Source organism: Mizuhopecten yessoensis, unplaced genomic scaffold (assembly GCF_002113885.1).
Source record: "Mizuhopecten yessoensis strain PY_sf001 unplaced genomic scaffold, ASM211388v2 scaffold716323, whole genome shotgun sequence".
NCBI lineage: Eukaryota > Metazoa > Mollusca > Bivalvia > Pectinida > Pectinidae > Mizuhopecten > Mizuhopecten yessoensis.
This window is the reverse complement of record NW_018480059.1, coordinates 575,268-695,959: the sequence shown is the minus strand read 5'-3', so window position 1 is coordinate 695,959 and position 120,692 is coordinate 575,268. Positions and strand designations below refer to the sequence as shown.

General features: G+C 34.1%; 3 protein-coding genes across 5 annotated transcripts; 1 reads left to right on the top strand and 2 right to left on the bottom strand.

Annotated features, from left to right (window-relative positions):
• Nucleotides 1-4,806: 4,806 nt before the first annotated feature.
• LOC110443073 (cysteine sulfinic acid decarboxylase-like) lies at nt 4,807-17,166 on the top strand. 3 transcript variants are annotated; one of them, XM_021487052.1, is made up of 16 exons: nt 4,807-4,900; nt 6,317-6,441; nt 6,687-6,820; nt 7,406-7,499; nt 8,348-8,438; nt 9,038-9,144; nt 9,494-9,609; nt 10,095-10,229; nt 10,566-10,682; nt 11,005-11,069; nt 11,556-11,634; nt 12,576-12,657; nt 14,576-14,693; nt 15,333-15,387; nt 15,616-15,705; nt 15,986-17,166. In XM_021487052.1, the coding sequence occupies exons 2-16, from the start codon at nt 6,333-6,335 to the stop codon at nt 16,163-16,165; spliced, it is 1,572 nt and encodes a 523-aa protein (XP_021342727.1). In that variant the 5' UTR covers nt 4,807-4,900; nt 6,317-6,332; the 3' UTR covers nt 16,166-17,166. The 3 variants fall into 3 exon arrangements, with proteins under 3 accessions (XP_021342727.1, XP_021342728.1, XP_021342729.1); XM_021487053.1 differs by having other exon boundaries at nt 4,822-4,896; XM_021487054.1 differs by having other exon boundaries at nt 4,851-4,892.
• On the bottom strand, nt 16,975-60,375 carry LOC110443072 (fibril-forming collagen alpha chain-like). The gene is made up of 50 exons (XM_021487051.1): nt 60,066-60,375; nt 53,849-53,980; nt 51,918-51,937; nt 51,532-51,561; nt 50,487-50,540; nt 44,450-44,518; nt 43,463-43,555; nt 43,162-43,206; nt 38,792-38,845; nt 38,448-38,501; nt 38,028-38,081; nt 37,707-37,760; nt 37,409-37,462; nt 37,081-37,179; nt 35,246-35,344; nt 34,969-35,112; nt 34,640-34,738; nt 34,234-34,341; nt 33,573-33,626; nt 32,927-33,034; nt 32,638-32,682; nt 32,001-32,153; nt 31,628-31,735; nt 31,125-31,178; nt 30,639-30,737; nt 30,282-30,380; nt 30,095-30,148; nt 29,485-29,538; nt 28,845-29,060; nt 28,254-28,361; nt 27,878-28,039; nt 26,892-26,999; nt 26,545-26,652; nt 26,043-26,150; nt 25,469-25,576; nt 24,661-24,714; nt 24,286-24,339; nt 23,677-23,730; nt 23,185-23,238; nt 22,700-22,753; nt 21,939-22,010; nt 21,372-21,407; nt 20,528-20,563; nt 20,257-20,331; nt 19,992-20,015; nt 19,458-19,593; nt 19,028-19,134; nt 18,567-18,644; nt 18,089-18,310; nt 16,975-17,803 (listed from the first exon to the last, which is right to left on the bottom strand). Exons 1-50 carry the CDS (start codon nt 60,139-60,141, stop codon nt 17,648-17,650), a joined length of 4,296 nt encoding a protein of 1,431 aa, XP_021342726.1. The 5' UTR covers nt 60,142-60,375; the 3' UTR covers nt 16,975-17,647.
• Nucleotides 60,376-73,464: 13,089 nt separating this feature from the next.
• Nucleotides 73,465-93,483, bottom strand: LOC110443067 (motor neuron and pancreas homeobox protein 1-like). The gene is made up of 3 exons (XM_021487041.1): nt 92,595-93,483; nt 76,142-76,302; nt 73,465-74,325 (listed from the first exon to the last, which is right to left on the bottom strand). The coding sequence occupies exons 1-3, from the start codon at nt 93,139-93,141 to the stop codon at nt 73,960-73,962; spliced, it is 1,074 nt and encodes a 357-aa protein (XP_021342716.1). The 5' UTR covers nt 93,142-93,483; the 3' UTR covers nt 73,465-73,959.
• Nucleotides 93,484-120,692: the final 27,209 nt, after the last annotated feature.

The window sequence follows — 120,692 nt, the reverse complement described above, 5'->3', positions numbered from 1 at the left end:
AAGCGCGGAATTATTACTTCTTTCTTATTTATTTCCAAATTTCTTATTGTATACACATTCAGAATATGGAGATACTGTTTGTTATCCTTTTTTCTACATGATGCTTGTAAACATGTACTTTACGTATTAATATAGTTACAAAACCTGTCTGAAATCGAACTTTGATGTATAACTAAGGTATTAGAAGTTATTTCCTCTTCGTGAGACATTCGAACATTCAATTTTCATTTCATGAAAAGCGTTTCTGGAATCTCCTTGCAACATAAAGGGTATCTGCTGAGCCTCATTTACATTTCTAATCGGGAAAAAAGGTTGGAAATGCTGGAGATGGAATATTCACTTTATGTTTGATCGTGTTACTATAAACAACATTGACACCATAAAAAATGGAGATCGATAGCAAAAGGTGTATTAAGAAGAAATCATGTTCTTTGTCCATTCCCACGAGCTGTGGCCTGCTGAACCTGATGATCTGTTTATATCTTTGAAAATACTAACTAAAGTAAGCGACATCACAAGGTATATTATTGATAAAACTATACTACACATGTTCACTTAGTTTCACTTTGATATATAAAGAGAACAGTAAAGATGAAAAAAAACTACTCCACATGGATATTTAATCTTAATTATCACATATGTATATATATAAAAACAAATGTTATAACAAGGTTCTTAGTAACTCCCTGGTATAAAAAAAAAAAAAAACCGACAAGAGTTTCTAAGTTTCTCCTCAATTGAAAAATAAAATGACAAAAGTTTCTTTAAATATATATATAAAAAATGATAAGAACAAAATAAAAACAAAACAAAAAAAAACACGACTGACCGCTAGGCGTCTCTGCCTTCTTTGGCTGCTTCAGGCGAACTCATTTACACGTATCATATGATATTCAATATTTACGACAAACGTCGTGTCACATGTTTGTATGGATCTGCACTTTTAATGAAGCATAGTCAGATACTTCCTTTTCAATACTAAATCAGCCTTCAACATTAATAGATTTGCTAGTTTCATGACTAGGAATAAGTATATACAAATATTCAGATACCTAAAAGGGAACAAAATGAGTAATTATAACTTCTTTTTATGATCCACGGCGTGTCACTTGTGTACATAGACTTCTACAGATATCGAGGCGTCTTCATATTGAAAATGACCATGAAATTAAGCGAAATCAGAATATGTGATCCTTTTTGGCAATAAAACACCTCGAAACCAAGTTGGAGATTGATGTGTGAAAAAATGGCCTCGAAACATTAACGAAGCTTTAAGACGTGTCCCGTATGTATGTATAGCACTTCGACAGATTATAGTCCTACATATATCTCACCCGTTAATGTATCACATATCAAGCTGAAAGATTGGGCAAAGATACTCTTCTGATATCGCTTGATATTTGCCTTCGATCAAATCTACATACCGAGATTGATTACTGATTTGTTAAGTGTGTTTTACATATACATCTTAAATACATTACAATTCTCGCCCCACCTGATATGATTTCCCTGCAAGATGAAGCCCATGCTATATTTGTTTGCTTTTCGTTGATATGAATATTAATATAAAAAAATAAAATAAAAAATAATTTTGAAGGCTATTTCGGTAAGGTAAGCCATATTTGTATACCGAACTAAATATTTCAAGCTTTAAAAGACATATTTTTATATTCTTATACAATGGAAACCAAAAATTATTATATTCATCCAAAACCATCTTTGATTGGAAAGTTTAAGCTTGGTTTCGCCATTCTCAAGAAGAAACTGACAGATTTTTCATAAATGTCATATGTACAGGTCTCATTCTGCCATAGGTTGTGCGTGATTTATTTATAGACTGAACAAAAGGGGAAAAATAACTGCCAGGGTTATGTTTGAAAGCGAAATTTACCTGTTTGAAAACGTCTTTACTTATTTTATTAAAAGTCCATATGGATTAAATGATGATGTTTAATTTCTTTCAACATCGCAAATACATAAACACACATATGCTTTTCCATTTGTTCCAATCAATCCACAATTTCTTGGTCATTGTTTGCTTTAACCCATTCTCAAAATAGCCTCTGCATTATATATTTAATATTATTAGTCCTTTTAATTGCATTGTATTTACATGTTACACCTGATATGTATCAGAATAAAACCTTTTATAAAAAATTTTAAACACAAAATACACACAGACCTTCTCAAATCTAAGATCAAAGTGACATTATTAAATAAAATACATTAAACAAAGCCTTTGGCATTCAAATTAGACGACTTTTTCCTATTTTATGATTTTCTCTCTCCATTTACAAATATCAAAGAGGTCAAAAATCATCAAAATATTTAAATATAAATAAGTACTCATGGTCAGTAATTTTGAAAGTTACGTATGTAAACTGTTGTGTGATAACTAAACAAAAACTCTGCTCTTCTGCATTGTTGATGCCGTCTGATTTCATCTAGGTTAAACAATTGATATAATATCCTTTGTACTAGGTTTTCGATATAAGAGGATTATTAAGAAATGAATCGAAACAGCTTCACTCTTCAACTTTTCATTTTATTTCCGGAAACAGGAAGTCCACAGCAAAACATAGACATAATTTACGGAGACGGAATACCATAATTCACAAAACGGTCAATTCCGGATATTCTATTAAAAGGCATCATAAGACTCTTTCATCACCAGGGATGTAGGATAAGGAAATTGCAACCGAGGGATTTTCAAATTTGGTAAAAACCGAGGCTTCGCCTCGGGTTTTGCCAAATTTGAAAATCCCGAGGGTGGAATTTCCTTGTCCTACCCCCTTGGGCACGAAAGAGTATTTTTCTCTAATTCCAATCTCCAGAATAAGCTCAGAAACCATGAAAATGCGTTTGGACTGGCCCCCATTTTTGAAAATATCATTTTTCCCTGAGCTGTTTAGACAAAAGCGAATTATCCCATATGAGCAAACAGTGTTTGGAGCAGAACATTCAATCACATCTTTCTAACATGTACGGTAAATATATTATAAAAGGTTTTAATTTCATGACGTCGCCTTTCGCATTGCGGCATCGGAGAGTTCCGAATTCGTCACGTCACGTGAAATGGAGTGCAAAATAGTAATTTCCTACACTCCTTTCTAACCCTGGACAGATCTATCTTACAACAGGGAAATGAGAGAAAATATGATATATACCAAGTATATAACATCCCCCCAGCAAAACAAAAATAGACCCGTTATTTTTTCTTTCACAACCATCAATTGAATTTACAGAATGATATTTCTTTATAACATATTCTAGTTCTATCCTGGGATCATTTTTTTCTAATTTGAAATAGGCAAAACATAAACTGATTGTACAATTTACATACAGTTTCGTGTACACAGTGACAACTACTTGTAACAGTTACACATGTGTACCAAAAAACCAATCATTGAAATCAAGATGATTGAATAGTTATAAAAAATTAGCAAACGTGCAGCACTGACAGTTAATTTCACAATACTAGTAACACAACAATGTAGTAATGGGATGTGGTAAAGTTCTGTTTGAGCCAAAAAAAGCCTGATATAATGAAATGCTAATGGTTGATCTAGGTAACTATATGCTTCATTGGGGAACGAAGTCCATCAAAAATAAATAACCATTATCTATAATGTCATGATGTAGGATTCACATATCATTATGCTAATAAAAGTGTGCAATGAATGATAATGTCTACTTATACACAAGATTCTGAGGAAGATCATTTCTTTTTCCTATTAAAAATGCTAGCATGTCCTTGCTGTCGATAGAAACACATGCTTCAGGGACTGATGTCGGCACTGACCTAACAGCTACAAAACGTGGTCCCGGAGACGGCACAGAATGAGACGATACATGATTAACAATAGCATTATATAGCACTGGGTTAAAAGTAGTGTGCTGTTGATGTTGAACCTTTGGTTTTGCATCAAGTTTCTCACAAACTGGTTCCACATTCACAGTAGTATAAAAATGGTTATCTTCATGTTGTATGGGCGACTCACCAGTAGATCCTCGAGGATGTGATAAATGATCAAGAGACATCTGTTACTTCTTCATGGGAAGACATTTTCATCTGCTTCCACTCCCTCCTTCATTTCCTGTCATACTGGAGTTGGGACGGCGACCTGTGCTTCCCGATAGCTTGAACAAAAGGTGCCTGCACACTGTCACTCGCTTTTGAAGTATTGACGTTTGCTTTAAAATATGGCATGCTTACTTTTGTCCATTTTAATGTAAGGGAAACACTGTCCGTGTTCTCAATCAAAACAAAATAACAGTCTAAATTAGCGACGTCCAAATCGTACGTTTTTAAAATGTGCAACACTTTATCCGGAATCATAGTGGTGAGTTGATCAATTTACAAATAAGTCACTCCAGTCATCACATTAACATTAGTACGATACATGCAACACGGGTCAGAAAGTCATTCAAGAAACAAAACGTGGTAAACATCTGCCTGACATCCGACACACGTTAATGAAATAAAAATACGACTCAACCGGTAAGTGCCGGGTTCAAAACCACACTTAAAGTTATTTAACTTCACATTATGTCCAATTTGGATTCTCCACCATGTGCTTGGTAACTGAGTACTGAGTAACCTCGATATAATGCCTTTTTCATTTGTCAATCATACATATACGATGTCCTCAATTTATCGCCGAATTCCCTTATAACGTCAAAATTTCTTGGGGATATAACGACAGTATAACGAGATTTTACTGTACATAGAATATTGATCGTCATATCGCTGAGCGTCATCATTTGAGTTGATGTGGCTATTCCTGTCTCCGTGATATTCCTTAGAGATATGTGATACTAACAGTCTTCCATACTCACTGACCTAAATACAGAGCATAAACAGCAGACTATCGCCGACTTGCCGACGATCTGTGCGTACGTAAGTAAGTCCCTTACAACGGGACATATTAAGTTACATATATGAATAATTTTGTATCGGTTTATTTTAATATAAGCTCGAAGATCTAGAAAACCGTGATGAACACATTTAGCTTTGCTGATTTGATTTTACAACGCTATAGGTCCTTTATCATAATATGCCACGCCGGCAAAGACTGTTATGCACTAACAGTCTGTTGTGTATTATTTCACTCGGTGAACACGACAGCACAGCTATAAGAAAATGGTTACCTAATTTATATTATTCAATTTTAGAAAAATTAGCATGTAAAAGGAAATAATATATGACGCTGCGACAGATTATATACCTGAAGTCGTTATGAATTTCTCACGCCAACGTCTGTATAGCGTGATATTTGACAAATACGTCAGGGTAGACTAGTCAAGGTCAGAACAGGGATGTCGTGTCAAGGTGACAAGGTCTGAGGTTAAACAAACGTGTTGCCGATATCATGTGTAAACATAGTAGTGTAGTCCAATGATACATACGACTATCTTTATTCATCGCTGGGTAAGCATTTAAAATCAACTGATAATGAGCAATGTTAAGACAATGTATTCTAACACGTGAAGACAATGTATTATAGCACGTTTAGCCAATGTATTCTAGCACGTTAAGACAATGTTTTCCAGCACGTTAAGACAATATATCCTAGCACGTTAAGACAATTATTTTAGCACGTTAAGACAATCTAGCACGCTAAAACAATGTATTCAAGCACGCTAAAATAATGTATTCTAGCACGCTGAGACAATGTATTCTAACACGTGAAGACAATATATTCTAGCACGTTAAGACAATTATTTTAGAACGTTAAGACAATCTAGCACGCTAAGACAATGTATTCAAGCACGCTAAAATAAGGCATTCTAGTACGCTAAGTCAATGTATTCTAACACGTTAAGACAATATATTCTAGCACGTTAAGACAATTATTTTAGCACGTTAAGACAATGTAGTCTAGCACGCTAAGACAGTGTATTCTAGCACGTTACGACAGTGTATTCTAACATAGTTGGCCACATGGTCCATATTTTATTAGGACCGTGCGGAGATTAGCCTTTGGCTAAACACACATTTGTTTTCCTTGTTAGATAGACTTACTGTTATTTATCAATGTTATTTGGGATATTGATCCCAGAAAGGTCACCGAATCATGCTTCATTCACCTTTTGACTCTAGCGTTCCGGCCTTTGCTACTCCATAGATTATTTAACAATTTACTATGCATGGACACGATCATATGTTACAGGCTGTCAACGAATTTCATGTTCCAATATATTATCAGGACACCGAATCATGCTTCATTCACCTTTTGACTCTAGCGTTCCGAACTTTGCTACTCAATAGATTATTTAACAATTTACTATGCATGGACACGATCATATGTTACAGGCTGTCAACGAATTTCATGTTCCGACATATTATCAGGCAACTACCACCTCGGCTGCTCAGGCTAACCGATCGTCACGTAATAGCTAATTCTGTTACTAAGAACCAGCGAACAATGGCATATATAAGTGAGTATCTAGCTCCAAGTACATAACCAGTCCGTCTCATTTAATTTTTACAGAGATCACAGTTATTATTGATATTTTTCTAAATATTATTTCTTTATAACTAATTTCTCTTTCGATAAAACGAAACCATAACTCGTTAAATCGAAATAATATTTCCATCACACAAAATAAAATAAGTGAATAGCATGTCAGATTAGGGGCTCTGTACAAATTTTATATTCATTGTATATTCCTTGTTTTTGTAGATAAACCCTTCACTGACCCTTCCATGAAAGAGTTCTTGGATAAATTTTATAAACTAATGAGCAGTGAGGCAATAGAGGCGGAGGAAAATGTCAACAGCAAAGTCTGTAACTTTGTACAACCACAGGAGCTGGAGGTGAGGCCATACTCCAATCTTATTACTTATGAAATTTCTTTCAATATAAGATATTTAACAATCTGGTTTCTTTTGTACCTTGCGGCATTCACTTAATTTGCATATATTCAAATGAAATTCGAACGGGCTATATTTTTATAACCACAGTCTGATGGAACATAAAGCGCTTTAGAGTGGCTTATTCTAACTAGACAGGGCGCTATATCAAATGTTGCATATTATTGTATATTATTATTATGAAACATATCACTACGCACAATAAAAAAAACCAACACAATTATACCTTAATTATGAATTTAAGCACAGTGTGCAAAACAGATTTTTTCATCATATTCGTTCCTTCATTAAGTTATATTATGATTCAAAACATTTCAGGAGTTCAAAGAGTTCACGTTGTAAAGGGTTCTTATGATAAATGGTTGATTCTGCTTTAAATGTACATACAATATCCTTAGTTTATTCTCAATTTATAGAACACAAGCTAAAGCTATTCCATTACCAATGATCATTAGCGATATATGTTATCATTTGGGAATGTTGTTGAGGTACAATGTAGCTTTTACTAACCAACTATTTTTGTAACAGAAATTACTCGACCTTAACATTCAAGACGGACCTACTTCAAACGAACGGTTACTGGAGCTGAGTAGTGACCTGATAAAGTACAGCGTTAAAACAGGTACGGTCAATAATTGGTTCTTCTCTTATGTATACAGGTCCTGCTTTTTATTTTCTTTAATCAATCGAATTATAGTCAGAACACCAATGTACAGATTGCAATTTTTGTTTGCTTGAAACATAGAGAATTCGGACTCTATCTGAAATCAGCATTAACATTAAATTGTGAATTCTTTATATTATAGATTAGTTTCATGTGTCACTTCATATATACTCTGAACTAGTGTCAGCGTTGGTACAGTGTATGTTAACGACTGTTGTTTTCTTAGTGTGTTTCATTCCCTTTGCAGTAAAGCATAAGTTAAATGCATATGCATGTAAACGAATATACTCACTAACACTCGGCTATTGCTATAATCATTTTAAATTTAAGGCATTAATAACCATGAGCTATAATGCATATGTAGTAAATATGTGTTTTTAAGGTGATATTTTTGAGTTTGGGAAGTTAGATTATAAAAAATGATTTCGTAAGGTTGTTAAACATATTACACTTACGAAGAATATATTTTATATGACTTTGTCAGAACATTTTGTTTATTGGATTCTGCATTTGTAAAGTGCAAAGTACCAAAAATACAACACGAATTAAATAACAAGTGTTATTTCACACCTAGATGATAACATGTCTCTAGTTTGATATATATGTAAAATATTTAGCATGACCTAGACACAAAAAAAAGTAATAACAAACATAATATTATAAGTGTCAAATTTGCCTAAAGCTTAAATTATCTTTTTTGTTCACTTAATTACAATGATCCAAAAAATAAGCTACGTAGTTGTCCTATATCATCGATAAATAATGACATCATATGTACTGTAAGATATTATTTTGTATATTGTCAGGTCATCCTCGATTCTATAATCAGCTTTACAGCGGCAAAGATCCATACAGCATGGCGGGGGCGTGGCTCACTGACGCCCTTAGCACTAATCTGTGAGTCGACTCGTAATGTATCACCACATGACGTCATGCCAAACGCTTGTGCAAAAATAAAACCTCGTGTGTCCGAACACCTCTCCGGCCCTGATTCATTGACAAACTTTACGGGAAATTAAGCATAAGCGTAAGATTTTCCTGAGTGTAGGTTGACAAAATCCGTCGCATTGTTTGTTTAATGTTTATGTGTACAGTTGCACGACACATTCACTATTTGAATTTATGAATTTATAATTATCCTTGTTACATCGGAAATTCCATCCTTAGAAGACCTCGTCCTGATGTTTGATAGGCTTTTGAATTGTTTTGCAAACAGTGAAACACATGACTATTATCTTAGCAATCATGCTAACTGGAACAATCGTGTTATTGCATTGATCCAGGTAAGATACAACAAGAAGAATTCCAGGCAAAATATGAAATCTGTGGTAATGAATCTATCAATGGAAACAATAATCTAATTAGCATAATAAGCAAAATTAAGTATGAAATATGCCAGTGTAGGATGTTTTGTCGTTTGAAAGCTAATCTTAAATATGTTTCGGGTTTTTTCTACAATAAGTGTTGTTTCTACTAAAAAGTGTTCACTCTTGCAGACACACTTACGAAGTAGCCCCTGTTTTCGTGATCTTGGAGAAGTACATGATGAAAAAAATGTGTTCAGTGTTTGGATTTCCAAATGGTGACGGTGTTTTTTGTCCAGGTAAAGAAATGAATTTGTCATTGTTGAAGATAGCATATTCTAAAGCACACTCTATAATTACAATCTATGCTATAAGTAAGCACTCAGAATTTAGAAGCATATCGATTTCGGATGAAAGTAACATTGATCATGGTGACATACGGTAATCTCTGTGAATGACGAGTAACATATGTGATTGAAACACTTATTCTTCTGGAACATCTGATTTCATTGTAGATTGCTGTAGCGGTTTATGTTGCAATTTTATATCTGAGTTCTGATGTTGACGCCTTTGAATATTGATATTAATTTAATTTAATTTTGATTTTGAATTATGATATCTTATTTTGTATGTTGATATCTTTCCCAGGTGGTTCCTATTCCAATATCCTAGCACTACATGTTGCGAGGTACCAGACCAATCCGTCACTCAAACAGACGGGTAATTTCGGGTCGAAGGTCATGACGATGTTTACTCATTCAGATGTAGGTATAATTAATATACGTGTTATAAAATACACTTATAAGCATAAGATAAATGATCATTCAAAATATTAATCGTTTATCCAAATATTTAACGCATTAAATGAGTGTTTTGATCTTAATAAAGGATAAAATAAAATAAACTAATATTTTAATGTTCATTAGTTTATGCTGGATTTTACTGCCTTTGTAAAATGTCTTATAAAGCTAACATGTCACTGAGACTAAGAATTATTTATCACAGAAACGAGTATACCGTGAAATAACATCGTCACATTGCGTAAATGAGACAGCCATAGTAACTGGATAATGAGGATTTCATAGAAAATGTTCCAACAGCAGGTTGTCATAGCGACAAACACAACAACGGTGATTCTTTTCCATGTCCCGACGTCATACTATCAATATGTTGTAACTAATATCATTCTGTGAAATTTCATTTTCTTTCGTCCTTTTAATTACCAAGTGTTTTATGTAAACTGTTTAAGGCACACTACTCTCTAGCCAAAGGGTCCAGTTTTTTGGGATTAGGAATGGACAACCTAATCAGGGTCAATACGGACGATATCGGACGGATGTGTCCAACTGATCTTGACAAAAAACTCACAGAACAGAAAACGAAGGTAAGCAATGTCACGAAACATACGTAGGTAAAAATAACAATAAAATGTATTTTGGCTAAACATTTAAGCTGTCTTGGCAAAAGTGTCAGTTTGTGTTTTCAATAAGTGAAACAATGGCAGTTAGATATATATTAAAATTTCCTTCGTCAGCCTATTAATAAATCAACTAATTCACCTCGAGTGGTTATTTATCTTTGTGAATGAAACTTTAACACACAGGAACCTGAAATGAGTGTCGAGTTTGAAGAATTGTAAAGAAAAATCAGAACCACCTCATCCTATGTCTCTTATATATACTAGGTAATCATTTATGTAGTGTTTTGATAATGTTTAAAGGGAACACAGCCGGTGTTTGTGATGGCCACCTGTGGTTCGACTGTTCTTGGTTCCTATGACGACCTCAATGCTATAGCCGATGTTTGTCAGAAGCACTCCGTCTGGATGCACGTCGACGTACGTTTTAGATACTAGATTGTGATCACTGTATTGTATTAATGAGGTTACTGTAATTTAATTTAGTTTAACTATACTGCACGGAAGAATAAGTTTTGCTTCAATGTTAGACATGTTAGTGCCAAATATCTCATTTCAATAGTTTGTTATGAGATAATGACTTAATATTAAAGTGATAAAAAAATCACATCATCTGTATATCAAATAACTAATGTTTGGGACGATGAACGATAGTGTACGGCCCCATTCCATTTAACTTGACGTTACATGTACAACCACTACTAACAAAATTTCATTTTGATATATCTCCTTATACATACAGGCGGCCTGGGGAGGAAGTGCAATCTTATCAGCAAAACACCATTCACTCATGAGTGGAGTTGAAAGGTAACACTCAACACTCAAGAATTCAAATATAGATAATGTTATCGGTTGATATATTACATTTATGATATTAAATTGTTAACAACATTCAATATTACATCTCAATTTATTAACATATTCTCAAAAAATAATCTGTACAATAAATTCACGATTTTATTAAAATTAAGTTTGTCATTTATTTTGTTTTTTTTATAGAAAGGACAATGAATATATAACAATTATACGAATTAATCATTTATTGGAAATCCGTTGTATATCATAAGTTATTCATAATGACCTATATATTTGTTATGCAGATTAGTTTTTCAAAAATCTTTTAATTTTTAAATTCTTTCATTCTATTTGTAACTTCCAACATCAGTATACAAACACTTACACTGTCTCTGATATCTTGTTTCTTTGTACCTATCGTATATGTGTTTAACTTCCCACACGTTTAATTTTGTGCTTATAATTATTCTGTCTGCATTTACTTCTTTAATACATCAGAGCAGACTCGGTGGCGTGGAACCAGCATAAGATGAGTGGTGTACCTATCCAGTGTTCAACTCTGCTCATGAAAGAGAAGGTAGTCGTTTAATTCGTCCAATGAAACACATATACGTCTGTATCAATCCACTATGACATTACACTAACCATACGGTATCGATATCAGACAACTGTGAATTAGCACCAAACGTAGTATCTCATAGGAATAAAAAAAATAGTCAAGTATAATTATCAGATGACTACAATTTTACACCAATCATAATGTCCCAGAATGATAGTGAACCAAGCAGAATACATCAAACCACTATAGTTTCATAATAGGAATAGAATAACATACCGCTTTAGATTTACACCTAATTCAGTGTATAATAGAAGCATGGTATTACACCAATTATACTTATCATACCAATATGATTTAATATCAAGTATAGTGTATCAGGCAACTTATTTTTAAACAAGCATGGTGTATGTGAACAGTGCAATATTACACCAAGCATAGTGTATCAGAACATTTGAATTTTACTAAAAGCAAATTGTAACAGACTTATACATTATGTTACAAGCACAGGATTTCATACCATCATGGTTGAAGGATACTGTTAATAACTCATGTTACGCGAATTATATCTAAGTGAATATAGTGAATATTCCTGAATAAAGTCAATTGTGAATATTTCACGATTTTTTGTATATGTACATGATTCCTTCTAGTATTCCTCAAGTCACGAAACAAATGCTAATGAATACTTGCAAAAGTAAGCGTACGCGAAAAGTAAATGACTAACAGTTTCAAGTAAGAAGCGACACGTGCTCACTCACTTTCTTGTGAATATTTGGTTGCTTTTAAACTTGATAATTGTATTAAAAATGCTAACGTCTATTTAAAAGCTAAAAAGTATTGTCAATTATGATATGAATAATTCGGAAGATGGGTGCATTGTTTTCAATTTTGTAATTAAACAATGCTCTGCAACGAGATAGGTCTTGTACTAAATCATAATATTCTGTTTTCTATTGAAGGGACTCTTGGAACAATGCAACTCGTTCCATGCAGAGTATCTGTTTCAACCAGACAAATGCTACGACACCTCCTACGATATTGGTAACATATTACATAGGTCTTATCGAAGGTTCACATTCAACACAAATAATGTCCATATTAAGCGTGTCGCAACGTTTCATGACAGACTGGTCCCTTTTTTTCAATCTATGACTGAGTGTCGATTTGTATTTTTTTTACCTGTACAACGATGTGACGATATCATGTTTTTTTATGTCACTCGACCCGGGCAGTTTCGCCTATCGATAGAGAGCGTATACACATTGCATCGAATACGTCACAGGTAGGGTGTAGATTTAGCCCCCTCCCGTTATGTCAATATAGGGTCATACAGTTGAATCAGCTAGTGTCTCCCTTCGCGTCTGTTCATGTTTGGAGTTTCCCTGATTTTGATTGCTTCTTAACAAAGGGATCAGTTGGTCTAGAAACGTTGCGACACGTTTAACTCGTACATTGATTGTGTTGAAAGTAAAACTTTGATATTACATATTTCCAAACTGATGAATCTTATTGAAGATATAACATAGGTCATTTCACAGAAACTCCACATTTCTTATGTGCAAGACCTTATCTAAACTAGGAACCGGTTAAAATCTTCTTTGTAATATAACTGGCAGTGAGAATATGATACCTTGATTTAAGTAACGCTGCAAAATAGAAAAATAAAATAAAATTAAGGTAATCTTTATCTGGACAGTAAGGACCTGTTTTTACAATGTGAATTTTATTAAACATACTATCAAGTAGATTACATAAATCTATACCATATTCTTTTTAAAAAGAGACCCCGGTTTCCACAAGTTACAAGTTAGTCTTTAACTCTAAGAAAATTATAATAAATTGTGCAATTGCAAAATTGTATTTATCGTAGTAGATCATCTTATTCGCCCTTTTCATGAAATTCGGCTACGCGAATTTAATGAAATGTGTCAACATTAAAATATGATATGAGTAATTAATTTTTAAGAAATGTAGTGGAATTAATATATATGTAGTTATCACGAATAATAATGAAGACAAAAATGCTTCCATCTCGTCTTAGATTTTGTAATGTGAAATCTTTCTAATATGCCCAAAACGAGCGTTTGATGTATAAAATATCTATGTCCGTTGGAAAATACTGCATAATCTTTTGTTGCATTACAGCTGATCTTGTTGTGTTTAAATGTAATATGGGTACCATCATTTTTATCTAAACAAAAACATGGTGTATACGACTTCGATATGTCGAATTGGTCTGTATTAATTGACGGTCAGTGTATGCATACCACATATTGCATGTAACTTGACTAGTCAATCCTCAACAGAAGGTCAAATGGACCAGAACAAAGACTATTCAGATGAATTTCCACTCTAGTCCATAGACTGCCCTCTGTTCCTAATTATTATATTTCATTATGTCTTCAGTTAAACCAAATCTTTGATAAACACAAGGTAAGGAAGTCCCCAAAATATGACAACTCTCGTTATACGTAAAAGTATCAGCGTAAATTACCACACGAGAATATACTAAAATGACCTGCAAACCTTCAATTTATTTGAAAAATAAGTGACCGGTTACTTTAAAAAGAAGGTGTAAATACACTGGTATGAGGCATAATATATTTAACTACTTATGTTGAATAATCCATGCTTTCTTTACAGATTATTTATATACAAAATAACCTGCAGTTATCTAAATTTTCGTTACATCTTCTATGATTCTAGTGGGCAAAAACGGTGAACTCTAAATCGGTCAAATTTACTGTTGAGACAGAAGATATATTTCGTGTTTTGCTGTCATTTAACCCCGTCCATTTTTCTCACCTTTTACAGCTAGCATCATAAACATTCCAATAAGGAAATTGTTATTGAAAGAAATATTAGATGATGCGTTTTGCATAAAACTATAGTTCTTAGGACAAATTGAAATGTAATTATAGGGACAACAACTTATATTCGTTAATTTGCATGATTAAAGGTGACAAGACAATACAATGTGGACGAAAGGCGGACGTATTGAAACTCTGGATGCAGTGGAAAGCGTATGGAGACAAGGGTATGGAGGCCCGAGTGGACCATGCTTTCGAAATGGCAAAGTATGGAAACTCATCAACACAAAACAAATCCGTTTTTTTAAACTTCAAAATTATAAATTAAGAGTCAACATAATTGCCTTGCTTTATTTCCGAGCATTTTTACTGCCAATATATTTCAAGGTCACTTTTCTTTACTTTTTATTTAAACAACCCTACTTTTAACGTCAACTGGTTAAATAATCAAACTATATATTAGGACAACAGGCAATCGAGTTTGTTCAAATTAACGGCCTTGATTCATTCTGATGGTCTCATGAATTGAATAGTTCTTAATGTTCATATAAAAATGATCGATAAAATGTGGAGTTATTATTAGCGCACTTGTTCTAAATTAGTTTTAAATAAATTTGCTCTTTACCTTTTTTGAATAATACAGACGCTAAATGAGTTTACCAACAACCTTTAATAGCGGATGAGCTGTATATGCCTATTGTTTCCTTTGATATTTTGTTTAGCTTTTTAGAATTTTGCATAGATAACCAAAATTGGTTTTTTTAATGCAATCTCCGAGCTTGCGGATAACATTTTCGTTACAGAAATAATTTCAATTTGGATGTCGCGCTAATTTTCTTTCCCGTTTTATTCATACATTTTTTAAATTACGATTCTATTATATATTTATAATGATTTCCTACCTAGGTACCTGACACAGAAGGTTAAAGAAACAGAAGGATTCCGGCTAGTCCTTCCCGAGGTAGTAGAGATAACACATCTATATAATAATAATACAGTTGACTCGTACTTCAACTTTCGACTGTGAAACTGATTTAAGATTTTTATCAAAATTGATGGAATTAATATTAAGAAACACAGATGAAACAGTATCTCACATGGGCAATTAATTAAACACAAATAATTATTTGGTTCTCTAGAGTTTATAACAACCTTTTTACAACCATTAAATGTCTTACCATTCTTTTAGTTTCAGTGCACGAACATTAGTTTTTGGTATATCCCACCACGACTTAGGGGTAAAGAGGAAAACACCGATTGGTGGAAAGAAGTAGCTAAGGTAAAGGTTTCCCCGTGACTTCTACACAAAAAGCGTACGTTTGTTATACATGTGTATCTCACTTTAGGATGAAAGCTCGTTTCAATTAATTGATGTTAAACTGAATGCTTTATTCGCGTATGCATGTTATACCATTTTCATGTCTTTAATGTATGCACGCGTATTAATATAGAGCTCTTTTCAATCCTATGATAAACTTCTGCTGGCCATTAGACTCAATTGCCATGCCATCATATCGAATCAGGTTAAAACAAATTCGATTATGTTTGTCATTCATCAGGTGGCGCCACAGATCAAGACGAAGATGATGATGGAGGGAACAATGATGACCGCCTACCAGCCTTTGTCCAGCAAAGGACTAGTGAACTTTTTCCGGATCATAATAGAAAACCCGCTTTGTGATAGGTCAGGGATGGACTTTATCGTTAAGGAAATAGACCGGCTAGGCAGAAATCTATAGAGGAATATTGGTCAAGGAACGTAATGTCTTAATACATACATATAACTAGACATATTTTGTAGTCTGAACAATTTCAGTTACATTAACTGATAATCATTCAAAATATTTTGCACAGGGCAAAGCATTTAGATAATCGCTGTGGGTGATATAAAGCCTCGATATAATGCCTCTTGTTTGTATACAGTGTATCCCCACGCCCTCTATGATTTTCTAAACTGGATAAGCACCACAATATTTCTAAATTCGTCATATTGATTAACACTACACTTATAATGAACAAATATGTCGACGTTTTCCTGAATTCTGCTGCATGGCTCACGATACGCTTTGATTTTTGTAACTGTTACTGTTCCTTGATATTCTGGTATCGGATCTAAACGTGTATATTCCAGGTATTACTTGGACGAAATACATGGAATTGCATATCGAAACCTGTCATCCTTACCGTGTAAACACACTAATAAACAGAAAATATAATACAACACTTGTTTTGATTTGAAATGCCATATAGTTAATTTCTTTTTCGTTGTTTCTTTTCAAGCGTTCCAAGAATGGAACATATTCTGACTACGTTACATGTTAGCTTACTCATAACGTTGATTCTAAATTTACCAAAAAGTACATTACACGTTTTAGTGTTGACAAATTATTACTTTTCTTAAAACATAATCAATCAATACCATATCCAAGCAGTACTCCTCTTTTATTTTAAAATAGCATTTCTAGTTTTAAAATTAATAAGATATGTCATGCACGATATCAATGTTTAATGGAGCTATCAAGTAAAAAGGAAAAAAACGAACGCCATGTTTTGTCATTTTTTCTCATTTTTATTTAAGAAAAGGGTCAGACAAGCAAGTGTCATGATATAATACAAAATACCGTCAGACAACTTGAATAATGATAATGTTAATGACCAATGAAATTACAGCTTTCAGACGTCTGATAGTGTTTATAGCTTTTAGTACTTGAAATCATGGCAGTGTAAGCTGTATATCACAGATAAAAATACAAGGTCTGAAACGTGACGTCATCGGGGGCGGTATCATGGCAAACCGCAGGTGGTACACCTAACGATGACGTCACGTATCGTCATCCTCCATGGCAACTTTCATACACAGGATACATTACACATCCTGTCACGTGATATATTATCTTTCTCTGATAAAGGAAAACAACAAAGGAATGGTCCCACACACACAAGCATCCAACATGTTTTATATTTCAATAAACCAACCCAATGATGATAACAAATGGTCCCACCCCGTACAGAAAAATAAATCCCTACAATAAAGCAATTTTTTATATGCGGCGTCATTTCATTTAGAAAAAAAGGTATAAAATGTTTTCACAAGTATGTCATTTTCAAGTAAAACAATTTTGAGCGATAACAGTATGCTTCAAAATAATATATGATTATCTAAACACATTAATTGTCCAAAATCGGGTTTTTTCAATTGTAAACTACATACATTTATAAAATTAAATTTCGTGAGTGAAACACACAGGCCCCACTTCAACCTTGAACTCCTGGTTTGCCTTTCCAATATCTGCGATGCCTATATCAATGATTGGCAACCTCTCTGTCTTCTTTGTGTTAACCTCGAGAACAGTCTCTCCCCACTTGTCGGAAGACATCTGTAACCACAAAAAAAGTCCGTTTAAGATTGGTTAATTCATCCATTTTTAAATTGAAATATGATACTGCAGTATGCAACTTTTTCCCATTTTCATAAACGTACAAATTCAAAAACGCTCTTAATCAAACACATATCAAAGATACAGATCATTTTCTGAAGTTCACGTTGTAATATAAAATCCAGAAAAAAAACCATGTATCTCCATTGTTAAACTGGTTCATTCGACAGCAATAAGTACAATGTCTATCAAAACTAAACCGTAGAACAACGAGTTTATACGTACGTCACAACCATCCCTGACGACCTTATATCTGTACTTCTTCCTGCCCTGGGCACCAAGGTCGGTGTCGTCAAAGGTGATAAGTTTGATAGCTTTGTTGTAGGCGTCCTCGGCCCGGTTAAAGTAGGCAACAGTGTTCCTACACTTGTACACAATCGTCTGGAGGGCTTTGGAGCTGACCTTCTGCAGGAACTTAAGCTGAACCCTGTTTGACTTGTACTCCAGCTACGGCAACAAAGGAGTATGAACATTTAGAACGCTTTTAGGCTCGTAACCTTTGTTTTCAAACAAGCTTTTGCTAACACTAGTCACATTTGGTGAACATTAAACTCATTCTTCGCTAGTATTGAACGTACCAAAAATGCTTTACTTATTTATAATGAAGAAAAGCTTACAATTTCTTTAAATACTTTGTAGAACTTCATATTAATAGTTTTTATTATAAGTACTTCTGTAAAACGTCGTATGAATATATCCCTACCTCTCTGCCCTTGATTGTCTTATGGGCAAACAAAGCATAATCCTCTCCTTCCTCTTTTGTTAATTGCTGGTTCTCATACTGTAAAATAGTCAACATAAATTGAGTTCGGAAGAGGCTCGACATGAATAAAGTATTAAGTTACTTACCTAAGGAAAGTATGACAATAATTATTAATCTACAATGACTACAATAAAATTTAGTTTCCTTGGATAGCATTCATGTTGTGCATTCAACAATAAACCTGTTTAAAACATTTTAAATTGTTATCTATTTACCAAAGTAGTCCTTTGGAAATGGTTTTGAAAATTGTTTTACAGTGACGATGTACTAGGCAATAGTTGCTGTGATATCAGACATAGGCCAACGATACGCATGTGTTTCCTAATAGCCCAATACTGTGGAAATAGTTTCAAGATCTTCATAAAGTAATAATATACCAGGACATTGTTGATGACACTTACGATATCATACATTGGCCTAACGCAGGTGTATGTCTTCTTCCGGAAATCACAGTAGACCTGGATCTTGTCTGAGGTGACACCGCCATTGGGATCAATCCAATACAGTCCTGTCGATTCCAATTTGAACAAATAGCTGTATCTTTCTTTATTTGCATATCCTAACCTACCACTCATTTTATAATTATAAATAATGACGTTCCTTTATTAAGATATGTAATTGCACCGACATTGAGAAATACCTATAGTAACGGTATTTTTTTTATTCTGTTTTGAAACATTTTTTTCAATGTAAGACAATTACATCAGAAATCAACTTCTAAAAAAGTTATCGACTGCACTAAGAAGAAAATCATGAAAGTACTGATATTGATTTGGAAAAATCCGTCTAAAAATGACTAAAAAATGATGCGGTCATTGATAGGTTCCGTACCGTTTTTCAAATCTGGGTTCAGCACGCGGAGGTCCATGCAAGTCCTAGCATAAGGAGAATCCTCTTCACCACGTGGGTGAGTAATTTTCTGCAGCTCTTCTCCAATGTTGTTTAGATAGGCCACAATGTTGGTTTGCTGTTGTGATAGTAAATGTAGGCTATGGAATATCACGGCAAACACGAATTTCATATTGATAAAAAGGTAGACTTAGGGGTATAAAATGAACATTACTTAATTTATATGTGGGAAGGTAATTTCATAGAAATACAGAACAACATATTTGTATGATTATTAAATAATCCTGCATTTGTTGATAATAGCTTCATAAGAACTTAACCTTGTATAAATACAAATGACTAAGTTTGATATTGTTATTATACAAAATCAATTATCATATTTCGTGTGATCCATCCCTTGAAAGAGAGAAAGAATTTCCCATTTTGACCACCTATCTAAAGAGACTTGAAAACATATTGTGAGCGTATTCAGCTTGTGGAACTTTTATCATAAAACAAACATTATGTAATACATACTGAATCAGTCAATGGTTCGTCTCCCTGAAAAATCAAACATTCTTGGTTACAAATTTTAATAAAAGGTTATTAAATTAATTATTATTTTCTAATAAATCATAAATAACATAAGTGAAATTAGAGGATTCGATTAATTAAGTACAGTTAAAAAATAAAGATTTATTTTTCACAAAGGTTTCAGGAATGAACTCTCCCGAAAAGGACGTGCGTTTCAGTGTAGCATAGAACCTGACAACAACACATGCCATTGTATAAATATACTCACTTGTATTCCCTTCAGGCTGGAACGGCTAAACCATCCAGTGATTGCCTGGCTGTAGATGGAACGTCCCGGCTCTCCCTAAAGATGATGAGTTCAGAGGCTATTGCTATGTGATACCAAGTATTGCCATTTCCAATATTGATATATTGAAAAAATAGAGGGATTTTTTTTTTTTTTTAATTTTAATTGCTTGATAGATATCAATCATAACAAAAGATATAATTTAGTAAATATTATAAAGTATTGTAATAAAGTAATAATAAGTCATACTTACTGGGGGTCCTGGCATACCAGCATTTCCCATCACACCCTGTACAGAAATATATATATTTAATGAGTACTTAGCAACAAAATTATATTAATAGGCATACATTTTTGAGGGGTCGATGGAGTACCCGTATTCCACTTTTGTTACCTTTATATGATATTTTTGTTAATATATTTTGATACAGCAGGTCAAATAGCTATATTAATTGCCTATCAAAGCACAACGTAAAAGTGTGAAAAAATATGGCTTCTTTTACACAAGTGAAAAAGAAGATTAATAAAAATATACTGATAAATGTTTTCAGGTAATCACGATTAAACGGTATTGTAGCATAGTAACTTATCTTAACAGATTACACATCTATAGTTAAGGATATTTTTTTTAATGATATCATATTGTCGGATGAAAACAAAGCATTTGCATTTTCAGGTATAATTTTATATGAATATAACTAAATAAAAAAAAATACACATGTCAAAAAATCATCTATTTTTTATTCCCTGTTGCTAGAAAAATATGTTTTAGCGATAACATATAAGGGCAAGAGCAATGTATTATTCAAATAAACAACGCATGGTAAAATGTAAAAAAAAAAACACACATATAAACAACCCTACTGGTTTTGTAAATTATATAGTTAGAATACAACAAGTTGTCCACCATAATAAAATATTAAAAAATATCAAAAGTATCACAACTTTAAGGTAAGATTTATTTTTGTTATTTCCCTTATATTATTGAAAAGGGGCATATTCCCTATATCTTATAAGGGATACATACGGATTACTAATGCTTGATCTCTCGTTTCAGATACCATTATGCTACCACTGTATTTATGTTTGGTACTTACGGCTCGGCCATCTTCTCCCTGGTTTCCACGTGATCCCTGTTGATAATAGAAGTGTAAAATGTCAATATCCATCTATACTTATGATAACACGAACCTGACTTTTAGTTGTCAAACTTGTCTATTAGGACCGTCCATGTGAGAGAGCGAAAGTTGTTCAAATACGAACGTAAAATGAATGGTTGTATAATTGGGTTGTGGTATGAAACACATAAGCTGTTACCATCTTTAAATAATAATTGAAGACAGGTTATCTTAATAAAATAGTTGTTTTATAGACATTAAAGCTTGAGAATTCTGTGTATGAGTGCACGTCTTTTCAGGATATCTCACGGTAATAACAATTTTTGTTTTGAGTATTTTCACGTGAAATAAGTTTAGTACTTAAAAGACAGGACCCAACAAAATATCGAGTCAATACTTAATTGAACCATTTGTTTTATAGAAGGCACGTTTTTAAATGCTACGTTATTTGTTATCCAACAAAACACCTTTTTAAAAGGTTAAAATCTCATTACGGAGATCAGTGAAAAAACTTTCAGCCATGAAGTGATGAGTGGGGAAACTTACCATTGGTCCTGGTGATCCAATTTCACCATTGTTACCTGCCCTACCAGGATGTCCACGTTGCCCATCAGGCCCCTACAACATGCACATTATAATATAACTCGTTGCCGTGTGTATGAGTGCAAAATCAATAACATCTTAAAAATACCAACAGTCCCTTAACATCAAGATCAGGCAGATATTTTGTAATATTTGTAATACTTCAAATGCTTCAATTTTTTACCAGAAAAAATATAATACAACCTGTAATAGTGGTAAAATGATTAATAATAACAACTCAAAAGAATTTGGCATTTGGAGCAAGTTAACAATTACTTTAGTACTCGTGTGTTGTAAATACTTTTGTGATTAGATTTTAACCATTTCATTTCCGATATATGCTCATATCAAATGTCCTCACACTGAATGAAATTAAAAATTATTTCATTCACGCTATTATGTGATACTTCCTTTTCATAAATACATGATTGTGTTAACACTTTTACATTTTTTTTCCACTTAATTTATGTGTAATAACATATATGTATATTTTAATACGTTGATCATAGAAATTTATAGTAATGACAACTTGTTTCATAATTCTTGTAAAATAATATATAAAGTTTACATTTTTGAATGTTAGTATCAACATAGAAAAACGCGCATAAAACAAAAAAATGTTTAAAAGTCATTGTACTCAGTAATATGTATATATGTACCTTTTAGATATCAATGCATTAGTCACCATTCATTGTTAATTATTCTGTTTCTTAATAAATAAATACCTGCTGTCCCTGCGGGCCTGGAGGGCCAAAACGTCCTTGGTCACCCGGTGGTCCCTATAATGGACATAAACAGATTATAACGATTCCAACCTTCTGACGTTGCTATATATAATATGAGACATGCAGACTATGTGCCTTGTTATAAACAACTGTTGAAAGCAAATTCGGGTCTAATGATAATATAAAAAGAATATATTTGAAATTTCGTTTGATGGTGAACTAGAATTTATCAGTTGACTTGATTAATCACCAAGAAATCAACGATAGGTGTCTGTAACGTTTAGTATAAAGATTTGTCTGTAGTTACAGTGCGGATACAATAAAGTACGTTTCTGCACTACAGATGGCGACAGAGTAAAATTTTATTTACTAAAACACAAAGAAAAATATAAATAGTGACCAGAACGATGAAGGATACAGTAAGCATGCTGACGTATTCACTTAATTTAATTGCATATATACAGGAAATGTTGATGTGTACTTACCTCTGGTCCTGGAAGTCCAGGCATACCAATCAGACCAGGGTCTCCCTTGTCTCCCTAAACACCAGAGAAAAAATATGAAATCAATTGCAAATTAAAGCTTAAATTTGTGTTGATGATAGCACGCTATATGGTAATTCCGTTCGTGTAAATACTTGCAATTTTCATTGGGTAATATGGTCTTATGACATAGTTTGTTATTTGACATTTTTCATTCAGGATGTGATAAAATATGAAACCTTGTTCAATATCTATTTAATTTCAGATAATATTTCTTTTTAATACCAAACAAAGCTATTGGAGTTGATCGCTTTCCTCGACATCATTATCAAACATACATTTTGGTATGATACAAAAGAATAGCAAACTATATCATTATTAATGCTTGATTAAACAATTTTAAATTTTAAAAAACTGAAGCAGTAATCCTTACTACATATATTTATATTGGTTATTGCAATAAAACATAACACAATGTATGAATAATAGACTTACTCCGAGACCATCATCTCCCTTTTCTCCTCCCACTCCTTGTTGTCCGTATGGGCCCTAAAACAATGATAAAACAATACGATTTTAGCCAGGGTGTATTGTACGTGATCAACACTCTGTAATAATCATGTACAACACTTGACGAAGACAGCAGCTTGGATTGAGAATAATCTTAAACCTTTTGTTCTTACGAAATGATAACAGAGCTTAGAACGTTAATAATACAAAGTTAAGGCAAACAATGGAATTTTGTCAAATTGTCGCGGAAATCCGTCCCTTTAGCACATAAAAATGAAACAATTATATGACATTTGAATATGAAACGGAGAAAAAGTTTTCTGTAAATCACTACGCTATTGTTAGAGCATGTCTCTTTTCCAACAAAGGGCAATAGTCTATTTATAATGTAAATCCATTTTCAAACTGAATATATATTTTAAGTGGTAGTACAGGAAAGGATCACATGTGAATTGGTGTTGGTACCACTGTAAATCCTTCCGTTAATTCGTAAAATGAAAACATTGAAATAAGAAAGGAAGAGAATACTGAGTTGGTGAAGCTAGTACGTGTAATTGTATGCTACAATCAATTCAGAAAGAAATCGATACTTACTGGTGGTCCACGTGGCCCCTGAGCACCTCGAGATCCATCTGGTCCATTCTCACCCTAAGTACAAAATATAATGGTTAACTGCTGCAAAATTGACATGGTTATAATAATGATTAAACTCTCATATCTATATATAGTGCAGAACATTTTATAACCATCATGCTACTATCATTTATTATAGTTTATTAAAAGAAGAAAATTACATCTCTTCACAACCAGTTGCACATTATATATCTTGATTGATCGATTTGTGTAAGTTTTTAACTGTATAGTTTCAGAGCATTTAATTTGTTCTCATATCATTTATCTATAATCTTTAATCACGTGACGTTAACTTATTGGTACATCACCTCCAATATATCTAAAAAATTCACTTACTCTGACTCCTCGGTCTCCGGCAGGTCCTGGGGATCCGGGTGGTCCGGCAGGGCCCTTAATCATAAGCATGCTCATGAGAAAACGTTATGAAGCAACAAAAACCCGCACAAAAAAATGTTTGTTTGAACTCTTAAGAAACAAATAGCGAAAAATCATGTTTACAAACGAATATGGAAAGGAGGGTCTACACAAAAGACAGGAGCAATAAAATGTATGTCTTCACCTAAATAATGGACATCTACACAAAAATTAACTGAAAAGTTACGTTTATGAGTAAAACACAAGTTATAAATTAAAGCTCTACATATCTGTTGTACATAATCAAAACACAAATAACAAGACGAAAAAAGACTATATGATCGTTGAAGGAGCTTATAGGATAGTTTTGCTTAAAATTCTATTCATTAAAACATCTCTTTTTATATTCTTGATTTGGATAATTTTGCAAAGTGTGAGATAACAATTTCGGTTTCATTAAACTTCGCAAATGCTGATTTGATATAGTTTGTTAAGTTGATTAGTTAACGTTCATTGTACGATTGAATACTAGTTTTAAACGCATGATTAACATAGGGAAGACGTTGCTTCTAGTACACTAACGAAATAATTACAAATAATGATCACGCTGATAATAGCATCATCCGAACCTCCTTAGACACGTATCGCTCTTGGCAAAGTTACAATGAACTCTCGATATGACCTACATGTATACCATAAATAGGAATATTTGTGTGCCATGAATGGATTATGGTTTGGAATATTTTCCAGGTATACATACATATGTTTTATATCATCAATAGTAACTTACGGGGAATCCCATGAGTCCCATCGGTCCGGGCATGCCCATGTCACCATCTGATCCTTGCTCTCCAACTCTGCCTGAAATACCAGGTGTGCCGTCCGCACCGGGGGATCCCTAGTAAAACCGTGACACCGTTACAATTTAATACCAGTTAGTCTCAACGCTCTCAAACAATAGGTTACAGTTTAATAAATTAGCAGTAATCGCAATACATTCCTTTAAACAAACTTGTAATTATCGTAATCAATAATATATCATTATCCCCGTCAAACTGTTAACCATTCTCAAATGTGTATTTTTTTCGTTATCCATATCACAAAACTTTTTACTAACATTTGTATTTCAAAATAATTGAATAATTGTCTTTTTATTTTATTTTTTTGTTATTTCTATATATACGACATACCTAATAATACAATCAATATGTAGAGATGAATAAATGATCACAAACTTTGTCATTAACAGAGAAAAGTTTCCCAGCAGATGTTACTTTACTGTCTACAGGTCTACTTCGATACAGATTATATCATCCGCACATAAAAAAAGACATAAAATACTCCATAACGAACCACCAACTCACCGAGAGACCAGGTTCTCCTACTGGCCCAGGAGATCCAGCCAATCCTCTTGGTCCGGGTTTACCTGGATGTCCGTCCTGGCCTTCACGTCCGGGGGATCCTTGACTGCCCTAAGAGTTCAGCGTTCACAAAATCATATCATTGTAACTTGAATATCAGTTTAAAATAAGAAATTAGACAATTACCAATTACATGTCCTTTTTATTTGGAATGTATTTGTAATCGTTCAGGGACAGTGTAACTCTCGCGGTTTGTAGTTGATATTGTACTCAAACAAACATGCAGCACACTTATTTTTAAAGTAAATACTAACACTGCAAACAAGTGTACAGGATGCAATTCTGAACATCAAATAGCGATCAGTGTAATGTTAAGTTGCAGTTCACGAGGTAGGTTTTTCGCTTTTTATATTTGAAAATATATTTGAAATGTATTTTGCATCCAAAATTTTTATATCGATATTTTAAACAATAACATTTCTATTCAATTCGAAAGTGTACATACCGGTGGTCCTAAAGGTCCCATTGGACCCCTCTCTCCCCTAATTCCTTGGATACCGGGCTGGCCTCTCTCACCGGCTGGTCCCAGTGGCCCTAGTGGTCCAACAGGACCCTGCAAAGAGGTAAAGCAATTGATGTTGTCAACTTGTATTAATCAAATTGATCTATGTTTTTATTATCTTCTTGTCAAACAAATATCTTTTAAATGTATATTTTGTCTCAAACTACTAAAATTTGTAAAGCTATATTTAGGAAATTAGTTCATCAAACCAAACATTACACGATTTTATTAACAATAACACAAGAAATTGTCGTTCTATAGCATAGACTAATTGTCTACTTTGTTCTTACAGTATCTCCGTCTTCCCCGCGGGATCCCTTCTGTCCTGCTTCTCCTGGTGTACCAGCAGCTCCAGCCTCACCAGTATAGCCCATTCGTCCGTTCTCTCCACGAGTTCCCTTTAAAGAGCATGGTCAAGTAAATATGAATTCCAATCATAAATAATACAGCAGTTATTATGTATTAGTCATTTGATCATTAATATCAATATGAAATAATTGGTCGCGAGAGATTTTGTACTAAAATTATGTAGTGATTGCAACAACTCTAATCTAACACGGCAGTTTGTCAGCGGATCTTTATCAATATACACTTCGTATGCCTTAATGAATACGGTAGACGTAATCTGATAGCAAAAGCATTTCTTCATAAAAACAAATTTAAAAATAAATCGTTTAAAGGACAGAGGACATGCACCATAAATATCTTAGTGGTATTTAATCAAAATGTCCTGTGGAAATATTATGTAATTCGTGCAGATTGAACGCTTAAGTCTTATATCATAGATCATAAACAATTTTTTTTTTAAAGTGTACAATTTTGATTATTTTCACAATTTTATGGAACGTAATGCACGCTAATTCCAATAGCAGACGACAAAATGATCCTTTGTATGGGAAACATACTGTCCAGACTGTGGGTAATTTACGTAATTTGTGACAGCAGTCTAGTATATTAAATTTATCATGTTCTTTGAAATGCGATATACCCGCAGATGTTTATTTAGAACAACCACACTTGTCAGCATTGCACTTAAGATCTCTGCAGATCTAAAGAAATGATCATCATATGTATTTTGAAACGTGTCCTACTGAGCGTGCGTAGGTCATTTGAATACAATATATCCTCGGATTGAAGTTTGCCGTACTTTTTGAGTTGCTACGAGTAAAGCAAAAAGCCTGATCAAGTTTCTCGACTGCCAAAGAATTGGAAAAAATTCCAACTACTGATAAACTGTATATATTTTGTTCTTATGTGTCTACTTGTATCTACTAACCTTGATTCCATCACCACCAGGCACGCCTGCATCCCCAGTCTCTCCCTGATTGCCCTGGGGTCCCATTGGGCCTGAACGGCCGTTCGGTCCTGGCGGACCAGGCAGACCAGGAGAACCTTGCTCTCCTCGCACGCCCTTAGCGCCGTCTAATCCTCTTAAACCCTGTGTTTCATAAAATATATTGAATTGTTAACTGATTGGGCAAAAATATGTTTAGCCGACTCTAACAATATATGTGATATTTGAAAAAATAGAACTAAATTTTATCAAGCATCCATGTGTTTCTTCGAGTTTTTAATGTTCTTTAAAGGCTAGCAAATGGTGCAATTCGTAACACTTAATCACATTTTAGCTACACTAACATGATAACACTTACCCTAGCTCCAGGTGGTCCGCTTATTCCGGCATCACCAGCATCTCCTTGGTCTCCTTTTTCTCCGGGATATCCTTGCTGTCCCTTTGGACCATTTGGTCCTGCGTTTCCCTACAAACAAAGCAGCAAGGTTCAGAAATATGAAATATGTTATTGTTCTTTAAATTATGTTTATGTAATAGCTTGTTTCGCTAGTTTTCAACAACACCGCACGTATGACGATTATTTGAAGAACGATAAGTATAACCGTCAAGTTTTACAGTCAACAAACGTATTGGGGTTTATATTTCCCTTACTGGGTCCACAAGGAGGAGCTTTTTAAAGAATCGACTTTTTCTTATCGGTTTTAGACTATTAGTATTGAAAAACAAAAGTTCACGACGGAATGACTGTGCTCCCTGGTATAAACCCACTTGACATTGAAGATGAAAATAGTTCCCAATTATACAATGAAATAAAACACTTATTCAAATTCTTTTAAATACTCATAGACTTTTGAACCCGAATAATATAAGCAGCAATACATACACTGCTGGTAGCAAATAAAACCCCAAATATCTTATCAAACACAAGCCGAATGTTACCATCACTTACTGGCATTCCTGTTAATCCGTCAGGTCCTGCGAGTCCAATCGGACCTCTATCTCCAGGTGTTCCTCTTGAACCTTTCTCCCCTTCGAATCCTGGGTCTCCAGCCTCTCCCTTTGGTGCGGCTGGTCCAGGGGATCCGACCTCTCCAGATTTACCAGGTGGTCCAGGCTCTCCGGAACGGCCAGTGGGTCCGTCAGGGCCAAAAGGACCAGGGTCGCCCTATAAATAAGTTGTCGGTATGAAGAATGCATGAACACACGGGGACCCATCAGTTGTTATTGATATCATAACAGTTAAGAAATAAAAGCACCAATTGGTTATCCAAGATGTGTCCCCCTAGGTGTATAAACAGTAATATCAAAGACATTGACTTCGTCATAACTATAAATATATTAATTTTTAAATGTTGACATACACACATAATTTTAGAATTACAATTTATTGAATATCATATAGTTATAGTATTATATTGTACATGTCTGAGTATAAACTGTTCCTTTTCATTTTACTAAACATCTTTAAATAAACCATTATATCATGTCTGACACTTTAAAAGCGATACATTTTAGCCTTAAAGAATCTGTTCGAAAGACAAGACTAGAATCATTGCTCAATTAGTATGTTGTTATTATATACAACTCACGGGTTCTCCCTGCTCTCCTGGTGCTCCACGTTTTCCTCGCTGACCTTGAGGTCCCTGTCACCATAGAAAATATAGTACTTTAAAAGGAGGTCATTGCAAAAACATAACATATGGCAAATAAATACCTCCTACATTGTATCATGTGGTCGCTAACTATCAGTTAACAATACCTGATAGTTCGGTTCAAATAAGCCCCCTCGTGTCAACCATAATGCTTTAATTACATTTACGATAATTAAAATGTTATCTGTACTTTCATACTTCTTTGCGATTACATATATGATTTTACCAAACGAACAATAATTATTTATCAATAATCATTTAAACACTGATAGCTTATAGTCATAAAATTCCTACCAACTGACTAGTATCTCCAACATTTCAGTGGACATGGTCCAGTGTAAAACAGCATATTCTTCTGAAATTAACTTTTTACATATCGTCGCAATGAACCGGTCAAGTTAATCTGCGGTAGTTTCTTGATTTTATCCACGTGCTCACGATGAGATAATTGATCTCAGGACAATCCATGAAAACACTGTGCGATAATCTATCATTACATCTATCTTAGTATTTCTCTAAAAATAAAAAGAATTGAATACTTTCTTACCAGTACTCCGGTTGGTCCGAGCTCTCCCTTCTCACCTTCTGGTCCGGGTGGTCCCTTAAACAATAGAAATGATAAAGACCATATTGCAATTTCTTAACAACAGTTATTTTGTTACATTTACTACACGTAAAAAGATAATCTCGTACAATGCCCCCTCCACACCCGCGTTAATATTAATAAACCTTACCCTTTCTCCTGCCCTTCCCGTCGGGCCCTCTGGTCCTGCCTTTCCCGGTTCTCCAGATACTCCTGGAGGCCCTTGTTCACCTGGGAAACCTCTCTCTCCCTGGAAAACGACAAATATTACAAAGAACAAATGATAAATGATCAAATTATAAAGTTTAAATCACATGGTTTATGAACCCTTATATCTAACGGCCTAGATATACTGCTCGAAAAGCATTGTGAATTACGATTGATATATCATTCTTTGAAAAGTCTACATCAATTTTAGCAATCAAGATATACCATTTATTCAGTGGATTAGCTGACATCCATGTTACATGTAAAAATGTATCAATGAAAGAATTTAGAAGACACTTACAGGAGCTCCGGGACGTCCGTCTCGGCCTTGATTACCAGGCTCTCCTTGTTCTCCGGGTTTTCCTGACTCACCAGGTGGTCCAGGCAATCCTGGTGCTCCCTAGACGATCATAAAAAAACTTTTTTGTAAAGTTTGCCATCCAGCGACTTAAACTTTCAATCAAAACATGATGGCTCTCGATCTTCTTCTTATTTCTTTTCTATTTTTTATGTAGTGAATGCTAACTATCCCCCTTTTTGAACATATCACCTTCTATCAATATATCCTCACACATCAATATTTAAAACACATTTCAGTTATACCTCCGAATACCATGATGTGAAAGTGGGCAAACAATTAAAAACGTACTTCAGATTGAAGATGGTGTGGCGGTACAGCTGGATGGGTACTGATGGAAAAAAATCTGGTTTGTGTTTATGGTTTCTGTTAAACTAGTGTTGTACTTTTATAAGATAAAATGTACTTAGAATCTTTCGAGAATTCTACCTGGTAGCCTTGCTGTCCGGAGTTTCCAGCTGGTCCTCTTTCTCCTGCTTCTCCCTGGACGGGGTAAAGAAAATTGAAGTAAAACATTATTATATCAACGATATATGATATGAAGTAAAATAATACACATTTATTTAGTTGCATGTAGCTATTTGTAGAACTGTAGAAAATGCTTCAACTTATATATTGTTCTTCAATTAAGAAGCGCAATTTATATGAAATTGGCGTGCTAGTTGGATGTCAACGTCAACAGTAAAAATTTAACACAATGTAATTCTGAAGGTAATTCTAAATAAAGCCTGGAAGAAAAAGAAAAAAACACTTATAATTGCCGAAGAATATCAAAAAGATTCATATAAAAAAATAACACCTCGTCAATAGGATGTTAAGTCGTAGTATCAACCTTATCAGTAGTAAGGAGTGTAAGATACGTCAAAAAAGAAATAGACTTATATCTGGGTATCTATATATGGTACCATTTTTGTAGCACAAAAAGTACTCACGATTGGGCCCGGGGGTCCGTATGGTCCCATTTCTCCAGGGGGTCCAGCATCTCCGGCCGGACCTCGGCTACCCTGCCCACCATGGTTACCGTCATTACCCGGGGTTCCCTAAGATAAAACAGGTACGTAGTTAGCAAATATGATATATGTGTCGGGTACATGACATGAACATATGGTAGTGATTATATAAATACAAAAGTTATTCATCATATTTTTAATTTGATCATTGTCATCAATCCGTACTTCCATTTTGTGGGTGGATGGGCTAACTCTTCGGTATATATAATCAATATCTTTTACTAGTTTTGATTTAATGACGATTTCTTTACATCGAATAGGTATATAAATAGTTCAAGCATCAGCAGAGACTTACTCGCTCTCCTGTGGGTCCCTGTGGTCCCTGAGGTCCGGCTGGTCCGGGGATACCTGGAGGTCCCATTTCTCCAGGGCTTCCGTCATTTCCGGGTACACCCTGGTTTCCTGCACGCCCTGGAATTCCATCTAATCCAACCATACCTGATGGTCCCTGTAAAAAGACCAGGCGAAAAATTGCATTAAACTGGCAAACTCTGACAAAATAGGAACAAGTTTCATCAATTGATCTTTAGTTTCACTGTAACTGTCAATCAGAGACAATGCTCTTATCCTGTCCAATCGGAAAATGGAAGTCGGCTCCATGTTAATAGTGGTACATCTTCATCTATACTTTGAAGAGAGTCCTTTGATATGGAATATCCGACGAAGAAGAATTTAAAACCTTAACAAGAAAAGCAACAAAATCCATATGTCCCGAACATTTCCGCAAGTTTGTCTTTTGGGACTTTATCAGTTTTCAAACAAAAAAGAGAAACCATATAGTAGATCAAAATATTGTCAGAAAGTCCGTAAAATATGACATTTTTGTTTGATCTTTTCTTAACGGCCATATACATTGTTTGATATGCATTTTTCAATTTAAAAAATTATGAGAATTATAAGAAATACCATTCTTTTCTTTCTATCATACTTACTCTGCTTCCACGTAATCCGGGTGTTCCTTGACGTCCGGGCTCGCCCTGTCAACAAGATATAGGATATAGTCGACAGATAGAATTTGTCTAAAAACAAACTATAAATAATGAAAACTAGCATTCTGTTTCTTTCAATACATAATGTGTATTCCAATATTCCACTATCACATTTCCTAGGATTCAGTGGAATAACTTACCCAAGACGACATATATATATATGTATATATATATATATATTTAAAGGTAAAGAGTCAGTAAATTAAAATAAGAGACCAGAAGTGAAACTCACCATTGGTCCAGAGTTTCCGCGGCGTCCCCTTTGTCCGGGGGATCCATCCTCTCCAAAGTTTCCTGGCTCCCCAGTAGGTCCTGGCATTCCTCGCTGTCCTGGTGGTCCCTATTACCATGGAGACAAAATGCATTAGCTAAAAGGAATATTACCTGGACAATCATATGCCATCCATGTTTCCTTATAAGCCTTATCTTTTCTTACTCATAGACACCTAAATAAACAATGGAAAATGTAATGAAGGCAAACGTTGATATGTTAATCCCGCTGATTTGTATCTTACTGTGTAGAGTGGAATGTCACCGTCTGAGAGTGGTTCCGCTTACTTTATCCGCCTGCGTGCATTGGAATCCCGCTAGTTGTATTCACACAAGTGAAGTGAAATTTTGTTATCTTTTATTTTTTACTGAACAAATTGGAACCTAGTTGATTTTGATCCTAATTTGCAAAGTTGAATCTTGCCGATGTTTTCTCTACTTGATTAGAATGCAATCTCACAGATTTAATAAAAGTTAATAAAATGTTATAAGGGATAAGGCTTTCCGCACTTTCACATTAACAAAAATAAATTGCGCTATTCGGATTTTATCAAGCATCAATTATAACTTTATGACTAATGGTAAATAAATGTTGTATAATTGCTTACTCGTTCTCCCTGGGGTCCTGCAGCTCCAAGCTCTCCAACCACTCCACGTTGTCCCTGCAATAGGGGAAATCGTTATTGAAGTTCTATGTTCATGAAACGATATGGTATTCTGTGTGTAACGGTATTAACTTTCAACACAATTGATTATAACAGAACAGTAATTACCTATGTCATGCGCCATTAAAACGAAACCAATTCTTAGTATGGACATATTACGTAACTGAAACGAAATGAACAAACTCTTATACGGGAATAATGAGAAAAGGAAAGAAAAGGAACAATATCTTAATATTGGGATAAATGAAGCTGAACCTGAAAAGAAAAACCTCTTAAATATGGCATCAAATGCAATTGAAACGACGCGAACAACTTCTTCGTATTGGGACAGTACGCAGCTGACACAAAACAAACAACTTCATTATTAATGAGTAATAGACAATTTTAACGATAGAAATAACCTTTTAATTTTGGAATAAGACGCAGCTTACACAAAACAACCTCCATGTATATTTGTAATTGTTCCGACGATGTCTTTATTTTGATATATCAACATTTACATGTACATTCGTTATTTGAACAAAACAATGAATGGTGTTCATACATGTATTATAGTAGTCATCGTGGAAATTAATGGTAAAATATTAGACATAAAAGTGCATACCCGCTTGCCCTCGTGTCCAGGGGACCCCTGGATACCCCTTTCTCCAATAGGTCCTGGTGAACCACGCTGGCCTGAACCTCCTTTCATACCCATTGATCCAGGTTGACCCTATAACAAAAACAAATATGTAAGCATTATGGTTAACGACCACATAATTGAAAGAAAATTTCAATTACAAAAATAATTAATTCAATGTTGTCTTATCTAAATCTGTTAAAACTTCAAAACTTAAGAAACATTTTCCGAAAGCCTTATCATGAAATATACCTCATAATTCGTACTACTTCAATGGAATCCTCAAAAGATGTCATGAATTTGATAAGTTATTAATATTGAAACTGTCTCCATATAATCATTATATGCAAACAAATATAACTGTATTTATGTACAATCATGTAGGTCATACCGATGATCCTTTTGGTCCAATAGGTCCTGGACTTCCGCCAAAACCTTGTGCACCACGTGGTCCTGGAAATCCTGGTGGGCCGGAAGGTCCTGGCTCTCCCTGGTAATTGTTCATTTCATATTTATGTTCGGTGCAAACAAAATATTAAAAAGTGCACGGGAAGACCCCCTATATATAATGTTGATAATATTTAGAAAATAATATACTGTAAGTGGAAAACTGATATTACAAAGCAAAAAATACATCTGCACATATTAGTCAGTTAAAAAAGTTTCTGTTAAGTATATGTTCACTTTAATGCAGTTATATTATCGTATCATTTGACTCACGTATGCTCCCTTCTCGCCGTTACTTCCTGGAAGACCGTTGGGACCCGTAGCTCCGGACTCTCCTGACGGACCTGGGTTTCCACTGTCTCCCCGAGATCCTTGTAGACCCATGGCTCCCTTGGGTCCTGAGGAACCTGCCTCTCCCTGTAAGTTTAGAAGAAAAATAGTACACTGTAACCGGAAACTCATATTGCTTGAGGAAAACAAATAACAAATAACAAATATTGCGGTGAAATCTGTACTTTTATTGAAGAAAAAAAATGGAAAAATATACTACCTTTGATCCTGGCTTCCCTGGAATACCTGGTGGCCCAACGTTTCCGACGGGACCAGGAGCGCCAGGAGTTCCCGGAAGTCCATCAACTCCTCTCAAACCCTGTCATAAAAAAAATGAACAAAAGGGCTAAGAAGTAATAACAACGGTGTAGACAAAGGAAATGGTCTAATTCTCAGGACAATCCGGCCATTTTTAAATACAGATACAGGAGCACTTACATATCACTACATATTACAAAATATAACAGTCACTATGAAACATAAAATACATAAACAAAACAAACAGTAGTCACTTTTATGAAATATGCTTTTGTTATCGCATATCCCCTCAGTTATCTTATAATGAAAGGCTAATCATTGATATATTATAAATTTCATTATATAAACAAATAAATTGTTGGATTTGATACAAGATTCAATATGACTACTGTGTTATCAAGTTGATGAAATACATGAAGAATATTATAAAATAAAATGAAGGTTTAGGTATCTGAATGATCGTGCGCCAGAACCACACCAAAGTACCATCAATTAAATTTTCATTACATTAATGATAATGAAGATACTTTTTAATACTTCTGAGTTGACACAAGATAAAATTAACTCTCCTCAGAATCCAGTCGATAAATATTTCAATGAAAGATATTTTGCGAGGTTATAAACATCGATTTTAAACGTGAAATTGCGATATAATCTAGTTTATCTAGAAACTGTTGTTATTAATTTTTGTTCCTAGGCTGTTAGTCCTAACTATTTCTGTCTTCTACTTTGTAAGTATTCCCGTTCTAGTTATTTTTTAAAGAAAAGGGATAAACAATCGACTGATACAAGAAGACTGTTTTTAAAATTAGTACATTCATCCTAAATTATATTAAAAAAAAACTATGAAATACATGAAATAAATCGGTTTTGATCCATTTTCTGTTATAATTTGAGAATCATAAGCATGTTTAACATATACTTTGTTTTTATGTTAAGTATATGATTTGTATATGGTCCTTTACTATCAAAGGTGAAACCGAAGTGTTATGCTATTATATAAAAGACAAGGATTATTCTTTTGCTTACGAGAGAAGAAGTAGCTAGAGATGCATTTTTTAAATATATAGATAGTTTCATGACTGAAGTTATATGATTAATAAATAGAACAAATATAGAAGTGCCATGGAGAACACCTGTGATCCATCCAACTACAAATCAATGTATCATAATCCTATTTTTAGGAACCTATTTGAGAAAACTACCTTCTAAGACATAAAGACATAAGATCATTTCTAAGGTTTTTTGTATCGACAAAATCAACTGTTTTCTAATAAGGAATGCAAGATGATGAAATAGTTAACCATAATGACATAGGCAAGGAAGCCAGAATGTTTATTTGGGATATCATCAGAGGTTTTGACAAGCCATGGCGTATTGGGTTTATACATCTAAGATTATGGCATATGTTGTATTATGTTGGAATGGTTTTCACCTTACCTTAATGATAGGTGATAGCGAACAGTCATGGAAAGGAATACATCTAATGTGAAAACCTTCAAGGAAAGCGTACCCGATGGGTCCGCCTTAAGACCATTTTAATTGTAACAGCATATAAATGATATTCGTGAATAATTTGATTTCCTTGGTGAACCTACTTGCAGACGACACATGTTGTATGGTCTAATAACGGGAAGCAGAGAAAAGCACTGACTTGACGAAAGACAATTCAAGAAAAAAATCCGTTTGGGCAGAGAAATAGGGAATCAACTTTAAGGCTGCTAGTCTAAGCACTTCATGTGGTGACTGATAAAAAATATCGAACAGACCGTGAAGAGACTTAATATACTAATTTACCGGTTGTCCGTCGTTTCCGTCCCTTCCTCTGTCCCCGGCCATACCACGTGATCCTTGTACACCCGGAGGACCTGCGGGTCCTGGGGGACCGGTCTCTCCCTAAACATACACACAAAAATCATATACTACGCCACGTTATTTTGACATTATTTTGCCCTTATTTAGAGGGCAGTTGCTCTAAAATTGTCTTTGAGATTGGAGAAGTGCCGTCATTTGAAATCTGTTTCCTCGTTGGTTGATCATGCTTTTTTTCTAAATGGCACGTGGTTATCATTTATTTGCTTGGTGGCTATTATCAAATAAAATGGTGACGATTTAACATCCATACCTTATCTCCTGGCATTCCCTGTTCACCTGAAGGCCCCGACACACCATGGAAACCCTAAAGTCAGAAGACAATATTACATTATCTTCAATATTCTTAAACATTAAACAGTAGAAAAAGTGCGCTGGAAACTTGTAAATATTTCTTCTCTCTGTCAAAATTTGGATTTTGTTCTATTAACCAAATGATTTTTGTTACTGATATAAATTTGCACGGATGAATCATACATTGAAGTTTATAATACCTTCTGCAGTTTTCGCTCTCTGTAATGTATCAATTTGAAATAGTTTGACCTACTCACCCGATGTCCCTTTCCGCCGGGAATTCCTGGAGTTCCGGCTGGTCCGGTGGGTCCCTAGGAGGATAACGTTCGATAACTTAATTATTGAGGAATTGAATAGGAAATATATCGTTATATTTATATCATTGATTCTACGTCTTTCGACAAAGGACAAATTGAATTTAAACTTTTTTTTTTTTCTAATACATTTATCAAAATATCATGTTCAGTAACGTCATAACTCTTAACCACGGAAAAACCTCATATTTACAGCTTGTGTATTGAGTTCAGTAGTAACCAAAACAGGCCATTCGTTAAGATCGAGGGTGTGTATGACCTTACCTTCCTTCCGGCAGTTCCACGTGGTCCAGTCTCGCCATTACGTCCAGAATCTCCCTATCCGGTAAAACAAAGTGATGACGCTACATTATAAAGTTAACCACATTATCTCCATAATGTTGGCGATAACACGAATTTTCAACAACAGGGTTTTTATCGAATACATCGATTGGATATTTTGTTTTTAAATTGGCATTTCAGGTATATGTTAATAAAGACATAATTGTTTATCCTGCCAAAATCATAATTTACAAAGAGAAATATATAAATATATATATTATAAAAGGAAAATTCTCAACAACGAGTCTTGGGTACTTTCATCTCTTCTAGGAGATTCTTGAGACTGGCACATATATTGTACATGTATTCACACGTTAAAAGTTATTTAAAGATATTTAGAATCACACGGAACGAAAAACTCACATTGGGTCCGGGTAACCCAGCAGGCCCAGGCGGTCCTCGCTGGCCGTGTGATCCCTAGGAAGAAATAAAATATAGGTAAAATCATGTATTCTCCTCCTTATAACATGATTTTTCTTTAGGAACGTAAAAAGATCTTTATTCATTGATACGTCTTTTTTCATTATGTTCTTCATATTTACTTGATAGCATTAAACGTTTACTGGAAAATATTTCTAACCAAGATATAAGAATATCATATATATCAAATGTACAAGGGTTTAATATATGTGTGACGTTCCATCTCTTTAATACATCATCGTTAAGATCATTTACACAACCTTGTTAATAACAACTAAAAAACTTACCGCTTGTCCGGCATCACCTGGCTCTCCCCGAATACCGGTCAGACCTTGTGGTCCCTATAATACATAACATATACATAGTAATGTAACATATACACACTAATGTTTATACGTATATACATAACATACATAACATATACACAGTAATGTTTATATGTGTATTCATAACATACATAACATATACACAGTAATGTCTATACGTATAAACATAACATACATAACATATACACAGTAATTTTTATATGTGTATACATAACATACATAACATATACACAGTAATGTCTATACGTATATACATAACATACATAACAAATACACAGTAATTTGTATACGTACATACATAACATACATAACATATACACAGTAATGTGTATATGTGTATTCATAACATCCATACCATATACATAGTAATGTTTATACGTATATACAAAACATACATAACATATACAATGTACATAGTAATGTTTATATGTGTATTCATAACATCTATACCATATAAATAGTATTGTTTATACATATATACATAACATACATAACATATACATTTTTTTAACAGTCGTACCAGTAATGTATGTGATTATGTAAAATATGATATTATTCACGACAGTGTTAAACGTCAGCTTTCTGATTTGTTTTCATATGTCTCTGATGATTATTATACTGATAGGGTTAACCCCGACACAGTGGTAAATCATTTTGGAAACCGACTTATAGAATTATGTAAGGCGAGTTGTTTGCGTATCTATAACGGAAGAGATTTAAATAAGTATTCAAATGACTATACATATTGTGGCCATAATGGAATGAGTGTTATTGATTATTTGATTGCGAGTCCATGTTTATTGTATTGTGTTAAACAGTTTATTGTTGGCAATTTCAATGTGTTATCTGACCACGCCCCACTGCACGTGCAAATACGAACGCGTTTTTCATTGGTCGATAATGATGATACACACGTGTGTGAACCGACAGGTAACGAGCGACCTACTTATCGATGGAATGACGAAGGCAAGGTAAGCTTTTTAGATGTACTCTCAACGAATCAAAACGATATTAACGAGTCGGTTATGGTTTGACCCCGATTTGAAACATGTATGGAATAATTATAAAAATGCATAGAGTTTGTATAATATAAGTCTGTAGAGAATCATAACAATTTAATTAATAAGAAAAGATTGTACAAAGTAGCAGAAGCAAAGAAAAAAAGAATGTACATGAAATATGAAGGTGATTTGCTTGAGCATCACAGAAAATATTATCCCAGACAATTTGTACAACCATTTTAAGACTTTGTCATCTGAGAATGTTAATAATTCAGAAGTAACAGAAAATAGTGGTGAGTTTAATTCCAATGATAACTCTATTCCAATTTATGATGAATTAGACTGTCCTATTACGGTTAATGAGATAGCTAAAGCGATAGGTAACCTGAAACGGGGTAAATCACGTGGACTTGATGGAATTTTAAATGAATGTTTCGTAGTTGGTAAAAATGTACTATTGCCTGTTTTGAGTGTACTATATAACGGCATTTTTAATTCTGGATGTTTTCCCTCCCAATGGTCTATAGCTGTTATTACGCCAGTTCATACGAAAGGAGATAAAAGTGACCCTAACAATTTTAGAGGTATTAGTTTGGTAAGTTGTCTAGGCAAACTGATTACATCAATTTTGAATACGAGGTTGGTAAAATGGTCGGAGTCTTATGATATTATTAATGACGCACAGTTTGGTTTTTCGCCCTGGTCTTAGCACTGTTGATGCCGTTTTCGCTCTGCATTCAGTTATTACAAAATCTTTTAGTGAAAATAAACGGCTATATTGCTGTTTCGTGGATTTTAGAAAGGCGTTCGACTACGTTGATAGGATCAACTTGTGGTATAAGTTATCGAAGTTGGGAGTAAGAGGGAAGCTGCTGCAAGTCATCAAGTCTATATATAATCATGTTAGGTCTTCTGTAAAATTCAAAGGCTGATTTTCAGACTTTTTTGATAATGATGTCGGATTATTGCAAGGAGAAATTCTGTCTCCGATACTTTTTTCCATGTATGTGAATGATTTTGAATCGTTTTTTATCTCGAATTGTAGTAGCTATTATACCTTTAGAGAATTAAGCTTATTTCTTATGCTATACGCAGACGATTTAGTGTTGTTATCGGAGACGGTTGAGGGTTTACAGGAACTGTTGGATAATCTCGCTAGTTATTCTGAGAAATGGAAATTAACTGTCAATATTGATAAGACAAAAATTGTGGTTTTTCGAAAAGGCGGGAAAGTTCGAAATAATGAAATTTGGTTTTATAATGGCAAAACGGTTAGTTGTGTTGATCAATTTACATACCGGTACCTAGGTGTGCAATTTAAGTTTAACAATAAGTTCAATAGTATTCAGAAACAATTAGCTGACCAAGGTCGTAAAGCTATGTTTGCTTTATTATCAAAATGCTCCAATCTTAGTCTTAATTTTAAGACCATGTTACATTTTTTTGATACCTATGTTATTAGCATATTAAGTTACGCATGTGAAGTATGGGGATCCATAAAAGGAATAGACATTGAGAATGTGCACTTGAATTTCTGTAAGAGACTCCTCAAAGTTAAAAAATCCACATGTAATGCAATGGTGTATTTCGAACTTGGTCGCCTGCCTTTAGAATGTATCAGAAAATACAGAATCATTAAGTATTGGTTTAAGTTACTCGACTCGAAAAATTGTATTCTGAACTGTGCATGTTCATTTTTATCAAAACAGATTACATGCACTTGCTTTAACTGGGTACACCATGTAAAAAAGGAATTATTTGCTTTGGGCATTGGTGATGTATGGTTAAGCCAATCGTCGACTAATGTTAAATTAATTTTACCGCTTATTCGTCAAAGAATTTTTGACCAAGGTCAACAACATTTAAGAGGTTTATTAGAGACTTCCTCTAAGTGTTTTTTTATACAAGTGTATCGTAGACCACTTTTCCATTCAGTATCATTTAACCAAATATATTCCTAAGAATTATAGAATTAGTCTGACAAAGTTACTAATGTCTGCACATTCATTGGCAATCGAGACCGGTAGATATCGCAACGTTATTCGAGAACAGAGATATTGTACGAACTGTAATTCGGCTACAGACGTCGAAGATAAATACCATTTTATTCTGATATGTAAAACCTTCCAAAACTTAAGAAGTCGCCTTATTAAAAAGTTTATTGGAAAAAGCCATCCATGTTTAAATTTATACAATTATTGTGTGTCAACAATACTAAGGAATTATGTCAACTTGGTAAATATATTTTTGAAGCCAATAAGTTAAGAATCTAATTTATTTACTCCACTCTCTCACTGTGTATTGTGAGCCATGTTGTTGTGTATATTATGCATTGTATTGATATGTTTGTACTGATCGGCCGTAAGGCCGAAAGTTAATAAATGAATTGAATTGAATTGAATACATAGTAATGTTTATATGTGTATTCATAACATACATAACATATACACAGTAATGTTTATAGGTATATACATAATATACATAACATATACACAGTAATGTTTATATGTGTATACATAACATACATAACATATACACAGTAATGTTTATATGTGTATACATAGCAGACATAACATATACACAGTTATGTTTATATGTGTATACATAACATACATAACATATACACAGTAATGTTTATATGTGTATACATAACAGACATAACATATACACAGTTATGTTTGTGACAGGTACTTTTTTGCGAATATACAATCTACGTTAACAAGATTTTTTATTTGCAATAAACCTTCATTGTGGTAATATTAATGTAAGGAAGGAATATTTCAGCTTAAAGTATAGGCCGGTATTTCTTTCATAAAGATAAAATGATATGTATGATTATGTAAGGAAACTTAAGGCAAATAAATCAAAATGAGATTTGAGATATGAAACTTAGAGGTAGCCAGATATTCACTCAAATAGAACGTTAACATATAAGTTTATCAATCGCAAAAATAATAACTCTTCAATAACGCAAAGGTATAATCTTATCAACCGCAAAATAATAAATATCTTGTAAGATGATAATGTAATCATATCAATCAGAAAAACCTTCATATGCTGCAGTAAGGAAATCACCTGTTCAATCCAAAATTAATTTTCTTATCTAATAATGTGTCAAAAAAAAGTTTCAATTTGCAAAAATAATCATCTTCCAAATAATTGAAATATGTCAGTTTTTTTATCGAAAAAGGGAAACAACTTTCCAAAATATGCAATATGGCCATATCATCATTTTATATCAAAAAATCTTTTTTAGTCAATTACTACTACAGGACAACAGAAACTCTTTTTACAGACGTATGAATGATGCCAGTCATTCGCGTTACTCACGGGCTGTCCCGGGGGTCCTGTTGGTCCGCGGGGTCCAGATGGTCCCTGTAACACGAGTGGTCAGTAGATAATTCATATTAAATACATTTTTAAAATCAATTCATTTGAAAAAAGAATAGAGTTAGAATCATTTTTGTTGTTTATATTTAAACATATCAAGTGATGAAAAAGATGCACTATTACAAATAAAACATACACGTTAACGTACATGAATATGTTTGGAATTAAACAGATGAAAGCTGAAGTTAGTCGAAAGCATTAAGAATAACAAGATTCTAATATTTGGTAATATGGTACGTACGATATTGGCCTGCAGGTATCGTGGTCCCTGGGCGTACCCGCCAGCCTTTTGTGGGTAGGCCTGTGCCCAATGCATGAATGCCTCATCAGCTTGCTGTAAATGAAGGAAGATTGTAGATGGTAATTATATGGTAATATAACCAAGGATGAGTCGAGGTTGATCGCTTCAGTCCAAATAAATCATTGGTAAGGTGTTAGATATTACGTAAGCCGACAACCTTCGGAGGACACAAATATATTGTAAATGCTATAGGTCCGTCGACAGATATGTTACCGGTGTAACAATTTGGAACCAAAACTTGATACGAGGTTTTTGTTTTTTGTTTTTTTGTTTTGCCTGGTGTTAGAATAAAAAAACTGACGAGGTGTTTTTAAGCTCAGCGATATTTTGACACCATCTTACTCTCACAAATTGTGATTATATAGATTATAGATACCCCATCAAGTAGACGATGTGCACTGAATTTATTTTACTGTTGCGATGAAAGTTTTGTATCAGTTTGAGATCGACCTTTTATTAATATCTCTTTTGTTAGATCATATAACAATGTATCTCATCAATGGTCCATTATAGATCAATATTTTAAGAAATAGTAAATATTCCACAAGTACGTCGTATTTATGCAATGACATATATACATATAAAAAAGTACTGATTTGAGATGTCAATATGCAATACATTTGACAATTGCACTACTGAAGAAATGCATGAAGCGGACAAAAACTGATTACATTGACAATCGCGCAATGACAGTTAAAGTATTGTTTGTTATACTTTTGTTGTTGGTTGATATCGTGGCAACGTCATGCGAATTTATTATGAGTGTGGTGTTTTTAAAAACAATATCTGTGAGTGTATCTTACCCGCCTATATATTGACATAGCAACCGATCAACACATAATTGGCACCACTTTAGACTTTTGATATGAGAACGATTAGTAGTATGATAAGCTAGACAAGACAGACTATCACGTGGTTGATACATACCGTCTGGGGAACACCTGGTGATCCGGGGGACCCCGGCACACCGTTGGCTCCATTACGTCCTGTTGGCCCCTGTTAAAAAAATCAATGAATTAAGAGAATAACTATGAGGTGAAATACCTCAGCCTTACTAATTAAGTTTATCGACATGGTTTCTTTCAAGCGGGATATATCTGACCCCTTTTTAAAAGTACAAATAAGTCTGGTAAAATCAATTAACTGAACCAGTCAAGAATTTCTTGTAATCGGGACCTTTTTCTCAGCCGCAAAGTTAGCAGACAAGATTCTAAATTGAAAGACTAACATGTAGGGGACTTTCTGACTCCTTGTTTATCGCGCACTCTTTATCTCTGTGAAATACTCTTGTTATGTTCAGCCGTCGCCGTCAGAAAAGTGTACTACTGTAATGTGTATGAAGTATGAGGGAACATTGTTTATTTCGTGAAAAAGAAATAGAATAAATAGTATTACTAGCATTATCTTTTATTAACTCTTTTCAGTATTTGATATTGCTTTTCAAATTACTAGTAGAAACAATAACATCAAGTATTGTAAACAAAATACCCTCGATAAGCTAATATGCTACCGTGTGACACTTAAGGTCATAGGAGTGTATTACTAAACGGAAATAGGAAGTACATCCCTAGTTGAAAATCCAATGTCGGGAAACAGTATCACAATTTCCGCATATTCTAATGTTTAATATTAATCTGATGAATATTGTATGCTTTTTATTGACAGAACAGTGTGTTTTTTCAATATTTAAGTATTGCAAAGCAATCCAGGCATTAATTCAGGAATATTTTTATCAATGAGGCACATGTTTTCATTTTTCTGTACTTCAGGAAACTGGCTACCTATTTCACTACTGTGAAGTTTTTTAAGAACGATAACTCTTCCATGCAATTACTATGTGTATATGGTTTTATTATCAAATGTCAATTTTTAATCGTTTATAAATGATTATTTTTACACAATTTCAGCATTTATGAAATTGATATACATTAATGCAATACTAATCTATGTTAGTATCATTTTTATTGACATTATTTTGCAAAAAGAATGCGTGTTTCAATTTTTTTTTCAAAATTCAATCCTTTTTATATAAATTTCCATTTAAAATCCTTAAAATTCCGACAACCTATATTCGTTTTTGAGGCAGACAATTTTCTTTACTTCAAAGCAATATAACTACAAAATTTCAATAAATTCTACTGAGAAATGGTGACACAATCCTATTACCTTAAGGACACATTCAAGATATGGGTCTGAAGGAAAAATCTAAATCCACGAGATCAGCTCTAAATTGTCGAAGGTTTTTGTGTGCAGGGAAGTTTAAGTTTAAAACATGGATGATAGCGGACGAAAAGCTGTGATAGAGCTGCTTGCAAGAGAGAGCGAATTATAAAATTGTATGGTGATGTATTATAATTAACCAGTAAATTGTATACCATTGCATGGTGATGTATTAATTTCAGCATTTATGAAATTGATATACATTAATGCAATACTAATTATTAACCAGTGAATGTCATACCATTGTATGGTGATGTATTATAATTAACCAGTAAATTGTATACCATTGCATGGTGATGTATTATAATTAACCAGTAAATGTCATACCATTGTATGGTGATGCATCATAATTAACCAGAAAATGTGTTACCATTGTATGGTGATATATTATAATTAACCAGTAAATGTCGTACCATTGTATGGTGATGTATTATAATTAACCAGTGAATGTCATACCATTGTATGGTGATGTATCATAATTAACCAGTAAATGGTATGACATTCACTGGTTAATTATAATATATCACCATACAATGGTATGACATTCACTGGGTAATTATAATACATCACCATACAATAGTATAACATTTTCTTGTTAATTATGATATATCACCATACAATGGTGATATATCATAATTAACCAGTGAATGTCATACCATTGTATGGTGATGTATCATAATTAACCAGTAAATGTCATACCATTGTATGGTGATGTATTATAATTAACCAGTAAATGTTATACCATTGCATGGTGATATATTATAATTAACCAGTGAATGTTATACCATTGTATGGTGATATATCATTATTAACCAGTGAATGTCATACCATTGTATGGTGATATATCATAATTAACAAGAAAATGTTATACTATTGTATGGTGATGTATTATAATTAACCAGTAAATGTTATACCATTGCATGGTGATATATTATAATTAACCAGTGAATGTTATACCATTGTATGGTGATATATCATTATTAACCAGTGAATGTCATACCATTGTATGGTGATATATCATAATTAACAAGAAAATGTTATACTATTGTATGGTGATGTATTATAATTAACCAGTAAATGTGTTACCATTGTATGGTGATATATCATAATAAACCAGTAAATGTCATACCATTGTATGGTGATATATTATAGTTAACCAGTAACTATCATACCATTGTATGGTGATATATCATAATTAACCAGTGAATGTCATACCATTGTATGGTGATATATTATAATTAACCAGAAAATGTCATACCATTGTTTGGTGATGTATTATAATTAACCAGTGAATGTCATACCATTGTATGGTGATATATTATAATTAACCAGTAAATGTCATACCATTGTATGGTGATGTATTATAATTAACCAGTAAATGTCATACCATTGTATGGTGATATATCATAATTAACCAGTGAATGTCATACTATTGTATGGTGATGTATTATAATTAACCAGTAAATGTCATACCATTGTATGGTGATATATCATAATTAACCAGTGAATGTCATACCATTGTATGGTGATGTATTATAATTAACCAGTAAATGTCATACCATTGTATGGTGATATATCATAATTAACCAGTGAATGTCATACTATTGTATGGTGATGTATTATAATTAACCAGTAAATGTCATACCATTGTATGGTGATATATCATAATTAACCAGTGAATGTCATACTATTGTATGGTGAGGTATTATAATTAACCAGTAAATGTCATACCATTGTATGGTGATGTATCATAATTAACTAGTGAATGTTATACCATTGTATGGTGATATATTATAATTAACCAGTAAATGTCATACCAGTGTATGGTGATGTATTATAATTAAACAGTAAATGTTATACCATTGTATGGCGATATATTATTATTAACCAGTGAATGTCATACCATTGTATGGTGATATATCATAAGTAACCAGTGAATGTTATACCATTGTATGGTGATTTATTATAATTAACCAGTGAATGTCATACCATTGTATGGTGATATATTGTAATTAACCAGTAAATGTTATACCATTGTATGGTGATGTATTATAATTAACCAGTAAATGTCATACCATTGTATGGTGAAATATTGTAATTAACCAATAAATGTTATACCATTGTATGGTGATATGTTATAATTAACCAGTAAATGTTATACCATTGTATGGTGATATATCATTATTAACTAGTGAATGTCATACCATTGTATGGTGATATATCATAATTAACCAGTGAATGTTATACCATTGTATGGTGATATATTAAAATTAACCAGTAAATGTCATACCATTGTATGGTAATGTATTATAATTAACCAGTAAATGTGTTACCATTGTATGGTGATATATCATTATTAACCAGTGAATGTCATAACATTGTATGGTGATATATTATAATTAACCAGTGAATGTCATACCATTAGTAAATGTCATACCATTGTATGGTGATATATTATAATTAACCAGTAAATGTCCTAACATTGTATGGTGATGTTTCATAATTAACCAGTAAATGTGTTACCATTGTATGGTGATATATCATTATTAACCAGTGAATGTCATACCATTGTATGGTGATATATTAAAATTAACCAGTAACTATCATACCATTGTATGGTGATATATCATAATTAACCAGCGAATGTTATACCATTGTATGGTGATATATTATAATTAACCAGTGAATGTCAAACCATTGTATGGTGCTGTATTATAATTAACCAGAAAATGTTATACCATTGTATGGTGATGTATTATAATTAACCAGTCAATGTCATACCATTGTTTGGTGATATATTATAATTAACCAGTGAATGTTATACCATTGTATGGTGCTATATCATTATTAACCAGTGAATGTCATACCGTTGTATGGTGATATATCATAATAAACCAGTGAATGTCAAACCATTGTGTGGTGCTGTATTATAATTAACCAGTTAATGTTATACCATTGTATGGTGATGTATTATAACTAACAAGTAAATGTCATACCATTGTATGGTGATATATCATAATTAACCAGTGAATGTCATACCATTGTATGGTGATATATCATAATTAACCAGTTAATGTCATACCATTGTATGATGATGTATCATAATAAACCAGTTAATGTCATACCATTGTATGGTGATATATCATAATTAACTGGTTAATTATAATAAATCACCATACAATGGTATGACATTTACTGGTTAATTTTAATATATCACCATACAATGGGATGGCAGTTACTTGTTAATTATAATACATCACCAAACAATGGTATGACATTTTCTGGTTAATTATAATACATCACCAAACAATGGTATGACATTTACTGGTTAATTATGATATATCCCCATACAATGGTATGACAGGTACTTGTTAATTATAATACATCACCAAACAATGGTATGACATTGTATTGTGATATATTATAATTACCCAGTAACTATCATACCATTGTATGTTGATGTATTATAATTAACAAGTACCTGTCATACCATTGTATGGTGATATATTATAATTAACCAGTAACTAGCATACCATTGTATGGTGATATATCAGAATTAACCAGAAAATGTCATACCATTGTATGGTGATGTATCATAATAAACCAGTTAATGTCATACCATTGTATGGTGATGTATTATAATTAACAAGTAACTGTCATACCATTGTATGGCGATATATCATAATTAACCAGTGAATGTCGTACCATTGTATGGTGATGTATCATAATAAACCAGTTAATGTCATACCATTGTATGGTGATGTTTTATAACTAACCAGTAAATGTTATACCATTGTGTGGTGATGTATCATAATAAACCAGTGAATGTCATACCATTGTATGGTGATGTATTATAATTAACCAGTAAATGTCATACCATTGTATGGTGATATATCATAATTAACCAGTGAATGTCGTACCATTGTATGGTTATATATTATAATTAACCAGTGAATGTCATACCATTGTATGGTGATATATCACAATTAACCAGTGAATGTCGTACCATTGTATGGTGATATATTATAATTAACCAGTGAATGTCATACCATTGTATGGTAATGTATTATAATTAACAAGTAACTGTCATACCATTGTGTGGTGATATATTATAATTAACAAGTAACTATCATACCATTGTATGGTGATGTATTATAATTAACAAGTAACTGTCATACCATTGTATGGTGATATATCATAATTAACCAGTAAATGTCATACCATTGTATGGTGATGTATCATAATTAACCAGTGAATGTCATACCATTGTATGGTGATATATCACAATTAACCAGTAACTATCATACCATTGTATTGTGATATATCATAATTAACCAGTAAATGTCATCTATCATACCATTGTATGGTGATATATCATAATTAACCAGTGAATGTCGTACCATTGTATGGTGATGTATTATAATTAACCAGTGAATGTCATACCATTGTATGATGATATATCATAATTAACCAGTTAATGTCATACCATTGTATGGTGATGTATCATAATTAACCAGTGAATGTTATACCATTGTATGGTGATATATCACAATTAACCAGTGAATGTCATACCATTGTATGGTGATATATCACAATTAACCAGTGAATGTCATACCATTGTATGGTAATGTATTATAATTAACAAGTAACTGTCATACCATTGCATGGTGATATATCATAATTAACCAGTGAATGTCATACTATTGTATGGTGATGTATTATAATTAACCAGTAAATGTCATACCATCGCTCCTGTTTTACCCACGAATCCTGAATAACCCGGCTGTCCTTGGTGTCCCTGAAAAAATAAAAATGTCAGGTTACTGTCGTCACTCAGTGTGATATTACTGAATTATCATTATCAAAATACTATAATTTCTTTTCTCCAGAAGAGTTAATAAGGTAAACCTGAATTTGATTGACAATTTAATGGGATGTTATACAGTTATATCTATTTATTATGAATCTATTTTAATTTCCTTTGGTGAAATAGCACGAGGGATTGTGACGTCACAAATAAATCATGACATCATATACTGCATTTTATCCCAATCAGAGACTTTTAATATCTTTGATAAAGTAAGAGAAATTAGTTTCTATTTTATGTTTGAGCTATTGGATAAACAAGATAGCGAACTTTTAAAACTTGATCATTATTTGCATTTAATCCTGAGAGCTTTCATATACCGTCTACTCGCTGAGGAAAAGCTGGTAATTGTAATATACTTGAAAATATACCTACTTAACTGAATATAAATCATGATCCGCATTTACAATAAATATGGGTTGGATGCATAACGGTGATTTATGAAATGAAGCTGTAGCTTAGTAATTTAATGTAATGTCTTTATTGATCTTTTGCAGTAATACATGTAGTACAAAACAATTCTTTTTTTAAATTTCTAAATGAAAAATAGGTCATGGTCTTATCAGTAAGAGTCAAAATGCAGAAAAAATATGTAAGAGCATTTCCGCTTATGGTCTACAACTACCTGCAAACACGTATTATAGGTGTATTGTAACTGTCCTTGATACATTAATAGAAGGTATAAGTACATACTAATATAAAGCAGTAAACACACAATCCATCGTTCACAATTAACAACGAATAACACTGTAATAGCGACTCATCCTTTCTCAATTTACATCACTCATCAAGTTAGAATATGGGGATTTTTTTTTAAACATTTGTAAAATATTTATTTCAAACGAGCATACTAAATGTACTAATAATTTAAAAGAAAGCAGTGAATCTATTTGAATTTAAGAAAATGTTTTTTTTTACTTACGGAAGCCTCAACTTCCCTGACTGAATCTCCCTGAAAAAGAATGGCCATTAATGAGGAAAATGTCAAAATTTTCATTGGGAAATCGATTAAGTATAACAGCGAATAGACATGATTATATTTTTCTTTCATACAAATATTATATATATTGACCTTGTACGAAGTAATATATATTCAAAATAAAATAAAACAAATCTATCAGAATGTATATCACATTTATACAAGATTAATCTGACAATTATTATCAAATTTCGTTTACCATTAACATATGTGAGTGTGCCACATGCATCCTGATACAATTGAAAGGCACTATGTACTCCTTATACCAATATAACGATTCCACTTTGAATTTCATTGATATACATGTAGTTACTGTAATGTATACTCACAACTTGTCTATTTGTTTCTTCTGAAATAAATAAAAAAAATAAAAAATAGATTTATTTCAACCTTCTTCTTTGAATCATAATAGGGTATGATAGAGACGACTAGTCTTTGGCAAAACTAAGAATACAAAATGAAACCATTAGCAGTATTTGTGTACAGTTTAGCATTAGTCTGCGGGGATATGTTGGGAACTGACTTACACTACTTATTTAAGTCTTCAAAGTCTGTAATTTCAAAAATATCCGCTAAGAGTAAGCTAGCACTAAGTGTAGCTTTAGGTATTATACGTAGTTCTATTTACAAATGACATCAACCCTAGTAACGTAGTATTGTACGTGCTTCTCTTTAGAAACAACGCCTACCCTTATAATGTAGCAGTAGTGTAGTTATTAGTTGTTGTTTTAGTATAATGTAGCAGTAGTGTAGTTATTAGTTGTTGTTTTAGTATAATGTAGCACTAGTGTAGTTATTAGTTGCTGTTTTAGTATAATGTAGCAGTAGTGTAGTTATTAGTTGTTGTTTTAGTATAATGTAGCAGTAGTGTAGTTATTAGCTGTTGTTTTAGAAACTGCAAAGTGGTTTTCTATGGAATCTTCGTCAAAGTTTTGAAAAAATACGATGAACTGTAGTATTTATGTGTTATTTTTTAAAAAAAACATGTTCCCTTTAGAAACATTATCAGACTTAACATTTATTTCTATCAGAAACATAACAACATGATTTTTTTTCTTTTACTGGCGATGTGATCTAACACAGATTCTGAGACGGTAACAGCTAACAACGCCGATGTGTCAATACATGCGATCCGATGAGTTGGGTGTAGCTCTATTTTAACGAGAACCCCTTTCTGTCCCTGAAACTGCAAATCTGCTTGTTAAACGTGAATATTTCAAATAAATTTTGGAGACTGAAATGTACAATTAAAAGTAAACACGAGACAATTGCTCAAAGTTCCTTAACACTTGAATATTTAGAAGAGAGGTTGTAGCATGTCATAAGTCATAATTCTCAGACCTGGTGTGCTGGTTCATTCAGTCATAAAAACGGCATACCAATATCAGGTGATCATCTAATTTTAGCTTAATTCACGAGATGTTGCAATCGTAAAAATACAAACTTTTTATCTAATACAGAAAAATACCATGAATGTATACGAAAGCATAAAAAGGTGTTTTTTTTGTTATGTTTTACAATTAAGTGCTTTGCGGCATTGGTGGATAAATAATTCATGCTCGACATATGTCCTCTGATATTGAGGTCTGAGGGGTTCAATGTTTTACAAGATGTACACTCTTTATAATTAAATGCAGATAAAAGGAGATATTGAATCCATGTGAACATTTTAGAAGCGGCATTCTAATTAAATAATCTTGACCGTTTATGATTACGGTTTTTATCATAAACTTGTCCTTTCTAAATCAAATTGATATCGATACAAAAACAGCTCCAATAACAAAAATGCACCGGCTTTCTGATATTATTATAAATATTAAAGAAATTAATGTGTTTGTATCTGATATTCAGTTTATCAAATGAAATTGATTCCACATAAACTATTTAAATATTGTTGAGGTTCTGATCAGGAATATAAATAGTAGGAGGCATTAGGTAAGAATTTCTAAATATTTGAATTCAGATCATGTGACAGCGGTTGCGGAATAAGATACATATTATTTGACTAAATCGTAAATACCCATCAATACAGAAAGGTCATACAAGGTCATGCAAGGTCATACAAGGCCAAACAGTAGAAAGAAAAAAAACATTGAAGTAAAATCTAAGCAAAAATATGGGTAGGAGATCACTTTCTCTAGCTTTCCCTAAACCTGCACAGAAAAGCAATGGAATACAGTAAGCATAGACTGGCGTAAGTTAGGCACTTAGGTTATGGACATAAGTTATAGAGAATAATGCTATTTATATGAAAACCTACCGATGTTGCATTCATCCACTTGATAACATGAGATTACCCCTGACTTGCAAACACATTCTGAACAGCGGTCTTGACCTTTCACAATCTGTCCATCTAGAACAATATCTCCTTTGAAGCTGCATGATGTCTTCTCTGTAATGTAACGTAAAAGATTTCAAAATAATAAATATATAAAAATGTTATTCAGCGATAATAGTAAGGTACATACAATGTACAAGTAATACGTCACATGGTGTATATACACTGTTATAAACCACATACCGTTTAGACAATGTTACACACAAAACAGTGTATGCATACCATGTTATACATCACATAGTGTTGGTTTTTTTACTCCACATAGTGTTTATACAATGTCATTTACTACATATTAAATATAAAAATTATACTCCATATACTATACATGTTTATACAATGTTATACACCTAATACTATACTGTCCTAAGCCGAGGGGACTATTGGTTTTATAAAATAGCTATATTTTCAATTATAGTACATGTATATCAGTTTTATCTTCTTGTAATATGATGTATATGTACATGTAACTGTTCTGTTTCACTGTGTCTTGAAAAAGGAGCGGATCGCTCCGAAACTAGCGCATTATGATTTGTTTGCTTGCAAAGCTGTGTCATTCAAATAGATCATAAATACCATACAAAAACAGTTCAATACTTATATTTACGTTTTCTCTGCCGCTTATGTTCTTTTTTTAACTTATAATTTATATCTAAAAATAAAAATGCCCGCCTTATCGACAATCCACACAATTTTGTTCAATAGTTTGAACAGCGTATTGTCGCGTCCTGATTGGCACACAAAGTAGTACTTTGAAATTGTAACAAACACTTCAATTTTATTCCACAATTTAGTATCAATACAATTGCGTATGATATATCTATAGGGTGATTTAAGTTTATCAATAGGACTCTGAACTGAAAGTTAGATTTGAAATTGTTTCGATTTTTCCCCGGAACAAATTTCGCGCATGGACAAATACAGTGAACACCGTAAATCCGACCTTGCCCTCCACGATGGAGTTATTTTTGGAGGTTAATTCGAACTTTTCTCTTTGCTCATTTTGTGAAGAATCCAGGCGTGAATGTATTTATTGATTGTATGGGAACCTGACAACAGTCGGTAGATTCTATAGCATCCTCGTTATTTGACATGTCGTCAGAAACTGAGGAATGGTGGATACGAGACGCGTGAAACTGATACAGTAGCGTTTGAAGTAAGTGATCTTGCGACGGAGCACAGGTTCGTTACAAATGTCTGAAATGTTTATGCGTGCTGTGACTCATATCAGTAGGTCTGTAACATATGTGTCAGTAGGTCTATAGAATATGTGTATTTCAGACATTTGTAACGAACCCCTGTTGATCAGTGCAGTGTAACAGACGATATTTCTGATAACCGATGTGCATTTTGTACGATATTGCAGACATTGGTCTTGTTTTCATTGAAAAAATATGTTTTATTTTATTTTATTTTTTATTTTGCACATAAATTTACAATGGCATTGTCGAATCTCACAATGGCCAGCGATACTTTAGCAGCCGTCATGTTTATTTATATTGGATATTGTAGTTCCAGTCAGTGTTGTATTAATACGCTAAGAATTGTGTCTCGTGATGCATGGTAATTAAAGTCCCATCAACGACACAGCTTTCAAAGAGGCTATATAGTGACAATGCCATGCAAATGTAAATACAATGTTATACACCTAATACTATGAACATAAACTATACATGCATATACAATGTTATACACCTAATACTATAAACATAAACTATACATGTATATATAATGTTATACACCTAACACTATAAACATATACTATACATGTATATACAATGTTATACACCTAATACTATATGCATGTATAGTTTATGTTCATAGTATTAGGCGTATAACATTGTATATACATGTATAGTTTATGTTTATAGTATTAGGTGTATAACCTTGTATATACATGTATAGTATATGATTATAGTATTAGGTGTATAACATTGCATATACATGTATAGTATATGCAATGTTATACACCTAATACTATGAACATAAACTATACATGCATATACAATGCGATACCCCTAATACTATAAACATATACTCTACATGTATATACAATGGTATACACCTAATACTATAAACATAAAGTATACATGTATATACAATGTTATACGCCTAATACTATGAACATAAACTATACATGCATATACAATGTTATACACCTAATACTATGAACATAAACTATACATGCATATACAATGCGATACCCCTAATACTATAAACATAAACTATACATGTATATATAATGTTATACACATAATACTATAAACATGTACTATACAAGTATATACAATGTTATACACCTAATAATATAAACATATACTATACATGTATATATAATGTTATACACCTAACACTATAAACATATACTATACATGAATATATAATGTTATACACCTAATATTATAAACATAAACTATACATGCATATACAATGCGATACCCCTAATACTATAAACATATACTATAAATGTATATACAATGTTATACACCTAATACTATAAACATATACTATACCTGTATATACAATGTTATACACCTAATACTATAAACATATATTTAACGTTTGCTTGCTGTATACTTATTACATTTCGCGACTAATAATAATTTGATCAAACACTTTATATCTTATTATTGTATGCACCATATTGGCCACCAACTTCCTACTCATATTTAGAATCACAAAATATTATATATATATATATTACATTGTTGCTGATGTTTGCAAAAAGGTTTTTTTCAAAATCGGTTTATAACTAACAGTATTTATAATTCGTTACATTAGCAATCGCCAAAATATCTTAAAAAGAACTCAAAGCAAACATAAATCATCTGATTATTTACTTTTTGTGTCTTTATTTATCAAAACCCTGCAGCCAATACGGGAAATTAAAGCATCATTTTTCCGTTTATCGGCTTAAAGATGTCATAAATCTTTTGTCAAAATTTGCAATATACATTTAAATTTCAACTTATGTATGAGTAAACTAAAAGCGTATGCGTCGCTGACGTGGCAATACTTATATACCGCACACGTGTACACGTCCGGGAGCATTAGTTGAGCTCAAGGGAGGGGAGTGGGGAGGGGGAAGGAAACCGTTGCTAGGTTTTTGAAGATAACACAGTGCCAGTTATATCGGCACCTTCGTGTAACACGACTTCATCGCAGACCTGCTCTTGGTCTTGTGGTGTATTCTATTTCACCAAAAACTCGTAAAAAATCTCTTTTTTTTTGTTGGGCACTGACTTATCAGACAACACAAGCTCCAAAAGACTTATTTTACAACTTCTTTTAATCTCTGGATCTTTTTATAGCGCTAGCGTCCACAATTTTTGGTATGTTTCACACCTGTATAAATTTCTGGATCTTAATAATGCTAGTGTTTTTAAACACATTTGTAAACCTCTGGATCATGTATAAACTTTTGGACTGGAATAATGCTAGCGTTCACTACTTTAGTTATGATTTACACACGTATAAACTTCTGCAGTTCGTCCCTAACCATACAATTTATCATTGCTATATTTCTCGTGTTTTCCATTAGTTACTGAATCGTTGTTTTCAGCAACACACCTTTTTAATGATGCTTGAAACCCGCAGACATGAACACTTTTTGAGGCATTACGGAAAGTAGATCAACTTAATAACACCCTCAATATTTGTCTTGTAGTATGTTACTTAATTAGTAAATGTCGACACAACTCTGACGCCAACATATGTGAGTAGATAATTTGTAATTTATTATAATATTACCAGGTGGTTAATGTATTTTACAAAAGAGTTTATGTGTTTAAATATGCCCAAGTTGAGCTATGAGAGGATAGTTGTGCACACAAACTAGTAAGTACTACAGCTACAAGCGTACAACAAAATAAATGAAGTAGCGAAGTAGCTTTAATCTCAGTAATACAGCCCGCCACTATACGATTTTGTTTGTGTGGTTGAGTTTACTTGTGCTTCACTACCGAGAGGTTCATTATCAAACAGAAGAAACAATAGGAAGAAGGACATACTGTGTGTGGTAATATGTAATTCAGTAGCAGATCTATTGGTGCAGTTAGCAGGGAGGGAGTCTACATCCCTCCTTCCATACTTTTTAGGTAAGGTTACCTTAGTCTGACGTTTACTAAACATATATTTAATCCCATTGCCATACAGAATCGATAAAACATGTTTAAATCAACGAAAATCTCTTTAGAATTCGATCTTCCCTAAAATATGCAGACAGTATGAGAACAGATAGTATAGAGTATCTAATTGATGAAAGCCTTCCGCGATATTAAAACTTGACAACTAAGCACTATTTTTGATAACGTAGTCGCTACACATGTCTAAGGTTGTGCCACGTTTCAAAATCTGAAGAGGCCACCCATAGGGGTTTCAGAATTCTCATTTCGATTGACATATTTAGGCAAGAAACTACATTAAAGAGCTTGTTCTTAATCTCCTATACGATTAGTTTAATACTAACTTAGACATGAAAATACAAAATATACTCAAAGTCTAAGCGTGTGCTCTCCCTTGGAGAGCCCCTATTCTCCACATGACGAACTCGGAAGCTGAGTTCACCATTTCGCGGGTAAAATGGAATTCAATTGACCCTACAAGGATAATTAGGAGGAAACAACACGACCAGATCAGATATTTTATATAAATGGTTTGGTAAAATAACTTGGAGATTTTAGTCCCGATATTGTTTATTGGGATTTAACGTCCATGCGACAGTCACGCTCAAAAAGAGAAGGGCCCGATATTTTTTGTAAAGATGAATAAATCAATTAATACATTATCAAGTTAAAAAAACTCGCATGTTATTAAACCCATCTTTTACATTATAACAGTATCAGTTATAATAAACAATTCAAATATTTGATATATGGCTTTAAAAACAAAGCTTCTTGTTACCAGTTGAAGCAAATAATTCAATTTATTTGCAGGAAAAAATTAAATAGGTAAAAAAAAAAAAATCACAATCGAACCTTGTTAAATTTGACACGTGAGGATGCTTACCAAATATGGTGGCCAGTCGATGACCAATGGTCAGATATGTATGTGTGTTGCATTCATTCACCACAAACAAACTCGGTTAACCTTACGTCATCATTTTTTCGACTGCGCATGCGCATAGACATCATTTTTATTGACAACCAGTTCCGCTTCACAACTGACCTATATTATTTCGAGACAAACATTTCTCTAAGATTCAACTCTTTCTTTTTTTATTCAATATGTTCCGTTTGTATATTCAATGGCATATTGTATTGCCATAGTAATTACCAAACATGCAATTTTGAATGCACGTTTTCAAGACTGGTCTGCTTATGTTACTATGTATGCAACGTGGCACCGTTGCGAAGAAACTCGGATTTCTACGCCAGAATACCTCTTCGTCCTTACCGTACAAACTGCCACTGGTGAATAGCATGCGTTATCACTTGGTAGACAATCAAAGCCTACAATATATTAGTCAATCAAGTTTCACCATATGGCTTCTTTCTCTTGAACACGTAAGTAATTTCAAGACCTTTGACAACAATATTTTTGCATCAAGTACCGTGCATTGTCCCATCCAGTCGGAAATTGGATTTTACTAGTTCAAGCAGGCCTGTTAAGAATTTGATCCGACAGAACACGGAATTAGTACATGTTTTCGCTATGAATATACAGTGTATATAGCATCCATGTGACAAACAATATGTTGTAACAATAACGTTAATCAATAATAAACAATAGGAGTAGTAGATACCTCAGTATAAACATATGTTGTTTTTGGTATTGATGTGTTCGCAACTAGACACATACATGTATATTATCTTTCTACACAGTTCTGCATAGATGACATCGTGTTACAAACATAGAAGTTTCTCTCTTCAAAACATATGTATGACATGCATATCTGTTACATACCAAAGTTTGTATGAAAACAAAAATCACTGCAGGAAACCAATGTCCTCTATGAAGATACTACAGATAATTTCAATTGACAAAATGGCGACATTTGTGAATTTCGATGCTCTATTTTCACGTAATATATATATATACTTTACGGTATTTCTTAAATAGGGTACATGACCAAAACATCCATTTCGTTATAGTTGCATGTTAGTTATGTTAATTTAAAATTGATATTAATCAGCATACGTACCTTGAGCCGCTGTTCCTATCACCCATAGTAATAATGGGAGTATACAGTTCGACCACCGAACTGTTCCAAATGCCATTTTATAAACGTTTAATCCCGAACTTCATAAAGAATATAGGAATGGAAAAAAGTTCAGGATAGTATAGTTGTAATGTCCGAAGCCGGATACGGCTCCTGAAACTAGGAAGAGCCGTGCTCCAATATCTGAGTATTGGAACACCGGATTCCTAGGGTAAGCTTGGGAAAAATGACTTCACTGAGTCGAGCAGCGTTAAGGAGGGCCGCCTCAAACTACTACACAACTGACGAAAAGTTTTAATATACCAGTCATCAAAAACAGACCAATCGGCGACGTCGTACTAAACAGCTCTTGGCTGGCTCTTGCAGGTTGGGAATCGCACGAGACAGGACCGCGTAACATGACGTGTACCCTCGTTTATCAATACGCCGCTGCAGCAAACAGAAGCTGAAGACTCCGCGGCAGTGACCTCAGAAGCTGGCCTCTGCTAGGCGATATTTTATCACGAAGCAATGACGCCGCAAGGAAACACTGGCTAGAGGGTTTGTTTAATGGCTGGAAACGCTGGGTTGGTTTTTGCATTCAAGCGGAAAGTATTCCAGTTGAAACTCAATCTTGTACCGTTGGAGGCAGTTAATGTAAGACTGACAGACTCTTGCCCTGCTGATTGCTGACTTCGCTGAAATCGACATTTTTAGGTCGGGTCTTGTTTTAAAACGTTACTTTATCTTTCATAAAAAACGATGTACCCTACTTTTCCCATGGACTGTTATCTCCAGGGGTCATCGACACATGTCATGGCCTACAGAACGAGAAACAGACAAGATTCACCATGCAAAAGCTCCTTTCAGTATCATCAAGATCAGATTTCCGAAAACCTGTCAATTGCTGCAATTTTAAGCAACTAAAAAAAAACTTAAGTTTCTAAGCCCACCAATTTATATATCCCAAACTCAAAGTACGACAAGTATTCATTATATTGAAATTTCTGTTTGAAATTAAGTTTATTCATGGATTTTTATTAAAACGATCATCACCATTTTCAGGTAACAAATTTTCATAAGTGTCACGACACTTGTTTTTGTTTCCTTTTCTGTTCTATAAAACATGTACTTCGATGTATTGTCAAACAAAATTTGAATAAAACAAAGTTTAAAACAACATTTTTATTATCTCAAAAAACACATTCATTAAAAATGTTTACCAAAAACAAGCCCCAAGTTAGGGGAAATGCACAAATCTAAAAAAAATGTTATCTTCATTCTAAATAAATTGATAATAATATACGTATTTTATCATTTTCGTGAAAAGGATGTATTTTTGTACACGACTACTAAATGTCATCGCTTGTAGAATTCGAAAAGTATTTATCGTCTAGTTTGTTCTGGCTGCTCATCAGCAAGCAGTGCGTGAGTGGGTTGACCCCTGCCGATAAAACATGTGTTGAAAAACATATGTTTTACATCACACGTGTCTCACGTGCTGATGTTTATCGTGAACTCCAGAAGTAATGACCAATTTCATTGTCTGTACACGGCACTTTCAAGTCGCCCGACCCTAAAAAAACAGCCAAGGATGCTAAATTTGCAAATAAATATACATTTTTCGTGACTTGAGTCAACTAAAATTTGTATTTTTGATATGTGTTTTCTTGTGTTTATTATATAGTATTCTAATTAATTTTGCCTCGGGACTGACATCAGTTGTAATGGCACGTAAACAGGATAAGGCTGACCATGCTTTGTGTGTAACTGAGGAGTGGAAATATCGTCCACCATTTGTAACAGAATAGCTCTTCAATAACGGAGGTGAAATTGTGCATTATCAGCGACTTTCGTGCACCCTTGTCTTAAAATTTATGTTTTTAAATTTTGCTGAGTAATGCCACATAATGACATTTCGTAGGCGTATGCGGTTTTGAACACAGTTTGCATTAGTGCAAGTTTCATCAGAACACTTCCAAAATAATTATAAACATTCAGAGTTATGCAATTCAAGCGGAAATACTTATGAATATCAACTGTATTCCTTGTATTTGAGAAACGAATAATGTTGGCACAACCGCACTTCACTTTATGAGAAAGGATTGGTGTATCAAAAGCGTCTTGGGGTCTGAATCTAGACTTTTGATGTTTTAATATGCGTTTAAATACAAGTTTGTGTGAAATAAAAGTTGGCAGGCTACCAATTACTAAAGAAAAAATGTCGATGCACGTGAAGGTTGCATGCTTTCAGGTTTGGTAATTCAATCATTAAGAACAAATGTTAACCTGCTACATTATCATTACTCGAAATTTAAAAAAAAAAAACGTCTAAATTGTCGCTGCCGTTGTAATATCTTTCCCTCCATTGTCACGACAAAATTAAATAGGTTTTATTTATACAAACCTAAGGCCCAATAATACATACAGTAGTATGTGAACTAACAATGCCGTTTATTGCATGGTCAGGGACCAAAATGTATGAGTAACCACTTCATACATGACAGACCTCGCTTAAGGTGAAAATCACCGGTTGATATGCTGTCGAGTTCAATGAAAGAGGTGAGATTCTACATTCGAATTATTTTCAGTACTCAAATATTGCTGGGGCTGAAGATCCCTCTCTTGATTCACAATTGAAAAGGAAAATAATTAAAGTTCTTGCAATGGTTGAAAGCAGATATTGAGGGAAATACTTACATGCGCAGTGGACAAGTATTGCTTTCTGTATGGTTCCTGTGATCCTCCATAGTTACCGCCGATAACGACAGATCGCCTTGTAGAGCCACAACCTAGTGTGTTCAGAGAGCTTTTCTCCGCCTGCCTAAGATGACCCCAGTAAAAGATAAATCGCCCGCAGTAAAGATAAAACGACCTAGATAGCATAGAAACACTTATACAGTAGTTACAGTATTTTATATATTAGTGTAGGAAGACAATGCACCCATTTTATAATAAAGAAGGAGTTGTTTTCGTTTTAAGAACGGAATTATAAAACCGTATGACCAAATAATCTAATCATACCATACCGTTGTAATTAACAAACATAAAATTACGTCATAGTTACATAACATGAACAAGTTACATGTTAAATAATTACATAATTAATACCCGACATAGACATCCAAACTTACCATTATTACAATATAACACAATGTTCAGATTACATTTTCAATTATAACACGTTGTAATTACATAAACCTTATAGGATTACCCAACTTGCAGAATAGCAAAGCCTTATATGATTACCCAACGTACAGAATAGCAAAGCCTTATATGATTACCCAACTTACAGAATAGCAAAGCCTTAAATGATTACCCAACTTACAGAATAGCAAAGCCTTATATGCCATATATTGATAATTGTGGAACCAAAGTAACCTTATAATAACCTCTTAGTTCATTGTTCTGATAATAATGTATTGACATTTCCAGGAAGATATATTATGAGGGTTTTTTATTCTATCAATCTATCTACATTTGTATTCTTTTGTTGGACTAAGAATGGAGTTCATGTAGTCGCATTTCATTGTTTGCCTGTCTTTCGTTTCCACGTTCTTTTAGGTAGCTAGCATTCCAGAGATCCCTGAAATCAGATCATTTGTAAAAAGTGTTTTAGCATTTATCTGTCGTAGCCAATCTGCACAACAACAAAAAAACGCCTTTCTTTTTTTTGTATTCGTATTTCTTTTATTACAATCAAAAATGACTAACTTTACTTAGTAGATTTTAACATTATAGAATCAGTAGATTTTAACATTATAGAATCGAATGTTTTAATATTCTCTTTAGTCTAACATTGTTTTTGTGTCTTTCGCAGGGTACAGATAATCGAAGCACGTGTAGATCGCGTGTAATCGGAGGAGTTAGGGACGTACATGTAGATTAATCTTTATCCTGATCGAATATCACAGGCATTAAAACTTCTTTTAAAGTAAATACTTATAGATACAATTAACCTCCTTTAACTTAAAAAATATATGAAATTATAGAAAAAGTTCTTATTTGAGAGTTCATGTTCAACAGCAACAACAAAAGAACAAACATTGGATTTTGTTTACATTGTTGTATCCTTCACATAGGACTTCACGTGTATCGTTGAAAGTTTCTTTTCCAAAAACATATTTATGACGGATTTATGAAGTAAAAAATGACTCTGAACTGCAGAAAAACATTAACGCAATGCACACTAGCTGAGAGGTCATTGTTCTCGACTCCCGGAATTACCCCAGATCATTATTTACCCCCTCCTGTGACATTGATAGAAACAAGATGGTGGTCAGTGGGGATTTATTTCGGTTTAAGAGGATCATAAAACGCCATATCACAACAGTTAATCGAGGCATGCTGAGGGCAACGACCGGAACGCAAGTCGTCCGTTATCCTTTCCTTATCAATAAACTTATAGGTGCAGCAAAACCACTCTCCGTACGTACGAAGGGAGGTAAATCAAAAAGGTTTTATTTATTTATGTTCAAACTGCCGAACTGTAGTCCCTATACCTTGAGAGGTACAAAAGGGGATTGGTTTGTTTTTAAAATAAATATATTTAGCTAAGAAAAGTTCATTTTTTGAAAAGGACATATATTGTTATGTAATTTTCAGCTGTTGCCCTTAACGACATTAATTGTATTTCTATTGAAATATCTATAACAATCAGAATAAATTGAGAACGAGACTTCAATGTGTCTTCAAAGCGAGATAACTCTAAATTAAAATAAATCAGTAACAACTACTTTGTTCCGTTGTGCATTTGTGTAGTTGTATATCTTATCTAAAAAAAAATAAGACTTGTTTTATTGTACAACTTCGTGTTCTCAGGTGACAATATTTCAATGGATTATTAAAGTTATGCCATACGTGTAAATTGTATATTTTCAGACATTTCATTTCTTTGATATAAATCAATGTAATTAACTACATGTAATACAATGATGTATGTTACACGCTTGGGATTTTTTTACACATTTTACTTTCAACAATACAAATCTATTAAAATGTTTATATATGAAATGCGAGTACTTTTATGATAACAATTAAGGATATGGTTTAAATGACACGAATCTGTTTGAATAACAAGGATTTCTCCGGTGCAGATTGATTTTCGGGACGTTTGTGTTTGTGGGACGAGGGTTTGTGTTTGTGGGATGAGGGTTTGTGTTTGTGGGACGAGGGTTTGTGTTTGTGGGACGAGGGTTTGTGTTTGTGGGACGAGGGTTGTGTTAAGGACAAGTTGTTGTCCGATGGACGAGGTTTGTTCAAATAATGCAAATCCGAGGAACGGGTATTTGTTTTAGGAATAAGGAATTTGTCTTAGTGTCAAATATGTGTTTGATCCCTCGAATAGAATACATCTATAGAACTCCAGCTTTATTATAAACATCCTGAATTTCAGCTTTGTTTTAAATATTTAGAACTCCAGCTTTATTTTAAACATCTAGATTCCGTCTTTATTTTAAATATTTAGAACTCCAGTTTTATTATAAACATCTAAATTCCATCTTTGTTTTAAATAAATAGAACTCCAGTTTTATTATAAACATCTAGAAATCAAGTTTTATTCTCAGACTCGATAAGTTTAGTTTCTAATGTAAGCATCCAGAATTCCAGCTACATTCCAAACATCTAATACTCAAGCTATAACTATCTAGGACTCAAGCTCTATCCTACACATGTAGAATAAACATTTAGTTGTTACATGTATACGTTATAGAATAGATATTTTTATCGTTCAATTTAGTAATGTACGTAGTATTTCAGCAGCTTTATTATCCTTTAATTAATCACCAATAAAATGACTGGTAATGTCAGTTTTGTTTGGCATTTCATCATAACGGCCATTGATAAAACAATTGATCAACTTATAATTTTGTCTGAATCAAAAACGGTTGCATACTTCTTAAATATGACTCCTTGATACATTATCTACGTTAAACATGTATGAGAACACTAATATTAAAAATTAAATGTCCCCAAATTCAAGTAATTTTCATTAAGTAGTAATTTCAATATCCGTATTCAATCATATCTCTATTATAAAGCCGCGGAAAATCCGAAGCAAACACAGACATGTGTTCCTAAGGATTAACCCCGGCCTCGATTGGGACTACCTTTCTATAGAACGAGTATTCAATTAACTTTTAATCGGCGGCCAAACACTGGACATTATCGGAGTAACGATATGTCTCCGGACTCTGGCGGAATTTAATTAAGTGTCCACATCGTCTTTAGTGCTCGTTGTCATAATTTAGTAGAATGATCTGTTGATTCTGCAATATTTATTGAATAATAATGTCAACCTAACAAAAATGTTATCCAGGAACGCGAGTATTTATCACTACGGCACGTTAACGACACTGAGGGTTGTTTGATGCGGTCCGTAGTCGGGGTTTCCAACGACTTGTTAGCTTTAGTGCGAGTATTCTACTGTTACCATCAGCAAGTACAGCTCACGTTCAACGGGTTTATCTCCATTCATACATATATGTTCAGTTTGTACATTGCAATTTCAATTATTTCAGTAATTTCACAATTGCATTTTGTTACGGTCAGCATTGTATATAAAAAGTTTTCGACATATAAATTGATGAAATTCGTCTTTCGAGATAAATTTCATTTCATCCTTTTTTAATGAGAATAAAACAGTTTTGTTTGAGAAAGAAGGATATGTAATGATACAACTAGGTTGTGGTCGAACAAATGAATACCCAGTTCGATACAAGATATGAAATAACTAATGTTTTTCAACGATGAAATTTAATCGAGAGACCGTCTATTTTCTTCCGATTTTAAGTTACACGTTGTGTATTACTAATATTTAGAAATCGTCGTCTTGATCTCTAGATCGGCAGGTTAAAGAAAACTAACCATACCCTAGTACCAGTGGATAGGACGGGATACCGAGATAACCTTGTTTGTTTTTTATCTAGAATTTAAATCAAAATGGTTAAATTATAACAGTGACATTTGGCTGACTGGGAAGGAAATTCTGTTACTTATCACATCGGTTTTGAGTAATTAGTGTTTAACGTGAGCACAGGTGTTTAATGAGGCAGCGTCGACGTCACTCAGGACAAGTTTATCACCTGATGTCATATCACCATGACAACGCTCGCGAGTTCTCGCATGACACGTGATAATTTGTTCTAGCGTGGTTTTATGAGACAATCCCTAGTGGGTTTTTTAATCATTATACTTCAGGCTCTTGTGAAATTTCTTGCAAAGTTTACGGTTTATCTTATTGTACACCTGCATACATGAGTATTTTTATTTGTACAGAATATGTAAAATTGAGTTTGCCTTTTTTTCTAACATAAATCATCCGACTCTTATAATTATTTGTAACGTACATGTGGCTTGCATGGACAATCTTTATACATATTTTTTTTCAAAACATCAGTTCATTTGAGTCGTTCAGAGATCTCTCGATATCATATGAAGATGCCGGAACATTTTTTTATAGAACGATGTTGATTTCACACAAAAAAAAAAAAAAAAAAAAGGTTCAACTTACATGTAGATCATGTAATAACAGCGAAGACAGCCGTTACTTGATACCAATATAAAGCTAATAACAGACTGTACTGTTTATATTATTGCTGTTAATACGAATCAAGTGCACGAACTTAGCATAATGCCTTACGAAAGTAACGTTTTAGTAGAACAATATCTATCGATATTTAAGCAATTAATTTTGGAACACTTTTTTGTGGCACAGTGAAAGATAACGTATTCCCCTTTGAACCCGTCCATGGTGTGTACGTTGTAGTATCTACGCAAACGACACTGCTTGGTCAGGCACTGTCGCAACCCGGAAATAGGCCAACTGTGTATTGTTATACGCCGTAACTCAAACACAAAAATATTAGATTAATATATTCGGTTGTGATACCTAACGATTATGTTCCATGTGACACCCATACAGCAAGCTGTCTCATGTTAGACCCGGTGATACCTACAAATGTATGAGGAAATCATTGGCCGTAGATCATGTATCTTATGTGAAAGATTTTTTATATATAAAACTAAGGCAATTACTACTAATTTGAGGTTTGAGCGGATCATTTTTAGGCCCTTGTGAATCCCTGATAATAACGTTTGACGACTGTCACAATATGATTGGATAGTACCTTTAGATTCGTTCTCTGTCCCCGTTGTTTAGCAGGTAGTAGCACTTGACGGACGCGACCTCTACTGCACAGAGCGGGCACGGGGCCGATCATACACGTCACTATCTACCCAAAACATGCGAAAATGTCACAGAAATCTCTAGTTTCGCTGACTTTCCAATCTGAGTATAATCGGTCTCCACATGGTTCCAATAAAGTCATTCGGGACAGCAGTATTTTTTCGAGGTAATATATTGGCACTCGGGATTGTGAGGTATTTGCCCGATGACAAAACTATAAGTCTTTAATAAGGTCTAATATATTTTAAATTCACTTTAAATCTTTTTCATAAGTCGCGTGATTAAATTTCTTTATCGGTAAGAGCGATGTTTGAGTCGTAGTAAGCCAGGGATGTTTTTGATCGGTTTGAAATACATTTATCAGCAAATTTGAAATCCAGAAAATCCCATTTGTTTGAATTAATATCGGTAGATTGTAGGTGAAATCGATATTGTATTGCCAGTGATTTTCACATACCAGTATAGCTGTGTTCTCTGGTCCTATTACACGTGCAACACTGGTCGCACGCCTGTGTCACAAGGAATCATATGAATCATTTGAAATTATATACCTGTAGACAAAATAAAAGTACCGATACATATCACTGTGATTCCGGATATAAGCTCATCGACATAAAGTTTAGAATATTTCTTTTATAATAACCACTTGTATATAACACTAAAGTATGATGCTTGAACTTTTGACCCTTGACCCGGATTTGTCGACATTAGACATAAGTTTCTGATAAACACTTGGTCGGAAGTGCTTTTGCGGTAATTTTTTGAGGGGTTCAGTTATTACAACTGAGTGACGTTTCATGTAGTTTTACTACATGTAACTACCAAGTATCTTCTAACAGCGTACGACCAAATACTTGACCACCGATTGATGTATCTAGGACTCATTAAACAAGACTATCTACATCAGCTTGAAACGGAAAATAGATTGACTACCCATACACCTGAGGGGTTTTCTCCGAAAAATACCGAACGTGTCCGAGAGGGACTTGATCCATTTTTGACCAATCAAAACTGTGCACATTTTGCATTAACCAACTTTGTTTCTAATGTATAAAATTAAGCATTAAGATGACTTAACATTGATGAGATAACATTTTAGTGTCTCAAGGCACAGACTTGACGATATCTGGGATCGTCCCGGAATTGGCTAACGTGACTGTTTGTATTGGAGTGTACGTCTAACACGTAATACAAAACTTGTAGCTCACTCACACATCAGTACAAGTACAATTAAACGCTAATTAATTCTACTTTAAAAACCGATTACAACATGGGTGTGCACTACTTTGACGTCGGGTCTGAAATTCATTGGAGTTTTATCTTCAAATGACGACAAAATGGTCGAATTATTGCTCTTGGTATTAAAGTAAATGGTGCAAATTTTCTTTTTATCGACGTCTAACTTGAATCACTGACTACAAGATTACGGAAGTATGTTTCAGTGTGGTGCCTAGAGTTCCTTATGTAAACACTTAAACTAAATTTCGACACGAACGTAGAGCTGCAATCAATTATACGAAAATTAATCTCCGTCATTTGTATGTTTTAATCGAGAAAAATTGATAACAGACTGGAAAGAAATAAGGCGAGGCGTTGCAAAGAGGAATTATAGGAGACAATGTGCGCTGTAGTCTAGGATGTAAGACGCACGCGCACCCCCACACAGCGCCGTCTGCCGTCCTGTAGTCGGGCACTTGCGTTGCAGGGTTGGATGGGGTTGACGTGAAAATCTGTTACTATATTTCTCTTCAGTGTGTCAATAATTAGATAACCGTACTAAAAGATAAAAACACAATAACTAAACATGTTCCAATAGGCACATGTATACATGTACATCAAAATAAGTTTCATCATCAAGTAGCACAAACCCGATTCTGGACTAAAACAAAGGACCACATCAATCCGCCTCTGGACTACAATAGGACCGAATCAACCGGCCTCTAATCTACAATAGGACCGCATCAACCGGTCTCTGGTCTACAATAGGACCACATCAACCGGCCACTAGTCTACAATAGGACCACATCAACCGGCCTCTAGTCTACAATAGGACCGCATCAACCGGCCTCTAGGCTACAATAGTTCCACATCAACCGGCCACTAGTCTACAATAGGACCACATCAACAAGCCATTAATCTACAATAGGAATGCATCAACCGGCCTCTGGTCTACAATAGGTCCACATCAACCGGCCTCTAGTCTACAATAGGACCGCATCAACCGGCCTCTAGGCTACAATAGGTCCACATCAACCGGCCTCTAGGCTACAATAGGTCCATATCAACCGGCTTCTAGGCTACAATAGGTCCACATCAACCGGCCTCTAGGCTACAATAGGTCCACATCAACCGGCCTCTAGGCTACAATAGGACTGCATCAACCGGCATCTAGTCTACAATAGGACCACATCAACCAGCCAATAATCTACAATAGGATCGCGTTAACCGTCCTATAGTCTACAATAGGATCACATCAACCGGCCTCTAGGCTACAATAGATCCACATCAACCGGTCTATAGTCTACAATAGGACCGCATCAACCGACCTCTGGACTACAATAGGATCACATTAACAACCGGCCTCTAGTCTACAATAGGACCACATCAACCGGCCTCTAGTCTGCCATAAGACCACATCAACCGGCCTCTAGTCTACAATAGGATCAAAACAACCGGCCTCTAGTCTACAATAGGACCACATCAACCGGTTTCTAGTCTACAATAGGATCGCATCAACCGGTTTCTAGTCTACAATAGGACTGCATGAACCGGCCTCTAGTCTTTAATAGGACCTCATCAACGGCCTCTAATCTTCAATAGGACCACATCAACCGGCCTCTAGTCTACAATAGCACTGCATTTCCCGGCCTCTAGTCTGCCATAAGACCACATCAACCGGCCTCTAGTCTACAATAGGATCACAACAACCGGTTTCTAGTCTACAATAGGACCGCATCAACCGGCCTCTAGTCTGTAATAAGACCACATCAACCGGTTTCTAGTCTACAATAGGACTGCATGAACCGGCCTCTAGTCTTCAATAGGACCACATCAACCGGCCTCTAATCTTCAATAGGACCACATCAACCGGCCTCTAGTCTACAATAGGACTACATCAACCAGCCTCTAGTCTTCAATAGGACCACATCACTAACTCTGTATAATATGAATTAATTGATCTTCATCCTTCTCTTAACAATGGGAAGTCATTGATATATATCCATATTTGTATAATTGGTACGCATCCATCTCTATATAATGTAAAGTCATTCGTCCGCATTCACCTTTGTACAAAATAAAGTAATTTGTCCGCATTCATCTCTGTACAAGGTAAAATCATTGGTATTCACTGATCCGAACCCATCTCTCTATAATGTAACGTCATTGGTCCGCATCAATCTCTGAACAATGGAAGTTCATTGATCTGCACCTATCTCTTCATAATGCAGATCCTTTGCTACATTTCTTCATGATGTAAATTCATTGCTCTATCTCTGCATAATGTAAATCCATTGCTCCATCTCTGCATAATAAAAATCCATTGATCCATCTCTGCATGATGTAAATCCATTGCGCTATCTCTGCATAATGTAAATCCATTGCTCCATCTCTGCATAATGTAAATCCATTGCTCTATCTCTGCATAATGAAAATCCATTGCTCTATCTCTGCATAATGTAAATCCATTGCTCCATCTCTGCATAATTTAAATCCATTGTTCTATCTCTGCATAATGTGAATCCATTTCTCCATCTCTGCATAATGTAAATCTATTGCTCTATCTCTGCATGATGTAAATCCATTGCTCTAGCTCTGCATGATGTAAATCCATTGCTCCATCTCTGCATAATGTGAATCCATTGATCCATCTCTGCATGATGTAAATCCATTGCTCTATCTCTGCATGATGTAAATCCATTGCTCCATATCTGCATAATGTAAATCCATTGCTTCATCTCTGCATGATGTTAATCCATTGCTCTATCTCTGCATGATGTAAATCCATTGCTCAATCTCTGCATGATGTAAATCCATTGCTCCATCTCTGCATAATGTAAATCCATTGCTCTATCTCTGCATGATGTAAATCCATTGCTCTATCTCTGCATAATGTAAATCCATTGCTCTATCTCTGCATAATGTAAATCCATTGCTCCATCTCTGCATAATGTAAATCCATTGGGCCGCATCCGCCTCTGTATAATGGGAACTATCAATCCACATAAATCTCTACGACGTTTAAAGCATGATATCAAAAGGGAATATCATTACCGACTGTGATTTCCATTTCAGGATTGTGAATATAAATCATTGTATCAAATACAGCATTTTGCGATTTTCGCCTCGTTGATCATACAATGTTATGATATCTGGTCATCGGGTGACTGTAAACACTGAATAATTGTGTCACACTTGGTGTTGTTTACACGAAGAGCTGTGTTACACTTAGTGTTGTGTTAGACTTAGTGTTGTGTTAGACTTAGTGTTGTGTTACACTTAGTGTTATGTTAGACTTAGTGTTGTGTTACACTTAGTGTTGTGTTACACTTAGTGTTGTGTTATACTTAGTGTTGTGTTAGACTTTGTGTTACACTTAGTGTTGTGTTATACTTTGTGTTACGCTTACCGTTGTGTAGCACTTTGAGTTGTGTTTTACTTTGTGTTACAGTTAGTGTTGTGTTATACTTTGTGTTACACTTAGTGTTGTATTATACTTTGTGTTACACTTAGTGTTGCTTTGCACTTTGTGTTACGCTTACCGTTGTGTAGCACTTTGAGTTGTGTTTTACTTTGTGTTACAGTTAGTGTTGTATTATACTTTGTGTTACACTTAGTGTTGTGTTGCACTTTGTGTTACGCTTACCGTTGTGTGCACTTTGTGTTACACTTAGTGTTGTGTTATACTTTGTGTTACACTTAGTGTTGTGTTATACTTTGTGTTACGCTTACCGTTGTGTTGCACTTTGAGTTGTGCTAAACTTAGCGTTGCTTAGGCTCTGCAGCGTTGACTTAAATAAGTAAACATCTGGACGCTCGATTCGAGTTCTGTCCCGTCCAATTCCACGTAACGAATTTGGTTAACATATTTCATTTCATTTATTTTGATTATTAAAATTTGAGTTTGAGAGGGGGTGTAATTATAAATTAATAATTATGTTTCTCCTCGTCTTTTCAGATAAAAAAGTACAAACAATTTTGATATTAAATCATGTTTATATGATCATCATCGTCATCAAATTATCGTTATCATCGAGATAAACCATGCATATGTACAAGTCAATAAATAATACTAGATTGATTGCAGTTCGACTCGACAAGTCTTTGGCAGATATTTAGCAGTCTGTCTGTCATGTGACACTACGTCACAATGGGCTTACAAGATAGCACTAGCACACCACATATATAAATATGGGTCAATGTCTGTTGATATTACAAACTGGGCTGGTACAATGGAGGTTTATGTCTACGTCATTTCAATACGCAATATCCGGTTCCATACCGATCCGAATGCTGCCCTTTATAACTTGTATCTGAACACGTTGATGAACCTCAAATTCTTCACTTTCAAAAAGTGTCACAGATATGTAAATCAAAGGTCATTTAATACATAATCTACAACTTCGAATATTTGTGGTTCAAGTTCATCTTTTCGATCGACAGAGCTGCCGTTTGGTGGTCTATGTCATACTTTCCTTACTCTCATAAAATCTATATACCAGCTTGTAATAATCCAAACTGTTTCAACTGAAAATTTGAATCTGACAAGCTACCTCCGCGAATGTCAGATTGCGCATGACCAGGGTGCGGTACGGAGATGTCATTTACATCCTCATCACGTGACTCACAATCTACGTCATCTTCATCATCATCATCATCATCGATTTCTACATCCTCAGATTCTGGGTCGATATCAAATACATCTATTTTATCGTCAGACTGTGCCTTTTCGCCTTTTTGGGTGACGTAGAGGCTATTCCTTTTACCTCCTTCCGACATTCTCTTCTGTGACGGCTCTGAGGAAGGTTTCTTACTTCGTTTCCATTTCATTCTTCGGTTTTGAAACCAGATCTTCACCTTAAAACAACAAAAAATAGAGTAGAAACGATTATACAGGAGCTTTAAAGAGGTTTTTGGCAAGTTATATTATTGTTTATGATATAAAATTTCGTTGATAATTTTTGTTTGTATGTTACTGTAGCAAAATCAATTGATACGTCCGACAGGTTATTTATTTACTGCCATTTTGACCTCACACATGAAATATGGAAATATCATCCTACCACACATTTACGTCAATTACTACTCCAATATCGTTTGGTCGTACTCATTAAATAGCACGGGGTTATATGTGAAAATAAATGCATCGACAATATACATCTGCTTGTCGAGGCATGCCGGAGGACAGGGCGTCATAAAGTCAATTGATTGTAGTTCTAACCAGGGAAAAGGTTTACTTTCAAGTGGCTATTTGTTTCCAAAAGAAATTCTCCGACAAACTGAACACTTATTTGGATATGTCGATGTGTTTGTCTGGAGTTGTGAGTCATATACTCTTAAATCTGATAACATTTGTGTTTTGACAAGGTGTGAATCCTAGACGGAGGTGCAATCCCTGCAAGGACATATCACCGATTGAAACATGGATTAATCAGAAATAACGACTTTGCAGAACATTACCATACATTCAAAAGTACATTTAACTCGTTTATTACGAAAATAACGACGATGTGAAAAGCCACAAAATGAAACCCTAATTGTCTACCGCCATCAGTTGTCCACTGGTCAACACGGCCATATCGCCATCCCGCAGAAAATGCCTTTCTTATTTCTCCGTGGGTGAAATTTCTCTCATTAATCAAGACGGTTGCCCGGCCTACCAGAGATAAGTACGTCTATGAGACAGCTGGATATGCATTGATAATATACAGGTGTTGTTGGGGTATTAAGAAGTGTATCCTTGTTTTCAGGTAAGGTGTAAATTTTAACCCCGAATGCTAATCCCTTCTTAAATGGAGCTTGGTGAATTCACAAATATCGTATAGTACCTTCCGATTAGTTACCTTGCAGTCCGGAATTAGCGCTCCGATATTAATCGCCCGGGGCGTTTAGACACGACCATGTTCAATTGCAGTTTTGTGTTTTCATTTGATAAAGAGTCAACACGAGGAAAATATGCAAGATAAAGGATTTGAAAGGAAAGGAAGATTAGCCACGTTTTCCTGCCTGTTTGGACTATTTTATCATAACTTAAAGGTGATTAAGAATTGAACATTTGCTAATGAGCGAAATTCCATGCCTAACTCTGACATATAGAGGCTATAGAACGGCAAACAAATAGGTTTTAAACGACGCGGAGAGGAATGAGGCGAGTAGGGGAGGAGTGAGTAAATATGCTGGGTGTACCCTCTTTATTCGGGAAGCTTCTGATAGAGTACCATTATACACCACGCTTCCTGTCTGACTATGAGCAACAAAATAATTGATTCTCCCATTTATTGAGAATTTTGAGAAAATGGGGTTTGTGAAAACAAATTTGTTTACAAAACTAAAGATTAACGCAGCGTTTTTAATAGTGAGACATTCTGTTAAATTTGATACTGTTATCGGTATTTCACAAACGAATGATATTTCTTATGTACGAAGAGATTTTCCTAGTACAAAGTAGTAGTTTATCTATAAGAAGGAAGGAACTGTTATTATTCACCACTTTAAAATTGAAATTCATATATATAGCCATAGCATGTGTGACCATGTAACACTATTAAACATAATTTTGTCAAATTTTCTAACTGTATACAAAACGTTTATGAGCAAAACAATAGTCTGATTTGTTCCTGTCATGTTTTTATCGTTATTATTTAACAAGTTTGTGTTGCTAATGTTAGCCTACCTGGGTCTCCGTGAGCATGAGCGATGTCGCCACTTCGAACCGTTTGGGTCGTGAAAGGTATTTGTTCATCTTAAATTGTCGCTCTAGCTCCAGCAATTGTTGACTGGTGAAGGCCGTCCGTGGCCGCCTCGTCTTACCAAGAAGACTAGACTGCTGTTGAGCTGCAAAGAGAGGCAATCATGTTACGCATTGTATGTTTAAAATCAGTCTACATTAGAATAATGTAGAACACAAAACAATGTAGTGATGTTCGTCTGGGGAAGAACACACCACTATTAGAAATATAAAACAAGGCTAACATTTTACTAATGTGCATTCGCATATACACTTTAAAAATAGTTTAAATACGCAGTATGCGAAAACATAAATAAATAAAGGTGTCTGATGGACTGAAAATGAACCGAAAATGTGAAAAAAAAGTTCAATACATTTTTGTATTATTATTATTTATGATATAACGTATTTCTAAAATATGTTTTTATGTATTTTCCAGAGAAATATTTATGTTTTGTGTTAAAACATAACATTATCTTCTTACGCCAATTAACGAATACTTGACACAAAAGAAAATCAGTGGATAAATATTTGAAGAGAGTGTTGAAATCTTTATTTGATTAAGCCGGTAGCTGGTAAATATGTCAGGTATGTGTATTAACTAGTCTGCATTAACTAGTCTGCAAGATATTATGCTTATTTGTATTTTTTAATTTCCATCGGTTTAAAATGTTTTTAAACTATATCAAATATTTTATGATAATGCATGTACATCAACCGAATAGTTTTATTTCATGTTGTATATTGTCAAGCAAATGAGAATTGCAAATTGGGGTCATTTTTCTTTTTTTTTAATTTTCAAAAATGGAAATGTCTCAACATTTCTCAACATGTATGATTATAATATAACACAACATGTTTTGTGATATGTTATACAATGTACAACAGAAAAGAAAAAAACAGAAAAATACTAAGCACTTGTTTAAAACATGTTATGTTATTCATTGTTCTTATAAATGAGGATTTTATAAACTATTCCTTCGGCTGTCAATACGTTTATTTTCAAGTTCATTATTTCATTAATGTGCCAAGCGTACGTACATACATGTACAATCAAAATTAAAACAATGCGTTATGTCCACCCTAACACTGGCTTATCAGACTCGTCATAGAATCAGACTTTTAACACGTTACAGAACTTATATAGAAAGAAAAATGCTCTTCCTGTTAATATTGATCAAATAAAACCCTTTACATCTCTGAGTAGTTCATTTTTAATGAAAAATACTTGCATCATCTTAATTTAAAACAGTGTTAGATTTTATGTAACAGAAATGTGTTCTTCCTGAATACATTTTACACTACACTACACGTTTTTGTAAATCCGATGTTGTATATGAACCACTGTTTTTGATGATCTACTCGTTCAATGGCAATGAGGGAGATTTGGTTTGGTTTGTTCGTGTATTACGTGTTATTAACAGCCAAGGTCATAAGAACGTGCCAGGTTTTGGTGTCGGAGGAAAACCGGAGATCCCGGAGAAAAACCACCGACCAACGCCCAGTACATGGGGGCTGCCCAATGCACGTCGGCCTCGAACCCTCGACCCAGTGTTGGAGGACTAGTGGTACCAGAATGTCAGACGCCTTAACCACTTGGCTACCGCGGAGAGAGAGAACCACGTCTAATGCTAAATAACTCTCAACGTTTGAATATCTGTAGTACTGCTTTCGACAAACAAATACGCTATTTATTAGCATCCAAAAGGTTCTAACCTTATTGCCGTTGATAATATAATTTATCCTCCTAGATCGATAGATGGCATTCCTCTCAGTTCAGCCCTTTGTTTAATTTTCATGTACAGCTTTCATTTAATCACCCCGAACGAAGTCGGGGAGACTTATTGTTATTGTTCCGTTTCTTACTTATTATTATTATTATTATTCCGCCGTAAAAGTTTCCGCGATTAATCTCAGGAACTCCTAATAGGATTCTTATCATACTTTTTTTCTTTTTTTCGGGTCAACCAACCAAGATAACCGACGCTGCCTCTGATTGACCAAAATCATATCCAGTAATAACATTCGTTCTATTTCATGGAACATAATGAAACTCGATGAAATGGATGATAACGTCACAGCGCTCGTTTTCGAGAAAAAAAAACAATTGACTTTGTATTCAAAATGGCGGCCAAATGCAGGCTTCTGATTGTATCGTCCAATTTTGAAGAAAGGTATGTAGGTGTAGTCTGGCAATACGAACACAACTGCGGTGTTCGTTTTGTAAAAAACTAAATTGCTGCGTACTTAGCAGGGGAGGGTGACTTCCGCTATTGCTCGCAATTACAATTTTAGTTCTATATTCTTTTGTTTGATTAGATTTAACAATATTTTATTACTCTTTTTCCTTGATTTCTTCAATCCAAGTTGCAATTGCGGAGTCCCATGATTTCATGAGTCTACATGACCAAACGCAGGTCTATTGTCTTAAGAGTCTATTATTTAAATAAATAAGGAATTGAACAGTTTTTATTATCTGGCCGACATTTCAGGAATTCCAATCCATTTCATCACTCAGTTATTGCTTAATGACTTTCCTTAGATCACTCAAAACAGGTTTTGTGCTAAATCGTAAACACTCCTTTTACTTGTTCATATTGCATAATTCCACAGTTTAAACACGTTGCAGGTTAAACGAAATAACAACATTCAATTAAAAGAATTGCACATGAAATTTACAAAAACATATCTGTAATATAAAACATTTCTTTAGCATTAAAGTACTTTACAAACAATACTTTTCTAGCGGATTTACAAGTTTACAAACTGAATGTTTCACGCCCAAATTTTCATCAAACCAAAAACTGAAGTATTGAATACTTGTTGGGAGTACTGGTACATTTACTGTAACTATAACCTGTTAATGAAACAAATGCTTCTTTTTTCTAAATTCGAATGTTTTGTCTTGCCGTAGTTTTTCCCGCATTTCTACATAAATACGTTTTCAATATATTTTCTGTGGATGTCTTGTATTGGACAAGAAGTAAAGAGAAAGATACTGGTAATATATTTGACGTCTACACCTAATACCTCTATTATGTCTTTATTACGTAATATTAATTTTGAATCTCTGGTATATAGAAGATGTATTTTTCATCCTTTTCATATAGAAATTAACCTTTTCAAGAACACTTATCTTTTCCTTTGGTTCACAATCACATAATCCGTGACTTGACTTTTAACAGTCGTTTTAAAATGTTCCTGCTCCATCAAATATAAAACATCAGTCAATAAATACACTCGGTATCACTTTCCGATTGTAAAATGCTTGACTATCAGAAGGAACGATAGAATTTTTTTTCAATAATGCGATCCCCAATCATGTCGCTGAAAGATACTTGCGTTTTCCTTTTACTTTTGGTTATTTTATGTATGTTTGGCATGCATTACTCTTTTTGACTTTCTGCATCAACACACTAAACTTTTAAATGAGTACGTCTTTAGTTCGTAGTCCACGTGATTGACAGATAAAATCTACTCTGATAGTTTCAGAAGTAAAACGAACAAGTGTTGATTAAACAATTATGTGCCTAGACATGTCAGTGTATTGGTTAATATCAAAACTAAAGGTGTTCTGTATTGAAACAATGGAAGTATTTTTTAATCTAGAGATTAGCCTCAAACTGTACATTATGTGCGCGAGGACAGTTGCTGGCCTTTACATATCCCGACCTGTCATCTTACACACACATGATACAATTTTCGGCTTATGTTCTTAAGAAATATATATATATATACCCATGTATATTATTGGTTGTCAAAGAAGTTATATCAACGGTAAATTCCATGTTATACTGGATCCTTGCAAATGTATGTTTGTAGGATACAAATTAATTACAATCGGTATATGGGGCAAGGAGGTAATTCCAACAGTGTAGACAATATGAGGTTGTCAAATTTTCGGAACAATCCGCTTCTGTACCGAGACACAGAAAACACAGAACACTTCAATTACATAAAAAATTATACTAATAACAGTAGTTACATCTTATTACATGTCTTTGTTGTCTTTACGTAAAAGAAGTTTTCTGTGTTTTTCTGGGTGTCTGACAGTCTCATTTGTCTACACTGTTAGAACTACTCCCTCGACCCATTTTGTTATATTTGGGTGAGGCAAAACCTGTTTATAAATATTCTTCAACATGTAACGCTAACATGTATGAAAGATCATTAAATATTGTTAATATCCGTTTAAAAATAGTACATGCCCCGCTCATATACATAGATGTCAGCATATACATAGTATGTATTTTTCATTAAATAATTAACTTGTTTTGACACGGATTTACACAAGCACTCTAACATATTTCCTAACGATATGAAATACAATCTACATGATCATACATGTGTTTAATGTGTATAATGTGTTTAATGTGTATGATGTGTATGATATGTATGATGATTTCTAATACAAAATATATCTTATGCAACACAGTTGCCCTGCTCATCTTTGAGAAAACGACTGAGATTAGGTGGAAGAATTTGGTAATGATGATGATGATGAATGTGATCTTATATTAGTCCGATACAGCTATTTTATAAACTAAAATACATGTCCCTGTTTCAATTCAATACTAATGACAAGCATGACAAATCGGAAACATTAAGGCCATAGAGTGAAAGTTGTGGCATGGTAAATTACCCATAAAAGCACTTCAGTATTTTCAATCAATGGTAATGTTGAACATTCTGCTTTATTTGCCGTTCCGGAATCTAATTATATTTGTCAACAATCTACTAATTAGCTCTCGAAGTATAACGGAGGAGATCAAATAAAGGCATGCTCGGTTAGAGAAGGATTATATGAATAGACATGGCCTCCGTTTCCCAGACGGTGAAAACGTAGTCATGCGGAAAATCTGAATTCGCATAAATTCTATTAATGTATTGGCTGCGGTGAGGAGAACAGATTCTAATGAATAAAGCGGTCACATATCATCGCGTCCTCAGTCGCCGATGGGGCCATGAAAGAGTAATTTTCAACATATTTGGGTTTTTTTCTATTTTATTCGCTGCTATTTGTTTTCTTTAGATAACTTTTTTATGTACCTGTTTTTTATTGTTATTCTTTTTAATCGTAAATGTTATTCAATTTATTTCATATAAGTCGAATAGTTATTTTGTATAGTTTAAAACATGTTGATGGATTGATAAATTCGTCACTTCAGTTTCCCTTCCGTGTGCCCCTATAACAGTTTCTCGCTACATGAAGACAGTATAATGACACTTCTCTTCCTGTTGTTTCTTTAGTATTAATTAAATTATCTTTCTTTGGACAGATTTTTTATCCAATGATTAAATTCGTTTCCCTCGTTATCATGATAATTAATTTCCTAACAGTTTCGTTCCGCTTCATTTCCAATTAAATTGTAATCATTTAACCAGTCGGCGATGACAAGAGTACTTTACTCAAGTGGTTACAATTAACCATAAAGAGCTTGAACTGAACCCCAGAAATATGTCGATACATTTCACGCTGGAGTTAGTCTTTCTTATGAAGGTACATCAGGCAAATTAGAGAGAAAATATCATCATCTAATGTACCACTAACTTTTCAATAACATCAGATCATCAACATAATAACTTTCTTTCACACATTAAATTCCAATCATAGAAATATTGATGAAAGCAAAATACTTATAAAAAAAATCATTTATTAATCACATTAATTATAATTATAATATAGTTCATCCATGGTCCGTTGTTTTTTTTACCGTAAAAGAAAAGGAAAGTAAATATCAAGTTATCAACTTTGTAACTTTTCAAATCATTCATCATAAAATCATGTCAAACAATTTAGTCGTCAGAACTAAAGTCATACCAAACACTTTAATCCTTAAAAAAAACATACCAAACAATAAAGTCATAAAATCAAAAGTCATACCAAACAATTTAGTCATTAAAAAAACATACCACACAATTAAGTCATAAAATCAAAAGTCATACCAAACAATTTAGTCATAAAAACTAGAACCATGACAAACAATTTAGTCATTTAGACTAAAGTCGAACCAATTAATTTAGTTATCTAGAATAAAGAAAAAGTTAAGCTCAATCTATAGACGTGTTAAAACAACATGGTTTTTAAAGGATAATATTTGATAAAGATAGAATGCGTATGCAAGTTTTTCAAATCCTGTCAAACAATACAAAATTATTTGAAATTCGAATGTGCTCACACATATTGCTTCTATATAAAATTGTTTAAATGGAATTAATTTTAAGTTTCCAATATTCTCGTTTACACGATAAATAAACTATATATTGGAACTTATTTCTTACTTAAACTTGGGTGAAGCTAACACAGTTGAGTGTTTAAACAGAGAACAACACGTCTCATAAAATTTTCAGACATTGAATTATAAACCAAAGCAATTAAGTTTGGGTAACCTGTGAAGAGATAGTTGAAAGAGCCAGAGGTAAGACAAACTCGATTAAAACAGAATCTTGACCCCTCCAGCCATCAATTCGAAATCGCAATATATAATTCTGATAGACAAAACCTCTTATCATTTTTTTCAACGAATTGAATACAAATCGGCGTCTTCCCAGTTGGAAATTATTCAATTTAGCATCGATTTTTGCCTGCTAAAGTCTGGAAGGCTTCCTGTACATTAGATTCATGTATGTCCGAAGTGGGACTTGTTAAACTTAAATCAATTTTACCTTACGCTTTTGTGATTACTTTTATTATATTAAATTTAATTCCGCTATATTTTCTATTTAGACGAAAAATGTTGCGACCCTGTCAGTCGGTACCACATCTCGGTCACGACAAAAGCTGTGGCCGGTTTTGATTGATTACACGCGCTGAGTGATGTCAGTCGCTAGTACACCACTACAATACTGTTTGTCGCTGTGCTTTTTAATCTTCGGTTTTAATTTGTCGGATCAAGTGGATTTAATTCTGGAGGAAATAAGTTGATTAGTTAATTTGCCCTATCGTTAGTAACTTAAGGAATCATTCTGGAGAGCTTTCCTCGCCTTCCTTTTGTGTTCCGACCACAGACGCTATTGAGAAGCCAATTCAGTCTTTACATCCGAAGAGCCCGTCTCCTTTTCAGCCTTTCTCATGCAGATTTGATTAATCTGGCGAGCTTGCCCTATGGTGGCAAAACCAAATACAAATTGTCACTAATGTTAGGCTAAATCGACTGTCTCGGAGGCTAATAGCTGGCGAATTGAAAATTGAATTAGCAAATTGCGCTCCTTGCGCCCGTTACAGCGCCGCTTTAATCATGCCGTGATAAGCCTGTGTTGTTGACATTTACAAATGAAATACAATCTACCAGATGCCGCCAATACACTCTCTACATTCGTAATGAAATTTTACTACCAAATTTTCCCGTCATTTCTTCGCCTCTTTCCTGGCTAATGAATTACGGTCGGTCTCCAGTGCATTACCGAGAAATAGCGATACAGAGACAAACTATAGAATCCACTAGAAACGATTTCTGTCGTTTAGGGGTGAGGCGTGACGCGCGAGAGGATGAAATGGCCAATTCTTCACTCGATGATGGTCAATTTGCGTCGCTGAACTCTATCATTGTTAGAGGTAACTAGTCGTGTAATTTAAGAATAACATTCCTACAGAACGATGTATGAAATATCGTGTTGATAGTAGGAGAGCCACGCTAGGACACCATTGGCAGGACGGGACCAATGGAGGGCGATTCTCTTACGTGCTATCAGAGCGATCTTAAACAATATATATATATGTATAAAGGAACGATGAAGTGCCAAATTCTTAATTCTGTATTCTGTCATTGATATTTTTACAAAATTGCTAAAATTTGGAACCACTGTATAAATCATACTTAGTTCGGAACGGGATGCGCACTGTATTTGATTAGCGAGTAATAAAGAAAATGTGTTTGGTCATTACTTTGAATTTTTGAATATAATTCTGGTTTTAATCAAACTTACTCTCAGGAAAGAATACAGGTACATTAGTGCTTCTGCATTACATGTATTGAAGGGCATTCAGTACGCGGGTGTGGCGTGCAGGGGCCATGTGACAGGAAAACAAAATGGCTGCGCCGTTAATAAGTCCCTTGAATCGAAAACACGGCACGACCCACAGTACGGATCCATGTGTTATCTTCGTTAATTTTGATCGAAATGAAGTAATGATGGATAAGAAATCGTAATATTCGTCAGCTTATGATATAAGAATCTCCCGAAACCGTCCCCGAGCGTGTGTGAACCATTAGCCGGACATGTCGTTCCCGTACGTTATCGGCAGTAGATGCCGCTATCGGTCATCTTTAATGATGTTCAACTTAAGATAAAATTTATCAATCATTAAAAGATCACGACGTTCTCCTTGCCCACTACACAAGTATTATGTCACAGACTTAAGATTTGTTGGGAATTACAGATAGACGCGTATCTTGTGAGATGAGGTCCGCGCAGACTACCAGATAAAGTCATTGAACTCCTTCGAGTGTAAATTTATATTTATTTCCGACGATGCGTATCATTTCACGCTTTTTGCGGTGGCTCCGATGATTTGATTTGTAATGGAGAAAGAAATATTTTCATTCCGAATCTGTTACAAGAAAACTTGTTCATGGACTGTTTCCGAATCCATGAGTAATATTTTCAGTTGGAAATAATTTGCCCTTTGAATGTAATTTGTCATTTGCAAAAACGTTCAAACTAAATTGCATGGAAGAGTTCTCAAATATAGGGCCACTTACAACAGACAATAGCATTTATATCAAATACCAATTATACCAATTTTTCTAAACATCATTTGTCGCTTACCTAATTAAAAATGTATACAATTAAAGAGTTGAAATTATGGTTAAAATTGTTATACCTTTTAAGTCATTTAACCTGTTATATATAATGTTAGATTGCTACCACGTGCGTTAGCGGGTTAGACAGGTACAATCAGGGGTACATTCTGGCTCGGTTTCCAAACCGATTATTGTACTCGGGGCTGACTAACACTGTAGGCGGATGATCACTTTTTTTTTGTAATTTGTCGTTAAGTTGTTTGAGGAGAAAGTCGACAGGAGATGGCAATAGCTAGGCATCCTCAGCATCTTAAATCCGATCTCGTTATTTAGAAACAATTTAAAGTGTTAAGATAAGCTGTATTCAAAACAAATGGCTTAAAATCGTTTCTTATATTGGCCAAATAGTTTCTTGGTGTATTAATTTCCACACGTTAAAACAATTTTCATATTTTTCACTGATAATTCCCGTTCAATTGTCAAACGAGATAACTATATAAACGGTAGGTGTTTACTCAGGTAGGACGTTGTTACCTGTGTACCTGACATCGGCGGGCCCTTTGATGTGCCCAGGTGTTAAGGCTGGCACTTTATAACTACATATTAAGGGAGCTTTGAGGTTGTAAATTGACGTGTTTTGTTGACAAATCTGCCTCAAATCGTGCTCTAGATGCTGAAATACCAGCGTGCGTTAATAAATGTCACATTTTATTTGATAGGGCTGTATCTAACACCGACCCAAACCATATGGTATTAATCACGTGATCAGCTAGCTTTAAACATAGTATTTGATTCTCAAGTCCTTTTCTTTCAAAGCGTGCACATCAAGCATAGTTTTAACGGTACATGTTAACATATCATTATAATAAAACAACAATTCAGACTACAGAATGCAGTACTTGGGAAGGATTAAAGCCAGAATGGGGCCCCCTTCCGTTAGCCTTATTAGGATGTCAAGCTGACCAATCAAGGCTCATTTTGACAGATGGGAGGGTCCTTGAGTCTTTCAGAATGATTAAACTACAATAGAACTATCAATGACCGCGAAACCGCCACTCCAGGGATTAACCCGGAAAATTCAGTCGCTATCAATCATTCCGTAAATACTTTTGCCTGTATTTGTGTAAACGGCGTGAACTGACAGCGTTTACACACCAAGTGATTAAGACTTAACCTGACATGATCTGAAAACAGCATGACGTTCGGAAGTGAACGGCGTAAATTGTTTACGTTTTATTTATCATTAATTAGTTCTCTTACACGAAACTTTTATCGAATTTGATATTAATTAATATATTTTTATTAAAAAAAATGCTCATTCATTTTGGATAAGGAATGAAATCTATCATTCCCCAATAGAAAATACTTTATAAATATATAAAGAAATCTATTTCAAACTTTAGGTCGCAAATGTAACAATGCATATTTTTATGTCACAGCAATTGAATATTAAAAGAAGCAATAACTGTACTTTACTTATTTCTGATATAGAGTAGATTTAGATGTGCGTGTTATGCAATTGAATCTGATGAAGATCAAGATGCTACAATGCTACACAGCTTCTGTAGAGTCCTGAGATACGGTTCACAAGGCTATGATAGTAAAGACGCAGTATTACTAAATACCTTTACCGATGTGCACGGTTCACATCACCACATATCAACCAGAACACACTATCAATGGCATGTCATTGTGTTTGTTGTTCATCAAAATATCTAAAATGTTTTATAATACCTCTCACACATCATTTTAAACTGTATGTATCGTGACCATATAATGATTAACCAACGCCTATGACCGCTAATTGGTGCTTTTTAGCGACCATAATTTCATTGATCGAGCGAACTAACGCGTCACTAGTTCTACTGGAGTGTGCAGCTAGTTGTAGGTTCTTGAGAAACAGGACACAATACATGTATGTTTAACCAGAAGAAAAATGCCAAAACAATTATATTCTTAAGTCAACTTTTAGCTGGAATATACCTAACAACACTGTCTGACGGAAATTTTAGTTAAGCATTGCTCTGTGATATTATCCTGACAGTAATGCTTAGGGTCCTAACACGTTTCTATTAACTATCAGCCTGTAAAACATGTTTAGGATAGCTTGTGATAGACACAAGCAGAAGTAATGAAGCAATGTACATGTAATATACAATTGATTAAAAAACTCACATCGGACATTAAAGAATGAAAACAAAACAACAGCGAAAGATGTCTTCTTCTAATCTACAAAAGTTTCGGAGCAATTCAGACATAATTTTTGATTATTCAACATTTGGAGTACCACTGATAATTTCTAAACTATCTAAGGGGCCATATGATACAGCAAAATGTTTACTTTGTTTGGCATTCATTCTGCATCGACAACTTAAATTTAAAGTGGATACTTTCTTACTTCATATTTGTGATAACTATTTCCAGAAAAAGTGCTGGTGTCGATCAGTCCCCGAGGTGTGCCGTAACCTTGGGGCGGGAATTTATTTTGGCACGGTTAATACAAACTATCAGTTTAAGACAAAAATTATCTGATGCAGCCAAAGGATTTTGTAAATGTGTACGTGTAATAAAGGGTGAGATAGGTACTCGTCTTTTTGCTGCATTCTACATAGGTTTGGAATTTTTTAGATTTTGGATTTTCATTCGATTGACCTACTTACTACTGATGAGTCTTACAGCGATGAAATTGTCGTGTGTCCTAGAAAATAGTTTCCTTTATTTGGTAACAGACTAAATATTTATACTTCTCGTAATTATTTTACATACAAGTTGATGAAATCTGGAAGTTGAATTATATTGTCTTCATGTACACAATTAGACACAGGATGCTGAATTTTGGTTCTATCGTGTAGACGTCTACTTGGTCCGTTTTTGTATTCAGTTTCTACTCTTCGCCACGTTGCCATGCTATGTCCGGAGTTTTTAGAGCGATACCGTTATCTGTATTGTCGGGGGACTAAGCCCTGTTCTCACTTCTGTTATACAGACGGGGATTACACGGGTTTTACCTCACCTTTCGTCTATCGTTCATTCAAAACTACCCATTAGAATGTTATCAAGTCTGTATCAGCCAAATGGATTTCGAATCCAAAGGGAAGGTGAAAATCCAAAATGGCCGCCTTTGTATTTCAGATCCGTCCCGCAGTACAAAGCAGGCATGTGCCTTTGAAATGCTGCGCCATCTTCTAACGTGTTTCGATGGTCAGGATTATGAGTACATAATTGGTTTACGAGGAACTTAATGATACAGTAAATCTGGGAATTAGCGGGGAATTACGGAGATTAAAGTGGAGTGTTGTAGAGAGTTAGTTACAGGATTTCTGACAGGTATGAACGGTCAAGGGGGCACCCGTTGAGAGCGCAAAGGTGTTAACAAAACAACGAACTTACAATGTACCATAATCGATACACAGTAATATAATAAACAATGGCAACCGAGTGAAATCAGATATGTTTTGTTCGCTAACTGATACATTACGGTACAATAGTTGTAGAATTCACATCCGTAAATATTATCATAATTATTGCCGCACTGTGAATTAGTTAAATCATAAAAACCGAGTTAGCTCGATCACCATCAATACTGAAAAATATATAGACTCAGCACATTTTGAAATCATAGTCGGATCTTAATAACTCGAAATTATCCAAATAACTTTGAGATACATTAAATAAGTTCAGAGATATCTGATTAAAATGAAATATGCTCTTCGAGTTAAACTGTGGATTCATCATGTTCAGTGTTAGTAAAAACGAATGGCCACCGGCCGGTGTATGTTATACCTAACAATTCAAAACACAAGTAACTTTTTGACATTTATATATATATATATATATATATATTATTTTTTATTTTTTAAGTGTAACACGGACCTGACTTTTGTTGTGGGATTCTTTATGGCCTTAATGACCAATGACCAAGTGTGACTGTTGCTATTTAAACAACGTTTTGATTATGTACCTCTTCGATATCATTATTTTTAACAAAATTGAACCTGTTTATCAACAACCAAACTCTAAAACTACACGACAGAATGTTGGGCTAATTGAAAGGTTCATTACCGCCTTCTGTCCTTTTTATTTGTTAAAGTTATTGGCGGTTTGAAGATTAGCGCCCTTGAACTTACGAACTTTACGAAACTTAGAATTGGTGAAAATCGAACAACTTCAAAATATGTTAAGTATTATAATAGAAATCTTTAGCTTAAAACTGTGTGATTAATGCATATTTACTAGCATTTTATTTTATTTCAAACAAGTTCCTTCGTGTTACTGAATGCTAAATGGAGATTGCTTTATAACTTGTAATAACCTGTGTTTAATCCATTTTACCGGTTTTGTTGAATAAAATATGTTTGATGTCAAAGCCCTAAGCTAGCTGCCTGACTCATTGTTCCTAAACACCCGATAAGGTTGTAACAGAAGCTTCACAACTCGTGAACGTTCTTAAGCATGAACATCTAATTTCGTTAATTTTAAGATTTAAAAAAAACGGGGGCGAAAATGAAAAACAAAATCACCAGTTTTGGAACCTCTATTTTTGTAATGCCAAAACAAATATTTCAGAGTATTTTTAATAATACAAAAAGTAGGATTTAAATTTCTGCAAACTATTTTTTACTGATTCTTCCTTTCATATAAATGCACATTTTTTCATTGAGTGCATAAAGTCCTGAAGCGTTAAGTGACCATATCTGTTAATAGGACAAAATAAAGATAAAAATATACCAAGCTTGAGTTACCGATACAAGTTACCACTATTTTCATAGACACAATCCGATAATGTTCGTTAAAAAATCCAGTAAACAAACTATTTTTGAAGTGATGTGTTTTCCAATATTTGTCAGAGGTTCATATCTATCAAACTAACCCTGTTACTGTAGGAGGAAAATATACTGTCAGTCTCAGAAAAATAATTCCCTCCATAAAGAGCATTTTCATCGTAAAAGTGAGTGAATATTCCCTTATCAATTAATTAATAAGGCACAAATTCCGGATAAACCGAAGCTCCTAGCAACATGCAATTGATTGAACAATTGTTTTACAGTTGCATGTACGGAAATGAAATAAAAAGACCACATCAGGTTTTTAGCAATGAGAAATCAATGCTATGGGCTGTATAGTGTTGGTGTTTGTAGAAAAGTTTTCGTTTTTAATCAAAAGGCTTTTATCACATAACTTTATAAAACCGTTTCTTAGTTCTAAGTCAGGCATCGCCAGCTCAACAAAACAATTTTATTAAATGAAGTAAACATTTAGACATGTTGTTGCTTCTTCTAATTTAACTACTTGTAGTTGAAAATAATCGCATTTATTTAAATGTGTTTAGTATTTAATTTTACTCTAACAATAACTTTTACCTAAGCTCTCCATTGATTTAAACAGCACATGCATCATTGAAAGTGGTAACCTTCTGTAAAAATCTGATTTCAATTCGTTTTCAATTTCAAGTTAGGGTAACTAATTATAGCTAGATTATACCGAAGTAGAATTATATCATATTTCTAATATTCAAAATACAATATGGGGTAATGCATTAGAAATTATTATTTAAGGAACCCATTAATCAAAAGATACAATGATGGACAGATATTAGGATGTTGTACAGGTTGTTTTGGGATATTTGCATTTAGTGTTTAGTGGGAAGAAACAGTTAATTATTTTTTTGTCTTTAAATATTATCGTTAAATAAGCTAAAATAATATTTATTTCAATGAAATGTAGTCTTACATTAATTATCATTGGAATATGTCCACTTTCCATAACTGTGACTGACTAAGCCAAACATCAGACGAAAACAAGATGTGTGAACAGCGTTATAATAATTTTGTAAAAACAATATCACTTTTATGACAATACATGTATCCGAAACTGATGGCAGAAATGATCCAGAAGGACGATAAATAATCGAAATAAAAGCTTTGTTTCCACTAAGATGTATCCGGATTCCAATCCAGTGTCTTCACATTAAAGGATGCGAGAAACAGAACTCAATGGGTAGTTAAGGTCGCTGTTTGTTAGTAAGTGTATTGTGGGTTGTTATGTAAGTAAAGTAATTATTTCTGTGAATTTGATTGGATAGAACATATACTGTCTCAAAATATACCAAACTTCCACTGTAACAATTCCAATGTTTAAATCACAGAAAAAAATAAGGTTCTTGTGAAAACTGATTCTTGGAATATAGAAACAATATCCCACAATACAATCCCAAAAATATACAATATTCTACAATATAATCCCAAAAATAAATGATATGTAGTAATATCATCACAATAAAAAAAAAACATACGAGAATAACATAATTAGGTGGGTTTTTTTTTAAATTACATTGTGTATATTTCATATAGTTTTCTTTAAAAAAATTAGCCAAAGCGTTTTAAGGTGTGATAAAAAAAAATGAGAACGACTTAACGAGATATTTTGGGTTTAATAATTCATGCGTCGAATAATAAATTTTATTTTCTGTTGTTGAAACATAAAAAAAAATCAGTGTATATTATTTTCTTAATTCACAAATATAAACTTACACAATTATGAGTTAACATTTGTAAGAGGGTTCATGTTTCCTTGTCTACGAATTAGATAAAAAAAAAAATCATTAGATTTCCTTTCGTTCACATTAAAATAAAGTAGCCATACTTGATGTAGGGGGACAAACTAACGCTTGGTGATATGCTATCATAATACAAAGGCATCGCCGTGTTAGGCCTAATAGTGAACTTCGTGATTTATTTTGATTTAAAACGTAAAAATTCGTTCGATACATTTCTGGTGGACATTCGAGGAGATTTCAATTATTATTTTTTAACACTCATGATACAATTTCTTTTAAAATTAATATTAATACTATTAAATTATTTTAGAAGTTATTTCAACAAACAATTAATTACAGACCATATAATATCCATATCGGGTTTTTTTATTTATATTTTTAATAGTTTGACAATAAACTGTTAATAACTTTTTTTTTTTAAATGTTCCCATTTGAGAGGAAATACATGTTCAGCTTTCCATCACTGCATGCATATATACAGATATGATTTAGTTTGTATAACAGCTGAGCAATCATAATACACGAAGCCGTACTTTTACGATTTTCTGTTCTATATATGATATTTTTTGTTTATTCGATGTAAATAGTTAAAACACAATAATTTTTAGAAATATAAATTGTTTAACCGGTAATTTTTAATAACTACGAACTCCTCTGTTATTATATATTAATAAGTTGTTAGTTGTTTAACAGGTAGTTGCCACAAAATCTGCTGTTAACATGGGCGAACACAGAGTATCGATAGCCTGCTTCTACACAGATATACATATATATATGTATGCGTACACTATCGATAGAAACACCCCAAATGGATAATTTCAGTGGATAGTTCATATCAACTTTTAGAAATCAGATTTCTCGATATTTTGCACATATCATGATATTCTACTTGCACTAAAACCAATATGTTTAAGCTAGTTTCTGCCCCCTATTTATCCCTATGAAATATTGTTGACGTAGTACAATGTATCCTCTCAATACTATCACACTGACTAATAAAGCACCACTTAACATACAGCTAGATTAAAGAACACAACAAATGCTATTCCCTGTGTTACCCGTTTCTCTACCCTCTTCCCCAACCAATGACGTCACTCACCCGTGTAATCCATCATACGAGGCATCAACATGCCGCCACGTGCAAACCACTCATTCAGGTATGGTTGGATGTTTTGCGCGTGCTGTGAGAGTTTATACGCGTGATCCGCAGGACTGTGAAAAGCACTTCCGGAAAACATAGGCATACCACTTCCGCCCCCATTGTGGCCACCCGTATGTCCGTTAAATGCACCATACATCTGTTGAGCGTGAAGGAGGCCTTGAATTGCGACCGAATGTTGATGCATTAGGGCCGGATGTTGCGTATTCAAAAGTCCGGGTCGGGGAATAAACGTTCCGGATGTGAAACCACCAGATCCAGACGGGGACAGACTTGAGTCAGGGCTGTTACTTCGGTGGCTGGAACCGGAAGACGAGGGTCGGGGAGACCCTAAGGGTACCACAGGCGATACTAACGGTGACTTCGAATGAAAACGTTGGTCTGAGTCTGAAGTTTTCTTGGGTGTTGAAACGGAAGATGATTTTGACAATAAAGCGTCAATGCTGAATGATTTACGAGAATTATCCATCTTTGTTGTGTAATGCATCAGAACGTCTCAGCTGTATATAACCTTTATTTCATTGAAATATCAGAAAATTTATACACAAAATGTTTGTTGTTATCTCGATATAATGTCCAAAAACAACTTCATTTCTTTGATTCAAGTTTATCAAATACAACTTCAAAATATCACCCCAGCCCGTAGTAAAGTTGGTTTATCTCCACTAACACAGAGTTGTGATTGTTTTCCAAGCTAATAATGAGTCGTCCGGATAAAACACACTTCCTCTCGCCTCATATCTTGGATCATTTACTACACAAATCTTCAATGTCCAGAAAAGTCAAAATATTTATGCCAAACGTCACACCGTGCCACAATTTACCAGTCCAAACACCTCGACAACATTTGATAACGAGAGCACCCTCAAAGATTATATCTCCCGTTATGATCATTAGCATAAAGGGGCGGAGCTATAGAATCTTATGTAAATAACGGAACCGCAGCACGCTGTCGATATCTTTCCTATGCTTCTGATTGGCAGATCAGTAAATAGTTTTATCATTGTGTTCGGCTACCGAATCTTGTAAGGAGATTTTCTTTGTTGAAGATTTGTTGCAAGTGTATCGTATTTGGTAATAATATTTCAGTGGATGGATTAAACCTTAATGAATTACATCTTAGGTAAACAAAAATATCATCTAATCTAATTCTTAAACTTGTGTTTACATTGGCAATTTATGAAGCCGTCTCATTTTCCGGTGATGGAAATATTTGTTTAATAGTTTTATAACAATCAGACACATTTCTTTTTCTTCGAGAAATCTCAATATAATTTAACGTTTTCATTTGTAACGATCAAAAACAAACTATGTTTAAACTATATATAAGTTTACTCAATTGGTTTGATTGTAATTGAGCGAAATTGCATTCTTCTCATTATCCTCAATGTCTGTATCCATCTGCTTGGAATCCGTATCCAACTGGTCCTTAATAACTGGTATTGTCGATGGGCCGTAAAGCAATACAAAAAGGGAAACACGCAAACAAAACAGTCTAGAGTTGAACAACCTCTAACGGATTATTGGTTAATGGCTGAGGAGTAAATATTACTATAAAAATGGTCCGGTATTTTCTTTTCTATTTACCATCCGACTCAGTAGTCTGATCAGCTAGGCTTACTATTGTTTTCAGTTGATTAGTTCAGGTGTTCATTATCTTTGGGTTTACAGGTTACGGTTTTGTCAGTAAACCAGCTGACTGATTCAAATACTGGCTCAAATATCAGTTCATAGTCTAATTCTGTTGATCATAAATGGTGTGTTATTTAGCCACAATCTGGTGTCCAGGACAAACACAATAATAGCTTCGTCAAAAGTCGGAGAATATTGAAGAAAACTTAAAAAATAGACCACAATCAGATGTAAAGTTTTCACTTATCATATGTAAAATGTTTACGGCGGTATTAGGTGATTCATATTATTTTGTTGAGAATACTTTGTAAGAAATAGAAAAGTGATGTGTTATCAATTGATAACAGTAATTGGAATGGTAAAAAGCTACCTAATTTCCATGCAGTGCCTGTTTTTATATCTAAACTCGGCGCCGTTGAACCACTTTTAGCGTTCGTCTCTATGTAGCTCCTGTTTTATATTATTTATAAACAGAAAATTCCAGAATTATCTTAAATTGCGTGAATACCAATTATAAATTTATCGCTATAATGAAAATTTATATATATTCGTTTAAAGATATTTTATTGCCATCAAATTCAAAAGATATATGTTAAATAAATCTTGTAATGAATGGAAGAAATAGATAAATATATATAGTTCTGCTACATAATGTAAACAATCCATTACGTTGAAGAAGGAGATATTACAAAAATCAAAATATCTGTATATTGATTGTAATAAATCAATGTTTTTTTTCATTCCCAACTTTGCAAATAAATGTGAGTTGAACACACACTTCTTAACTTTTGTGATTCACATCTACTATATGTAAAATAAGCTGTGTAGATATTTTTATTATTCCTTGATCATCGCCATTGGTTACGGAAGAGTATGAGGATCTTGTCGAAAATTAAAATGAATCTCGTTTTTTCGTATTAGTACTTCTAAGTTTCGACTTTATATCGCGAAACTTCGAGTTCCAAACACATTTTTCCTTTGTTGCCTTAAAGCTCTTCCTTAATTACATGTAGTAAACCTTGAGTTCAAATTGTAATAACAATTGTATATATTTATTGTCATTATTGTAATGTCATGTCAAATGTATATTGGGAGAAGGCGTTGATAAGTTGTTATAACTTGTGCCTAATCCCTTGTCTAATTTTGGCAATAAATATGTTTAAACTAAGTAAACCTCAAAGTATGAAAAAATGTGATTGAATAGTAGGGAAAATTACATGAAATTCTTCATTTGTGCCGAAAATTCCGTTTAAACCGATAACGAAATTGATTCATAGATTTTGTTTCATTTTTTATTTATTTTTTAAATTAATTTACTGAATATAGAGATTACTTTTTTCTTTAGGAACATGATATTCTAAATTTAGTATGCACAGCGATTTACACCATGATACTATTTTGACTTATCAATAATATGTGAATAAACAACAACGTCTTATAACCTTACTTGCCTTTTTAATATTTTTTCATTTTATTTTTCATTTTATTTGAAATACAAATCGCACTTTATAACTTCCAAGGGCCGTAACTCACTTACTTTTGATAACAGTCATGTTTCGGTTATCCTAATGATCGTTAATCCGGATATGTTTCACGAAATGTTTTCAAAAACGTATAAAACATTTTACATTTTATCATGCTGCAACGGAAATACATGTTGAACGCGAAATGTCGATTTCTGGCAGTTTGTATCGTGTTTAGACTAAACCGATACCAAAGTTTTTCAGGACATTTTTCTTCAAAACACAGCAATTTTATAAATTTTGAATGATTTAATTGTATTTGTTGTTGTTGTTGTGCAACATCAAGTTTTTCGGAAATTTTCTTCGTAATTTATTGGCAATTTAATATATAAATATATTTATCATAAGATAAGACTGACCATAGCGTAAGACATCACTAGGGTATATGGTCCGACAGGTCAGTTTAAGGAAGGAGAGATAACACACTGATTATATTGAATCATGTTAAACACTATGTTCTGTTGTACGTACGTCGTGTAAGAGCAGCTATTTCACTTACTTCAGCCGCAGGTGTGAACTTACACGCCATTAAATTATTCAAAGCGTCATTTTTATTAGCGATATGCGACATTTTTCTTTCAAGGTGGTACCCGTTTATTGGCGTTGAGGCTGAGATTAGCCATCATTACGTAGAGCAGGAAAAATGCCCTACCTTTATTTACCTGTAAGGCAGGTATCGCTAAGAAAATATTCATGAGTACGTGATAATATGAGTGTTAATAACTTAATTAATTAACAACAATTGAAGCACTGGCGACGTGCGTACAACGAAACAGAAGTGTCAAACTGACTTTACCTGGATTTATAAGTATGTTCTAGCAGTTATCTCAAACACTAGGGAAAAAGTCCGGGCACGATATTGATTTTGAAATTTAATAAGTTAATTCATTTAAAATATGTTAGTATGGTATCTCGAATACTTTCTGTTTATAATACACGTATAAAGGTAAATATTTGTGTCACCTGTGTTATTTCAGAAGTATGTGTGATATTGAAACACAATGACTTAATTTATTAATAGAATGGTTAAGCGTTGAACTGATGGCCTCTTACATATCTGACAACTTTTCTTTACAATATATTACCACATAGTTCTGTCACACGAGAGCGCCACTTAATGTCAACACGGTCACCTGTGTGGGGTGTAAGTACCTGTAGGACACTTGGTTACAGGTGATTTACCTGCGATGTACCATGGTGTCAGAAATTAATTACAACCCTCTTAGGTAACACCTGTCCTGTTAGCATGTACGGGCTAGGTTTATAATGTACAGCCCTGTCATTGTGTATTACGAAATCGACAAGGCTGTTCATTTTTTATGACATTAAATAATAATTTAATCATTCGTGTTTAATCTTCACTGTTTTTCAGTAAAATCTATTTCCTGTTTTAACAAATGTACGACATATATATGTACATAAATACGATGCTATGTATACAAGTACCACACAGTTGCGAACCACTGCACACCAGGATGTGTTGTATACCGTTTGTAACTCTTTAATGCGGAGGGAGTAAAGACAAAACTAGTTACAACCAGAGACATATATAGTATATACGTCTCTGTTACAACGCATTGTTGTAATTAACGTATGACTGTCAGATTGTTTGCCTGTCTGCCTTCAAATCAACCTTATGAGACGTTTTCTCTTCTCTCGCTATTCCGTTTTGTCCCTGTATTCATATGTTGTTTTGGTACCCACACAGATAAACTTTATTACATATATGGGTGTGATAATGTAAACGTTTCTTAGCCAAAGCAACTTATATTGGGCAAACCTCATGGCAAAGTGTCTGTTTATGTTCAAGCAAAATTACAAACTTGAAATAAAATGATATAAAGACACAAGGATATATATGTTTAAGCTGTGGACAACTTTTTAAATTTTCTACATGGCCTAACGATTAAGTCTTCTTTTCACAACTGTATCTTTATCAATGATGACAACAGCTGCAGTTTTACTTTTATCATTATCAATTTTCTTTACTTACGAAAAAAATGTTCATGGAAGCAAGTGGAGGGAAATGACGGGATAGTACTTAGCACGCGCCCCCCTCACTTAAAACCATTAACTAGTCCTGGAATACAATGTATGTTATATTATCACCGTAACTTGCTGTAAAACTGACCCCTGGTCAGTAGGTAGTGGTGTTATGATTGTAACAAGTAGGTGATGACACAGCCAGAGCCATAAACACCCTACGTGTCGTGAGTTTACAGAACAAGCGTTACTGTACACGCTTCCATTAAACTGTCAATTGTTTATGACATCCACATCGTTTCTTTCTATTGTGATATAAAAAAGTATAATTGTAGCTTCAAAATATAATTGTAAAAACTTACAGAAATTAAGCTTAAATGAAAGAGCACAAATACGATTGACTATAACACAGTTTAGTTTAATTTTGTATAAGCCTAACTGTTTCTATACCTATCGCGAATGAGAAGAAATAATAATGCACTTAACTCATAGAAAGTTAAGAAGTTGAAGAATAGATCTATCGGACGTTATTTTGTCAAATCTTTAGATTTTGCTTTGGTGTACAAACTCCAAACGTAGTAGGGTAGAGTTACATGTAGATTTTAACATTTTTCTTCATGAATTCTGCACAAAAAGTAATATCCTCGTTATATCAATCATTGCCGTATCAACTCTTCGGTATGGTGTTAATATAATGTACGTCAGTTTCCCTGTTTTAAGAAGAAGCAAGCGCTATAATTAGTCGACTCTACACAATTATTCCAGTAGTATAGGTCGACCAATCAGAACATTTGTTTCATAGTCATGTATGACCCGGAATAGTGAAGCATGGCGACCGCGGTGGACTGGACAGCTCCATAATATCAGTGCATGTTAGTTGATAAATCAAGTAAGGAAACTGACCTATAAGATCCCATTGGAAGCTACGTAAAATAATTGTCTGTCTGCCATGTTTTTGAAATAATGTATAATCGTTATTTTTTGTTTAATTTACAAAAGTATAAATACCAAAAAACAGCAGAGGATGGCAAAACTTACAAAGTTCTCTATCTCAAAACATACTTGTCAGGATGATTTAGGACTGGAACATATATCTTATATATATTTGTATATGTGTTAGACTGTGAAGTGATTCGGAAGGTAAAAACACCTACCAATTCTGTATTGCGGTATTACATGTACTAGACGACCTGTCTGTGTATTGCGATATACCAGTGTTTTGATAGAAAGTAACAGCTTTTTATATGCATGTACGGAACTCAACAATACAGCGAAAAATAGCAGTCAATTGAGAAAAAATCTATCTAATAAAAATTACTTGATTTCATTATACCAACGGCTATAGAGATGTCAATGAACGTACAATAGTGGTTTGTTCTGCTGATTCTGCGGCGCTTCATTAAACCATGGCATGAAGTCTGCAAGATAGGAAAAACATCTTCAGGAGTTTTTCCCTAAACACAAAGAGGTCGACAAAATTAAGGAGGACTAGATTCAAGACTGCATTCATAAAGTTCATTTTTTATTGAGCTACACTCATACTGTCCAAATCTCGCCAGGGAAATTTCAGTTAACGAGATCCAGTGTGATAGTGGGATGGTACAGAAGATACCATGTACAAAAGAGCGAGATTTAATAATACATTTGATGGAATTTGGTTTGGTTGTATAAGGTTTTTTAACGTCCTATTAACAGCTAAGGTCATTTAAGGATGTGGCCCACGTGTGCAAATGTATATTTGCACGTGTGTATGTGGGTTGATGGCAGTATGTTGGTATATTTACCTTCTTATGAAAGCACTTATTTGATTCGGACTTTAGAGTGCTACCTCAATTAAATATCATGCCGAAGGCACCCAGCAGCGTATTCCGTCCGATCACTTTATACTGCCAACGGGTAAAGCTGTTATTGAATTTACCCTAAATGCCTAACGTTTAGCATGGAATACTAAATACCTAGGACTTTGGTATATCCCGGCCTAGGGACAGAACCCATTGCCTCCCCCGGTTGAGCGTTCAAGTCCAAAAGTGTGGTATCGCCAAGCAAGGCACTAGGAAACAATAAGGTCGTTTTCCCAATGTCTCAATGGGGGAAGCAAATGAATTTTAGTTTATTCAGTGTCACTTTAGCAAGAGACGCAGAAGAAGAAAAAAACGATTCTGCAGTTGCCTTTAACGATATGCAGCGGGATACAGCAGGCCTATTCCCCCAAACTACAGTAGCACAGTTGATGAGGTCCTGATAGGGTTTTGTTTAGATCGTCATTGGCCAGGCCCGAACCTCTCGTAGTAAAAGGAGGAAACGAAAGGCTAGTCATACTCGTACTATTTGGCAAACATTTATACATTCATGTTTAATTAGTAAAGGTATTTTATATTTTATTCGGCATACTTCTATATAGCATGTATGCCACTTTCCAATTTGCTCCTAATTGTTTTGAAGGTTCGGAATAGATATCTTTTATTGTGTCTATTCTATTTACAATATGAAGCAAGGGTGATACCAATATGTTTATTGTGGGTATAAAGAACAAGATCCATGTTGTCGAATTGCATGTCAATGTTGATATCAGAAATGGAGGAAGAGATTAGGCCAAGTGTTATCGTTAGCAAACTCACAATATCATATTGATTAGGTTTGCCTCCATTAAAATCCGTTTGTTAGATACATCAATCCGATCTGCCGGATCATCAGCATTAATAACTTTTTAACGAAATGAACTGCAGTTCTGTCTTTCGCAGTAGCCGTTTCGCTTTTTTAAATGTGTTTAATGTCATGTTTGCCATTGATTCAAGTAGACTAAAGATTCACAACGAGGTATTGTTACTCATCATATTTTTTTCATTTTTGAGCTAGTTACTTTTCAAATCTTATAACGAAAACCACCATATTCAACAGATAATCATTTTGATCAAATTGAGAGAAGATATTGATCAACCAGTTAATATACATTTATGTTAAACCAATATCTATCCAATTAATGGATGACCGGGGAGTTGATAAACGGGTTATTAACTGCAGTAGAAATTGTCTCAACGATCTTATGTTAAGGCTATTGGTAAACCAAGACAAGATATGTCAATTCTATATTCATTTTTTGTATATTAGTAGTTGGAGTCTACAATGGCAGTATAAAGTACGACCAAACTTTTCCAAAAGCTTGTCTATCGTTCAGAGTGTGAAAAGTTCCCAACGGGTTGTTCATCATGTGCAATTTTACATACAAAGTCGGCAAAAAGGAAAAGTTTGAAATGTAACTTTTTAAAAATATGTATCAGCGTGCTTTAAATAGAGAAATAAATCAATTTGTTTCAAGTGCAAAGTTGTGAAATAGAGGCCTATGTATTAAGAATACTTACCATAATTGTATAATCATCTAACACAAAGCGTTTCATTTCTCTCGTAATCATCCGGACTATTAGGTAACCTGGATATTAAACATTAGCACTGAAACATGCTTTAATGTTTATTTGGAGCGAGTAAACACACGACAAGTGTTCTGTTTGACCATATATCCTAGCGTTATCGTAAAGCCGCTGTAAAGTCGATTTTACTTTGTCACAAATTGTACATGAATTACCACTCAACATCGGATTACCTGTTTAATATTGGCAATTGAAAACAAAAACTTTTCAATCAGCAGTTTGATATATGAGGTAGTACGACCTGTAGGCTACGAGCATTTTGAGAAATTTATTCAAGTGTGTATGCTTATCACACCTGCGCGCACTTATTAGACCGGATAGGTGTCTGATTGCCTTTAGTTTTGAAATATTGTGCGCTCTTAAGTGCATATAATTTATGCTTCCCTTTTATGCCTCTAAAAATGAGAACGTTGTGCACTCTCTGATCTCCCTGAAGTAAAATATTTAAAGTATGGATTACAAAATATCCAGCACACAACTAATTACTGAGGATATATTCCAGTCAACATCCTTTTACAACACAAGGTATGATTTTTAGTTATTTTGTGTGATGTGCCTAGCTTTAGAGTAGACATATGCTACATTAGAGCGTATTACTATAAGACATGTATTCTAACTATCGTGTTATTATACGCTTTTGAATATAATGAAAACCATTGACCTTTCATCTCTAGCAAGAACATTGTATACTTTTAATCAATTAGATCATGACGGCAACTATACAAAATTTCCTTGATCTTCATCAACGTGTAACTCTCGAAAACTTGTGTGTGTCTATCAGCAGTCGTCATCTATCACAGAAGTCGTGGTGTTTGTAGCAAGGTGTTTAATACCGTATCAAATGTGAACACCGTTTGTTGGGGATGCAGAGATGATACTATCAAGAAATGGTCCTACACGATCGGACATCGAAATCGTCGCGTGTATCGTACAGATCAGTTGTAAGACGTCCCTGCTGGGCATGTTGTAAGTAAAGAGAGTGCTTTATGTACTGGAGATTTTAGTGTCAGTGGTTAAAAAGTCTAAGAGGGTATATACTGTTAACGAGGTTAATAGATATATTGTTATTTCAGTGTGTGTATCGTCGATATATCTGAAGCTGAACGACACAGCATAATTTTCACAACAGATTGCTCTCTATTGACGAGATAGATATATATCTAATGAAGAAGGTTTTCATTTCTATAAAACAATAACATGAAATGATACATTCCATTTACATTTCATGATGTCATCGGGAAATAAGTTATTTCTTTGCATTACATGTAGGTCGATGTTTTTATTATGCTCATAAGTCTTTTTGTGTCTGTATCGCTACCTCGCTTCTTGCTATGATGACGTGACATTACTTGTATTTCTCATCTAGATTTACATGACGTATGTCGTCAGTGAAACAGAAGACGCCGTTTGATCAGTTTTAGTTCAAACTTCAGTTGTGTTATGTCGCTTTTTTATCGTTCTTTTCTTATACAGATGTCTTCTTACCATTTTGCTGATAAACATCACTTTCCTTCTCGTCACAAACTATAAATAATACAGTATATGAATTAATCAAAGGCTACATTATCCAGAGAAATGATTCAAAAGTCTGTAATCTTGAAGGAACAGAGGTACATGTAGTTTAATATTTCTATCAAAATATCGGCGCAGCTTCAGCGTTCGGTTATTATTTTAAGCACTGCAGAAAAGTGGACACAAAATGGAAAAGGAAGAATTTAGAAAATGTATTATTACATAGAACTCAAAGGATAAACTTCAGTTCGAACTCTTTTTAAAGGACGAGTATCTATAAGGCCTTTTTTGGGGCCCCGGTATATTCGAATTGTTACCTCCTTAATTTGTTCAAAGATGTCCTATTGTATGACATGCGGAAAAACTAAGGTAAAACTTTGACCGAAAGTGGTTTTTTTGGTGACCAAAAGGGGTAGGGTAAATCACAAATATAGTTTGTTGTTTTCAAAGTGAGCTTAAAACCCAAAATAATACCATTTCTGTTTTTTGAAACATGTATAATAATGAAACATGACAGAATTTCAATCGTCACTTAAAGATTGTTTATATGAAACAAAGGGTTAAGACAGGGGGTTATTTTAGGTCATTTTCAAATGAAAAGTGTTTTGATTTCTCAATAATTTCCTTTCCTATCTATATTTTGACTTGAAATTTACAACTTCACTCATTTAAGTAGACTTACATAAATTGCATATTCACTACATACTTTCCTTTTGATTTTTACTGAGTTATGGCTTCTAGACACATCTCCAACTTGGCTACTTCAAATATCTCTCAATCTTTAGTGAATTAAAAGGTGCAGGACACCCTTCATATGCTCTAAGTATAACATATCAATTTTCACAACATACACCGATGGCATGGTTAACGTAATGTAACAAAAAGGGAAGAAAAGTAATTAAGAAATTATTTGAGTAGCAGCTAGCATTGAATGTAACAAATAAACCGTATGAAATCAGCAATATGATTAACTGTTAATTGTAGGCATTAACTTATACCAACAACTTAGTCTCTCTTGGGGTTTTCAAAGCATAAACTATCTGACTTTTGGTCAGTGTAGCCTCTGACTACTATAAACACTCTACTGAGCCTGTTTAATCTCGTACATTCATATAGACTAGTATTGACAGGGAATATTTGGTGTTAGGCAAGGAGATGCACATTGGTACTTGTACTCCAAATCACAAGGAAAGGTGTTTCTAAGTAAAAAGGCATTGTGGGATAAGTATGAAACTCTCACAAATTTTAAATATCATCATATAACTAATATCTATGCCAAGTTACATGCTTATCCCCAAATGCCTTTTATGTACAATCAGCGGATAAACATTGGAAATAGTCAAAACATTTGATAAAACAATGAAATCGGTTAACTTTAACGATTAAAGCAGATACTTTCCTTGAGGATAGGAGACTTTAAATTACCAGCAAATGTATCTTCATATTTTAAATCAATCATTTTACTGTAATAGTGGTGACAAATGTCATATTTTATATGTAAGTAAACTTCGATGAGTAAGAAAACATCACAGGACCTGGGACTCACTTCAGCCACAGGTGTTGAGCAAATATTATATGATACATATAACATACAATATTAACTATACATATCTTATACTAATAGCATATAAAGGGTGTCCTGCACCTTTTAATTCACTTAAGAATGAGAGATATTTGAAATAGCCAAGTTTGAGATGTGCCCAGAATCCATAACTTAGTATAAAATAAAAAGGAAAGTATGTAGTAAATATATGCAATTTATGTAAGTCTACTTAAATGAGTGAAGTTGTAAATTTCAAGTCAAAATATCAATAGGAAAACAAATTATTGAGAAAACAAATCACTTTTCTATTGAAAATGACCTAACAGAACTCCCTGACTAAATCATCCGTTTTGTATAAACAATCTTTAAGTGACGATTGAATTTCTGTCATTTTTCATTCTTTTATATATGCTTGTTTAATTTACACATGTTTTCAAAAAACAGAAATGGTATTATTTTGGGTTTTAAGCTCATTTTGAAAACAGCAAACTATATTTGTGACTTTTACCCTACCCCTTTTGTTACCCCAAAAACCCACTTTCGGTCAAATTTTTACCTTAGTTTTTCCGCATGTCATACAATAGGACAACTTTCAACAAAATAAGGAGGTTAAAATCCGAATATACCGGGGCCCAAAAAAGGGCCTTATAGACATTCATCCTTCGCTCATCACATTTGCAATAATTATGTTAATACTTTCTCCATTATCTAAATCTACATTGCGGTTCTGCATGAATAGCTACAGGACTGCTTACTTAGACAAGGTCTGAACCAATGTATTATATAACTGTCTGTTTACTATTACATGTTGGAAGAGAATACAACAGAAATGTTCCTGTTGTATACCTTGAGAACGGCACAATGCTAAAACATGTGTGTGACATTCTACCATAGAAAAGTTGAGAGAATACTTAATATTATCATGAAAAAAACATTAAGACCAAGCAATTTTCCTGTTAACTTTAAATGTGGAAGATTCTTTTAGACCCTGATACCATGATCACCAAATAGCGACATTTCTTTTTATAACTAATGTCTTTGAAACTCAGTAATAGAAAACAATGTACACTACCTTGTCGCTTGAGAAACCGAGACAGCTAATCTTTACAGTTCAGTTCATGTGAAGATTATTTTTATTTCTCTATGATTTACCGAACCCATTCACAATTAAGACGTTCACTAATTACACATTTTACATGGTATCCTATTAATTTAACTTTAGAAGTACTAATAAGCTTTAAAATAAATTGAATAAAAAACAATCCAAAAATTGAATAAAAACGTTTATCTTTTTCGACAGAACAAACCAGTTAAACTAGTTGTACTTTCTTTCCGTCTCATATTTTCCTTCAAATTACACAAATACTATTGTCCCAATAGTATGGATGTAATACATGAAATCTTTTTTTGAAGCTTGAACTAAATCCAAAATAATAAGTAATTCTCGTCGGGGATATTTATTCAATACTGTGGATCTCAATTAAACATTTGCTTTTTAATTTTCTATATTCATTTTAAGGTTTTTTAAACTATAAGAAATAATCGTGATTTAACTGATTGTCAAAGAAGCATAGGCGTCAACGTTACACTCGCATGACGCAACTGTATGTGTAGTTGAATTTGTTGGTGTATGTGATATATGAAATTTTACAAAATATTCAGACGAATCTTCGATCTTATTTCAGGGAGAGAACTTCACCAGAAGGCAGACAACGGCGTGAAGCTAGCATGTCCAGTGACGTAAGATTCATCTCAGAACATTTGAAATATTGGTAGTGCATTAACAATGAGTATTTATACTTGCAACAGGAAAGAAGTTTTAATGATTTATTATGGCCTTGATCAATTTTTGAATTTCATTATAATACTGGTAAAGTCATATGAATCTGTATGATGAATACTCCTCCAATCCAATAGATGTTGACAAGGGGAATCCTTTTATTATATAAAATTAAAAGAAACCATTCACATCATACATTTTTTTTTGTACATAGCATACTAATTTTTAGATTCTGTTATGTTAATTAGTGCGAACCAGTATGACATTGTATCCAACGGTAAAAATTTGTTACCAATTAAACTGTTTAACATTGTTGCAATATCAAACATTCAGAGACCGCTTACCCTTCCAGATCACCTGCTCTAACTTCAAGGTTTGTGAAAGTTCATCATTTCTCCCATTTTATTTTAAAATGTTCGAAATTCTTCTGTTGTTTGTTCGATGTCCCATGATTTCCTGTTGTTTTGATGTCCTTTGAGTTCCGGTCGTTCTAATGTCCCTGAGTTCCTGTAGCTCTAATGTCCTTTGAGATCCTGTTGTTCTAATGTCCGTGAGTTCCTGTTGTCTTGATGTTCTTTGAGTTCCTGTTGTTCTAATGTCGTTTGAGTTCCTGTTGTTATAATGTCGTTTGAGTTCAGGTTGTTCTTATGTCCATTGAGTTCCTGTTGTTCTTAATGTGCCTTGAGGTCCTGTTGTTTTGGTGTCTCCTCGGTTCCGGTTGTATTGTTTGTGTCTCCTCGGTTCCGGTTGTATTGTTTGTGTCTCCTCGGTTCCGGTTGTATTGTTTGTGTCTCCTCGGTTCCGGTTGTATTGTTTGTGTCTCCTCGGTTCCGGTTGTATTGTTTGTGTCTCCTCGGTTCCGGTTGTATTGTTTGTGTCTCCTCGGTTCCGGTTGTATTGTTTGTGTCTCCTCGGTTCCGGTTGTATTGTTTGTGTCTCCTCGGTTCCGGTTGTATTGTTTGTGTCTCCTCGGTTCCGGTTGTATTGTTTGTGTCTCCTCGGTTCCGGTTGTATTGTTTGTGTCTCCTCGGTTCCGGTTGTATTGTTTGTGTCTCCTCGGTTCCGGTTGTATTGTTTGTGTCTCCTCGGTTCCGGTTGTATTGTTTGTGTCTCCTCGGTTCCGGTTGTATTGTTTGTGTCTCCTCGGTTCCGGTTGTATTGTTTGTGTCTCCTCGGTTCCGGTTGTATTGTTTGTGTTTCCTCGGTTCCGGTTGTCTTGTCTGATTCTCTATTCCCTCGTGACCCGTTGTATCGTTTATTTTGTTATCACATGAACTCCTGCTTTGTCGTTTATTTTGTTATCAAATGAACTCCTGCTTTGTCGTTTATTTTGTTATCACATGAACTCCTGCTTTGTCGTTTGTTTTTGTGTTTCTTCGGTCCCTGTGTCGTGTTTTTATGTCCCCTGAATTCTGTTTGCGTATTTTGATTTGATGTCTAATATGTTTCTTTTTGTCATTTGTTTTCGTGTCTTCTCGGTTCCTGATATATGTTGTGTTTTGTTCTCTCCTAGTTCATGTTGTGTGTCTTATTTTGATATCTCCTAGTTCCTGTTGTGAGTCTTATTTTGATATCTCCTAGCTCCTGTTGTGTGTCTTATTTTGTTCTCTCCTAGTTCATGCTGTGTGGCTTATTTTGATATCTCCTAGTTCCTGTTGTGTGTCTTATTTTGATCTCTCCTAGTTCCTGTTGTGTGTCTTATTTTGATATCTCCTGGTTCATGTTGTGTCAGTTATTTTGTTCTCTCCTAGTTCATGTTGTGTGTCTTATTTTGATATCTCCTAGTTCCTGTTGTGTCATTTATTTTGATATCTCCTAGTTCCTGTTGTGTGTCTTATTTTGATATCTCCTGGTTCATGTTGTGTCATTTATTTTGTTCTTTCCTAGTTCATGGTGTGTGTCTTTTTTTGATATCTCCTAGTTCATGTTGTGTGTCTTATTTTGATATCTCCTAGTTCATGTTGTGTGTCTTATTTTGTTCTCTCCTAGTTCATGCTGTGTGTCACATTTTGATATATCTTAGTTCCTGTCGTTTGTTTTGTTGTACCCCGAACTCCTGTTGTTTTGAATCTTCTCTATTTCTACTCTGTCGTTTGTTATCTCATCGGCTGATGTTGTTTCACTTTCAATTTACGTTTTATGTTTTAACCTGATGTATGTTGCTTCTTACATTTTTGTACATTCATGAACATAATTTAATAGAGAGCTTAACATATTGTTGATTTCAGGATAACAATTTCGGATATGGATTTAGTTATAACAGATGACCCAAACCCCAATTGTCCACTACTTAACACGTAGGAAGTTTAGAATTCGGCATTCTCACTTTCAGGGTTTTGGGTGACTCATGCCCGCTCTATTCAAGAGTCGATCTTTGATAATTCGATATATAAATACATAAATCAGCCATCTTAAAACTGATCTGCTAATAATCTCCCTAAATCATGTTGATTTTATTCATACATCCCGACAGTTAATTTCAAAAACTTCCAAATGTGGCCATAATTCCGACAATATACATACGTAAGTAAACTAGATTAGAAGTCTCCATTGAAACTGAAGTACTTACAAAGACGTCACATTAATACGCAAAGCAATGGACGGGCTATAGAAGAGTCGGAAACTCGCCTTAGACACGTACAGGGGATACAACTTGTCTTATTTGGCTGTGTTTATGTTTCCCGAGATAAGTTTGATGTGACAAGGGGTAGTTAATACTCGAGGGGCTATCGCCATTGTTAGGCATTGCTAGATTAACTTGTACACACAACACAACGTAATGATGAACTGATTTGGAGAGGAAGTATGGCAGCCGGGCAAATTATACATACTAAGTACAACGGAACGTCATTTCAAATGTTGTTATTCAGTCACACCCTTGACATATAACAACAATGAAAAGGAAACTATAAAGTTTTACCGTTTTGTCACTTAAAAAATATTTTTTTGTTAAAAAGTCAGAGTCGTTATCAATAAAAAAAATATTTCCTTTAACTTAGAGGTTGGGATGCTACAGAATCTTAGCTCTCGACTAAAATAATAACCCGATCTCCGTCAGTTACATGCAATTGTTTTTTTCTCGTACCTTTTAGTTCGAAAAACTTATAAATTTCACGTCAATTACGCAATTTTAGTCTATTAGTATCCCGTCTGGGGCCTCAAACGCATATGGCCTCTTTGATTCTAAGGTTTCGTTTGATTGCTTGTCCTTACAAGGAAGAAAACACATGTCACAATGTAGTCTGTCCTTACAAATAAGAAAACACATGTCACAATGTAGTCTGTCCTTACAAGGAAGAAAACAAATGTCACAATGTAGTCTGTCCTTACAAGGAAGAAAACACATGTCACAATGTAGTCTGTCCTTACAAGGAAGAAAGCACATGTCACAATGTACTCTGTCGTTACAAGGAAGACAACACGTGTCACAATGTAGGCTTTATCTTATATACAGCATTAGTTATCTATTTAACATCAAAACAATACATATAAAAACGAAACAGAATTTTACAAAAATTACGAGCGTATCACTTGCATCAGCGCCCGGATGAATCTATCGCTGTACTCGTTAACATCCCGTGGTGTGCGCTTTTCTGATGTTACACGAACTCATTGATCATTGTGCTGCTTTTGTAATATCATGGTCGTTATTTTAAAGAAACACCGATTTATTCATTTTTTCAATAACCCGGTTATATATTTTACTGAGATTATAAAAGTGTTCTCTCTATAGTTTTAACTTACCAGGCATCTTTCACACCAACAGATGAGCCAAGCATAAATCAGATTCATTGATTTATTTCATGTCAAAATGATATATTACAAAGGGGAACGACATTTCTTTTATCAAGATGAAAGATCCTTCACAATTTAATAAACTGAAGTTGTAGCATGAAAGAAGAGTTTGGTATAACACAGAAAATGATGACAGAACATCTCACTGGATTAAGTCTGCTGTATTTAAAATGGCCAACAATGCAATAAGGTCAAAAGGGGCCACACATTAGTAGGTATACACGGACAATGAAAGTAAACATATCAATACAACGCAAATATAATGGAAAATACCTCCTGAACAATAATAATTAAAGAAAACATCTAGTTCTTGAGAGCCTCCCTCATTGGAAGTCTAGTACGGCCATGACAATGACAGTGATTCTGGATTCCGCCTAGGTACACCTCGTACGGGATACAAATGGCCCATTATTTCACCACAATCATGTTAATGAGGCGGTGTTTAAATACATGCAGAGAAAAATGTCCATGAAAACATTGTTACCATGTTGGATATCTGTATTATGTGTCACGTGATAACAGGTCACGGTCTCTGTGTCTCCATACAATCACAGGTGTGTTACACATGAGGGATGGTTTGGCCACAGGAGGTCACCGGGGAGTTAAAGGCCTGGTCGACTAAACGATAAACGTCAACAGAAATGTAACGAAAGGTATTTTCATATATATTCATAATGAAAAATCGGTTTTGAAGTTGTAAAAAAATGTCACTTTGAGAAAGGTATACCTTTCGAGTGAAACTTCTTTTAAAGGTAATACAGATACTGACAACTAGTACCATTACGAGAAGCAGGCGCAGTCATCTGGATTTTTAAACATTTTCATTGACGTATAAACAGCAAATTAGATACTAACATATTAAAAGTGCTTATAAAAATGAAAAGAAGGTTGTATAACTTATATTGCCCCAAACATGAAACGGAGCGAACCGGATTTTAGTGCAACATTTATTCCTTATAAAAATAAGAACAAAAAAACGATCTTCAACCTGTTTAAATATGCAAAGTTTTACTGTAATATATTTTTTCTATAAAACGGTGTTGAATGCGTAAAATGCACATATATTTTCATCTGTGATTAAATAATATCCTTATTCGAAATTTTCTAAATATATATTTAAAAGTTACCTGTAAAGATGTGCCAGTAAGCTGTAAAATAAGCCAGGCTATTACTTACCACCTGATATGTTTTTTAAATAACGTTAATTTCTTTTCTCTATCAAAATTCCAAATTGAAGTTAAAATGCACGTGACCCCACATCCCGGAATTATAATTTTGTTTTAAGTGATGGACGTTAGACACACACACATGTGATAGCACCTATAAAATCTGGTGATAGTTCAGGTTTGCCAAAAATAAATAACACTATTAAAGTATGCCATACATCTGTATCATCTAGGACTCATCCATGATGCAGGGGCTGAAAGTATGGACATCCTAAAATCGGTCTAAAGTACTGTTGAAACAGAAAGGAAGATGCTTAACACCCTTAAACTGTATGAATGTCAATACCCAGAAAAAATCTTGGTAATTTTTAACGAATAATGACTAAAATGTTAACATTATGAGCTATGTATATAACCATGTCAAAGAACCTCAGATCATTATCAAAAATAGTCGATCTTAATACCCAGAGGTAACTCGCTGTACGTTGAATACACCCCGGTAGATCAGAGCACCAGACGTTTTTGTAGTACATTTACTATCCATTGTTGACATTTATTGCTTTCTGATATGCTTAAGATTGTAAGAAATAAAATTTATGAAATGAACACCTGTGTCGATACAAGTCGTATCTAGGATATCGTACATATCCTTTTCATTTAATGCAGATGTAAGACGTTTTGACATGCTTGATGCTGCTACAATTGCCGGGTAATTCCCGAACGGATTTGTGACCACTTTTCTTTTATACTCTCAAACAGTTTTATTTATCAATTTAAGTTCAATAATGTCATACTTATGCACGTATAACTGCGTGTCCTTCCTTGTCGCAGCTGTAATTTACCTGGCTCACATGTAATTAAGGCACGATCAGTCTCACCAAGGGAGATATTTAAGGAATGATTTAAATCAAACTATCAGGCAAGTTACAAGTAGCTCGTCAGGGTTACATGGATTCAAGTCTCTCCAATATGACACGATATCCTATTTGTATAATTTATTGATGTTTTCTAAGGGATCTTTATGTAAATTTGTTCATTATAAGAGCTCTTATTTTATCTCTATATATATATATCTATGGGCGTGAGTATGTATAAATATAATATACTCAACAAAAAGAGAAACACACTTTCTTTTTTATTTAATATGAATATATGCATTTATTTAAGAAATTATCAAATAGAAAGCTATTACCTGTTAAAAATTTCTAAGATAAGAAATAATAACGCAATGTGCTTTTACGTGTCTTTGATGACAAGTACAAAGTGAAAAAGCCTCATTGCGGGTGTGTATTCAATTAGCCCGTCTCACCACCGGCATTGATACAGCGCCGCATTGACCATGTGTGACGTCAAATTACGTGAACAGGGATGATGTTCCCATCAATCGCCAACGCTTGAGCGAGTTCTTGTAAATTACCGAGCTGATTTTGGCGACGTGGCATTCATTTTGCGAGACATTCCAAATATGTTCTATGGGTAACAGATCTGCTGACGTGACTGGTGTGTAGGGGTTCGTTGTCTTGGTAAATGGCGTTCGCTCCATGACGCTGCAAAAGTAGTTATCGACGTCGCCACACACTCGGGTTACAATCACAAGTGGTTAAACAAAAGCAGAACTAAAGCGTCTGAATTTTAAATAATTGCGTAGGGTTTCGCCATGATTTTTTTTACAGTTGCCATTCGCCAATTCTTTCCGAATTTTATTTCATTACATCCACGATCACGGAACAATAAACCAAATGCATATCGGGGTTCAAACGACGAAAAAATCTCTAAAAGTCGAAAATGTTATAAACGCTATTTGGCATGTATTGGTTGTTATAATTTAACGGTCAGTAATGTTTTCGGTACTTTATTTGTTAAGTTGAGAAAAGACAATAAGTTAAATATTCCCATGTGCTAACTGTTCATAGTGATGTAGAAGCCATTTATAGTGTTCAGAAAACCATACCATTTTCTATTCTAATGCTTTTATTTGTACTGTTTTCATTTATGTCTGTGTTCTAAATTGTGTGGTACCCAGCGGTTGTCAATCATGCCTTTCAAACCTTTCTTATTGGTTAAATAGAATCGATCTGGATTGGCTATAGGAATGTCCGCACGTGACAAGTCGATGTCGTCTGCTCCTTCCCAAGTGTAGTATGTTTAGGTCCGAATGAAGCACTATATTATCCCTAATGCGGTAGAAATATTGTAATTCATTTGTCAAGTTGAATTCTATTTCATCCCGGATATCCTTCTCCGCCTAATTGATTAGGTTGGTTTTGATTGTTAGTTGCTACTCTATATGTCAATCTCCCGCCATTTCTCCTAGTAATGGTAATTCCTAGTAATGTAGGGTCACAAATCATAAGCATCGTATGTGTCAAACCATTTCTTAACTGATTGATAAATTTTCATCAATTTTACTGCGTTTTGCTATTCATTAGTTATAGAAAAGGAGCGAATCTTTTTGTCTGATTGGATGATATGATATGCTCTTTCAGGCCCTAACGCCAAAATGGCTGCATCCTTTTATTAAATGGAAAGAAGCGACTTGGTGCGGACATCGGTACAGCGTTTACGTGTCTTAATAGTATTCAGTGATGCTCTATTTACAAGTGTAATTCTATATTTCAGGATCAGCCTTCCTTTATTTCCCATTTTCTGGCACAATCAATTGAACATTTACATTGCAAATGTGAATATTCTTTTTTTGTCGTTTGCGTATGAATAGCTGTCTGTGTACATGCATAGTTTGGTATACATTTCCATCAACTTTTTGTCTATCTTTTGTGCAGTTGCTGATTGGATTCACCGAACGGACTTTGCACGTTCCCTGAAAGTGATGCATGTAACACGTGAGGTACAATAGGAAGCAGTTTGCTGGTAAACAGATTCGGAGTAAAGTCATGACCCTTTATAACGGACTAACAGAATGACGTCAGGACCCTTTAAGACGGACTATCAGAATGACGTCATGACCCTTTATAACGGACTAACAGTATGTAAGACACTATTCAATGGGAAAAAAGAAAAAACTATGTCGAAAACATAATGCACTTCGAAAAATGATTTTAACCTTCTCATCAAAAGCATTGTTTAGGTTTTTGTAGAAATTCCTATTTTTAGAAACAACTCATCATTCTTTTTATGTTAATTGTTGCTTTAATTTGTTTGAAAGCATCAAGCACTTCCTGATTGAAGTTGTAATATTTGTTTTTCAATATCATGATGCTTTTGATATCGTTTTATTAAAACTATTCACATCATTCACAGTAATAACTGCACGATGCTATTAATGTGTATAGTACACAGAAGCAGTACAGAAAATAACGTAAAAAAACGGTCGTATTTGAAGTAACGGAGTCTAAAAATATCCTCGTATGTTGAAATTGTGGGTAGAAATAATAAAATAGATATTTCTAAAATTACACAAAATGGTTAATTTGACTGGTATTATACCGTATTGGGGATGAGTTATCATATTAGATTACCCGATACAATCGTTACATTCTGCGAAAATAGATCATTCAATGCAATAACGGCCATGTTTGTTTGACAAGAATTGGGAAAACAAACAAAGGGGGATAACCGTTTGATGTCCTGGAGCGAACATCTGTGTAATTGTCTATCAGGAGTGTCCAGTGTACTTGAAATATCATCAGCAGATAAAAATAATCCTACAGGAATTCTAACAGATAAAACCACGTTTGACCAGCATTTTAAACACATAAAAGCGAAGTAGAAGTACACACTTAGGGAGAATACGCGGAAGTTTGACCAACTCCGATGAATTTATTTTTCTAAGAATACAGAATTATAAATAATATTGTTAGCAGTTTGCCAGTTTTCGATTGTCCATTTAATTGCAACTTGAAAACATGTACTCTTAAAGGCATTTGATACCAATCCTCCTAAACTTATTTTTTTAAAATCAGAAGCCTTGGTAAGTAACAAATGTTTACAAATTAGCCGTAAACAAATATGTTATTATTATGTTGTTTCTAGGAAATTTGATTTTGTCACTTTCCCGAATTATTTTCCTAAAGGAAACGTTTAACACGACCCATGTCTCATTTTGTTTGAAATATTTGTATCCAAAATAGAAGATTTGATGAGCATTTGGTGAATTGCAAAAATTATGATTAATTATAGCAAAATAAAGTTAACAAAGGCTCACAAGGAAAAATCAGATTTGAAATATTAAACAAAAAAAAATCACCAGACAGTTGAATGCTGTAATAGCTATTGTAATAAGAGGTCGAGACTACAGAGGCAGGGAGTAGGCCTCTATAAGGGAATGGCCATTTAAGTTTATTGTAGTACCATAACCTGGTTCTATATATACATTCTTCTGACCTCAAGTCCTTGTCAAACATTCTGTCTAATAGTCATGCCCTATCATGGTTATCCCGGTGTGATCTCGAGAGGTCGTACTTTGTCTAATCTGTGGAGATTATTAAAATCATATTTGATATGTTAGCTGTGTACCGACTAGGTATTCGGGTAGGTTTGGAATGCTCTAATTATTGTTAAGATTGACAAACAACAGACGCTATTTGACGAGAAAAAAATCTATATTATTTTCTTGCATGTTTTGATAGAGCCAACAACAGGACGATGCATGTTTCCGTGTTAAAAGGACAAATACAATGTCATGTACCTATACGTAGTTAAGTCCATATGTACTATGTCATGTGCTGTTTATCTTTATGTTTATTTCGATTAACGTTCTATCAACAGCTAATGTCCTTTAAGGACGCGCATTCATGTACTGTATATGTGCGTGTGTGCTGGAGACAAGGTATGTTTTCGTATTTGACTCCTGTGATAGCGCGGATCTGATGCCGACTATATAGTGTAAGCTCACTGAAATACCATTCCGAAGGCACCCAACAGATTATTCCGCCCGGTCACATTATACTGACAACGGGGGACCAAGTTGTTGCCATGACCCTATATGCTGAACCAAAAAAGGTTGCTAGAAAGTCGTGAGAAAATATAAACATTCCAAATGTTGCGATTGGGCGGCAGCAGATCTATTTTGGTTTCTTCAAATTCTCCTAGGAAGAAGATGCCGAAGAAAACCCCCGAATCTGCAGGAAGAGGGTAGATTAGTCTCCTATGACGACATGTAGTGGGATACAGTAGAAGGCCTATGCTTTCCCCGAGCCAACAGGGTGGTCATGTCATGTACGTGCTGTATACAGTGTTAATTGGACACATGTAAGGTCATATACATGTACCATACAGGGTTATTTTCGCAGCACTTTTTCACGGTATATTCATTCCACAAATGTAACACGACAGCGCGATTCCTATTCACATATACATCCTAAGATTGTGCACACGAAGTGCGATTGATGCGTGCACAATGTGCGAACGATCAGAAACTGGGCGATTATACTTCCCGTACAACTGTGCGTACGATGGACGAACATTGCACGGTATCAATCGTTGTTGATAGCAGTTGAGAAAACTTCATTACCGAACAATATAATTCAAAACTACAGCACAAAACAAGAGATTAAAAAGGTTATTAATTCAATGTTTTGCGATAACATGTCGCATTCTGACGTCAGTCTAATACCTCTATTATACACGAAACATTTTTAAATTCCGAAACATGTCTTTATGTTCAAATGTAGACTATTATTTGCTTCAGAACTATGTACTAGTACTCGAAAGAGAGAGCACATCACACCTGTGCTCTATTCGCTGCACTGGTAACCTGTATCAGCCGTCACGATCACTGCGGTCGGAGTCAGAATCTTTGTTGTGTGTCCCAAAATCTCGTTCTGTGACCTACGGAAACAGATGCTTTGGGAGGGTTTCGGCTACGTTGTGGAATAGCTTACCGTCTGCAATTAGAAAGTCCAATACCCTGGCCAGGTTCAAGAGGGACATCAAAACTCACCTCTTCACGTCTCCATTTTAGAATCTTTGCAAAGACGTCATGTAAATACCACCCCTTTTATTTGTTCAATTATGTACACATCGCTTGTTAAATGTATAAAAGTGATTGTAAGCCTTTGTTGTTTGTTTTCACAATTATAACCATTACTATTATCCATATGTTGTAAAGCGCTTTAGAGTAATTTTACAAATTATATAGGGCGCTATATAAATGTTGTATATTATTATTATTATTACTAAAACACTTATTGTAAAGTCGAAGTAGTGTTGTTATGGTGTAAGGACAATCGTCTAAAGATACTGGGTTCGAACTATGGCAATGTCAATGTCAGCATAACTTATCTAGGATATCTTTTTTCTTTTTACTGTACTAGTACATAATCAATAATCTTTATCAATGAAAATATCGTTTTATCTATTACAGAATACGACTTTACTACTGAGAGTATTAATGATAATTTTACAAAGCATGTCTCCTGATTATGCAGATCAGTAATATTCAAAAGGAAAAGGAAACCTTAAAGTGCCTATTTGCCAATCAACCTAACGCTGAGCAATTAACGAGATGATAATTGGATGGATTTTTTTTAAATGTAAATAAACGTTGCCCATCTGATAAAACAATAACATTGTATGTGTAACCACGCCCACGCCCCTGTCATTACCAATACTTGCATGTTGTACGCACTCAAATGGTTGTATTCAACATTCACAAATTATTGCAATTTTTACGTTAGTCTTCTAATGGCACATTTATGTCACAGGTATCATTCTTCCAAGGAGCAGTGTCATAAACAGGCATAGAATTCACATTACGTAATAAAATATGCATTTATAGTAACATATCCATATCGAAATCGGCCGAATTTTTATTTTCTACATTAACGGAATAATAACACATTGTAAAATGTCACACATTTTGCGTTGACACTTTTAGTTTTGGTTTCTCCGTCTATCAGTTGTGTTGACTACTCCGTATATTCTCCCAAAGTAATTGCAACAAAAATCAAATTTTAACATTATTTGAAAGAGACGAATGTTATAAATGTCATTACTCGCACGTCCAATCTGTTTTGTCTGGTTCTGACAATAAATCACATATTTATCCATTAAAACGACACATTTCAGAACACACTTTTTGCTGTATTCTCCATATGATTCGTAAAACTTGAGACAAGATTTTTCATTTTTCTGACCGCTACAGTTCCATCACTGAGTAGTATGGCATCGACAAATGGCCATGTAGTAAAAGGGTATTTTGTTGGGCTTTTTGCATCTGCTACCAAATATTTACAAGAAGTTGTTTCTTTCTTTGTATATTTTCATTTCAAATCAATTTTATTGTATTCAAAAAACACAATTCGATTAGACACAGGCATTGCCTATAAAGCACTTTCCAGGGAAAATGCACACATTTCATAATTGGATGGATACATATATATATAGAGAGAGAGAGAGAGAGAGAGAGAGAGAGAATTATAGAGAAGATGTAGTATATGTTCAAATTAATAGGAGCATACTAGACCCATTTAATACATGTTCACAGAAAATAATAACTAGAATATCATAGATTTTAACATTTCAATTAATATAGTCTAATTACTTCAATTATTAATAGCCTAGTGTTTGGTTGAAGGCACGTCAAAGACACTGTCACTATAAACAGTGCCATCCTTCCCAATTACACCAGCGTTATTGATATAAAATAGCAAATACAAACACATTGTCAGTTAAAATCTTCCAGATTTTTCAACAAACTCCAGAACACATGAGAGAATAAATTTATTTGATTCACTGTTAAGGTTCATATCACCCTTAGTGAAAGTAACAGTATTTAAGATGATGTTATCAATTTGGTTATAATTAGATAACGCATTGAATAAAACTTATCTTTCATCTATAATATTTGGGGCAATTGAGGAAGAAGTGATATTAAGTGATTAATCACGCCACAAGGCGGTTGACTTGTCTGCTGGACTATCACACCCCGCGGTTAGTGCCAGAAAGCTGGAGTATATTCTGACACGTACATAAAATAATAGCTAGAAATGAACAATCTGTTGTAGCTAAAAAGGGTTCATTTGATGTTGTGTACCACTATTGCGACCTACATACACTAAATGCCCCTATGACATGCGACCTACATACACTAAATGCCCCTATGATATGCGACCTACGTACACTAAATGCCTCTATGACGCAATCAATGTTTACTTTGTGCCACTTTCTGCACCTACAAACAAGATTTACAAACAGGTGCTTCTATTTCGTACATCCAGTGAGTAATATATACATTTTCATGTACCAATGTTATTTATTTATCTATCTATTTTGAAACATTTTACTCTAATAAAAATAACATAATCGGAATGATTGCATGACATTACCTGATTTCACATTTCCCGAACACATTAAAATCAACTTCAGACCATAGCTAGGGACGATATGACAACATACTATCATTTATGCAAATGGAGTTTTCATACACTTGCATACTGTTTGGCGAAAAATGATCAGCTGAATTGAATTCCTCCGTAAAAGGAAAATCGTTTGAGTAAGCATCCACATCAAATTAAGAGATTTGAAAGAGAAACAAAATATGTTAACATAGAATGTGCAATGTAGTACACTAATGTTCAAATCAATAGTTAAGCAGTTAAACAATAACATGAATGATAAGACGGGAAAATTTCCCACAAAATTTATTTCTCCTAAGAAATATCTTAATCGTTCGTTTCTAACCATGCTATGAAGTGTAGCAGACTGATGGCGATGGACGCGAACATGTCTGATATTGGGATAGAGTATACATCGGGGGACCGGCTCCTGACCTGTGTCCAACAAACATTTCCAATTAGGAAATGTATATTTGTAATAACATTAGCCGTTACAAACGATCATCGAGACACGGAGTAGCAAAGGGGATAATCTTAAATGGTTCCAACGACAATGTTAAGATGGCGGCGGTAACAAAGCGTGTCTTGCTTTTTGACTACCAAACACTTGTGATCGGGAGGCGTCTAACGAGCACCGTTAATGGTCGCCATTTATCAGAGACGGCATTCCTGACACGGCTTTTTATGGTGATGAATTAATTTTCTGTCGTTTATGGATTGTGTGATGGCCGGCACTTATTGAGAACACGATACTCACACTTGATTTGTGTATTGACCCCGGGATTACATCTAACACCCCCATCACATGATTAACTCTGTCAATTTCTTCTGTTCCGTTTGTTATAATGATATTTCAAAACTCGAGAAATGATATTTCAAAGTAAATTTCATTTTGTTAATTTTGTCTGCCTTGCTACATTTATTTTTTAGTATTCATAATTACTTTTGAATTTTGTTTATTATAGTGACATTCTGTGCTGTATTATAAGTGACAGTCTAAGCTGTATCATAAGTAACGTGATGTGCTGTCATGTCATTGACATGTACAATGTATTGTACTTTAGATGACACTCAAACATGTGCAGTATAATATGAATATACTTCTGATGTTTTTATTGTAATTAAACAATTCGCACAATGATTGTTTAATTTTGTATTTTATTGCGTTTCTTTTATCTTTTTTTCTTCACTCCGAGTTTATTATTGTTTCCTTTGTCAGGATATTTTGACAGAAATGTATCACTTACGATGTATAAAAAGTGTGATGGCTGTATTCAAAATGTTGTTTATCACTTCCATAAAAGAGTTTGGTGTTGTTGATTCTTTCTGTGGATAAATAATTTGTGAACTGTCTTGAACTATTGTTGATTTCTGTTCATTATCTA

Bases quoted from the DNA above. Each gene is read 5' to 3' on its own strand.
- LOC110443073 (XM_021487052.1), top strand. From the start codon at position 6,333: ATGTTCCGACATATTATCAGGCAACTACCACCTCGGCTGCTCAGGCTA. The intron at 10,230-10,565 runs GTAAGCAATGTC...TAATGTTTAAAG, and splicing joins TCACAGAACAGAAAACGAAG to GGAACACAGCCGGTGTTTGT. The intron at 11,635-12,575 runs GTAGTCGTTTAA...TTTCTATTGAAG, and splicing joins CTCTGCTCATGAAAGAGAAG to GGACTCTTGGAACAATGCAA.
- LOC110443067 (XM_021487041.1), bottom strand. From the start codon at position 93,141: ATGCATTACACAACAAAGATGGATAATTCTCGTAAATCATTCAGCATT. The intron at 76,303-92,594 runs GTGAGTGACGTC...CTCTCTTTGCAG, and splicing joins TCGTATGATGGATTACACGG to CTCAACAGCAGTCTAGTCTT. The intron at 74,326-76,141 runs GTAGGCTAACAT...TGTTGTTTTAAG, and splicing joins TCATGCTCACGGAGACCCAG to GTGAAGATCTGGTTTCAAAA.
- LOC110443072 (XM_021487051.1), bottom strand. From the start codon at position 60,141: ATGGCATTTGGAACAGTTCGGTGGTCGAACTGTATACTCCCATTATTA. The intron at 50,541-51,531 runs GTAAGTAAAAAA...TTATTTTTTCAG, and splicing joins TCAGGGAAGTTGAGGCTTCC to GGACACCAAGGACAGCCGGG. The intron at 38,846-43,161 runs GTGAGTAACGCG...TATGTATTATAG, and splicing joins CAGGACCCCCGGGACAGCCC to GGACCACAAGGTCTGACCGG.